General features: G+C 41.1%; 2 protein-coding genes across 9 annotated transcripts; one reads left to right on the top strand and one right to left on the bottom strand.

Annotated features, from left to right (window-relative positions):
* Positions 1 to 13,988: 13,988 nt before the first annotated feature.
* Positions 13,989 to 56,124, bottom strand: fndc1 (fibronectin type III domain containing 1). 2 transcript variants are annotated; one of them, XM_034076554.1, is made up of 22 exons: positions 56,027 to 56,124; positions 49,498 to 49,692; positions 46,582 to 46,650; positions 42,142 to 42,378; positions 41,859 to 41,957; positions 41,608 to 41,725; positions 40,158 to 40,345; positions 39,431 to 39,538; positions 38,921 to 39,109; positions 36,335 to 38,824; positions 36,060 to 36,175; positions 35,761 to 35,872; positions 35,233 to 35,619; positions 32,343 to 32,417; positions 31,202 to 31,339; positions 27,274 to 27,510; positions 24,633 to 24,741; positions 17,130 to 17,209; positions 16,800 to 16,829; positions 16,094 to 16,255; positions 15,875 to 15,997; positions 13,989 to 14,729 (listed from the first exon to the last, which is right to left on the bottom strand). In XM_034076554.1, exons 1-22 carry the CDS (start codon positions 56,097 to 56,099, stop codon positions 14,614 to 14,616), a joined length of 5,451 nt encoding a protein of 1,816 aa, XP_033932445.1. In that variant the 5' UTR covers positions 56,100 to 56,124; the 3' UTR covers positions 13,989 to 14,613. The 2 variants fall into 2 exon arrangements, with proteins under 2 accessions (XP_033932445.1, XP_071058079.1); XM_071201978.1 differs by lacking the exon at positions 46,582 to 46,650.
* Positions 56,125 to 65,556: 9,432 nt separating this feature from the next.
* On the top strand, positions 65,557 to 139,174 carry otofa (otoferlin a). Of its 7 annotated transcripts, none has more exons than XM_034076028.2 (48): positions 65,557 to 65,865; positions 74,414 to 74,472; positions 89,333 to 89,421; positions 96,404 to 96,503; positions 99,295 to 99,494; positions 108,790 to 108,866; positions 109,803 to 109,929; positions 110,411 to 110,465; positions 111,127 to 111,258; positions 112,968 to 113,030; positions 113,539 to 113,623; positions 113,753 to 113,912; positions 114,276 to 114,462; positions 115,235 to 115,421; positions 117,155 to 117,378; positions 119,326 to 119,434; positions 119,550 to 119,739; positions 119,961 to 120,081; positions 120,474 to 120,574; positions 120,706 to 120,796; positions 121,618 to 121,734; positions 121,880 to 122,032; positions 122,416 to 122,608; positions 123,014 to 123,138; positions 123,232 to 123,366; positions 124,019 to 124,180; positions 124,981 to 125,052; positions 125,323 to 125,442; positions 125,518 to 125,679; positions 125,845 to 126,007; positions 126,981 to 127,147; positions 127,332 to 127,361; positions 127,468 to 127,605; positions 128,178 to 128,253; positions 130,039 to 130,184; positions 130,276 to 130,410; positions 130,527 to 130,664; positions 130,765 to 130,892; positions 131,024 to 131,194; positions 131,430 to 131,590; positions 132,054 to 132,196; positions 132,279 to 132,367; positions 133,492 to 133,590; positions 135,695 to 135,936; positions 136,023 to 136,201; positions 136,751 to 136,851; positions 137,355 to 137,542; positions 138,994 to 139,083. In XM_034076028.2, the coding sequence occupies exons 1-47, from the start codon at positions 65,784 to 65,786 to the stop codon at positions 137,533 to 137,535; spliced, it is 6,165 nt and encodes a 2,054-aa protein (XP_033931919.1). In that variant the 5' UTR covers positions 65,557 to 65,783; the 3' UTR covers positions 137,536 to 137,542; positions 138,994 to 139,083. The 7 variants fall into 7 exon arrangements, with proteins under 7 accessions (XP_033931919.1, XP_033931920.1, XP_033931921.1 ...); XM_034076029.2 differs by lacking the exon at positions 133,492 to 133,590 and adding an exon at positions 133,201 to 133,299; XM_034076030.1 differs by lacking the exon at positions 137,355 to 137,542 and having other exon boundaries at positions 123,232 to 123,363; positions 138,994 to 139,174.
* Positions 139,175 to 141,395: the final 2,221 nt, after the last annotated feature.

Below are 141,395 nucleotides of genomic sequence, written 5' to 3'. Positions count from 1 at the left end.
TGTGCTCAGTGATAAAATCATTGATTAAAAATGTTTTTCCTGCCAAAGACCTGATATGTAATAAAGCCAGTTTAAGTTTGTTAAACACACTATCAGTCATGTTTTTTGTAACAAGATGTGGCTGACATGGAATCACTGCTAAATTAGATAAACTCACACAAACGTTTGGGCGCGCCGCTTCCTGTTTCTAAGATGATTCACCGCTCTTAATCTATTACCTATCAACACAGATATCGGCAAAGCTACTGGCAGGCAGGGCCCCGACATGTCCTGGAAAGAGTTGAGAGTGCCATACGCCCTTGAGCCTGGACCCCACACATATCAGTGAGAGTTTGTTGTGTTTTGTACACACACATTCTTATCAGGCTTCGGAGACTGCAGATGCTTTCTTGAAGGGAGGGGAGGTGGTTGACGTAGGCACGGTGATGGAGACGGGGGAGATGGTGCGGGGGTAGAGGACATGCTGCCAGGGTGGGGAGGTGGTTGACGTAGGCGCGGTGATGAATACGGAGGAGATGGTGCGCGTCTCCGCGGTGATTTTGGTGGGCGTCGTTGAGGAGCGGGGGTAAAGGACATGCTGCCAGCCCTGCGTATCGCCTTAGTATCCTCAAAGGCGTTGACAGGGGGGGGTGGAGACTCCTCCGTGTGTCTCATATGTCTCCCATAATCAGAACATTCCTCAGGCGGGTGCAGTGATAATTCTTCAGGGTTTTCTGAGCGATGTGTTGTGTCTTTCTCCTGTTTTGATTCCTCTTGCCGCTTGTCCTTGGCAGAGGGAACAGATTGATGACGCAGGCAGTTGAATATGTTAGAGATAAACAATTTCACTCCTGACTTGTTCAGGCAAACTCCATTTGCCTTGAAAAGATGTCTGCGATCCCACAAAAAGTTAAAATTGTCAATAAAATGAACAGAATGGTCAGTACAGACAGTTGAAAGCCAGGTGTTCAGTGCAAACAATCTGCTGAATCTCTCCACTCCTCTTCTGACTGGCGGTAGAGGGCCACTGATGAACACATCTGCATTTAGAGAACTGGCAGTTTCCAACAAACATTTAAAGTCTTCTTTCAGCACTTCTGACTGTTGTTTCACAATATAATTTGTTCCAATGTGTAGTACCACATTCTTCACAGTCAGATGTTCAGCCCCAATATGCAGGATCTTCTCAGCCAAGTCAGAGACCACATCCTTGGGAAAACAGAGTACTTTGGTGTTGTTCTTATTACACAGACCTTTTACATCTCTTACAGCAGAGTCACCCACAATCAGAGTTTCAGGCCCAGTCGTTAGCTTTCCCTCTAGCCTTTTACTTTTGGAGTAGCTATTGGTCCTTACCCTACTATATGAAGAGGACGGGTTATCCAGGTCATCAGAAAGAGATCTCCGGCTCTCGGTCAGCGGAGCGTATCTGTTCTGGATTGGCACACTTGGTGGTTTAGGAGGATTGTTTGTAGTTCTCCCTTTAGCAGCTGTCCACGGCTGTTTCCTAGTAGGAACAGGGGTTGAAGAGGCGCTCTTCCTGGGTGATAACAATGCAGGCCAGCCGGTCGCATCACAGATTTCTGAGCACTGGGCTCTGTCTGTTATCCGTCCTCCCAAATCCCATGAAAATGATTTACTCTTAGGCTTTGCACCCAGAGAGTTCCAGGGAGGACTACCACTTGTAGATTTATTACCCGGTACACAGCCCTCCTGTTCCTTGGAATCCTTGTAGCTGATATCTAGCTGTGAGTTAGCATACCCTTTTTCATTATTTTGCAACACTGGTAAAGTGGTGTCATTCCCACGACATAGTCCATTCACTTCCACGTTAACTTCCAACCGTTGCATTTTAATTTCCAACACAGCCATCTTCTGTAGAAGTTTGTGGAAGTCATCTGTAGAGAACGGAGGCATTTTGCTACCAACTAGCTTAAGCTAAATAGCATGCAGTAGCCTACCGCTTTAGCTGTTGCTAGGCCACGCTACTGTAAGACTGAGGTCGTCGTAAAAATGTTGAAATATGGCTGAAATCCTCCGTCTATTTACGAAGATGAACTGTCCCAGTGATAAGTTAATGTCCAGGAGCCGCTGCTCGAAGTTTTCAGAGAATAAGAATAGGAAAATCAGCATAAAAAGTAAGCAGAGGCAAGAGCAAGCAGAAAAGCGTCTTACGTTATCTGCACTGTAAGAAAAAAAGATTAGCCAAACTCTGTTTATTAGAGTGGTGTGTGTGTGTGTGTGTGTGTGTGTGTGTGTGTGTGTGTGTGTGTGTGTTTTAGATTCCAGATACATGATGTGATTGTGGTCTTCAATAGCCTTTTATCTCAGTATTAGCCTCACTGGGGAGCAGTGTTGGGTGTAACGCGTTACAAAAGTAACGGAGTTACAGTAATATATTACTTTTTGCTGTAACGAAGTAATGTAACGCATTACTAATGAAATGTGGGTAATATATTACCCGTTACAATGCTCAGTAACGCAGTTACAACACATTTCAACCCGAAATTAAATGGTGTTTTGTTTTTTAAGAATGTACTAACATAACGAGACATTCCGACACCAGACAAATTGTGCGGGTAGATTAGTAAACCTGGTGTTTACTCTTCAGGCTTCGCGTCGGGATCTTCGGGGCAGTTGAATGTTATGCACCCTCTATTCAAAAAAGAGAACGGAGCGAAAAATACAAACAACAAATTGTGTCAGGTGTGCGTGACCTGCTCCGCTGCGTGTGCATCATTTCCAAAGTGCTTCCACAGCAGTGACACACATCTGTGGATAATCACTTATACGAAAATGGTTAAAGCAACCATCACTAAACGCCAGCAACACTGCATCTACTGCAGACCGTAGCAACAGGTCAGATGGGGACATCACGTTACCCTCCGTTGTGGACACTAGCTTACTCCCGCCTGACTCGCCGCCCTCGCCCCCGGAGCAGCAGTCTTCGTCTCCCCAAACTACGCCGCCCCTCTGCGGCCCGCAGGTGCCAGGATACCACGGCAAAACAGAGCCTGCCCAGGTAGATCTAAACAAGTACCCGCCTGTACAGTGGGGTTAGGTGGTCATTTTGCAGCTCGTGGTATAAAAATAGACAAGGGCTAGAATATTATGTGAAAATAGTGCCATATTCTGCCATGCCTGTAGAAATGTTGGATCAAAAATAATACATAGGCTACAATAGCACAGAATGGCTACAAAAAGATCTCATATCCCAAGCTTATCAACAAGCTAATGTTGCAGCTGAAATGTTCTCCAGGTCACAAAGTCAACCTCACATGATGATGTGATACCAGTTTTCAAGCACAGTAAATATTCTCTTCCCAGAGTATATGATGGGACCAAAGTGATGATTTAGTACATGGTTTTAATAATACTTTTGCTTTTCAATGTTTGCCATTTCAAACCATGAGCTGGTTTAAATAATATGTGCCTTGATTTACAATATGTTCTCATTTGTTTTATCACTACAGCTTTGCAGCTTTTCTTTGCCACAGTCCACTTTGGACTATATGAAATATTTCAGGATTGCACTAAAAGTGCACTCACTTGAAATGTTCTCACTTGCTTGGTTTCAAAACATAACAAATGCCATAATCTGTTCATTGGGGACCATCAATGCTATTTTTCATTGCTGTTGCCGGCCACTATTGCTCATGTAAACCTACTACTGCTGCGCCCCCTGTAATCTCAGAGGCACCCTGAGTCATTTTGTTCTGGAACCGGGCCTGTATGGCCATATGCTAAACAAACTACAGAGCCCATTCCGTGTCCTGTTAGTGTTTACTTCCTCTCTGCCTTCTTCTGGTGATTTATCGTCCAGCGCTCCGTCTTTTAACCTCTTTTCCTTTCTCTTTTTTGATCCTCCTTAGCAACCTTCATTATAGTCCTTGACAGTGGTCTGTACTGCTGTATTAACAACGTGTCACATGTTAAGAATTTACAATCAGAATTGAGTATTCAACTCAGCCGTGTAATACAAGTTGTTAGTAGCCTTAAGGGCCTACACAGTTGTTATGCTATACCACATTGTCCTTCACTGGATGTATAATGAGCTGCACTAAACCACATTTTAGCATTTAAAATAACTAGCCATTCTTTTGCGGTTATTTTGGTGAAAGTAACTCAAAAGTAACTAAAGTAGTGTAACTCATTACATTTCAGAGACAGTAATATTGTAATGTAACTTATTACTTTCAAAAGAGAGTAATAAGTAATATGTATTATAAAACGGACAAGTCAAATCAAGCAATCTGATTGGTTCTTAGCCGTGATATACTGAGCGTATACCACGGGTAGAATTGTAAGTTACTTTTCACAACAAATCAGTATCCCTCCGCGTCTGAGAAAAACAGTATACAGTTGGGCTGAAAAGCAAACTGCTTTTGCTTCCCTCCGGGGGGGGTCTTACTATGCCGAATCTCGGGGGGGGACCGGAGAAAGTGGAGCAATATTCTCGCCACGCCAAGCAACAGCCTAGAACAACCTCAACCTATACAAGTAACCACGTAAGCCATTCTACTGATGCTGGACAGTCTTTCAGTGGGTGCACAATAAACGGCAACATACAAATGAATGTAAATAAATAGCCAAATAATGGATCAACGCTCTCTGTCTAATATGTTCGCTAGCTGTTAGTGTTGTTGCATAGCAACCACCTCGTACTACATTTCGTGCAGAAGGCAACGGAGGGACTATTTTATTTTGAACATCATTATTTACTAATAAAAACTATTTAAATTAGAGTGTGTATTTTTCTTTCATATTGCCACACTTGGTAACCGTTTTATAAAAGCAATAGCTCACTTCAGGCTGTGGTATATGCTCATTATATCACAGCTAAGGGGGTTGTCCAACCACGCCCCTTAGCTGTGATATAATGAGCATATACCACGGCCTGTCGTGAGCTATTGCTTAAATATATTACATTTTGGAAGTAACTTGCCCAACACTGCTGGGGAGTAGAGCAGCTACAGCCATTAATAATCGAGTATAATGATCTATTCCAAGAGAGGGAAATAACCAATAGCTTTCTACATGCTACTTGGGAGCAAATGTTCACAAGCATTCTTTGTTTTGTGTTATGTTTCTCTTCTTTCTACCTGCAGTCGGAAGTTCTATCAATGAATCAATTTGCTAAAGCGTTGGCTCCACAGTCAAACTGAGCGATTACCGATAATAACCTCCTCAAGATAAATCATTTCTAGAGAATGTCTGGCTCGACATAACGTAACTTGCGTTGTTCGGGATTTTGACACTTTGTTTTCAGTTCGTGAAGGTTCATTTTAACATTTTGGTTACCAAAAATGTCTTGTTCAGCAGAGGGTTGTACAGAGCTTCACCCTGTCCTCCTCTATCATTTCATGGTTGAAAAAAAAAAAGATGGCTCATTAATTCCTATATTTGGACACCTCGTTCTGCACTTTCTCTTAGTTGTTTTCAGTTTGTTTGGCAGTCTTTATGTCGTAATTAAAAGTCAAAGCTATAAACTAAGAACCCCTTCTGTGTGTTTCGTCTCTTAAGGCCCTGACACACCAAGCAGTCACCAGAGGACTTGCCGACGCCGGCTGTTGCGTCTTGGCCATGTATCGCACGGGAACACACCGCAAAGACTTCAGTGCGTGAGTGGCAATAACTCCTTACCAGCAGGCGGCGGTAGTGTGTATTCGTCATTCAAAAGAGGCAACAACCGGAAGACAAAGAAGAAGAACAGACCGCGATATAAACAAACAACAAATAGCGTGTGCGTTTCATTTTCACTCTCGTCCATCGAAAACATGTTTCGTGCGGCACTGGAGCTAGATTTGGGTTCTGCCCGCTCTGTATTAATGTCATGTTGACAGGTTATCATCATGTAGGCGTTGATAAAAGCTCATTCTAATGTTGTGTTGTGTGTGTATCAAGGTACGAAATAAAGTTTTGCATTGCCTATCCTGCTATTTGTGTTTATTCTTTTAATCACACAGCGATAAGAAACAATAACAATGTGCCTACATAACTGTCAGTTGCAGCCCTAGCATTAGTTATAGTAACAGCTACAACATTAAAATACTTCCAGGCAGATTGAGGAGAATAATGGGAGAATGAACAGAGAAACATCCATCTGAATAATAATAACTTTATTTGTATAGCACCTTTCATACAGGGGATTGCAGTTCAAAGTGCTTTACATTAGTAAGAAATAAGATATAAAATCAGTGTAAAACAAGCAGCGAGAGCAAAGCATAAAGTGGGATAAAATAATGCAGATATATTATATATATATATAGTAATCCCAACAGGCCACCTTGTTTATGGTTTGATTCAGTTTTAGTAGAATATAAAATACATGAATGAATGATGAAATGAGCACAAAGTGCAGACATACTATAATTATATGGAGGTACTTGAGACTAATCCTGCAACTGTATAGTTCTGCTCCACAACAGTTTGAGAATGAAGAAACCATCACGTATGAAAGGCTACATGTGAATAGAGGGGCAGAAAACCGGCTTGCCCATTTACATTTCAATCTTGAACAATGAACAGCGGCAGACTGTGTCTCATTTAGGATCATCATCCTGCGCTTCACCGGAGGCCTTCGAGTGCCGAGTGTGCTTGGCCTCTCTCCGAGCGGTGCCGGTGTGGTGCAGATGGTGTATTCTGCCAGGGGAGTGCAGGGCTCAGCATCAAAGTGGAAGGACTCCTCAGTGGTGCTGGTCGAGGTTTCACTGCTGGTGCCACCGGGGGGTGATTCTGCAGCCACCGGACGTTCCTTACATTTTTTTAAATAAATTCACAGTTAGTTGGATTTAATACCATGGCTTCTTAAAACTGTTTACTAAGCATTCATAACAAAACAATACCCTGAAATGTGTGTGCCATTCGTTTGGGGTGTGGTCAAGTGTGAGAGGTACATTGTAGGGCAGTGGCTATATACAGGACGGTCCTGTATATAAGGTCTCTGAAATGGCTATATACAGGACGGTCCTGTATATAAGGTCTCTGAAATGGCTATATACAGGACGGTCCTGTACACAACGCCAAATGGCTATATACAGGATCGTCCTGTACACAGCTCTCTGAAATGGCTATATACAGGACGGTCCTGCACAGAAGCCCTGAAATGGCTATATACAGGACCGTGACGTCATTGTCAACGAGAAATCACGCGAGATTTCATGTTGGCGCCTCCGAATATTACTTCACTGGCATTACCTTTTGTTTTTTTTAATAACAAAAAAATAATTTGCTAGCGGTAGACAAGCTTCATGGAAGAGCTAATACTTGTTATGTTTAAAAGGTCGCGCTGAAGATCAACCGGTGTTAACACGCCTCACCCGCTAACTTATAAATTGCCACTAATTTGGTTATTTGTATATATAGTATTCTAAGCAAAAACGACAATAACAGATTGATCACAGGCAAAATTCAAAACCTAACTACCGTTAATGTAATGTGATATTAATTTGCCTGGTAAAAATAGATTGTATTGTGGCAAGGGGCCAGCACTTGGATTTACGAAATGACAAGATAAGGTATCAAAGGTGTTCCAGTTTGAAACCAGAGGGTGACCTTCACCAATTTTAGAAATGAAACCTGACATTTCATGGGATTTTCACGTCTTTATCGGCAGAAAAATCGAGTCGCTTTTTATGTAGTCTACAGAAATATGGATATAATTGGTGTACAATTAACGTTTACAGCAGGATAAATTACAAAAATGTATAGCATACTACATACAATTCAAAAGACGGTTTCTCCGATTTCTAAAAGAAAAATGCCGGCGTAGCCGATAAATGATTTGTGTTGCTTTCAATGCAAAATCACTACACGTCAACGAAATGTCGGCGTATTCTTTAAAAAAAAACTTCAGTTTTAATAAAACCGAGTAGTCTTTAAAGTATGCAGTGATATCCTTTACAAGTAAAACATTGTGCATTGGAAAATATAAAGTAGAAAATGATTGAAACAACATAAAAAGATAAGCCAAAAAAAAGACTGAAATCAGCATAAAAAGCTAAGCAATTGGCATGGAAAGAGATTTAATTGCCACAATTTTATATTGAGGGGAAAGTCATTGAAAATAATGTTGTCGTGAGAATATTTATCTGTGAATCCTATCCCTACATTACCACCCGCGAAACTTGCTTAAGCATGCTATAATAGCCCGGTCTGTATATAGTCATTTGACGTTAGCTGCAGGACGGTCCTGTATATAGCCATTTCAGATATCTTATCCACAGGACCGTCCTGTATATAGCCATTTCAGAGACCTTATATACAGGACCGTCCTGTATATAGCCATTTCAGGGCTTCTGGGCAGGACCGTCCTGTATATAGCCATTTCAGAGAGCTGTGTACAGGACGGTCCTGTATAGCCATTTGGCGTTGTGTACAGGACCGTCCTGTATATAGCCTCGGCCACATTGTAGACACATTGTGATGCTCTATTCAGATGCTAAAGATATACTTCTAGAAGATTCAGAACACTACAAAATATAATCAAGACATATTTTTATCATGTATTATTATTATAGGTTAAGATAAAAGCGTTATTGATCCCATGGTGAATTTCATAAGCTACCCAGCAGTATATCATGTAATTTCAATTAGCTCCTCCTTTACCAGCTGCAACATTAAGGTGATGAGCACATCAATAATTATAATACAATAATATATTATTCTGTTATTTTATATATTATTTTGTATCTATTTGTGTAATATTATATTTTATTATAATGTTATGTTCATAGTGAAGCACTTTGGCAAACCCTCTGTTTTTAAACTGTGCTATATAAATGAAGTGTATTGGATTGGATTGTTATTGTTATATTTAACACTGTAACCACCAAATGAATGAAAATAATGTTTTTGTAAATGAAAGAAGCAAGAAACATTTATTTGTACTCAACAAATAAAATAGTTACCGTGATGGTGAGGTTCGAAGTACTCTCCTTCCTTCTTGTGTAGGGCTCTATAAACGGCAGCCTGGTTATGATCCACGGCTGTCTGCCAGTCCTTTGTGCTCCACAACTACCCGAAGGGGCAAGTTTCCTGTACCGGGTGTACTGGGTTCGCATAGAATCCCAATTCTTCCTCAGCTCTTTCTCTGAAGCACACAAATAAACGATGTAAGCATTGTGGCTAGTTAGCATGTCCAATTCATATCTATATGCAGTGCCAAACTGCACAGCTAGCAACAGCTAGCAACAAGATAACAACAAAACACAAGGTTGAAATAACAAATTACATTTCACGTTAACGTCACTGTACGCTGGCAAACAATAAAAAGCCAACAGTATCTGCTAAAGAGCTCAATTGATGAAAAAGATAATCTTACCCGAGAAACTAAATTGCGTTTCAATCTCTAGCCAGAGTCCGGTTTTCACTACTCGGTTCAAGTACCTTTTCTCAGTGATGTCGTACAGAGCTGGCCTCTCCTGGATCAAGGTGATGAGCAGGTCTTCGTTTCCGTCATTCCAGATCGCCATGATGAGATGAAAATGAATAGCAGTCTGTGTGTGCCTTCTTAAATCGTTTGTTTACATCCCTCACTTCCGTTTCGCGAACTCATGCACTGATTCGCTAGCTGAACAGCCAATCAGAGTGATTGCTTAGTCTGACTGCCTGACCCGATCGGACCCGATGCACGGCCATTGAGTTTGGGCGACAGGACACGCTTCGTCTTCTGACTAACGAAAACGGCCGAAATCGGCCTGGTGTGTCAGGGCCTTTACTGTCTGTGATAAAGGCCCTGACACACCAACCCGATTTTGGGAGTCAGAGGCCGTCAGAGGCTGTCGGGCATTCGCGGCGCCGTAGTCAGGTTGGTGTGTCCCGCACCGTCGACCGTGACACGCCTTATTTGGACTGCCAGACCCGATGCATGGCTGATTCAACATGTTGAATCGGCCATGCATCGGGTCTGGCAGTCGGACCAAATAATCACTCTGATTGGCTGTTCAGCTAGCAAATCAGTGCATGAGAAGCGAAGCGGAAGTGAGGGATGTAAACAAACGATTTAAGAAGGCACACACAGACTGCTATTCATTTTCATCTCATCATGGCGATCTGGAATGATGCAAACGAAGACCTGCTCATCACCTTGATCCAGGAGAGGCCAGCTCTGTATGATATTACGGAGAAAAGATACTCTTCTTCTGACCTGTCTTCCGGTTGTTGCCTCTTTTGAATGACGAATACACACTACCGCCGCCTGCTGGTAAGGAGAGTTATTGCCACTCACGCACTGAAGTCGGTGCGGTGTGTTCCCGTGCGACACATGGCCAAAACGCAGGAGAACACGGCCAGGCAACAGCCGACTTCAGCGTCGGCTAGTCCTCTGGTGACTGCTTGGTCTGTCAGGGCCTTAACATGTGTGACATCCAGACGTGTTGCTGGGTCAGAACTCTTGTTTGAAGCAAAGGTTTTTTTAACTTATTTTGATGAATAGGCCAGGGCCGTATTCACCATATACATTGGGGGGGGGGACATCCCCCCCAATATTCAGATACACTCAAAATAAATAAATAAATAAATAGTAAAAAAAAAAAAGTTTTGATTTTTTAATTTAAATAAAATTGCTATTCTATGACTTCTTTATTTTGGTTATTTGTATACTTGAACATCTATATTTTCTGTTATTGTGAGCTTCACCAAAATGATATTTCTTTTCATAATAAATTGGTTCCTTATTTTGTACCCGCGGGTGTATTTCGCTGTTGCACGTCTGAGTCCACCTTCAGTTAGCTTGATGCTCCAAGCAGGTCAGTCATGTTTTAATTTGCCCTCCATCAGTTCTGGTATATTTTCTAGTTAGCCCTAAAGTAATCTATATTATTTTATTTCGTAATGGTAATGTTAATGAACCCTCCGGTTTAGCTTCTTTGTGTAAGTAACTTGTAGTTCTGATGTTAAAACCGAACTTTTCAGGAATAGTAGCTAACTAGCTATGGGCTAGCTGGTTTCAGTTGTTAGCCAGGGTTTGGCGGGCTAGTGTCAGTATATAATATAGATATCAATATAGATGTTTTTAAAGTAAATTCAGATTGAACATAGTGAAAAAATGTAAATGATAGTGTCCGTGCAAAAAATAAACCATTACTTATTGTGAAAACCACCCTTGAATGATGGGATAGTAGACTAAAAGCTTTAGGAATCCAAACTATAACATATAATAAGTACCCTGTATCAAGATTGATGCAAAACAAGTATTTCCAAGGCACACCTTTATATGATCATTATAGTTATACAAAATAAGAGAATAAGAGAATAACAGGTATGAAATCATTCCAACTCATACTACAGTTTAAAAAGGGAGTGATTTGTAAAATATGCATAAAGAAAAAGTAAATCTGTTCAGTTCTGTTTCACATGGGTGTTGTTGAGATGTATCCATAGATTGATGCTTTTAACTTCAACATTTAAAAAAAATCTTCCCGGGGGAACACGCCCCCGGACCCCTACACCCATGCCTGAGACACAGTTTCGTGACTATTGTTGTGTTTTGCCCCCACGGGCAGGGCCATGGGGTTTAACAGGTTTTAAAATATCCAATGTGTTAGTGATTTTTTATGTATTTTCCTTTAGAATGGCAGGAAATTAGTATTCAAATTGTTATTGAATTGTTGGTCCCCCCCCAATGAATAGCCTCCCTGGAATAGGCTGTTAAAATGCCACAGCTAGGGGTTTCAGAATCACATGCTCTAGTCTAACTTATGCGTTTCAGGTCTTTCCAAAAACGATTTCCTTGCAGTGGTGCAGAGTTAAAATCCTGGACCACGTTCATGTTTTTTCAGCTTGTAGCTTTGGAACTCCTGTTATATTGGTTATAGTTTATCTATTTTTCTTCTTCCCTATGACAGCAGTTATAATTTCTGAACGAGATACACACAAGCACACATACGAGTTTAACTATAACTTTAGGCAGTAACATCTGAAACAGATGTGGTAGCCTTCATGTGCGCATGTTTATAAGTGTGTTTGTTCTTCTGTCTCCTCTCCTCTTTTCCCCCCATTTCTTTCATGTACTTTCAGATTGGGATTCCCCATAATGCATTGATTTCCATTTCCATATTGTGGTCAACTCAAGGCAACATGCAGCCAAGGAAAATATTTCATCCCCTCACCGACAACACAAGTAACAGAGGCTTTCATCCACCCTCAACATACCTGGAAAATACAGTTGACATATGACACCTTCCACCAAAGTGTTGACAAATCACTTCAAAACAATCATTATCTCTCTTTCACTGCCAAGGGAAAATATGTCATGCTCTCTCAAAACTCAATCATAATTCAATGTCTTTAAAATCGGACTGCTTTTGTACATCAGAGCCAACCTCAACAAACTAGCGCCTGATAAAGGAGTGCCGGTCAGACCTTTGAAACTCTGAGAGTTCAAGTAAGGTAAGTGAGAGCTGAATCAACTCTGCTTAATGTAATGGGAATGTTTTTGGATATTTCTGCATTTCTTCAGCTATTTCTCAGTGAACTTTGAATCCTATTCTTGGCTGAGTAAGTGAAGGTGTCACAGTGATGGATGTACAGCATGACGCTCAACCTTTGTGCGTTATAAAGATCTTATTCTACTCCTGGAGGAATGGTGGGGATTATTAAAAGTGATACGTAATTTGCTATATGGCGGAGTTGTGTTGCATGTGTGAAAATTCAGCCTTGCTGCTACTGGATATCATCAACTTTTTCTAAAAGAAATCTGACAGTTGCAATCAGTTTTAGTCCAGCAGTGAAAAGGGCAGCACCAGTTCTGCCGTCTGGCTTTACGGAAAGAGCAATCAATCTTGAAAATGAATCCGAATCTCATAACTGCAATACTGAATAATTGGCAACACATGCCACACAGACCTCTCCATTTGTTAATATTCATCTGTGAAATCGTTTCCACCTGGTTTCTTGAGCTGACCCACTCCTTTTTTTACTCTGTTATTTTACACAGATGGAGTTTAATTCGAACGACATAATAAAACCGGACCTCGATAATTGGTTTTGGGCATGAAAATGAAAGTGTATTCCCTGTAAAATTTGTATCGGAAGTTAGCAACTTTGGAAGAAATATTTGAATTAATCCGTCAGGTAATTCGGTTAATACTCCGTTTCAAGGATCAAAAAGGCACTAATGAACTACAAATCTTCAACACATGTGTCCTGTAGGCCTCTCCAACTCTAACACCACAGAAGTGAGTCCTATTTCAGCAATATTGGAGAAGTATTCATAACCTTTACCGGAGTAATATAAGAAATTAAGCAGTGGTGAAATACTCCATTCCAAAAAATATAGATTAAAAAAGATTTTTTTTAAACTGGAGGAATGTTTGTACATTTAAGTATTTACATTTTCTGCAGCTTTATACCAATACTTTTGACCTCCCTTCATATTAACAGTTAAAGGTTACATTACACAAGAAAGATGCTATAATATTAAAATATAATACATTATGTTCATTTAAATTAGCTCCACCTTGACCAACCAGTATTAATAATCCTAAAATATTGTATTTAATATTAGAACAAAAATTGTTGTATTTTCGTTTAAAATAAAATGGATGTTATGTACTCATTAGTTGTATACTTTCAATACACAAGTATTACAAATAAAATGTATACTGAAGAAATGTACTTTTTGAAATGAACTATTTATCACTGATTTCAAACCAAATAGATTTATGGTACTAAAGCAAGCCAAGGCAAATGTGGATATGTATGGGTTGTGTGTGTTAAAACCGTACACATGGTTTCTTCCCCATTTGCTCACATGCTTGAGCCAATAAACCTCTATTTCCCCCTCACCTGCTTCGGTTCAATACGTTTCGTTTTTTGTCTTATTTTAACAGTTGCTGTGCCAGATGGATCAAAGTTTCCCTCCAATATTCCAATTAGGTGGATTTAAGTATACTGTTGGAGCTTTAGCTAAAGAAGAATGTGGCAGCAGGAGAATATGATGTGATTCATGTTTTTGGATGGCTGTGCTTTTAATAGCACTTTTATTCAATCTCTCACAGTTCCTGAGCAAATATTTGGTCTTTTATTCACGGTCCGTATACATACAAAACTTACACAGTAACTTTTAATGAATTCTGGTGGATACCAAAAATGTGTCACAGGGAAAAAAACACAGTATGATGGATTAAGAACACAAACAAAAAAACAAAAAAGTAGCTGTCAGAAGCTGTTATGTTATGAAATACAAATCTCACAATAGAAAATGAACAGACCTATACACACACACCTTTAAGTGCCCGTTCTTACAGTTTACTTTGTAGCTTGTGCTTTGGTCCAATGTCACTGGTTTGACGGTGTGTGTGCATTATTGATGAGATAAATAACACTGGGTGAGGACATGTCTTTGGGGATGGATGGGAATAATACAATGACACTTTAAGAAGAGTTATACGTAGCAATAGCACACATGCTTATTTTTTCCCTCATATACAAACTGCTTTATATAAAAAGTGCATTGTAATGATATACATTGGGTCGTTTACTATATTCTCTTTCTGTGAAGCTGGGATAAATTCATAGTGCTGTAATTTCATTGTGGCAGGCAAAAGTCTGTTTTAAAGGCAAGACCAGTGAAGGTAAGAGCCTGCAGCAGGATGCAGAAGGGTTGCCCTCTGTAACAACGTCTCCCCTGTGTTACCACTTCCCGGGGATGGGAACCCCGCATTCATACCAGCCAACAAATGGATGGGCTGTGCGTCGGCCAACGACTCCAAATGAAACTGGCTGCTGTCTGTAGGCGCGATAATATCCTGCAAAAGAGAGAAATTATATTTACAGGAGACTTGAATTCAGCATGTCTGGATGTAATCATCATTAATCATCACTGTTAGCAATGTCTTAGTTATGTATTTGCTCGACATCATGTCAACTCTACAGTCTCCCAGGGCCTCTCACAGCTGAAATCTTTGGATTGTCTGTGTATCCAAAGACTGATGAAAATGATTCCTCTGTGCTGTAGACCATCACTGATGTCCAAAAACGATTAAAAAAAATCAATGTGTTGCACTGTTGCATTGTGGGACCTGTTCCTTATAACGAACATACTGTAGGCATTAAGAGTCACTCCCACATACAGATACATCCTGCTTCTGTAAATATTCACTTGTGTTCCAAATTAGAATAAATTGCTGATTGAAATAAACTACAGTGCCTATCATTTCTAGGGAAATGACTGAGCTTTGTTTGTTTTTTTGGTTTTCAATGAAACTATATAATTTTGACCCCTGTATTAGGCTTGATAATCAGTCCTAGGGATAGAAAATCAGATAATATTCACAGACGTCAAACATTTAAGTATTTCCCTGGCTGTGTTGAAAAATAGAGAATTGGAACAGCCTTCATTTCTAAATAAAAGCCAATACACAGAGCTTCTACATCATTACAACTCAGTTTAAAAGAACACGCATGAGGTATTTTAATTGGAAATCTGTAATCAAGTTGTTGGAAAGGTTCATCTGTAGAGTGATCTGGATGTCAAACACATCAAAAGTGTTTCACAACACCAGCTAATTTCAAACCGCGCTAATGTTATCTAACTTTTATAGAAAAATAAAACTTAAAAATAAACAAGTTTGTGGATAACTTAACCCGAGCAAGTTTCAAGTATTTTACCTGTGTACTGATATGACCTGGAATCACAGATAGCCAACAAGTAATGGCATTCATTTACAAAGTTAAGGTTTGATTAGGGAAATGGTCTACGGTAATGAAAAGCATATGAGATTTGGGCTAAAACAAGCAAAACTGGTTGATTCTTTAACAAGTTAATCTAAAACGACTCTGCAACAGTACTCTGCATTGATAACATCAATGCAGCTGGTCCATAAAGAGCCAGACTGCATGAGAGAAAGCTAATAGCTTAGGTCTGAATGCCAGAAATCTGCAACTTGTTTACCTTGTGCTGAGGGTAGATTATTTGAGAGGTAAGCTGGACCCGTCCTCCCGTCCCTGTAGGAGTCCACAAACTGGCAATGGTCCTCCCCCTGGCCAAAAGTGTCTCCGATACTGTAAAATGGTTCTGCGGAGGGGAAAAGTGTGTTATTTAGTATTTATTTGATGGGAAAACCATCGATTTTAACTGTTTTTTCAAGTAGAAAGTTAATTTATACTTTACCTCTCAGACCATCCCCCATGAAGATCTTATATCGGAGAGAATTACACAAGACCACGCCCACAAACTTCTTGTACCATGTCCGCTTTACATACTGGCTGCCCTTACAGCTGCTGTGGGCGGAGTTAAACTTGAAGCTGAAAGGGATCCAGATTGGTTCTCCGCCTGAGGAGCAGATGTTGTGGCATTGAAACATGCATGTTGTGAAAAGACATGCTAGAGCTATGGAGAAACTGATATTGATTAGAAACGAATAAATATTGGCCAACATATACACTGTAAAAAGTATCAGCAATAAGCTTAATAAGTTGGCCTATACATCATTCTGGGTAATTCTGGGTAATTACGAAGGATGGTTTTGCTGTAAAGACATGTCTACTCCCTAATTGTTCACTGTTGTTTTATTTTATCTTCATTTTTTTCTTTATGTCTTTCTCAAATGGGTTTTTTGTGTCATCATGTGTATATTGCTAAAAAGAACTATGAACAGATGTATGTCATGGATGTAAAGATGCAATGTACAATATGTTGCGACAATGTTTGACACTAAATGCCAATAAAAAGTAAATTACAAATAAAAAATAATGATTGCCTCACACAGTAATCACAGGACTGCTACAGATCAAACTGAAGTATGCTTCCCTCTTTAAAACCTTCAGCTGACTTGCAGAAGTTAAATGAATGAGTTGCAGTCGGTGTATGGACTTACCAGGTGGTCTTTCGATGAGAAGAGGATCGTCTGAAAGAAAACATGTGATCATTTCACAGGGAGGAAAAGCACAGAGGCAGCGCTGCAGGTTTAATGCATTCTCCTGATTTGAAAAATGAAAACCCCATAATGCACAGCGTACATCTGGTAGTGTGCTTTTACTGCAGGGATGGTTTTATATTTAAATATCTCGTATTTCAATGCCATGAACGTCACCGTGACATTTTCGTTGCATGCTGCCGTCCAACAGGATGTCTCAAGTACAGCAGAAAAAATCTAGCGAGTGACGGTGGAGTAAATGAGGCGTCTAAAAGTTGACAGGATACACACCTGATTCTGTGACATAGGTGAGTGTATTGCTCACAGGTCCCAAACCAAACACGTTCTTGGCCTGCACTTTGAAGTAGTACCTGAATGGAAACACAAGGATATAATAAGAGGTTTAGTAGTTCAAGTGTTTTTCCATCAGTGTTGTTGTGACTGGGTGAAGGTGAGGAACATTTTAAAGACCATAGCAGATGACTGGGCATGCTTCAGGCTGATTTAAGACTAATCTGTTTTATATTCATATGCAACCAAAGTGAGCGCAGCGCAATAAAATGGCTATTTGGCTCGTGTTGAAGGGAGAATGGAGGGATTAGGGTGGAGGGAAGGGCGTAGAGGGGAAAAGGAGACATCTAGACACATGGAGATTGACAGATAGAAGGACAGAGGACACGAAAGAAAGAAAAAGTGAAGATGTGGAAAAAGTAAAGCAGTGGGATAAATATGCTGAGTGAGAATGTATCACAGGGATTAGTTGGAAAGACAGGATTAGTTAGATTTCTCACAGAGCTTTAATATGGTGAGCTCACTTTGTCTCCGGGTGGTGGAGGAACTAATAAATCCTCTCAGATTAAAAACGACAACACCAGTGACAACTTTGAGAATTTGCAAACTTTTCCACTGAAGTTGGCTGACGTGCAAGCATGTGTTCATTAATGCAGTATTGTGCGCATAATGTGCTTTCCCCCCAGTCTGCAAGGTCGCATACAGTAAGTTCATGGTCTGCCAATCCCCGGCCAAAAACCTTCACCACATGCAGCCACCAGGCCTGGATCCAATCACCAGAGCCACGTGGCGACAATGACCAAAATAGATATCACCAGAGAGGGAGAGAGACGACAGCTGCAGAGAGATGATGTAATGAAAGAATATATTGGAGAAGAAATTGGAGAAGGTAAAAAAAGAGAAAATATGAGTGAGAATATAAAAACAGAAGGAGGCAAGCTAGCCATTTTATATGTTCAATCTAGATAGCTCTTAACTTCATTTAGAGCATCTCTTCTTGTCTTCTTATCAGATGGAAATCTATGCAACTGGCCAAGTGAACTAGCGATTATAAACTACATTTTTCTAATGCATTCACTGAAACTCATATGTTTCAAAAGTAGGGAAAAACCAGCAGAGATGTTTCAAATTCACAACAAATCCTATGTGTATTTATCTCCATTTTGCAAGAGACCTGAATGCAGCAGAAGAAATAGTAAGACTAGGGTTGCAATTGATGACTAATGAAGCTTAGCGCAAGTTCAACCAGGAAGACCGTCTTTACTCATTCATGTATTTCTATCTCCATGTTTCTACTCTCTCTCCTCTCAATAAGTGACCGGGGGCGTCACTCTTCAGCTTAGCCAATCACTTCGCTCTATTCCCAAGAGCCTATCATAGCCTGCCGTCAAACCCTTTAAACTCTGCTCTTTCCCCTCCGACAGCTGTCATTTCAGGTGACTCAACGCAACCCTCCTTCCCCTCTTTTCACCTCCCGTCCCTCCGAATCCAGGGTCAAGCTAAACCACTCCTCCTCAGACCGACCCAACTATCCATTCACCACCACCAGTGTCTAGACCCCGGGGGGTTTTCATCGGATCGGTTCTACCCTCCCGAATGATACTTCCTGCACAACGGGGCCTAATCGCCAAAACTACTGTCACATTAATTTGTGTATCTGCGCATTAAATATGTATCATCACATCAAAACCGTCTCTCCTGATTGAATTTTCTTTACAGAATAATCTGATCCTTTTTGGTCTAGAGAACTTCAAAGAACAGTGAAAAATCACTTTTTCCTGTAGTCCAATGTGACCCAGTCAAATGTCTTGTTTTGTTCAACCAACAATGAAGAGAATCAATCTAATATCATGTTAGACAAAGCAGCAGATGTTCACACAAGATGAAATAATTAAATATGTGCCTTTGACAAATGAATTCAACTAAAGTAATTCCAAACAGTCATCTCCAGAAAGATCAGAAAGTATGAGTTTAGGATCATCACATTGGATTACATTTTAAGTTTGAAAATGCTTTGTAATTCATTCAATTTATCAATTTTTTTATCAGGAAAACTTGTGGATACCAAGAAACGTGTCCACATGTTCGTGTACATACACATGTGTCACGATTCTCATGATATGTCACGTTTGTAGTTTTGTCTGTGTTGGTGTTTTTCTTGTCTTTGGGTTTCCTGTTTTATTGTGTAAAGTGTTTCCCTCCCTGATTACCCGATGGTGTTCACCTGTTGTCCTTGTGTTTCTCCTCCCCTGCCCAGCTGTGTCTTGTTCTGTGATTACCCTTCTGTGTATTTAGTCTAGTCTTCCCCTGTGTTCCATGTCGGTTCATTGTTTCCCCTCCATGTTATTCCACGGTCTGTGTTCCTTGTGCTGCTCGTTGGTTTTGGATACTGCCTTTTTTGCCACAGCTTTATAGTATTTAATAAAGCTCGCTTTTTGTTAAATTCTGCATTTGAGTCCTACCTGCTTCACCCGAGCGTAACAGAATGAACCGACCAAATTTGGACTCAGCAGATTTCAATGTTTTGGCCCCACAGGTGGAATGTCTTGGGTACTCTCTGGAGTAAATGTTTTACACCTGGAAGAACGACTCATCTAGACGGGGTAAAGAGGCTGCTTTGAAGGAGGCACACCGGGAGGTTGCTCGCAAGCCCTGGCTCAGGAGCTTGTTGCCTGAGTGGCTACAAACCTTTACAAGTAGCCCTGAATAATGGCCACAAGCTTCTAACCCTTTCCTGGGATCCGACTACTGTCCTGTTGAAGGTACACAGAGTCTCCAAAAAGCCTCTAGTACCCCTTTCACACCAGCGCCTTTTCAGCTCCGGCTCGGAGCTAGAGCCTGAAAAGCGCCGGGTTTTCCTGTTCACACCGCAGCGGCGCCGGCTCTTAGCTCCGGAATCCGCTTCATTTCCAGCTCCAAAAAATTGTCGGTCCAGAGGCAAGAGCTTTGGAGCTAAGAGGCGACGTCGCTTACGTCTCTCTTACGTCGAGGCGTGCAGGAAACTAAACCCACCTCCCCTGAACATGGGTCGACTGTCATGCCTGCCTACAAGCAGTAGTGCCTATAAACACACTTTATAAAGTCAGGCAACACTAACCAGGCTTCGTGTGATTCTGTTTATTTGTACCTTACTTTGACCATCCGTTCACTGTTATCGATCATTGTGGAGAGAGGCAGACGTGTTGTTTTGTATTATTGCAGCTATCGGATGCAAGTAGTCAGTTTAGCTTCGGTTGCTATGCTAACATCACCCGTTGTATACCAGAGAAACTTTCATAACAGCGTTGTGATACCAAACAGCATCAATTCAGACTGACACACATTCACTTAGGCTAAGGGGAACTGGGGATATGCATCAGCTGCTTGTGTGAGTCGGACAGTGAATACTTTAGAGCGGCCGCTGCAGTGGGAGCTAACCGGGAGCTAACCGGGAGCTAACCGGGAGCTAACGGGAGAATAAACTCCTGTGGAAGAGCTGCACTGCAGCGGTCGGTAAATGCTGCAGAAACACATTAATAAACAATGAACCACGGCACTCTGGAGCAAAGTATAAGGTTGGAGAAGTCGTTATTCAATTTATTCTGGCTTCGTGTGATTAAAAGCAACACGATCATCGACCCGACGCAGTTGTTGTTGTTGTTGTGAGCGCCGTAATCGCTGCCGTTGGGGAGCAAATCAGCGATGTAAACGGTGACGTCATGACGCAGCAGGGGCAGCTCTGGGGCGCCAGTGGGCCGTGTGAACAGAGCGGGAGCTGAAAAGGGAAACCGGAGCTGAACCAGAAAAGCTCCCGCTCGGAGCTAGAAACTGAAAAGCGCTGGTGTGAAAGCCGCATCAGAGACGCAGGGCCAGGATTCCAGCCCGTGCTCCAACAGCCATGATCCCGGCTTCAGTTCCGGTTTCCACAGCCATGGATCCATGCATCAGTACCGGCCCGCAGAGCTATGTTTTCTTGCTCGATTACCTGGCCCACACAGCCATGGTCCAGGCCTCTGTTCCGGTTCCAGCGGCTCCAGTTCCAACCTCAGACCTTTTCTTAGGAACCCGTCTGGCGTTTGGAGGTCCACGGAGCCTCCAAAAGGTCTCTGGAAGATGCAAGGCCAGGATTCCAGCCCGTACTCCAGTGGCTCCGGCTCCAGTGCCGGTCCCAGCAGCCATGGTTCCGGCCCCAGTTCTGGCCCCAGCGGCCATGGTTCCGGCCCTGGTTCCGGCCTCAGCAACCATGGTTACAGCCCCAGTTCTGGCCCCAGCAGCCATGGTTCCGGCCCCAGTCCCTACTCAATTCCTTTCTCAAGTCCTTTCTCAAGTCCCTCCTCTAGTCACTTCCCTAGTCCCTTCTCCAGTCCCCCCTTTAGTCACCTCTCTAGTCCCCTCTCTAGTCCCTTCCCGAGCCCCTCCTCTAGTCCCTCCTCTAGTCCCTTCCCAAGTCCCTTCTCTAGTCCCTTCTCCAGTTCCCTCTCGAGTCCCCTCTCCAGTCCCCTCTCGAGTCACCTCTCGAGTTCCATCTCTAGTCCCTACTCAAGTCCCGCCTCTAGTCAATTCCCTAGTCCCTCCTCTAGTCACTTCTCGAGTCCCCTCTCCAGTCCCCTCTCGAGTTCCCTCCTCTAGTCCCTCCTTTAGTCCCTGCTCTAGTCCCTCCTTTAGTCCCTCCTCTAGTCCCCTCTCTAGTCCCTCCTCGAGTCCCCTCTCTAGTTCCCCTCTCGAGTTCCCTCCTCTAGTCCCTCCTCTTGTTCCTCCTCTAGTCTCTCCTCTAGTCCCCTCTGGAGTTCCCTCTCTAGTTCCCCTCTCGAGTCACGTCTCAAGTCCCTACTCAATGTCCTGGTCCGTTGGAGGTTCCGCTGGGGGTCCTGCCAACTCCATGTCCTGTCCCGTTGGAGGCCCCGTCGACTACTCCCCTGCCGGGGGTCCTACCAATCGTATGTCTGTCCCGTTGGAGGTCCCGCCGTCTACTCTCCTGCCGGGGGTCCTGCCAATCCTATGTCCTGTCCCGTTGGAGGTCCCGCCGTCTGCTCTCCTGCCGGGGGTCCTGCCAGCTCCTTGTCCTGTCTTGTTGGAGGTCCCGCCGACTACTCTTCTGCCGGGGGTCCTGCCAACCCTGTGTCCTGTGCCGTTGGAGGTCCCGCCGACTACTCTCCTGCCGGGGGTCCTGCCAACTACTCTTCTGCCGGGGGTCCTGCCAACCCTATGTCCTGTGCCGTTGGAGGTCCCGCCGACGGGTCTCCTGCCGGGGGTCCTGCCGGGGGTCCTGCCAATCCTATGTCCTGTTCCTCTGGGGGTCCCGCCGACAACTCTTCTGCCGGGGGTCCTGCCAACCCCTTGTCCTGTTCCGTTGGAGGCCCCACCATCACCTGTCTCGCCGGGGGTCCTGCCAACTCCTGGTCCTCTTCCGTGGGGGATCCTGCCGAAGCCTGTCCCACTGGCTCCTGTTCCTGTCTGGTCTTCGCCCTCGAGCCCGGCCCCCTGAGAGCCGCGGTCTTCGCCCTCGAGCCCGGCCCCCTGAGAGCCGCGGTCTTCGCCCTCGAGCCCGGCCCCCTGAGTGCCGCGGTCTTCGTCCTCGGGCCCGGCCCCCTGACTCTTCCTGCCGCTGCTTTCGCCCTCATGCTCGGCCTCCTGAGTTTGCCCGCTGTGGCCTTCGCCCCTTTTTGAACTTTGCCTTGCCCCCAGGCCGTCCACCCGAGACCCCCTCCTTGGTCTCTGCCTTGCCCCCAGGCCGTCCACCCGAGACCCCGTCCTTGGTCTCTGCCTTGCCCCAGGGCCTTCCGCCCGAGACCCCCTCCTTGGTCTCTGCCTTTCCCCCTGGGCCGTCCGCCCGAGACCCGTCCTCCAGACCCCCTCCACCCACCCTTTCTTGGCCCTAGTTATGTGTCCTCCCTCCGGTCCCCCTCCACCCACCCTGCTGGACCTTTTTTTTTTTTTGGGACATCTGGGATCCGTCCCTTGAGGGGGGGGTTCTGTCACGATTCTCATGTTATGCCACGTTTGTAGTTTTGTCTGTGTTGGTGTTTTTCTTGTCTTTGGGTTTCCTGTTTTATTGTGTAAAGTGTTCACCCCCGTTTCCTGCCTGTCTGCTTTCTGTCTGTTTCCCTCCCTGATTACCCGATGGTGTTCACCTGTTGTCCTTGTGTTTCTCCTCCCCTGCCCAGCTGTGTCTTGTTCTGTGATTACCCTTCTGTGTATTTAGTCTTCCCCTGTGTTCCATGTCAGTTCATTGTTTCCCCTCCATGTTATTCCACGGTCTGTGTTCCTTGTGCTGCTCGTTGGTTTTGGATATTTTGGATACTGCCTTTTTTGCTCGCTTTTTGTTAAATTCTGCATTTGAGTCCTACCTGCTTCACCCAAGCGTAACACACGTGTGTTTAGGACTTGAGTACTCTGTTGTTCTGGCAACCAGAAGGAGCCTGCAGCATGGGAAATGCCAACCCTGTCACATAAACTATCAAACGTAAACTGGTTGCCAGGGAGGGAATCCCTCTGTGCAGATTCTAGGAAAACTTTACCTAAAGCCCACAGCTCTGTTTGGGTTCAGCAGCAGGTGTTTGGGTTCTGAAGGTCCACAAAATGACACCTATAATAACACCTTGAGCAGATGTGTGCCTGCACTGCTCAAAAGGATCATTTATCCCTGATGAACCCACGCATCTGAAATTTATTTTCAGACAACCATTTTTTTGTGAAAGGTAGGAAACGATTTACATGATTTTACTTGTATCACACATTGGCTCAATTATGACTAAACGGATCCTTTAGTCCCATGTAATTCGATCAAACTAGCTGTAGCTAGTACTATTAAACCGTACCCTTGAAGTGGAACAACAAAAAGGTTTTTAGGCAAAGAACTCTCGCTTCCTCTCTCGGGTCCACATGCTAAGAGCGTTTTCCATGCATTTATTTGGAAAACCGCAACCCATGTCTCGTAAGACAGGGTTCTGGAAACCCACTCTAATAACTGAAACAGACCGAGGTGACTGTATCCTTGTGAAAGTGTCAGATAAAGTGCGCTCTATTTACGTTAGCCAGAATTTTCTAGGATCTTTAAACAGTTTTACGGCATGTCACATTTTGGCGCACATTCAAATGTGTTTAGCCAAACTGATTTAGTTCACTATGAGGGATTTATGATGTCTCACACAAGCACTGCGGTCTAAGCATCCAACCAACACAATGGAACAATACCAACAGACACGTATGCATGTGCACATGAAACAAAAAAAACACCCAGACAACACGCACGTTTTGCGCACTATGTCATGACGGCATTTATAAACAGTCATTCAGAGCACCTGCACCTGAGGCTTAGGAAACATTACATGCAGTTCTGAGTAAGCCATGTTTCAACATAACAAATCTTTGTTTGTAAATCAGATTCTCTTCTTCTATGACTCCCATGTGTGCGATGATACTGGGAATCACTGAACCTGAAATCAACCCCGAAACGAGCATGTGTGTGTTGTATGCATGCGTACACATTGATGTAAACACACAGCAGGTGGTAATGTGTTATACCTGGAGTTAGGTTTGAGGTTCTCCACAGCCAGGTGTGTCCCACTGGAGGGGTTAGAGGACCATCTATTGTTGAGGATGTCGTCATATGAAGCACTGTGCACCATGTAGCCTGTGGGGAACAATGAACGAAAAAAAGGGCAGAGATCTTTAGCTGTTGCTGTCCGACATAACACAAAACAATAAGCTAAAGTTCAATAAGAGATGAATACTTTGACATTTTTAAACTTTAAATCTTATTTAACCAAAAGTTGGATGAGACAGACGATACCGTAAAATGTCAATAAGGTAAATATGAAGCTAGCATCAGCAGCTGGTTAGCTTAGCTTGGTACAAAAATCTGTTTTTTAAAAAGGCATTTTTCTAGTAATTCTTACACTGCCTCACTTTTTCTTCTTAGTGTTGTTTTTTTAACTTGTCAGGAATGGATATTTATTACCTATTATTTTTGGCATTTATTGTGAACTTTGCCTGGAGTAACCACGATTCCCAAACAATCAAATACAGAAGCAATATTCTCCTGCGAATATGATAGAATTTCCAGACCGTGGATGATCCCATACATTTTTTTGTTGGATCAAAACCAGGAGATTTTTATTGGGATCAATAATAACTTTGGAAAGGCACCGCATGTTGGGAAGCAAGGCAAAAAAGGCAGTGTGCTTGAAAACATCAAGAAGCAGCTGTTATTTTGTTAGGTTGCTAGCTGTTTTTATGCTGTCTTTTGGTATTCCCTTTATATATGTGAATCCTGGCTGCAAGATAAATGTACCCTCGTGGGACAATAAAGATGACCTTGAAAGGGCTCGGCTGCCTCTGTCTAAAAGTAACAAACCCAGCAGCTTTTCTGCTTTACCGACCTTGGACTCGCATGACCTTTGCTATTTATAAAGTATCAACATTTACTTTATGCTTTCAATTATTTTGTGATAGTAGGTGGTCCCCCATATATTAAACAGAGAAAAGTGCAGCCGTTGCATTTTCTTAAACCTCTGCTGACCGTCCTCCAACCTGCCGTCTGTTTTCTTCTCCTCAGTCACGCAGACTGATCTTTAGAATCCGGTAAGCAACCTCAGGTCACGAGGCACTCGATCACTCACTTTAAAAGTATGGAGAGCAACTCTGCCGCACATCAAACTACCCTCTGTTTCTATTGGACTTCTGAATCCGAGTTTCTATTTTGACTGGAGCCGCACCAACACAGCTGTGTGTTGACAGGAGGGGAAACACTAGCTACTTTGTTTTTCTTCTTTTGGGTTTTTCATTCCTTCTCCATTCTACACTGTTAAACTGAAGTTTGATATAGTAGGATGTAGACACTTGACACTATTTTTCTCCTTTTGATATAAGTGTATTAAATGATTCCAAAGGAGCAGGTCCTTTGAGCCGAACGCAACACTTATAATAACCAGTGGATGATGTGTTTTGCCCACATTCTTAAATAAAAGGTCCTTAATGCATCAGTAAATGGAACCAGAAGTTGGGTTAAAGTTAACACTTGTTGTGCTTAATGTCCCTTCATCTCTTGAGTTCACTTGCCAACAGCTGTTTCCATCCACTTGTTTTGAAAGCCGTGACCCATAACTTGTAAGACATGGCAGAGAAAACCATGCAGCCCTTATGACTAAAACAGCACCTTGTGATCGTATCTTCATGTGTCAACTGTACCTGCATACGTGTGTGTATCAGAAAATGTCTTTGCAGTACTACGATACTGTATGAAATCCACAAGTTAGAAGCTTCTGTGTTTTGGACAACTACCTTTGATATCAGCAGAGAATCCGTATAAGCTTCACAACACATCAAAGGAAATGCGTTTTTTGGAAGGTAGCATGGCATGTAAGATCAACCAAAGTTTTTGAAATGGGAGAAATCAGTGGAAGGTGTAGACATGTCTAGACAACTTAAGCAAAACAATTAAGCGTCAAGATAGTGTGCCAGAATAGGGAACTTCAAGGACAACAGATGGAAAGAAAACACTGTAGAGAGTACTATCTGTTTTACACATCAGTGGATGGACCAGCCCACAGTATGACTGGGAGCTTGTTTCCCTGCCAAAGAAAACATACTACCTCTCTCTCTGGCTAGGCGGCTGCCTCTGACATTCACCACGTCTCATACAGTATGCTCTTATCTCAACTCTCCGTCTGTTTTCCCCTCATGTGTCCCTTTCTAGGTCAAAGGAATTTAGGTTTTCCCTGAGACTCTCTGCAGGAGCTGAAGAGCCCTATAACATGTGTTCAATGCAGTCTGTTCTCATGATTTATGCACAATAAACTGCTGGAGTGAGTTCCTAAAATCTCAGGAGGGTCAGGAGGGATGGTGGCTACATGTTTAAGGCTTATCCCAAACCACAGATGAAAAGCTGACAAATAGTGGTAGACAAAATAATCAGATATGTGTGAGCTGTATCGTTTCTCTAATAAAGATACAAGACAAACATAAATGCCATATTTGCATCATGTCTTTTCATGTTTTTATCACTGAAACTCTTTTTTTCTGCAACATTTTCTTTTTGTTTTGCGGTTTTTCCCAGGATATCTGATTTAAATATGTGTGCTACATCTGGATGGAAACTTGACTATGGATAGTTTGGGCCAAAAATCACAGGAAAAACATTTCATACTTTGCCTATTCGTCTCACCTGACACCATATCGTCCTTCAGTGGGCGGCCCCAGTCCAGGATGATGAATGAGTGACAGCCCTCCATGGCGACCACGGTGAAGTTGCGAGGCTTGTCTTTGGGAGGCTGCTTCTGATTGGCTGTCAGGCTGTCCTTTTGTATCAGTTCTTCTAGGACGTCAACCTGAAGAAACTCCAGAGCCTCTGTCAAGGAGCAAGGAGAAGAAAGGTCCTTCCGGATGTAGTTCACATAAGGAGCTGAGGGAAAGAAAAAGTGATGCAGAAGAGAAGGTATTTATTTTATTGTTTTGGCAATTTATTACTGAAAAACACCCGGATGGGTTCAATGAAACTTGGTGGAATGGTGTAGATGGGCCAAGAAAGAACCAATAACATTGTTAAGTGATCAGAACTAGAGGGCTTACATGCACATTACTTTTCATTTTCATTAACATTGAGAGCGTGGGCGGAGGTCTGCACTTCAAAACACCCTTCTAGTTTCAATGTTATTTGTGGTTTATTTGTAGTCATTTTTCAAAGAAGTTGGCATAATTTCCCAGCTATCTTTGCTTTGTTTTCTCTTCTCCCCATTGTGTCACTTTCTGTTGTTTTCAACTCTTAAAATGCCAGCTGGACCTACAGCTGTGAATACTTCAGATATCCCACAATTCCTAGTCTGACTGGAGTCGCTCCCACCTCCCAAAATGATTGGCCCTCTGCGCAGGCCAAGAGTCCAACATGTGTCAGTATCAACACCACATCAACACAGTCTGTGAGGCTCTATGGGTTTAGGCTGTGTATACAATCATATGGCTTATGTTATTGATCTGTCATCAAGGTGAGCAGATGTATGTGTCACAGAGGCTTGTAAGGCTGCATTTCAGTACAGCATCCACATGTCCACAATCAGCACTGGCTCAGACACACAGAAGATCCAGATGTTGTGCTCTGTTCATGTGTCCTTCTGTCTGTCCTCTTCTGCTTGTTGAAAAACGAAATCCAAAACACTGAGCCAGACGTGGATCAAATGACACTGGGAAACAGTATTAGGACAGTTCACATAGTGTCAACTCTAATATCAGTCTAGTAAGGCATGAGGAAGTCTTTTCATAGTCTAAACGTCCTGGTAGTCATGTGGCAAACTCCATCCATCTGGATCTTACTGTAAGGCAGATTCAAGCAACTGCTAATAATTATTAGTTTATACTTTTTGTCCCACGTTTTGCCTGAGGCTAGATTCATCCAAACCATCCCTGGACAGAAAACGAGACCAAAGGGAAGTCTCAGTCAAACAGTTAATGCAAAGCGTGTCAGTAGACTGGCAGACTGCTGAATGTGAAGCTAGAATATATTAAACTAATAAATAGGGAAGAGGATGTCTCCACATCGAGCCAAAAAAGCCTTCTCTCTGTACTGAGGTCAGCACCCCTAACTTTTATGATTTCCAATGCCTGTTTTTATCTCAGGAAGAGTAATAGTTTTCAGATGGCGCTGTGAGGTGATAACAAGAGAGCCGTTGTTTACCAAGATAGATGGTGCGCCATGTTCTTGTCCCAATGGATCAATATAACACTGACAAACTGCATCAAATTGTCAATGGATAATACTAAAGCAATTACTCAGTTTTATCCACATAGTTAGACTAGCATGGCAACTAATGGCACTAAATTACAGCGATAGTTTTTTATTAGAATTGGCTCTAATAGGTGCAATATTTGACACTCCGACTACTTTATATCTCAAAGTCAAATTGCTCCCATGGGAAGTTCCACACAATCTTTAAAGACTTTGGAAGGATTTTTGTTACGTCTTAAAACTCATGCTTCGTCTTTCATTCATCTTGGCTTGAGTTGCATTATGGGAAGTGTAGCATCCAGTGCTTTTGACACTTGCTAAGTAATAAAAGTCCCAATATATTGGCTTTCGCTGTGTTTATTTTGAACATTGCTTTTGTAATCTGTCTCTTTACAGATCCCAATATGCGTAAGTGCAATATTAGGTTTCTGCAGTTTTTTCTTGACACATGTTGACAGAACTCTTTATATTGTAGCTATTATTGCTAGGCTACGGCTGACTTAACAATATAGTAAAAGACAGGTTTATTCCTAAAACAGTCTCAAACTGTATTAACTGTATATCCCTTATAACTGATCATGGTCTAACTGAATAGAACTACATCTTCAGAAGCTAAACATTGAGTACTTACAAGTATTTGTCTGTAAATGCTTGTAATATTCAAGTCTGATACAATGTCTTCACAGTTGTTATTCCAACAGATGATCACATCACAAAAAGTACCGTCATTAAACAAAGCATTATTGAAAGGACCTCTGACATTAAGTTGTTTTTATGAGGTTGAAGTCATGTAGAGGCTGTTTTTGTATCTGTCAAGAGAATAATGCGGTCTGTTTGTGCAACTAGATGAGGTGATTATGAGGCGCCAAAATAAGCACATAGGAACAGTAAAAGGAAAGCATGGGGCCAAAGTTTACTGAGATCACGTCTCTACACCCTGAGCAATGTGTCCTCTGTGAACTCTATGATATGATCCAATTACAGATGGAAGCCACCCATCAAAATCAACTATTAGATGGATACACTTATTCCTGTTGATTCTCATATATATATATATATATATTTCACAGATCAGTGATTTAGTGCTTTACTATAGCTGCATTTCACTACATTATGATATGAATGAGAAAAATAACTCATGCTACATTTAAGTGTTTGTAAGTGTTTCATTTTTTTTGGCCGATGGATACTGTGAAGTCTTAGATGGCCCTAGATTTACGAGGTAAATCCAAGAAAGCCAAGATAGAGGTCCATTTGTATTCCTCCCACAAGAAACAAGACAGAACTCCCATCAGCCATCATTATTTACAGCACAGCCACACATTCATCAAACCAGAAAACATGGAGTGCTCAGAAGCCAAGTATACATGCCAAATCATGTTCTCTTTAACTTTCCTAGCAAGAGACAAATGTTATTTATCGTGCCTTCCGGTGAAGATAATATGTGCCTTTCTCTGGCTTTGACAGTAAACATAAAAAGGTATATTTTAGAAGAGGATGGTTTTCAAACATCAGACGAAAGTATATTTGTTTTCTATTTGATGACTTTTTTTTCATAGCGATCCAATATGCCTAATAAAAATGTGTTTACAAACCACATTCTCAAAGCTTAAGTAGAGAGAAACGCATCATCTCTGAGCGAAGCGTTGCTTTTCACACATTAGCTGTATATCTGTCTGAGGGAGATGAAAGTCCTTTAAAAAGATTGGAAATATCATGTTTAACCTGAAATATGAGACTCGAGCTGCAGGAGAAACTCAAAGCTAAGCTCTGGAAGAGATTACAGTATGTTAAAATTGTGTAACGAAAAGCTAGTGAGTTAAAGGATGCCTATTATGCAAAATCCACTTTTTCATGTATTTTACACATCAACATGTGTCCTCCCCTCTGCGTTAAGAGATTCTGAAAGTTTCAGGAAAAAAGATTCTCTCACTTTTTGTCCTGATCCATTTATATAAAAACCTGTTTGAAAATGAGCTGATCAGATTTAGCCACTTTATGATGTCATAACGTTTTTTGGCTTGTGTAACCATTAGCCAATCACCAACCAAGGTAACCCCCCCCCCTTATCACCGGCATCTCCTCCTAGAGCACCATTGGGTTTGTTTTAACCACATATCTCTCAGAGGGGCATGGGGAGTGGCTCCTTATTTTCATCTAAAGTAACAGACCCAGAATCAGTACTTTTGAAACAGAGAGGATTATGGGTAATGCTGCAATGCATGATCTGTTGGTATTTGGAGCCAAACACTTCAGAGACATGTTTTATATATATATATCTGAGACCTATAATATATTGATGAAAAACTGTATAATAGGGGACCTTTAAGGGCATTTGTGTTAGAGTAACACTGTGGTTTCTGTGTTGAAGTACCTGTGAATCTCTTCTTCCCGCTGAGGTCAAACTCTGACGACGGGCCGTGGTTCGATGGTCTGGTGTCTGGCTCTGGAGTGGGGATCTCTGTGGTGGTTGTTGTTGTGGACGGCAGGGTGGTCTGGACAAGAAATTCATCTGGCAACAACACATGTTAGTGAGCTTTTAATCAAAGAAGATTTCAATTATTTACATCCTAACTCAATAACCTGCTGCTGTGTTTCATTAATCCTCCCTAGTTGGTACCATGATCCACGGAATAAGAGTGTCAAATTGATTAGTGGGCAGATGTGTGAGCTCACTTTCAGTAACCCCTTTTTTCCCCATACCACCCCATGATGTATAAGTAATGTTTTGCTACCCATATTTTCCATGTGAGGAAAAGGATAACGACCATTTCACAAGTCTCCAAGGCTGACAAATGTGAAGTGATCCAGTGAGAGGAATCCAATTAGTTCCTTCTGCTTTCATCACTGTTTTTTTCCCCCGTGCCGCATCAGCGGGCCTTGGCATTACATCATGGTCCAAACACATGCACCCAGCCTTGAGCCATGGCAGGGAAATGCTAAGAAAATATTGTAATGCTCAATGTATCTTTTCAAGCCAACCCCCTGAAAAGAAAGAAAATATGAAATTGTGCTCACATGCAACAGAATTTCTAAGAGAATCCAAACACCTGTGGTGAGATCATGACTAAAGCTCTCGTCAACTAAACCATTCAACTCGTGTTTGAACAAAGCCAGGGTTTATCTATTACAATACAAAGCAACTTTAAGAACAGCAAATCAATTGCATTCAATCATTGCACCAAAACATTCAGTTCAGCTTAGTAATGCAGTTACATGGTCCAGTTTCTGGAATAAAAGTGATTTAAAACAGGCCATAATGGAAAGTATCCAAAAGCCAAGCCATAAAACAAAATCAAGCCAGACAAACGTACAAGAGGAGAAAGAAAGTGACGACCACAGGCAAGGCAGAGAGGAAGACACAGGAAGAGCTAGCAAACACACCCACAGACAGATAAGCAAGACGATAAACAAGCAGTGCGGTACGCGGTCATCAAACAAGGTGCATATCGTGCCGTTCAGGAAACCCCGGCCCAGTGGCGGAAAGTCGGTGGGAAGCCAAACTCAGCCAATACCTTTCTCAAGAGCTAAAGCATCAGGCACCATGGTTAACGTAACCATGTGGTCCATTTCCATTCCTGAGGATTCCTCTGTCAGAAAAGTAGAACAAGCTGTAGCATCACATGACCATGTACACATTTCTGATCTGGCACACACATAGACTCACACCCATACATCCACACACCAACCTACATACATATTGCAGTACCAGTATCATTTTGATCTTGTGTTGCAAATTCCCTTTTGGCCCCACTTTCTCTATTTAAGACCTTACGAGGAAAAACAATTCTAGCCGTCGCAGTTTATATTTGAGCTTGTTCATATGCAGGACTAATAATGAGCACTGGGCTGCAACAGTACAGTTTGTACAGTATAATAAGACTTTCAATGGGACTTTATCCGTTTTTATTAGGATAACAATGTCTCAGAAACAACACTGAAGATATAAATCAGCACCACCATGGTTTTTTTTTTTTTTTTTTTTTATCCTTTATTTATCCAGGAATGTCCCATTGAGATACAAGATCTCTTCTTCCAGGGAGTCCTGACCAACACGGCACACAACAAGTTTCAACATAAAACAAAGGTTCTCTCGCAAACAAACATAAATATGTGCAGGGAAACACACACTAAAAATGTATTTATGACTTGGCAAGATTTCATTAGAACCACAATATTAAATGAGTTCCTCCAAATGTTCACATAGCTAAAGCAGCCTTTTCAAACTTTTTCTTATTATTTATAATAATAAAAACTAACTAATATGGACCATCATTTGTACGTTTATGATACACTTAAAGTTCATGCAATGCAATAAACAGCTGCAGTTCTACGCCCACAGTTATATTTGTCTTTATGGAATACTTTTATATAAAAAAGTTTCTTTTTAGTGTTTTGGTTGATTGCAAATCTACAACTCTGAACCTACACTCTAAAAACGAATTCAGGCGACTTTTCACCTCCACTTAATGAAATGCATGGTTGCAAGATAAAAATGTGAGTTCATTGATTTCGATAAACATTTTAAGTTGCAAACATTAATTTATAAGTTGTGTTGACGTAATAATGTTGGTAATTACATCAACTTAATATTATGTGTAATTTGAACTCTGATTTCTGCGTTAATTGACTTCAAACTAAATTCAAGTTGTAGTAAGTAATGCAATTGGCTTGATAACTTAATTGTTCTACACCTTGAGTTAAGGATTTAAAGTCCACTCCCACTTAACATGCCTGGACAAGTTCCCACAATTAAGACAAATAGAAATATACAAAGGACATTTTAAGGTGAGTGTCATCTTTTTTCATTCAAATACAGTAGATAGCCTTGTAGTTGCACTATAGGCAAATTGCTGTTTGACCAAAATTAGCAGCCTTTGAACTGTGAATAGTTCTGTGAGAGGATACAAAGTAGTAGAGGCTACTATGAGAGTACAAATACTTTGGTTACTATTGTGATATCGCTCTTTATTAAAAATGAATCTCGGTGAAGTACGCAGAGAACTATAGCCATCCGCTGCCTTGTTGTGTACCTTGGAGAAAAGGAAGAGGACCTTTTCAAGGAGTTTAGCGACGTAATTAAAAATCTTGAAATAAAATAAAATCCATGGGCACAGAGTGCTCTCTGACAAAAGCACTGCTCTCTGTCAGCTACATGTTGAAGCATATTGCACTTTTGGCCACACCCCAATCAATAATATCTTAGCAACGTTCAGCATGGATAGGTGTTGACAGCAATGGCATGGGAAAAGGATTGTGTACAATTTGAAAAGTGGCTTCTGCTGAGAAATCAACCTAAAAACTTGTATCCCGAATGAGGGTAATTAAGTACATAAAACTTCAAATTCCTTTTAAATCATACGGTAAAACAAGCCGGAACAACTTAATCTTTTGAGTACTCAACTTCATAACTTGTGTTTATGCTACCAATTATTAAGTAAGTGGTAATTAAAAACACCTCTGATTGTAGAGGAAAAGCCTTCTCCCGTAACTCAAATAACTTTGTTGCTTTAAGACAATTTCATTAGAAGTTGTCTTAACTCAATAAACATTGATGCAAACTGTTGCGTTGATTTTCTTTGTTGAGCCAAGGGATTTGTTTTTAGAGGGTTTAGTTTAATGATTTTAAATCCCCCACCATATGTGCTGTAATAACTATAATAGCCATGCTTTGTGTGGTCATGAATGTGTGTATGCTTCATTCATTGTCTATGTGCAATAACACTTTATTATTATTTTTACTATGGGCACTTGTAAATGTCTATAACTATGTAAATGTATCCTGTAAATATAATGTATAATGTCCTTTATTGTTTTATGTTTCATGTGGAACCTATATGCTGCAGGTCTCCCTTGAAAAAGAGATCTATGATCTCAATGGGACCAATTTCGTTAAATAAAGGTTTGAAATGAAATGAAATGACTTATAGCAACGTTCAACTGACAGCTCGTAGTGTGTTTGAAATCAGCAGCACTCTGACCACAGCCAAGCCCCAGATGTGGAGACTTACATGTGGTTTCTGTGGTCTCACATAGACACACACACACACATCTACACACATACACGCACACGCTGACCAGATCAAACAGTTAGCACACACTGTTACAGAGTTATAGTGCTCTGTAAGGAACAGACAGGAAACACTCTTGGCCTTGGCCTTGGCCTCGATGGGTTTAACAAACAATACAACTGAGATATTCATTGAAGTCATAATTATTTATGTTCACTATTCTGGTTTTAAAATACTTTTCTGAACTTGACTACAGTTTTGTGGGAAAGCTATTTACAAAGCAGTCGAGGCACTGCAGTATTTTCATTCCTTAAGCATTAATCTTTATTTAAATCCATCTTTAAAAGTGCTGTCTGCATTGTATTATAATTAATTGAGTGTCTTTCAGTCTCACCTTCTGGATAACAGTCCAATATTCCTTCTGGATCCAGCAGTGGGTAACCGTACTCATCTGTTTTGGAGAAGGTACCAGGTGGACAGGTTGGGTAAAGTGGTGCCGTGGTAGACTCTATGATCCATTCAGTGGTGGTGGGTTCAGGTGTGGTGGTGGGTTCAGGTGTGGTGGTGGGTTCAGGTGTGGTGGTGGTGGTGGTGGTAGGAGCCCTGGTTGTGGTGGCTTTGGTGGTGGTGGTTGTTCTGTGGTGATGAAGGTCCAAGCCAAGTAAAGGTTTCCCTCCAACCATGAGGATCTTGTCTTTTGGGTTGACCACAGGTTGACTGTCCCGGCCGTGGCCAAACAGAGCCATGCCTTCCTGGTTTACCAGGGGGCTGCCCAGGTGGTCTGGTGGAGTGAGAAGCAAGGAGATGTTTTAACAGCATATGTATGACTTGTCTTGAACGATTAAAGCATATATTCTTATACATATCAAAGCTGTATACCGTGTGTTTAAATATAATGTAAATATTGACTGAAGCATATTACCAAAGATTGTTTGTCCGTCCTCTCCAAGCACCACTCTCTTAGGTTTACCCTGTGAGTCCTGGAGAACTTGTCCCTCCTGGTTCATAAGAACTCCTCGCTCCAAGTCCACCACCTGGAGAAACACAAATATTTGCTTAATCTTTACGGCAACCTAAATAGAAAAATCTGAACTCTCGCCTCATCCTTAAGAGATTAGAGATAGACAATAGTTATTGTACTATTCACTACTCTTTAAAATAGATCCAGTCAACATGTGACATTTCAAAGTTATGAGTTCGTAATGAAAGAAACATAGTTACCCATTTGGATCCGCCAGATCCTGTGATAAACCTTTGACCAACAGCCTTGTTGGTTCCATGAGAAGTGGGGGTCTCTTTATCACTTGTTGCTGTCAGATTGGGTTGTCCATTTTTACCTTACAATAATACAATTTAAGATAAGTATTCAATGATTTACCGCTGAGATTATAACACATATACATATTATAATTAACTTTTTTGCCCAAGCAAATCCTTGCACCTTTTCATATATAGAAAGGTGGCAGGAAGTCATGCATTATATCAATCGACATTACCATTTCCATTGACTTGTCCTCCATTGGGTAGTTTCCCTCTAACGACGGAAGAGCGAGACCGACCCCTCTGGCCGCTAGACCTGTCTCTAGATGATGATGAAGATGCCGAGGACGACGATGTAGACTGGGAGTTGCCTCTAATTAATCCCCCTGTCTTTGTCACAGTATTGCCACTGGCAACGTCACGATCCGAGGTCAAAACTGGCTGGGGAATATTTGAGGAAGAAGCGGCATCAGATGATGTTGAGGAGCCATCAGATGTTGAAGAACCGAGCCTTGAGTTCTGTGCTGGCTGTGCTCTGAACGGCCTGTTAGCAAGCAGAGAAGAGCGGACCCTCCCGTTGCCCCCCATCCCAGGACGGCGATAAGGTAAAGCACCTCCCGATGGTAAACTAGGTTTTGTCCTGGAAGCAGTTTCCCTTGTATCCACACTCTCATTGTCCTCCAAGTTTCTGTTTGCTGAAGGTAAAGTAGGATTCCTTTGGGCCGCTGTAGGATCTGCAACTTTATCATTGTTTCTACTTAATTCTCTACTCCTTTCATCAAGATAATCCTCATTCTGATCACTACTATCTGAAGTTTCCCTATGGACGGGCACACTTGAGTCTCTATGTCCACCTGAGGAATGACGGGATTCAGAGTTAGAAGAAGTGGCTGCCCCAGAGGAAGATGATGAAGAGGATGAGGTAGTTGGGTTTCTAGAATCACTAGATACTGTATTGTGATTGGTCAAAGGAGGCTTTACAGAACTTTCCCCTACTCCGTTCTTTAGGGAGTCCTGCTTCCCTAGATCTGCACTTGTCTCCTGTATTGTTGATACACCGGCAGCACCTGTAGCCCCTGAGACCCTAGTGGGTACCCCCCTCGAGAGGGGTCTGCCGGCCCTGACTGAAGATGATGTCCTGGTGGAGAGGGGTCTACCCTCCTGCCTGGAAGATGAAGCTCTCGTCCCTTGACCAAACCTGCCTGGGTAACGGCTCTTTATCCTGGGAAACCTTTCAGAAAATGAGGGGTTCATTCTGGTATGAGGAACCACAGGTTTCCCATTACTGCTATCCTCCTTTCTTTCCTCCTCCCGTCTCACCTCCACTGTGGGTTGTGGTTTAGAGCTTGAAGTCGGTTCTTCAACTTTGGTTAATTCCACGTCTGTGTATTTGTCATCACCGTCATCATTTCCATTGTTGTATGTTGTATCTCGCTCAGGTGATGTGTGTGAGCTCTGTGTTTTTGGTAGAGTTGCAGGGCTGTGAGATCCTCTGTGAGATCCTCTGTGTGAAGTTGACTGAGACGAGCCGGCGCTGTCTGTGTTGGATGGGATGTCTGGACTGCTATGTGAAGTGGATGGATTGCTGCCTGAGCTCTGGGAAATTGTAGAGCCTTCAGGCTTGGACCCTGATGATGACTGTGATTTGTCAACAGTGTCTGATGTAGCCTGGCTGTGGGTTCCACTTCCTGAAGGGGACCTGGATGTGGCTGAATTTAAAGTATGTCTTGTTCCGTGGTTTTGAGTCCTGTCTGGTAAATTCATCTGTGAGGTGATGGCAGGTTTGTTACCATTCAGCATTCGAGATGAATTTCCTCTAAACAAAATCCCAGGATTTCTCCGACTGAAACCATATCTAGAGCCAAAACCAGACCCATTGGGGCGCCCCGCTGAAGCTGAACCTCTACCGACAGATGTGGCCCCTGTCTGCTGTGGATTTGTCTCTTTTAAAACCGTAGATGATGGTTTTGTATGTGTTAGGATCGGTTTATCAAAGATGTCTTTGCTCTCTGGGTATGCTGAAGCCACGTAGTCCTTTCTACTGGCAGCCGACTCTTGAATACGTGAAGATGAGGACAATGAGGTTGAAGAAGGTGAGGATGATGCTGAAGAGGAGGAAGAAGTACCAGAAGATGAGGGAGATGAAGAAGAAGAAGAAGAAGAAGAAGAAGAAGAAGAAGAGGATGAAGCGGCCTTGGATCCTGGTTTCTGATGGACCCGGATCTTGATGGGCCTTCTGGGCTGTGGACGTGGACGAGGTTTAGTTGGAGAGGGCGTGGAAACTTTGAGGCTGGGGGTCTCTGTAGTTAGAACCTCTTCATCATGTACTAATTCTTCTTCAAATTCAGGGGAAGCATCATTGTCTGGGACGTTGGTCTCTGGTACAACCTCTATGGTTGTCGTCTCTTTTACTGGAGTAGGCGTTGTGGGTACTTTCTCCTCTTCTTTCTCTTCTTTATCTTGAACTCTTCTTCTGGATGACCCTCTGTTCTTGCCAGACCCCCTTACAGAGGACAAGATGCTGTGATAGGAGCGTGACTGGGAGAGGGGACGTCCACGCCTGACAGGTGCAGCAGGCCGTGGCTGAGGGGTTGTTGTTGTTGGTTCTTCTGGCGCCTCTGTTGTTTGGAGATCCGATTCCTCATGGTCTGTATCCTGTTTGGAAGGAGTGTGGCTAGTCCTGCGGCTGTCTTTGGTTTTTGAGGATGACGAGACCCCGCTGCTGGCTGGCAGTAGACAAAGGTTGTTGTAAGTTTAGGAATAATACACATTTTGAAGCATACACATGCACACTCATATTGTATAAAGTCGACTGTGCTTACATCCTGGCATGACAACACTGAGCATTTTGCTCTGGGGGCCCTGGCCCCTCCTGTTGGTGGCTCTGATCTTGAAGATGTACCGTTCTCCCGGTGTGAGGCCATCTACAGTGGCTGTGGAGGCGCTGCTACCATATGTCACACTTTTCATTCCAAATGGCTTCATAGCAGGAGCATAAGACATGATGTACTCTGTGTGGAGGTAGAGCATGAATAACTGTTAAGAAAAAGACTGAAGGGAGGTAGTTTGAACATTACTATATTACCACTATAACATTGTAGTAATTATTTATTATTGTACAATACATATTATGCATCAAGGTGTCCTGTGACCTGCTTTCTGAATAGTGTGTGTTCTTATCTGATTACAGCACTAACATTGACAGTCAGTACCAAATATCCCAACCAGTGGAGAGCACTCATAAAGCGGGCACTCAAAATAAAAAAAATACCAAGGATTTTCTAAACTGATTTGTTAGCCATCAGGGATTCAATAATTCCTCATTGCCTGACCTCTTATCCTCCCATTGGGTTCTTCAGGTGGATCCCATGTTGCTATGACAGCAGTTCCTTTCCCTCTAAGTGGCTTGACCTCGAAGTTCTCCGGTGGCCCAGATGGAGCTAGTAAGTGAGAAGAAAATAAAACAAGTGAATGGGAGAGACAGCAGTGAGGGGGGGGGAGCAGCAGGAAGGAAACCAGAAGCAGCGCGGAGGGAGCAGGGTGAGGAAATTGCTGCTTAAAGAATGTAAAAACAGCGAGTTTGTGCCAAGAGGTTTCAACTGAAGGAAGCACTGCTGCCATACATTGTGAGGAGCCTCCCCTTGAGATCATGTATGGTAACTGCAGATGGATATCTGCGCTCCGGGCCAGGCAGTAAATGTTGACATTCCAATGAACCGCAGCTCAGGAGCTGCTATGACATGGGATAAAAGCTGCAATCATGACAGAGCTGCAGCCAAAGCAGGAATCACATATCATTGGGGGTTATAGGCAGTGAATGTGATGAAGTGTGGTATGATGATATAAGAAGAAAAAGAGCTAACTGACATTGAGGTATGCAGGACTGAATTCTTCTCTGCAAGAATAAATTCTATATTTGTATATGCTTTGAAAAATGCAGGGTTTTGGCTCTCTCTAGCTATTCCTCTGGACTCACTTCACATCACTTTTCCTACATTGCTACCGCCACAATGATATTCAATAAGCAATTCTCAGCAGGCATCGGCAACATGTGCGTACCTGACTCAGGGGTTCTCTGAAAGACGGAGACACTCCACTTTCCATGATTGTCTCCCTGAGAGATTCTGACAGAGAACTCGTACATGCTGTCAGCAGACAGGGTGTCTATCAGCATCCTCCTCTGGGTGCTGTCCTTGTACTCCCAGCGTGCCGACTCACCCTTCTCTCTGTACTTTATTGTGTAGGATCTGGATTAAGAGAGAAAATATGGATGTTTCATTGCAGTCTTGGTCTTTATTTCACATTCTTTCACAGTAGTAGTAGTAGTAGTAGTAGTAGTGTTAGTAGTGGTAGTGGTAGTGGTAGTGGTAGTGGTAGTGGTGGTAGTAGTGGTAGTAGTAGTAGTAGTAGTAGTAGTAGTAGTAGTAGTAGTATAACCTTTATTTATCCAGGAAAATCAATTAAGAACAAATTCTTATTTTCAATGATGACCTGGCAGGAGGCAAAAGGCTTCCTGAGGGGATGGGGGTTGGGAGGAAGAAAATAAAAAGACAGACTCCGGGCACTACAGAACCCAGGAGACAACACAATGGCACAGAGCAGAGATGACAGGCATAGCAGTTAAACATATAACATATTTAAAATAATACTGCTGGGGTTCAATCAGTCATTAAAATAATATAGAACATTCATCCATTCAATCCTTCATGGCAATGCATACTATAGGAGAGGTCAAGACATTGGTAGTGAGCATCAGGCAAAGCAGCTGCATGTGTGTACCAGGGTGTTTGTAATAGTGTCCCTGAAGGTGCGGGGGGAGATAAAGGTCTCCATCTTCAAGGTTTTTTGTATGATATTCCAGCTATCAGCTGCTGCAAACTGAAAGGCGGAGCGGCCAAAGGATGTATGGGCTTTGGGGATCTTTAGCAGGATGCTTGTAGCTGACCGGGTATTGTGCGTCGGGGGTGGGCGGAGTTGCAGTAATTGTGTGAGGAAGAAGGGAGTGAGGCCTAGGAGTGTTTTATAAACAAACATCAGCCAGTGGATGTTGCGCCTGGTCTCAAGAGAGGGCCAGTTAGCCAGAGAGTACAGATCACAGTGGTGTGTCCTGTAGGGGGCATTGGTGGCGAAGCGGATGGCGGAGTGATACAGAACGTCTCTAAATGATCGAGAGCTCCTCTACACGCCGAGCGGTAGATGGTATCGCCGTAGTCGAACAGAGGAAGGACAGTCATCTGGACCAGAGAGAGTTTAGCAGATGAAGTGAATGAAGAGCGATTCCTATATAGAAAGAGTCTAGCTTTAACCTTGGTCTGAATTTTGGAGAGATGTTCTGAGAATGACAGATTACTGTCAATCCAAAATCCAAGGTAGTTATAAGATTTCACTATTTCGAGGTCCCGGCCATCGGCGGTCACAATAGGCCAGTTTGGGAGGCACCACTGCGGCCAAGCCACATGATCTTGGTTTTAGTGGTGTTCAGGGCAGAGAGATGTGACACAGATCTTACCTGATATCCTCTGGGCCGACCTTCCCCATCTCAACAGCAGGATCCACCCATGAGATGAGGACCGACTGAGGGGACATTACCCTGACACCGATGTCCCGTGCCTCATACTCTGGCGGCTCTGGAAAACACACAAAGAGGTAGAGAAAAACCGTTGGTTTCTCATAGGCTAACATGTCTACCAAAGATGCGCTGATGAGCTATTTTGATACATATAAAGTGCAAAGATGCCAGATCATTCTCAAGAATAATACCTGGTGTGGTTGTTTTGGTTGCGATTGCTCTGTTGGCAGGTGCGCTCCGTCCCATGGGTTTCTGTGCCTGCAGTGACACCACATGAACGGACTCAGAGGCTATGAATAGAAAGGGATACCAGGCACGGCCAGGGTTTACACTATGGACACTAAAATAATACAAACTAAATGTACACATTTGCCTATTTTAATTATAAAAATGGCTAACATTACTCTAAACATCATATTGTAGCTTTGCCCCTTTAATCTGGTGGTTACAATTGTAAAATGTGAGTCCTCTTACTTAGTTTGGCTTTGTTTCGGTTTCTCTGGTCAGATTGAGGCTTGGTGTGGTGTTGGCCTCTCCTTTCCAGCGGGGGGGCTCTTGCCAAAGCCCTCTCAGGCTGCCTGGACCCTGAGGAGGACTGAGGGGCCCTCCTGTGTGTCCTGGCATTGGAAACGCCTGATGGGTGGGCTGTTATGTTCACCCTGGTGGGCCGCTGTACCAAGGATGTCTCAGTTTGCCGAGACCTGACCGGACCTGTTAGTGGGACGAAAAGGTAGGGAAAAGTTAGAGTGCACCGAAGAACCTTTATGACCCAATACTTCATTCATAATCTGCTCTTGATTTGGCTTTTAGGCCTTGTTGTAACTAACCGCCACGAAAAATCATTGTACTTAATTGCTACACTTAAGACACGACCACTAAGTGATAAACACATAATTACATGTCACTTGTATCCAACACTGTCACTTAACATGGCCACTTGTCACAAACAGGACATGCCATGGAACCCGCACCACGTCCTCAACATCTGCTCCAACTCCTGAAGTCCTGCTTCCTGCTTTCAATCCCACCCTGTTGTAACTCCATCTTGGAAAACGACTCAGACATGGACTCAGACATTCCCCCTCATTTGGCTGCGGTGCTGAGAGATAGCATTGGCTACAAAACTAAAATACTCTCCCCTCTCCCTCTATACCTCCTTCATCTGTTACTCATAATTACTGTCAGATGAAGAAGTATCAGCCCTGATTCCCATCAGCATAGCTGCATGCACAGCTGTGTGCGTACTGACAAGTCATCTGATGTTGGAAAGTGGATTTGATGAAATTCAAAGTGGTTATAAGGACAATATAATGATATGATGAATGATATCCCCTTTCAACTAACAGTACGTTTGCCAACTGTGAATACTTTTCCAAGAGAGGCCACCACGCCCAAAAAGTTTTCTTTAGCTAAAGGGTTTGAAAAGAGAGACAAGCAGAGTTTTACTGCTGGTGGGCTTCTTCTGTGACACTTTGTATATGTGAGGAAACACAAATGAGACAGAGGGGATGTGAAGGGGAGTACAAAAGCACACAAGGAAGGCTGTTTGTTGGAGTGCTCCACTAGTGTCTCAAAGTGTCTCGCTAAATCCTCATTGTGCCCTGCTGCCAGCACAGCTGAGAAGATCTCTCCTCCTCCGTAGATCTGGACAATTTGCTGTTTAATACCGCAACACATCTCTCTTTCTCTTTGATGTTGCTTTTCTGTCTTCAAATCCTCCTCTCCAACCTTATCCCGCACCTGCACAGGTGGATAATCTGCTCTGTGTCATTTCAAGAAAATGAACTTAGACAGGAGCCAGTTAAACTCATCACGATTACACCAGTGTGGTTGCCTGTTTTATCTCATTCACTACAAATCACAAACTTAAATTGTTTTCATTTATTTCATCAATCATCAAAGCTATCACTGTCCTACCACTGAGATGCTTTTGAGGCATCACTGTTAACAATAACCATAACAATAACATGGGACAATTCTTTGTCTTATATGTACCTACACAAGCTTCTCTCGTATAAGTTGGCAAAAAATAAATAAAACATTTGGTTTCAATCAGCCTAAATCTCCTTTCCCTTCCTCTTTTCTCTCTCTGGAAAGCTGTCACAGTGCATATTTTGGCCCGGGTCATCACGCCGCGGACCACTAAACCATTGAGTCAGTACTCTCATTTGCCAAATCCTTTCTGTTTTTTCCTGGAAGCTGGATGGTCCGAGGTGCTGTGAGGCAGACAGACATACCACTGATAGAGCGGAGACCCTCCTCAGTGTGTTCAGACTGATACTGAAGAATGATACTGTTGAGTGCTGACTCAATCCCTCGACAGAAACTGTATAAAGCAACGTTTTTTCCACTGTCTCCCAGAAACCTGCAGGTCCGCTGCAACTCTTACTACTTTTAAATCCAGGCTGAATACTTTTCTTTTTGTGGCTGCTTTTAATTGAACTATTCTTATCTTAAACTGCACTGTAACTTGTATCCATGTATTTTTCCTTTTAATGTTTATTTTATTAGATTTTCCTTTTTAATGCTTAATGTCTTTCATTTTTTGTAAAGCACTTTGAATTGCCTTGTGTTGAAAAGTGCTATATAAATAAACTTGCCTTGCCTTGCCTTGCCTGTGACATTTACCCAACTTCACAGGAAGTCTAAACTTTGCAAACATAAATGGTTAGGATTGCTTACATTTCTCAGTTTAGCCACAGTTTAATTTATACAAACAATGTTGCAGAACTTTCCTGGAGGCAGAAATACTCAATTAGTCCCAACTAACAAAGACATTGGCAATAACTCTATATCAATATACATCACTTACAGTATGCTCAGTGGCTTCATTTATCATTTGCCTTCTTTCATGAATGAACAGTACTGTTTAAACAACTTGATTTGTAAACTGGGTTTATAAGCTAACCTTAAAGATAACATCTGCTAACGTTTGATAACATTTCTGAGTTGGCATTTGGTTTGGTAGCTTTATAACAGCTGTCAATGTTCAGCATTTGTGGCTCATAAACGGATTGTTAAAATATTGTCATATGTTGAAGTGTGTTGTTCATTTAAACAAATAATGGAGACAGACATGTATTACATGTTTACTGCATATAATGGCTTAATACAAAATGCCTGGAATAAAGTGTCTGCCATATTGTCCAGTCTGACTTTTAGAAGTAAAAAAGGATATGCAAAAGCACTGGTCTTGAAGATCAATTCAAAGTCAGAGTTGAATACATATACATAATACCATTAGTAACCAAAAGAATAAACCGATAAATCTACGTTTATAGCATTATGACAGTAACAAAAAAACAAACAGTGCCAGTGTATTAATTTGCAGTTATTCATTATTTTACTAGTCTTTCAGTTAGTATAATACTTGTAATATTACCCAGGATCATGAAAATGAGCCGGTAGCTATAGATAACTTTAGCTATTACAAAACGTGTCAAGTGTGCTAGCAGGCTTTTTACCATCTTGATTCACCCCTTCCGCTTCGCTAGGATTACTTTGCCAGAAACACAGTGGGTCTTTAGCTCCATTCACTGAGGTTAACCTCAACAAATGATGTCTCCAGAGCTGCTCTGCTACAAATAGAACTGAAACTCCAGAGCAGCACGGTGATTCGGTGGTTAGCTGTGTCGCCTCACAGCAAGAAGGTCCTCGGTTCAATTGCTGGTCCTGATCTTTTCAGTCTGGAATCTCAATGGGTTTTCTCCCTGTTCCTCACCGCGGCATTATTATATGCCAAGTCAAGTGGTTTGGAAAGACCAAATTGTGCATGTGGAACAGTTTGAACACGAGTACCTATTTGTGTTTGCCCTATGGTTGAGTGTTTACATGACGCCTGCTTTAATGTCCAGATGCCCCAGGAATGCACAGAAATAAATACATAAGAAATATTACAGAAAATGTAGTGTCATAGTAATCAAATCAAATCAAGTTTTATTTATATAACACATTTATAAACGATTTTTGGTCGAGCCAAAGTGCTGTACATATAATAAAAATAGCCTACAGTAGAGACACTTTACAGCAAATACAACAGCACAGATTGTTCAGAATATCAGTATGAGAAAAACGACACCCTCTATCCTTAGACCCTCACATCGTACATGGAAAAACTTCCAGAGAAAACCCACAGTTTAAGGGGGAAAAATGGGAGAAACCTCAGGGAGAGCAACAGAGGAGGGATCCCTCTCCCAGGACGGACAGACGTGCAATAGATGCCGTGTGTACATTGAATACATTTTACAGTCTGCCTCACTTAAACAAGAATAAGCTTTTATTTCTAAAGAGCTTGAACAACGTTAAATCAATATTAGAGCTGCAAAAACTTCTAATGGATATCTTTTTTCTATTATTTAATGAATTCTATCAAAAAATCTTTAAAAATTACATAAGTTCATAGAGCCCTACATTATGTACTATAGGGCTAATCAAAGAGCACACCTTTTGGAATTGAGAGTGTGTAGCAGTTCTTAATGAGAAATTACAGTTTTTTGTCAAAACAAATTTAAGAAAATGTTGAATCGCTTGACTGCATTGATAACAATGTCAACACAGTTACTCTTCATGCAATTATGTGATAATGTAAGCGACATGACATTAGTTAAGCTGGCACAACTTTACAAATAAATGTTACATTTGGATCACTCGACAGAAAAACACACCTAGCCGAATAGATGGGAATCTATGAGTCAGAGACCAGGAAGTAACTTTTACGGGACAGAATAAGTGAGCCTTACGAACACAGCACTGTGACTCATCGTCACATTAGATTTGGCGATTCCTTTTATATCCACGATGACAGCAGCAGGTTCAAGCAAACCCCTTTTAATGGATTTAACCACACAGTTTTAAATGTGCGACTTTTACTGAGAGTCATGTGTTTTGGTTAAGATGACATTAAATAAGGTTTACCTGCTGATGACTTTCTGACAGGTGCAACGCTCAACACAGCAAAGCCATCCAGATTAACCCATTCGGGATCTAAAAAATAAAACAAAAATTATTGAATGATGTCGAGAAAAGAAACGTGAAGTAACGTAAAAAAGTTAAAGAAGAAAATCAGATTTACTCATGTGTACCTGTTGAACACAAGTTCAATTCGAGATGTTGTTTTGCTTTTTATGGTCAGCTTTTACATTTGTGTAATCAACTTTCTCCTCTTGTCAGTGAGGAAAAAAGTTCCGTTTTTTTCTTTATGTCTCCACCTCCCACCCTGTCCTTACTGATAAGTCATCTCTCTGTTTGTGTTGTTCTAACAGCGGTTGGCCAGACACATTAATGATGTGGAGGCAAACAGCACGGTGTTATTTATGATGACTGATGCTGCTCTCATGCTGCTGAGAGAAGAACACACGATCTGCAATGAATTTCTGGAAAAGCAACACTGAGACGTGCTCCTCGGTTGCCAGAGACTCATGGCAGACTGCACCGGAGCTGAGAGACCGCAACAGCGCGCACGAGGCAGCACACACACCCATATAAACACAAAGGATGATATACACTGAACAAAAATATAAATGCAACACTTTTGTTTTTGCTCCCATTTTTCATGAGATGAACTCAAAGATCTAAAACATTTTCTATATACACAAAATAACCATGATTGTGGCCTGTGGAATGTTGGTCCACTCCTCTTCAATGGCTGTGCGAAGTTGCTGGATATTGGCAGGAACTGGAACACGCTGTCGTATACGCCGATCCAGAGCATCCCAAACATGCTCAATGGGTGACATGTCCGGTGAGTATGCTGGCCATGCAAAACTGGGATGTTTTCAGCCTCCAGGAATTGTGTACAGATCCTTGCAACATGGGGCCGTGCATTATCATGCTGCAACATGAGGTGATGGTCGTGGATGAATGGCACAACAATGGGCCTCAGGATCTCGTCACGGTATCTCTGTGCATTCACAATGCCATCAATAAAATGCACCTGTGTTCGTCGTCCATAACATACGCCTGCCCATACCATAACTCCACCACCACCATGGGCCACTCGATTCACAACATTGACATCAGAAAACCGCTCACCCACGCGACGCCACACACGCTGTCTGCCATCTGCCCTGAACAGTGAAAAACCGGGATTCATCCGTGAAGAGAACACCTCTCCAACGTGCCAGACGCCATCAAATGTGAGCATTTGCCCACTCAAGTCGATTACGACGACGAACCGGAGTCAGGTCGAGACCCCGATGAGGACGACGAGCATGCAGATGAGCTTCCCTGAGACGGTTTCTGACAGTTTGTGCAGAAATTCTTTGGTTATGCAAACCGATTGTTGCAGCAGCTGTCCGAGTGGCTGGTCTCAGACGATCTTGGAGGTGAACATGCTGGATGTGGAGGTCCTGGGCTGGTGTGGTTACACGTGGTCTGTGGTTGTGAGGCCGGTTGGATGTACTGCCAAATTCTCTGAAACGCCTTTGGAGACGGCTTATGGTAGAGAAATGAACATTCAATTCACGGGCAACAGCTCTGGTGGACATTCCTGCTGTCAGCATGCCAATTGCACGCTCCCTCAAAACTTGCGACATCTGTGGCATTGTGCTGTGTGATAAAACTGCACGTTTCAGAGTGGCCTTTTATTGTGGCCAGCCTAAGGCACACCTGTGCAATAATCATGCTGTCTAATCAGCATCTTGATATGCCACACCTGTGAGGTGGGATGGATTATCTCGGCAAAGGAGAAGTGCTCACTATCACAGATTTTTTCAGATTTGTGAACAATATTTGAGAGAAATTGTTATTTTGTGTATAGAAAATGTTTTAGATCTTTGAGTTCATCTCATGAAAAATGGGAGCAAAAACAAAAGTGTTGCATTTATATTTTTGTTCAGTGTAGATGCATATTTGACACATTATACAAGACAATGCATGACTCAACACTTGGCACCACCCTTTCCCCAACCACACCAAACACACTTATGTTACACACACACACACACACACACACACACACACACACACACACACACACACACACACACACACACACACACACACACACACACACACACACACACACACACACACACACACACACACACACACACACACACACACACACACACACACACACACACACACACACACACACACACACACACACACACACACACACACACACACACACACACACACACACACACACACAGCAAGTGACCACAACACAAGGCATCGGGTTATAGGAGTGGAGCTGGGTTTGGATGTGGAAAAGAAGGGTTGGCTGCAGACTCTGAGCCGCTGATGGAGTATGGCTCTTAGAAGCCAGGGACAGAGAAACAAAAATGGAATAATGACAAAAACAGGCCAGACTGTGTCAACACTGCAGAAATATAAAAAACTGCCGTTTAACAAGGAGGGATTAGGAATTAAGAAGCGATATTAAAAATAATGTCTTTCTAAAGCCTAAAATAATCTCTGTGTAAAAGCTAGGCAAGGAAAATACGTCCACAGTGCTCTTTTTGGCAATCTTGGATGACAACACATCCAATATTGAATTGTACATGCACACGTGTGCCAACACTTCACCCCCTGCATGTCCTCTCTGCTTCGTACCCAGATTTATATTCCCCCTCTTCGTTCTTGGCATTTGTTTTGACAAAATGCAGAACTCCGGGATCTGAAAGCTCTCTCCATAGTTTAAGCCAAATGTCTTGTTCCTGCTTTCTGTCCATTTATTTTCCTCTTAATGACTTTTTGTCGAGCAGTACTGCCACCACTCCCCAGGTCCCTCAGGAACGTCCACTTGTGATTATTTTAAAGTTCCTCTTTCCAAACATCTTGCTCGCACACTCTCTTTTTTTGACTGTCTCTGTGTTTCTGCCTTACCTACATCCTCCATTAGATGAGGGCTACTGTCCTTTCCCATTTTAGCGAAGCGATGAGACCTCGTGGGTTTGTTGGAGCTGATGACGAAGCGGTCCACAGGTCTTCCATCGAGATGAATAGACGGCTCCCAGCGCTCCCTCAGGCTCTTATCCACAGATGTCTGTTTCCCATTCTGTGACCGCGGGGGCTTCTCAGCTGCAAAACAAATGACGTCAGGATAAATTGTGTCTGTAAAACATTTATTTTGAAAGTTTATTTAAAGTTGATTTCTCCTGTCGTAAAGGCTTCTTGCCCCTACACATTATGACATAAATGTTAGTCTACTGTTTAAGCTGTTACAGGGGCGGTTCTAGGGGGGGGGGGGCAGTGCCCCCCTAACACTGACCTCTGACCCCCCTGTGGCCCCCCTAAAAATGAAAAATATATGATTTATTACACGATTTATTGAATGACGGAATAGACGGAACTAACGTTATTCGTCATTCTATTCGGACCCTTTAGAGCGGTGCACTCACTTTCACTGTCCGGCTGAAGCGCGCGAAAAACAAACACTTTTCATCTCGGATCATCAGAGGCTGTTGCATCCAAGAAAGACTGATTGAAACCTACGTTTCGAGAGACTACCACGATAATTGAAGGTGATTTAAACTATTGTATCCGTGTAATTGTAGATGTAAAGTAGAGATGTAACTGTTCATTGCCTTTATTTTTATATAAATATGATATGGTGTTAGTGCAAAAAATATAAAATAAAATATAACTTAAGCTGAAGCTAACAGTAATAACTATAAGATATATCTGAAATAAATAAGTGTACTGAAACAAATACCAATAACTGTATTGCATTGTTTTCTTATGCACAATTACATACTGTCTAGTTGTCTTTTTCGTCCTGCATTTATTGTGCCTCCCTCAGAAAATAACTGGCCCCCCAGTGGCCCCCCCAGTCAAATAGGTCTAGAACGCCACTGAGCTGTTAATAAATCTTTTCTGCAGGGCCACCTCAACAATTCCCCCTGGATTTATTATACTTGGCATTCAAAGTAACTCTGATTCAGATGAAGCATACGTGTAAGGCAGCCCTGAAAAATACAAACTCATTTGATGGTTAAATAAATGAGTGAGGATTTGTTTGGATGGCTCAAGGCTCAGGACAATAAGAAATGTTCAGTCTCCCTCTTGGCTCGATGTACTGTACACAAAACAAAGAAAATAGTTACCACTGCTGTGTTTTGGACCAAAACTCTTTTCTCTTCCTTTGGTTTGCATGCTAAAGCAACAGCGCAAATATTCAACAGACCATCAGTACACCCAGATCATGAAGTAAAGTAACCATGAAGAAACCACTGAGAATTATATAGATTGTATCCCCAATGAAAATGTAAACAGGATAAATTATGAAATCAGCTTTTATGCAAGAAGAAAAAATTCCACAAAAGGAAATCCATACAAGGAAATATTACAACAAACAACCATTTGAGAAATTACAAATAGCCGATTCGTACGCAAAATAATGGCCTTGTGCCTGAGAGCTTGAATGGATGTTGAAACCTCAGCTGACTCTACATCTGTTGGGGACATATGGAAAAATGTGATGCATAGTAAAAAAAGCACTTAATAGTTTACAACCCTGACCCTATGAACTATACAGAAAACCTCAAATCAATCCATGTGCAAGTCATTCTGTTCCTCAAACAGTGGACCATTTTTAGAAGATGGTTATACAGTTAGAGACTCTGATATCAGGATGCTACCAACACTAATTAAAACATTCACATACATGAATCATTCATCTTAGCTAAATCAGTGGTGATATTAACACCATATTAACACCACAATGATTAAGTTACAGATTTGAATGTGTTTTACCAGCACAAGTTAAATTGGATGTTACTTGCCACACAGCTGCAAATGACCAAATGACACAAAGACAAATATGAAACCGCTGTTACCAACTTGAATTAATAGTGTGCTTCAATTATATACATTACAAGTTACAGTCCATAATAATTTGGAGTGCTGTCTTTGCAAGTCTAATTTGACCCCATGTTTGGTCTCCACTGACTCCTTAAGGGTGTCTTACATTTAGCACTTGGCAAAGAAAGAACTAAAAGTTGTTGAAATGCTTCAAAGATTTGAGGGGATAAAGCCAAATGTAGAGGATCTTCTTGAAAAAGACAAGAGTAGGGTTTGTTTGCATGCTCATTATTCACCCCTGTCACATATAATTGTTGTCAAAAACATCATAAACAGCTGCTTCTTAGGGCTGTCAGCACTCCCCAAAGGTTAACAGCAGACGTTTTGGTTTAGCATCTTCTCAAAGTCACCTCATTGCTCTGAGTTCTTGTTGTCTGCAGGTGTGCACCCAGCTGGATCTGCAATTTTATTTCTCACATTCATAAAAACTTGCCGCTAAGGCCTCGTGTGCGGTCGTTTACAGATGGTCGCAACTCTTCTGTGGCCCACAATGTTGTTTAGTATGATTGTCTCCTCACTGTCACCACTGATTCAAACCAGAGTGAATGAGTTTGAGAGTGTTCTTCCAAAACAACATGCAATCCTTACTCATTTTATTCTCATTTATGCAGGGTTACAGTGGGGTAAATTTTATCGTCTGTTTGTGGCTGACACAAGTCTGGACACACTTCTATCCCTCCTTCCCTGTTTCCAATGAGGCCATGTATTACGTAGGAAGCAATCTGCTCCTCTGTCCAGACATCATTCTGGGATTTGGCCCTCTTTGGGATCCAAGGGCGAACCAGATATTACTGATTACATCAAGACTCAGACCTTCAAGCTGAGCAGATGCCTGATTTCCATCCAAGAATAAACAGTTTGGGAAGCAGTTAAGCAACTGAGTGGTTGTAACATCAGAGGTAGGCTTTTTTTCAGGGCGTCTCCATGGGAAACCAGGTCAATAATATAACATTTAACAGACAGACAGACAGTAAGTGTGTGATTGGATTAAACAGTGGAAAGGAATAAGTATGTGAAGAATGAGGGCAAGGCCTGAGGGTGATAATGTCACAGTTTCTTTATAACCAAGATGTGTGTGTGTGTGTGTGTGTGTGTGTGTGTGTGCGTGCGTGCGTGTGTGTGTGTGTGTGTGTGTGTGTGTGTGTGTGTGTGTGTGTGTGTGTGTGTGTGTGAAAGAGGGAGAGTCAGACAGACACGCGTGTATGTGCATGTGTAGTTTGGTACAAGAAGCATATGCAGGTAAGCCCTGAGGTCAAAGGACTCCTGTAAAACTGTTCCAGAAAATACTTGCGCTCATGCGCCTGCAATGGGCTCCACTTGCACCCTCTCACCCCGCACACAAATCACAGACGTTGACCCCCCGCTCACCCCCAATGAGTTTGCCATTAACCCCTAATAACTGTCCTCTTCCACAAACTCCCATCAACACGGGATCGTGTGTGTGTGTGTGTGTGTGTGTGTGTGTGTGTGTGTGTGTGTGTGTGTGTGTGTGTGTGTGTGTGTGTGTGTGTGTGTGTGTGTGTGTGTGTGTGTGTGTGTGTGTGGGTGGGTAAGATAGTATGTGTGGAGGTTATCAAGGTAGTAGTTCAGTTTCGAGCTAAGACTGTCTGTCTTTGACATTTTTAAGAATAAGACTGAAGTGATAAACAAAAGTACTAGATCTTCATAATTTCCTCTGATGGCATCAAAAACTGGTGTTTTCTCTCAAATAACTGTAGGACCTGGAGGCATGTACAGTAATGAAAAGGTTATTACTTTGTATTATGTTTATTGCATTGCAGTAAAACGGGACTGGACAATTCAGAGACCTTACAGTGGAAATACTTTGTAAAAAATATTTCCAATGTTAACAGCATGTTTTGTGGATTATCATGACTGACTGGGTCAGATATGAAAACAGATATGTTGCCGTTGAGAGATGCTGCGTGTTAGTTCACCTAAGTGATAACATGTGTTTCCTGTTAATTTTAATAAACCAACCTTCTAAAGTTATAGTCTGACATTTTCTACACTTTTGTACTTTCTTTTTTTGCAAATAGTTAGAGAAGATCAACATCACCAATGTCCTTTAGATGAGTCAGATCTGGCCAGGGGCTACAAACACTGTTCGCACGTCTGTTAGCCTTTAAGTCCTCTGACCTTTGACCTTCAGTAAACTCTTCCCAGCAATCAACTTTGTCATAAATCCAACACACCAGACTGAGATCATGCCTATAGGCATGCTTGCACATAAATCACTAAACTGTGATGCTAAATGCTGTCATTTTTTAAATGATGACTTAAGCCTAATTTAAAATGGAAATGTGATTGAGAACAACTTTAATTTAAAGCAACAACCTGGAGTGAGTAATTGTTTAACTTGGGAGGGCTATATGCATTCATATTAATATTGTATGACATTTGACATTTACCAATAAAAGCCAGCTAGTACAAACCTAATGAAAATACATATTTTGCAATTCCAAATAGGTATTCAATGTCTCTTTACTGATGAAGACTGACATCTTTACAATGTTAGTGTATGCTATTTCTTCCATTAACCCACTTAGTATGCTGACATGAAGTGTGCTGTGACAGGTTTGCTCATGGCCCAGGTGGTACTTGTTTAAACATTTGGCATGGTGCCTAGAGATCACATCATGACACGAGACAAGCCCTTGCGGGCAGGTTTGACAGGCAGCCAACTGGCAGGTGGGTGGGGAGACTGGGTCAAGCTATGCCAGGTCACAGGTGACCAAATACAGAGTGTTGTGGAAAATATTTGAAATATTCGATCTGCAATGGCTCTATGAGTGTCATCTTTTCCAGATGCAGAGTTATGACATTCCTAATTCAGAACGTTTTCTTCGAGATCTGTCTCGGGTGCTTCTGCTGAATTCCAGCATGTTAAGTGGAGCAGAGAAATTAAATTCCACTGGCCTGCAAAGACATGATTCCCTCTTTCCCCTCACTCTCTGTCCCATTAACACTCTACACTCTTTCCAGGAGTTGATGGACTGTTGCTGTAAGGAAGAAGATGACATTATCTATTATCTAAATACTCTGATTCTGTTCTCTTTTTGCGCTGCTCTTGTCAAGGTGTCTAGATATCCAATTTCTTCCACTTTTCTGAAACATTCTAGACTGACAAGCTGATGACATGTGAGTGGAGAAAGTTAATGAGTAACACTCTCCTCTCCCATAAACACTGCTGTCAAAATGCCCGAGAGGATGACGTTTAACTCCAAGCCGCTCCAGTGGAGCTGCTCAGTGGCCCGCAGCAGTCAACTGTGGTTGTGTTAAGTAGCTCCCAGGTGTGAATGTATGTATAAGTGAATGTGCGAAGCAGGGTGTTGCAGGGAAAATGGTCAAAAGATACTTCCTATAAGATGGAAAAGAAAATGACTAAAAAAAACACAACAAACAGCGTATATTCAGAGAAAGCAATGACGTCATGCACTAAGTGCTCACAGTTGAGAAGGAAGGAGGCATATGGATCAACTGACAATATAGTAGACTGAGTATGTTTGAGAAAAAGGGAGAAAAAAAGACTGACTGTAACGTGGCCTTCAAACTGAAGCCAAAGGGCCAGCTTACTGTCGCCAGGCTTTATGGCACTTTTGATATTTTAGACATTTTCACTGTCTGGAGGTTGGGCTTCCTTCCCTCCAAATTGATTTTACAAACATAACCTTAACAATTTTTAAAACATATGTGCTGCAGTCTGTGCCTGTCAAAGATGTGACAGTGCTGACATGCATTTAAAAAAATCAAATATATTAAATTACAATTTTCTTTTTCATCTTTATCCTATCAGGGGTATTTTACCCATTCCTGTCTAATAACTCATGATTGATATGACATTTAAAGCATGCATCAAAGTGTGAGGGGGAAAAAACGTAAGCACCCACTTCTTTTCTCCCATGAAACTGAGTTTCACAGGCTGGTTATTTGTCACCACCCTCAGCCAGATTAGTCACCCATTTGGCATGATACCCCTCAGCACAAAGCACAATGGTGCAGAAATATTTATATTCTGATAGTTGATCAGCTTCTCCTGCATCTGCCTAGTGTTTGAGTTAAGGAATATTTCCATGACTGCTACTATGATATGTTCCCCCATAAAGTAACTACATTCAATATAGCCTGTCTTCTGTATTTGCTGTAACTGTTAACACATTGTAAATCGAACTATACACTCTAAATGAAATAGTCTAATGCATAATAAATGGCTACAATTGATCTCATTTTTATGTCAACTTTCACAAAAATGTCATCTGCAACAGCTGTGGAAATCTTAAAGGCTTCGCGCACACATGCACGCGCGCACTTAGACATTATATATTTTTCTTTCCATTAAAAATTAACAATATCCAAATTAATGAGTAGAAACTACCTGTTAACGCTGCAAAACGTACAGCTTCCATCTATAACCTGCAACAACTTTCAATCATATTTGATCCATAAACCACAAGAGGAGAAAGCAACAGTGTCCGAGCAATTATCAAACTGAATTACACACGAGTGCAAAACGTGCACCTGTTCAAAAATATTAAGTGAACAAATCTTTTACCTGACCATCCGCATCCAGGTGCGCAAAACGTAAGGAATAGCGCCAAGAGGGTCCTGCTTGCGGCTAAAGCCATAGTGAGTGTGGCGCTGAGCTGCGGAGCGGCGCAGCAGCTGGATGCAGAGGGCTGGGACACTCCAGACCCCCCTCCCCCCTCCCCTCTCTCGATGGGACCGCTGTCTGAACTCTCAATTTCTTATGTCAGCAAAAAAGTTTTAAACACTATAATAAATATCAAAGATCAAACTCTGCAGGCGATTCTGATTTGAAATAACTGATCACATTGTGAAGTGGGCTTTAACTGTAATGTAAACTGTGAGGCAGAGTGCTGTCTCTGTGAATGAAGACTTATGTTCTTATATTAATTTAGTACAATTAATTTCATTTTTAAATTCCTATAGGAAACATTTTTTTCATATGCCTGCAAACTGTTGCATTGTGTCTCTGTTTTTTGGATCAAGTGATAGTCCAACATTGACAAAATGTCTCCCCCTTCAGGGAACACCACTGATTTCACCCTAAAGGTCTGGTAGCAGGTGGAGGGAGACATAAAATGACTGCGGGGTGTAGGCTAATACCAGAACCAGAATAATGCAGATATGGGTTCTTTAACATGTTGTCCATAATGCTCTTTTCACCTTTAAGCCCGAAACACATATTCTCCTCCTGGTTTAGTTTAATGTGTCAGATTGTGTGTGGTTGTTTTCAAAACTTCGAAAAATGGTCTCATCTGCTTATATAATTACATATAGTTTCTTAAGAAGTCGGTTAACCACTAGATGGAGCAATACGCCACATTTTAAACTATAGTCTAGCTGTGTTCAAAGGTAAGAGGTAAGGTTGTAATTATAAATGGTGTTTACAGTAGCAGTAAAGACACAAGTGTAGATGCGTGTAAAGAGTATATGCCTATTATAGTCAATTTAACTAACCTGCCTGTTTTTGTATGATATCGTACTCAAATAAGGTAGAGAACTAACGATTCACACTTGTGCATACTGAATTTGAGGTTCTCTTTCCTATAAACATATGTTGGGTGGATGGTACATGGTCATGTATCCAGTTTATTTCTGTAAATATTGTCAATTAAATGCTGTAGGAGTTAAGATTAAAACATCTAAAGGTTGCTTTCTATCTTTTTTCAAAGGTTACTGTGACACTAAACTCAGTGAATTTGCTGACAATTCCAAGTATTTAGAAGGAATATGCTAATGTGTTGTCTTTCTCATTAAGTACTTTATCTGGCAATGTTTGATCCTGTATGGGCTCATCAAGCAACATCAATTTACAATAGAGGGTGTATCCACTTATCTATGACCAACATCTCCCTCTGTTGGCGAGAGCCTCTATCTACACTAGGACATATGTCACCATGACTTGTACACTAATTAAGTCACGACAAGCTCGAAAGCAAGCTTTGAAGAAGTCACATGAGATATTGTTATTCTTTATTTGTTATTGAGAAAAAGGGGGCCGTAATAGCCACACAATCAATATGTCGCACAGGGGACGTAAAGTAATTGTTGTTTGTTTTTATATGTTCTCTCTGCCCTCAAATCCTTATAAACTCATTACTAGTGATGATTGAGTCTCTCTTTTTAATCTCTCTCTCTCACACGCACACACACGCATGCACACACGCACGCACACACACACACACACACACACACACACACACACACACACACACACACACACACACACACACACACACACACACACACACACACACACACACACACACACACACACACACACACACACACACACACACACACACACACACACACACACACACACACACACACAGTATTGCTCCTCAGGCCACGCTTCAGCAAGCTCGGTACAAGAGTTTTCTCTCTCTCTTATACGCATGCCAGAGGGAATTTATGTCAAGTCCTGCTATCGTTCACAGAGTATGGTGACAGGATGCTTGTGATGAAATGGAACATCTCTGCTGATACAGTGGATCAGGCTGGACAGCATGTCCAGCTGAGTTTATATGAGCATTGTGTTCCAGTTCTGTCATCAGCTTAACTCCATGTTCTTGTGTCATTTGAAGTGTTACACTCTAACCATGTTATAGACACAAGTTATACTGTGTAACTTCAACATACAGTCTCTTCAACTGTTGGTGCTATGATGACTATCTGAAATAATTATTATATCCGACCACTTCCTTTGGATGTTTCATTACTTATCTGGGGGAGTTGGGAGAGAGGAGGAAAACACATCTAATTAGCTGTCTTAGATGGCAACTAAAAATAGAGAGGTTCAGTAAACAGAAACAACAAGCACTGAGGGGAAACTGGTCCTTCACGCTCCTTAGGTGGTTAACTTAGTTGCCAGTTTATTTGGTATGCCTATACAGATACAATGAATGCAGTGTAATAGAACAATCCTGCTATGAATCCTATTTGTATGGAGGCTATAATTGTCTTTCTTTGGGGATGTAGTTTGTTCTGCTTGTGTAACAATGTTATTTTTTTTGTCAACCCCTTTTATATCAATGAAGGAAGAATAACAATGTAACTCAAGCGCTGAATATACATGTCAAAGTATCAAGCCTGCAGTCCATTGTCACAAAGTATGATGTATTTTCGTGTGGGTAAATGCATTGATTTCTATCTGACAGGCAACATATTTTGGCAAGACCAAAAAGCAGCGCTGACAGCCTAAAGAGCCCCTGTGCCTGCTGGGAAACATCACTGTGCTGTCAGACGGGCTCCTGCTGTCATCAGTTAGAACTGATGGTGACATTTCTGAACAGACTCCAAGCACAGTTTATTATTTAACTTGTTTTATGTTATCGAGTGACATATGATATTACAGATTTGTATTACAGATTTTCTCGATTGCTAACACACTTTTTTTTTTTTAATTGCTCAGTTTCTCAGAACACTAAACACAATTCACAAAACCACAAAGTGAAAAACTCCTAATTTCTCCTGCTAAATGAAGAACTGCATTAAAAACTACATACACACTTACCAAATGCAAACTTTAGCACCAAATATAACACACTTCATTCATAATACTAGATTGTTTGACCACCCAGCTACACACTGCTGAGCATAATCTAAAGCACTTCCCTCTGTTATGGGCTATGCTCTGTACATAGAGGTTTCTGCAGAGAAAGATTGCTTGAGTTTACAGAAATACAGTAAATGAAGAAATACAAATGAGTTGTTGAACAAAATCATATTTTATTCAAAAATAACATTGTGCAACATGCATCTCAGCACATAGCTACACTTGTTTCTGTACCGCAAAACAAAAATGATGCTTCTGTCAAATACAGTAGATAGAAATAAAAACTTAGAGTAAAAAAATATTAGTCAATATCTGTCCAGCCTCTCTCATCGTCAAACCATGGTTGATAACATGGTCAATCAGAGTGGCCCGGATTCCATTAGAGAGTACTCTTCTTTGTCCACGTCCTCTCCCTCCAGCTCTACCTCTCATTCTTCCTCCTCTCACTCTCACCCCACCTCTTCCTCCTCCTCTCACTCTCAGCCCAGCCCTTCCTCTTGCTTCCATGTTGGCTTCCATGTTGTTGCTGTAAGAAAGTACTCACCTGTGGTCTTTTCATAGTGCTAACATCCTGATTGATGAGCCAACAATTATGCTATCAGGTGTTTGTTCAGGTGGAACGTGGTTCTTGATCATTGGCCCATGTGTGAGGCATTTTGAATATCAGTGTTTTAAACCTGCTAACACGTGACTTTATGTCAGATTCCTGTGTCTTACGAGAAACGTGTGCAGTGGTTTGCAGAAAGTGCCATGTTGATTTGCAAATTGTGTGAAAAGCTGAAAACGCGTTTAGAGTTTTGGAGATTTTAGCCGATGTTTTGCTCTTTGAGTGTCAGTTAAAAGAATTGTGCTTTATGTATCATTTTAGTGTGTTAGCAATCGAGAAAAACTGTATTACATTGGTTTCCTTGAAGTCGTTCTCTTAGCTATACATGTACTAAACTGACTTGGCTCATCTTTTATATCACAGACTGCAATTTGTTTTATTGTCTTCCACAAACATAAGGATCCTCTGGCGGCTCTCTTGAATCTTTGAATCTTCAGCCATTGTTTCCAAAACATAGCAAATGCAATTTAAGAATTGTTGACTTAGTGGACAGTTTTAACCAATAAATCAAAAAGCTTTTTTATAGCTTTTAATAAGCAGCTGTTTAAATCTTGTATTATTATTTTCTTTTACTTTTAGATAAATTGCAAATGTCCTCATCGTCTGCTTGTGTTTGTGTATGGGTTCTAAACTAGATTTTGGTTTTGGCTGCTGAACTGTAAAATGATGTTGTGCTCCATTCTGTGCATACAAAGAAATGAATTAATTTGATTTTTGCAGACTTGCATAAAATATATTCTTGAGTTGAGCATGTTGCATGTTTCAAAAAGGGCTATAAGCCAGGTGTTCTCAAACACTTTATGTTGAGTACTCCCTCACAAGAAAACAGAAAATGCCCATGCAACAGTGCACCTACAGTATAGATTCTTTGACATTTTTCATTGTAACATCTGGTCAGTGAATTATTTCAAATTTTTCTTCTGGAGAATCCCCTCACAACCCATCAAGTACCTGACTCTGTTTTGAAGACTCCTGGCACAGCTGCCTACCTGCTGGCACTTCCTGTCACAGAGGCATGGATTACAGCAAACAGGAACAATGTGGTTTCTGTTGAGAAGAAAATAACCACTGCCAAGCATTAGGGAAACTGGCAAAGCTCATTTGACCCCTGACATTGATTTATCCATTGTAAAGGGGGAACAATGTTGCCTGGCAACTGCATTTTACTCATCTCCCGCCCAAAACAATAAGATGTAACCCTACAATACAGTACTTCTTAAAAGCCTGAATTAATCAAATAATAATATTGTAGTAATTAGAGCAATATCTAAGAAGTCCATGGCCATTACCATCCAAAGTCTTTATTTAGTAACCTAGTACAGACAACATTTACCTATAAGATGGCAAATTAGGCTACACACTGTGCATAGGCGGCGTGTGAGGCTCAGGTTTGGGAAGGCTAAATAACTTTTTTTACACTCGAAACACTCGAGTCAAATGTAATTAAAGTCAGATCCACTCGTGTCTTAGATGGGGCAGTGATACAGGCCCGGTTCTACGGGGGTGCATAAGGGTGCATTGCACCCTCAGTTGAGTCGTTATGCACCCTCATTTGAAAAATTAAAAGTGAAAAATATTACATTTTGCCTACTATTACTAACAATAGTAGTAATAATAATAATAATAATAATAATAAGAAGAAGAAGAATATAGTTGAAATAAAATAAATTGTAATTGTGGTTGAATAGCATTGTCTGCTGCATTTATTTGATCAATTTAAACGGTAAGTAACGTTATTATGTCAGGTGCGCGTGACCTGTGCCGCTGCACATTCATCATCTGCAAGGTGCTTACACAGCAGTCAATGATGGATCAGAAAATGGTTAAAACAATGAGCCCTTATCGCCAGCATACACTGCATCTACTGCAGGTAACAGTTCAGATCATGGGGACATTACGTTACTGTCGTGGACACGAACGTCCTCCTGCCCGACTCGCCGGCTTTGCCCGCCTCGCCCACAGAGGCGGAGCAGCCACAGCCGTCTTCGTTACCCCAAACACCACCACCCCTCGGCGGCCCGCAAGTGCCAGAGGACCTCTGCAAAACAGAGCCTGCCCAGGTATATTTAAAAAAGTACCCAACTCGCCTGTACAGTGGGGTAAGGCGCTCATTTTGCAGCTCATGGTTTCAAAACAGAGATTGGCTGGAATATTCATGTAAAAAATATGCCATCTTCTGCTATGCATGTAGACATTTCGGTTCAAGTAAGTCAGATGCCTTCACAACAACAACTGGCTACAACAACTGGTGCCATGCTCTTATAGGCAATAGCCGCGTTCACACCGCAGGACTTTCCCTGGTACTTTAGTTCTTTAGTTCCGTTAGTACCAATAATGTCGCGTTCACACCGCCGGGACTACTCAGTGCCGGGAACTCTTTTGGTACTTTTTAGTCCCTGCTAGAGAGGTGGTACGAACCTGGTGACAAAAGAGTGCCAATTTCTATTCTATTTCTATTGGCTGGGCGAATTGCAAACCACGCCCCGTTAGACTCTGAATTTGTTTTGTTAGGCAGCCATTTTTTTCCTCGCTACAAAACCACATCCACACCTGAGCGAGTGGTTTTTTTGTACTTTAAAGCAGTTATGACCACACGTACTTCAACATCGGAGCGGTGGAATGATGAGGAAGTGTCGGCGCTTCTGGCAATTTACTCCAAGGACGGGATGCAGCAGCTTCTACAGAAAGCAGTTCCCAACTCCAAATGTTTTGAGCGATGTTCGCTACTTGAGCTGGGAATCGTGCACAGTGCACACGGATGCCGGGTAAAAATAAAGAAACTCAGGCAGGACTATAAAAAAATTAAAGACCACAATAATAAGAGTGGTAACGATTTTCTATTGTTATTATATATTGCCACTGTTTTTTAATACTGACACCTAACTTGCACTAAGGCGTGTCTGCTGCTATATATATTGCCACTGTTACATTGTTTTGAAACTACTTACACTTTATTTTACATTTCACACTGTTATTTAACTTCAATTTACATGCATACGACACACCTGGAACAGCATGATGCCGTTATTGTTATGTCTTGACTGTGCAATAAAACAAACAAACTGGCGAAGCTTTATTTATTGTGTCCCACCCCAAATTTGCAGAATAGAAGAATGTGAGAGCAGACAGGTGGTTGAATTTATCAGAAACACAAGTCTTACACACATAAACACAAGTAATTTATCATGTCATTTGTTTTAGATAAATAAGGGAAAAACACCAAACAAGGGTTGATGTCCTTTTCCAAAATCAGCCTGAGGGGGTAATATATAATAAATACATAAAGATAAAGTCCATTGTTATAATGGGGTATTTTATTTGTAAATTACCCTTATGAACTCCATCATCTCTGAGGTCGGAAAGTAAACAAACGCCTCATACAGCGGATGGGCTTTATACCCCCCCCCCCCCCCCCCCGTGTAGTTCTTCTTCTCTCGTTTTTTTGTTGTACTCGCCGTGAAGTGGTTTTGCGGCCTGCCAGTAAACCCAGAGAAGAAGAAGACGAAGTGACGTCAGCGTAATCGTGCCTCAGGGAAAGTACTGCGGTGTGAATGCGATTGGCACTAGCCCCCTGGCGGATTTAGTGCCGTGGTACTTTAGTGGTACTTTAGGGCCGGCACTAAAGTACCGCAAGTCCTGCGGTGTGAAAGCGGCTTATGTGATAAGGGACTGGGAAGGCATAATCAAGCAAAGAGCACATAGATCCATAGATCTCTTAATGTTGCTCTCAAAGTGCACCAGATTGATGCTTTTAACATCAATATTTAAAAAAAAAAAAAATCTTCCCGGGGGAGCATGCCCCCGGACCCCCCCAGAGGAGGTGAGGATCCCCATAGAGAGTGTTAGGTCCACTCCCCACTTAGAAAAATAGCACTTTACCACTGCACCCTCTCTAATCTCAGATGCACCCTTAATCATTTTGTTCTGGAACCGGGCCTGCAGTGATATCATAAAACTATACGCTTTCAAACACTCGGTAGGCCTAGTTATTTCTTAACCAGTTGTTCTGTATTCACCTTGCAGGTGCAACTCTGTGGCTTGTATCCTGGATTATATGTTTAAGTCATGGATGTTTAAAGCTCATATTTGTCTAATATTAGTTTACTTTTCATTAATGAAGTATGACGCTGCGCTGTCAGTTCACTTGTCCCTGTTTGTGATTGGTCAAATGTAGCTAACCCCGCCCCCGCCCCTTTCTCGTGAACGTGCTCTCAGCTGGTGAGAGAAGCCCTGGCTTGATTTACCGAGTTGATAACCAGCGTCGTAGGACCGCTTAGCCAGATCTCGTTTGTTAGTTTGTTGTTGTTAGTTTGTTTGCTACTCAAACATATCCAGGGTATGTTGAACTGGCTTCGTAGTACAGGGCACAGGTGGCTAGCAGCGCTAATGTCAAAGACACAGACATTATACATTATATCTGTATTTTACCAGGATGCAGTGACACAAATATTTGGGAAGGCTTAGGCTGCAGTCGGATAGTTTAAAAATCAGCTCCTAAATTCTAACCCTATCGTCTATTCCTTCACCTCTGAGTGAAACGTCACGGGGTTAAGGGATAGTGGATAGGAGAATTCAAAAGGACTTAGGAGAAGAGACTGCGGTACTTTAGTTTAGAGAATCCGAATGCACTTTCACTATCCGACGTGTTTATGATGGCCAGCGGACGTCATTGTGTGCGTCTGCTGCTGTGGGGAAACCATGGAAACCACAGTTTTCTATACAGCGGACTACAACATGGATGTTTAATAAGAACGAGGGACTACTGTGAACTCATCTAGAGACTCTGCACCGTGCTCTGATGCTGCTGCTTTGCTTTATGAACGTGGACAACAGACAAACATATTCTTCAGGACCAAAGTTGGAATTGAAATACAAAAGGAAAGTGAAACCTCTGCTCGTCCCCCTCACCCTCCGGTCCACATTAATACAAATGATCCCAATAGGCCTACGTATGATTGTATGAACTAAAGATCTTAAAATCAATACAGATGTATTTATTATAAACGTTAGTCCTTAACATCTATCACTGTGTATATCACCATTCAAACATCTTTTAAAAGTTGAACAAACCCCACACAGCTCAGTAAAGACTGAAATGTTGACTTTATTTGATAATTTCAGTGAAAACTAACGTTCATATTTCTCTTTTTGATTATAATACTGATGAACGTTCAAAACAAAGCACTTTGGCAACTTACCACCTATGTTTTAAAATGCTTAATAAGCACCGTAACTTTCATGATATAATTTCTCGGTCATAATCGGTTGTTTCCGTGAACGGCCGACTGTTGAGTGACGGCAAATGCTGCGGCTGCAAGGCATTGTGGGGCAGCATTTTCGCTTCTCCTGTCGGTTAGGGAGGTCCAGTGGTTCCTAAGCTAAAGGAGGTTATAAAGGAAGTTTGAAACCTCCTTTCCTATCATTCTCATCATTCTAGAGAATTCGAACGGCACTTATCATGGCTGCCCCTGAGGGACTTCCGGGTCATTTCACTCCTTTAGGAAGGTTCCTAAGCTAAATGGACTATTCGACTTCAGCCTTAGCCTTCCCTAGCCTGCAGCACCCGCCGCCCCTGACACTGTGTCTTGTTAGAATAGTCGATCCTTCATGAATATACTGCAAAATGTATCAACATATTTATGTACTGTATATCACATACATATTTCTGTGATTTTAAATGGACAGGCAGTCTGCAGCGAATATATAGTCTGCAGCACTATAGGAACAGAGAATTTCCCCTCAAATCCCAGAGCTGGGCAGATTTTTCACAATTAGAGCATCATCCCCACACTGAGGCTGGAGCACCCCCCCCCCCCCCCCCTTCCTGCACGAGGAGCAGAGTACAACCAAGTGCCAGCCCGGAGAAGCGCGACAGACCCAGCAGCCACGCAGCGAGAGGAGATGTTAACCGGAGCATATCATTAAATCATAGTTTTTAGTTTCCGTTTGTTAAAAAAAACACACAAATTATTAGACTATACATGATGCCCGTGTGGAAAACGAGTGTTGTGTCCAGACGCAAGGGGCGGCTAAACTAAAGATAATTTAACACAGATTGCACCAAAACGGTTCAAGTTGTATCCGTGTGGAGTAAAATCACTCCCTGAGCAGTGAGGACTAATGATGGCTCTCATGGTCCACCTGAAGACGGCCGCGCACCTTCGGGGCAAAGGTGACAGGATCGCTAAAGTTACATTCAGAGGTAGGACCATTTTCTTTGTTTTAGGCTGGATTTTGGGAAGTGTAATCGTTCGTTGTGGTTGGCATTGATTTATTTTGGATACATAACGTGATGGGAGGTAATTAGTGCATGCAAAAAGTTTGGGAGAGCCCTCTTGGATCGGGGGTTACCGAAGATACGCTGCGTCTTTTATCCAAAGACTGATATTCTTCAAATTAAGGAGAAATCATGAATTCAGCACTGTACAAAGAAAATAACAATCCAGGGTTTTAAAAAAAAAAGGGATTATTCACAAAAATAATGTCCTAATGTGAATCATTTCAGCAGTTTGAACTTATATACGCATTTGGTATACTATTCATAGCATGTGCTTTAATATAACGGCTCACACATTTTATAGTAGTAAAACACTGCACTGTATTTGGAATTGTGTTTTCACGTTCCTGTTATTGATGGTCAATAACATAACATCGCACGATCATCGCAGATATCCTTTCGAGTATTTTCCAGCTTTCAGGATTTTGTTATCTTAAATATGAATAGTTAAAATATTAATTATTCATGAGAGCCACAAAAAGGAAAAAGCAATTGCCTGCATATCCCTGTATGGTGTAATTGTAGTGATTCCTCATGTGTTTTCTCTTGATGGTTAATTTGACTCATAAACCAATAATGGCGAGAAGTCAGTATAGGTTCTAATTGACTACGCTTGTATTGATCTCTAAATGTATGGAGGTGGGGGTCTCCTTTATTACCTTTAGTAATTGCCAACCCACTAGTGCTATATAAAGGGTCACCATCCCAACAATGCCTGTTTGCCCTCTGCTGTTCAGAGGCAACAGGGATCTCTGAAGGAGGGTGTCAAACTCAAGGCCCGGGGGCCAAATCCGGCCCGCGGCTTCATTTAATGTGGCCCCGCAAGAGCTTTCAAAGAATATAATACGTTTATTATACGGTTACATGCCACTTTACAGAAGCAGGTTGCCCATAAACTACATGTCCCACAATGCATCTCGTTTTGTGACATGCGCACTGAAGAGACTTGCAATTATTTGCCCTGGACTTCTGCTTTCAGACGTAGTTAGTTATTACCCTATCCGATAATAATCCAATTCAGAGGCAATAATGTAATATAATACATTATTTTATATATATATTATATATTTATATAGTTACAACTGGCCCTTTGAGTGCAACCATAATGCTAATGTTGCCCGCGATGAAATTGAGTTTGACACCCCTGGGAGAGGAACATTTGGAGGGAGTTCAGTGGATTCATTCAGCAACTCGAAAGAGAGAAACAGAGACAGGAAAAGAGAGGTGTGCAAGTTTCAGCACCTTGGACAGCCATCAGACCCCTCTCTGACACATGTTCAATAGACTCCTGTTTTCAGCATCACTATTGTGTTGAATACAAGATGCACCACCCTTTTTTTCCTCTCTCCACTGCTCTGTGATTGTGTGTGAGTGTGCGTGTGTGCCTGACTGTGTGTGCACTGAAGAGAGGATGGCTTTCAGGGTTGTGCTGCAGTGAATTCACCAAGGAATTGATACAACATGAACCGTGGCATTCAAGTCAAAGATTAGATCCTCTGATCTTTCCCCCATGGGCCAACTGTCGGCAGCACACTCTCTGCAGTTCATCTGTTTGCTAAGTTGTTAGCCTAAGCACTGATACAAGTTCAAAGCACGCGTGGCTTTCACTGTTTGTCACTTGTGTCAAAAGCTGTACCGTATTGTTAAAGAAAATGCAGATCACACACAATCCTCATACAATATTTTCTTATTAGATGCATGCTGAAGACACCAATTAAAACAAGTTACACTGTGTTATGTGATGCATCAGAATATGTGGCCTGAGGAATAGAATATCAACTCTAGTGGATTTAAAGTTGTTAAATCCAAACAGAAATGAGTCACAGAATACGGTGTAACTGCTTACTGTGGCCACTAGGGGGGCAACACTGACATATCACCACCATCGATCACCACACCACTGACAATCATCACTCATTCACCATCTTTTAGGTTGATAAGAAAAAGTTGTTAGCAAACAGCCACGTATTTACACCTCCAGCAGTATTAATTAAAGCATCATTATCACTCAATTAGAGTCGTGTTACCTGGCTACCTGGTAAGTTTAATTATTCACTCTTAAATGCTCTTCCAACAGTTATGAATTATCTGGCTAAATTACTGATAATTGCTCCACTACCTTCACTAGCTAGTTGCCACTTGCGCATTAGCATACTATTTATCATTAGCATAACGAACAGGTGTTAGCTACATCCGGTTCAGAGAGGTAACACGTGAACGATCATTAACAAGCGATTTGTAATGAACCCAGAAGGTTGTCTTTTTTCAGACACAGTTTATAGGAGTCTCAAACATCTTCATCTACCTGGAGAAAAAAGCAGGTCCCTGATGAAGAAGATTTAAATCCGTTTCCGAGTCAGTTTCCTATCCAGGCAGGCGGCCTCCATCTTTGTTTTGATACGCAACGTGAGAGAGGGTTTTAAATATTTAAAAACAGACTGAATATTTACAACAACATGGTTAGACATTGGCATCCTGGCATCAGCATTAGGACAGTAAGTGCTATGTTCTTCTTAAATTCGGTTAAATAAGATTAATAAGTATTTTAAAGCTGTGAATTAAAATGTTGATTTAGGTAAAAGTCCAAAAGTATTAGCATTAAAGTGTAGGCTACTCACAATGGATTATTTCAGAAAAATGTAAATTACATAAGAAGTACAAGATAAGTGTACTTTACCATCCAAATTGGATCTTTTCCTAGTATTATATTCTTATGGTTATTATATCATCCTCTTTTTATGCATACAAGAGCATTTTAAAGTTGTAGTGTGTCAATGTTGACCAAATGTAAATACTTGAAGTAGGCCTACTGTGCAGATTACCAGTACAGTAGGCTACTGCATTAAACTACATCAGCATATCATGTGTTTTTGAGTGTACAAAGAAACTAGTAACTGTGAGTGTTAAAATAAATATAAACAGTACAATATGTGCCTCTCAAATGTAGTGGAGTATAAGTGTGAAGTATTATGTCAAAAAGAACATTACTTGACTAAATGTACTTTGTTGTACAGGCAGGGAGATTGAAATGCTGTTTCTCACAATCCCGAGGAGTACATATACATATGTGTATGACTAAATAAATATGACTGAATATACATTTTGAATGTTATTGTTAACAAGAGTAAAGCAATTCAAGCATAGCTATTAGGGACATAATTGCAAACAATGCATTTTCCTGTGCAGACACCTAAAAGTGAATACACATTGGCTTATGGCAACAATCGTCCGTGCAGGATTAACTTCACTAAATTATCTAACTTAAATATAACCATCACTCACCACATGATATCCACATTTGCAGAGGATTCTTCTGCCGAAGATATCAATGTACCGGACTGGGAGGTTGAATATAGGTGTCAAAGGACAAGCGTCAATACGCTGAATGACAGACTTCCATTTCTTGGCCTTCGGTCTCTGTCCCGTGCTGAACCGGTGCTTCCCCTGGGCATACTGGTGCATGATACCAGCCCAACAACCGTCAGCTTTACCTGTCTTCGTTATCACTGCCAATATGAAATATCAAGGAAAATGTCAGTTGGTGAAATTAGATAAATATACATAGAAAAGGATATATACTGTAAACATTACATTGTATTGTCATTGATTTGTTCTACTTAGCAGTATGTAATGGTAATTAAATAAGCACCACATTTAGCAGCAGCAATATTAATTGAAGAACACAGTAATGCATCAATAATTATTATAGATAGATAGATAGATAGATAGATAGATTCAACTTATTGTCATTACACAGTACAGGTTCCATGTTATGAAGTGTTATAATATGTATTTTTCCAAAATAGGGCATACTGCATAACGAGTACTTGTAATAAGCATATGAGAATGTAAATGCAGTACCTTTAGTGTTACAGAGTATGTATACACTGTGATTATATTACTTTAACTGAATTAAAATATCTGAGTAGTTCTTCTCCACCAAGACAATACAATATTAGTTTGATTTTGTAAATTGTAACAATAATACTAGTGCAATATCGCAAATGTGCTGTAGGTGGGACAGATATTAACAGTATACAGTAATGCCACTGTAGCACTAAAGTTATAGGCTGCATTTTATTATTAAATCCGCACACTTAATTAGTGTCCCTAACTAAAATAATCTGTGTTTGTACAAAGCTACAAATTCTCTGTACAGTTACAGCTAGCAAATCCACGGTTTTGAGTGTATTACCACATATTTACCGCTATTTTGACCCAGAAAGAGTTCAACTTTGAACTATGTGTAATCCATAATATCTTCCGCTATGTCGGGTGTACGTCCCTTCAATGCTACAATAATTATGACCGGTTTATAAATGTCAGACAGATATAAAACGTTACAGCGTTAGCATGAGCTAACTTTAATAACGGGACGGATTCTTTCACACACACATACGGGTTTTGGACCGAGGGCGACACCGTACTTCCGATATCCGCCATTTCACGCGAGGTGCAAGCAGAATATCATAGTCTATTGCCTTAATCAATATAGTCAACTCTAAAATACCACATATATGCAATGGCATGATAATATTATTGTGACAAGTGGTCTATTGACCTGGTGTTTCCAGAAGATAGACGTAGATGCTGCCAAAATCGACCGAAGGCCACTTTCGAGAGTCGTTTTTCCATACATCTGCAGGCAGTCTGTAAGGGCAATCCGACAACCCACACAGCTCTAGTTTACGCTGGTAACGACCTAGAGCACACCCCTCAAGTCCAGAGATGTAATCCGAAGACATGCAGCGATTTCTTCGGTCGTTAATTCAGAAAAAAAAACTAGTGCGCTCTGCCTGGCTACGTTAGCTAGCTGTTTATATTAGCACCTCCAGGATATTAGCACCTCCAGGAAAATGGCGTATTTATATATATATATATATATGGCGTGCGTTGCATTGTGGATAGCTCGTGACGTCACTGTGTGTGAAAGAATGCGGCGGAATTTCGGACTAAACACAGTGACAACTATTACCATAACATGCCCGGGTGAAAATATCATGCACAGCTTTCAGATAGAGTATTATCGTGTAATTAAAACAAGTTCATTGTTATTACCTGTTTTTCTTCTTCTTCGTTCAGTATTCAATATTCAATATATTCGGAGATGGAGAGTGAGGTGGGAGGTAAGGTGCGAACCTTTTGCCCCACCCATGTGACGTTTTTGCCCCACCCATGTCACGTGTAGATGTAGCTGCCCTGTCATTGGTCGGTTAGGACCTGTTAGGATTTGGGTCGGAAAAGTGTTAGGACTTTGTTAGGAACTGTTAGGAGTTGTTAGGAATTAGTAGGACTTGCGTTGGCAGTCCAACCCAGTCCAACCGGCGGAGGTGACGGCCATCACAGCTGTTTTTACTTAATTCTTCATGGAATTCTCGTGCATATCCACTTCTTTTCACAATACTTGTCAGTTTTGTGTTCCCAGTTTCTTTAAATTGCTGCAGGTTGTTGAGTCATTCTTTTCGCTACAATCTGTCAGTAGCACTTCCTAGGGGCTTTCAGCGTAACCAGCTTCCTGTCTGGAGAGGAAGAAGTCTGCCAGGAAGCTGCAGCCCCCCTCTGGCATGTCACACTAAATGACTCCTAGAGAGGCTGGTGGGCCGATGTTATGTATGTAAAGCCTGCTCCTTATCTTATGTTTGGTGGGGAAAAATACATGATCCAGTATCAAACATCTTTAAAATGTTGTGAAAATAAAAGGCATACATCGACTGCTTTCAATGTATAGTAATCAGAAAACTGCAGTCTTCTCTCCACTCAGCCTTAAACGTGTTCTGTATTATCTGATGCCACGGGCAATGAAGTCTTCTTCAAAGGGGAGGCATCAAAACTAAATTGAGTTTTGACAAGTCTTTGATGAAGCCCTGCTGTTATCTGTAGCTCTTGGCTTTATCAAAAATGACACTCCAGCTCTTTTTGCACAGTAGCCTGTAGGATCACACCATATGTAAATCAGAGTTAACTAGAAATTAAATAATTATTTAAGCTTTTAACATATTCCACGACTACAGCTTGCTACTCTCAGCCCAATACTCTTCGTCGTCTACCACCACTCCTACTGAAACAACATGACTTCCCCCCCCTGCTACTTAGACAGTTTGCTCATCCCCGTCATCTCTCTAACTCTAAATATTTGATATTTTGTGGGATGAAACAGCTTTGTGCAGGCTACTGTATCCCCCACACACCATTCCCTATCTTCCCTGTAGCTGACTGAAACCATTTTCTTTACATCCTCTGCTGGATCATAAATTCTCTGTTGATTTTAAATTGTGATTTAGCATTCACCCTGTCTCTTGTTCTGCTCGAAAATTGGTCAGGAAATAAGAGGAAATGTAATCACAGTATGGAACAACAAAGTGCTCGGAGGCATACAGGGAGATAGTAAACATTCTGCTTTCATGCTTTGCAGTCTGCCGGTCTGCGCTAAATCTTGCTGTTCACTATAGATTCAGGTTGATAGAGAAAGACAGAAGGTAAGCTTGTTGCCCCATTAATTTTTATCTTTGGTCACAATGTTCCCCATTCTGTTCTTTTACTTTTTTCCTCCGTCTTCCAGCTCGGAAACGAAAACCAAAGTTTGGTTCTTTCAACACTCCATAAGTGTTTCCATTTGTCACAGTTCCCACCAATGCCAGAAGGCATCCTGATGAACAGAATGTTTTTTAGTTTGGTGTGAAGCACCTTACATAAGCTTCACATAATCTACTTTCTAAACCCACGTCTCAGCCAGACACAAACACTGGTATGACAGTGATGCCTCTGTATTGAATAATGTAGGAGGAATATGGCCTCTTTCCCTTTCTGACATTTAAGTGGCGTTTATTCTCGTACAAATATTTCATAGGATCTGGGCTTTGTAAAGGTTGTGGAGATCGGGGAGTGAGGTAAAAGAGAGAGGATAACACCTTTGGTCATGGACAAAAGTATAAATGTGCTGATAAAATGATACGGATGAGGCTTTATACCGTAGATATTTCTGTTTTGCAATCGTATATCTGTTTTCTTTTTCTCTTTCTGAACTCAGAGGTAATGTGGACTGTGAATGTGTGAAAAGATGCTTTCATCCCAAACAACAATGCATTAATGCCAGGGAAAAAAAGATTTATTTCTATTTGAACTTATTATTAAAGCCAGACTGACTGGGTCTGCAATCACCTTTGTATCTGTGTGTTTGGATATATATTAATATATCAGTACCGATAGGCTGTCCACATGCACCAAAACAAATATCAACACCCACACAAAGCCTGAGATACACAAAGCAAACCAACGCAACAAAGGCCGAATACACTCAGCAGCTCGGCACCATTCATGAGCGTTACAAAGCAACCAGGTGAACAGCGGCTTCAACATGCATGAGTGAGCCGGGTTACCTTCCAGTGAACGGCTCTCTGCCCTGTGTATAACCCTGAATACACACCTAGATATTATTGTTTGCACACAAATGTAATAATGTGCAATTTCTTTAATATGGGCAACAATCTCACTTATTTTATATTATTTCTATTCGAGTGTTTCCTCTCTGTTTTATTTTGTCGCATAGTGAGTCATATTGAAGCTGTCTGCATTTCTTTTCTGTCTCCCTTGGCTCTACACTTCTTGTCTCATTTGTGTGTTTATCAGGTGATTAAGGCATCTATTTGTCTTCTCACTGGACTTTAATGTGACAAATGTACACAGGGATTTTAAATGGTAGTGTCTGATAAAGGTCTCTCAGAGAATCCATCCTTTACATTAGGAAAAGTACAAAACCACAATGTAAAAAGACTAAGTTACAACTCCTAATTGTGCATTTTAAAACCATTTGATTTTCTATTTTGTGACCTTTATGTAAACATAGATGAAAAGTGTTTCGAATAAATGCAGAAGATAAATGAGGACAAGTATGCTTAACGTAGAAAAAAGAAACATTAATCCTATAAATTCACAAGTACAAGTAGAAATAGAAATAAAGTAGCACACAATGGAAATACTAAAGTAAATCACAATTGCCTTAAACTGTTTTCCCACATTTTTATATTCTTGTATTTATTAGTGTTACTGGCAACTAAAAAAAAAGCAATAGTACTAAAACCACATTGTAAAAATACTCTGCAACTTATAATTCTGCATTTTTAAACTACTTTATGACCTAGTAAACATAGAAGACACATGTTTATCATACATTGAGAAGTTGAATTAAAACAAGAATGCTAAACGCTAAAAAAGAATCCTAAATAAATCAGAAGTACTGAATAGACAAAAGTAGAAAAATACAGTTTTTCCTTAAACATTTTTATATTCTTGTATAAAACTTTGACTGGCAACCTAAATGCCCCAGACTAATACAAATAAATACCACGACTGATTGCTTTTTCCTGTGCTCTATCATCACCATGCTGTGTGTGCTCTCTTAAGCTGAACAGACAACCCATGTCATTACTGAACCATCTGTCCGTTTCTAACCTCCAAATTCCTCTTCACCTTCCAGGTCTGTCCTTCTACAGCCGTGTGGCGGAGAACTGTGATGCTGTGGCTCACTTTAATGAGGTCAGTGTCTTCATTTCCCACAACATACACAACTCACCTAGATCAGTGTTTCTCAAACTTTTTCATACCAAGGACCACTTAACCAATAAAAAAACACTCGCGGACCACCTAACTCCACAAATATCCCAAAACACATCGTTTTTCTAGAACAGATTATAAATCGCCTGAAAATGGTACAAACAAGTGGCAACATGTGTGACGAATGTGTTGCCCTGGGCTTTATCATGCAATATAAAGTGAAACTTAAGCTCGTTCCATTGCGGAGATATTCCCGCGAGAGTGCGGAAAACTTACATTTATTTATTTATTTATTTCAAATGTGAAATGTTACCAATATACTCACGGACCACTAGGGGGCGCTCACGGACCACCAGTGGTCCGCGGACCACACTTTGAGAAGCACTGACCTAGATAATGACGGTCAAGTAATTATCTCCACTTAATAGAAAACAGCAACATTCCAGTGTCCACTGCAGGGAACAATATGCTGATTTCAGAGGCTGCATGCTTTCTTAATGGACCCGGTGGGGAGTCAATAAGCAGGAGACACAATGTTCATTTTACTCTAAATGTTGCTTTTGTTTTTAAGTGAAGACATGAATACAACTCAAACCTAATATCATGTATCATTGAATATAAGTGAGTATAGGAACATTTCACATTTACTGTAATCAGGACTCAATTACTGTAATGCTATTAAGGAAGGATCTTATAATTTGATCGGGACTGACTAATAAGTTAATTTTGAATTAGCAATTTCCACCAGGTACATCGCATTAAGAGTAAAGAACATTAGATGTGGATTATTAATGGCAAATCTCGATTCAGCTGTCTCGGAGAGTGAAACAATCTCGTTGCCATTATTCTTAAAATTATTTATGTGTCTCTGTGATCTCCTCTGCTACCTAGCATTATGTCCTTAAAAATCATAGGTATACTATAGTTTGGTTCTAAAGAAGCCTATGTTGCTGGTGCAGGTCAGGACATTTAAAATTCCTCACTTTGAGTACAAATGTTTCCAAAGATAAAACAGATTTTCATCAATTTGCTGTAGGGTTTTTATGAATTAGACACGCATCAAATTGTTTTATATCATCCAGTTCTTATCGATCAATGTGACATATAATCCTACAGGATGGAATTGAGCCGTGTTAATAGTGAGGTGCGAATAATCCTCCCATGTATTAACCAGAAAGATTGACTTTAAACATTCAAGAAGTTAAGCTCTAACCAATGAACCAGCGAAGGATCACGTTTTATCACCTCATTATTTTACTTATTCTCCCTTGAAAGGACTAATGGCCCTCTCCTGTTCACTTACAGCCTATCATGGTCTGAGAGGCGAGGCAGAATTGGTGGCCTCCTCCCATGCATGACATTGAACACTTGTTATGTTATAATTAAACCAGACACTCCACCCTCTATCTGCCAGAACTTGTTCTTCAAACTTTACCAATAATATTTAATTGTGATGACCACAGACCCGAGAAGGACTTCCAGGACCCTAAGGATTTCAGTGCAGTGCTGGTTGGTCAGTCTCTCTCATTGCTGCTGTGGGATTCTGGGAAATGTTCCCAATAGGATTCCTGCAGGCTTCTGTCACACCAAGAAGCCAGTGTTATGATGGTTAAGGCAGCAGAGGGGGGATTAAAGAAAAAAGAGACGAGGGTAGGGGGATCAAGAGAAGAAGTGCTGGAGGAAATCTAGAGTGAAAGCAACAGGGACAGAACAGAGGTAAGGGAAACAGTCGGGGAATTAAATAAGAAAGAGGGCGTGAAACACATGGTACCTTTTTAGGGGAGGGTTTTTCCCTCCGAGCTTCTTACTTTTCACAAAAAATATTTCTCCTTTGATGGCTCAAAGGGAGAGGGCTGCTTCCTTTATGGATAGCCGTGGCTTTTGTTTTCAGTCTAATCAGGAGAAGGGCTAAATGACTGTACACATTTGGTAGCTTACACACACACACACACACACACACACACACACACACACACACACACACACACACACACACACACACACACACACACACACACACACACACACACACACACACACACACACACACACACACACACACACACACACACACACACACACACACACACACACACACACACACGCACACGCACACGCACGCACGCACACACATTCTCAGCCCCTGCAGATATAACAGTGTTGTATAGCGTCACAAGTGCCATATAAGAGTGGATAAATATGATTATTCCTGAGGTCTTACAGTAACTGGTATAGAACTTAGTGGCGTGCCCTGAAATGTCATCCCTTGTGACAGCCTCACCCGATGCTCTCGTTGCGACCCCGTAGTGCTGGGGGGGTCATTAACATCACTCAGCATCAATACAGCGTCCAGGCTTCCCTTGGGACGACTTGTGCTTCCAGTAGCTCCTGTGTGTGTGTGTGTGTGTGTGTGTGTGTGTGTGTGTGTGTGTGTGTGTGTGTGTGTGTGTGTGTGTGTGTGTGTGTGTGTGTGTGTGTGTGTGTGTGTGTGTGTGTGTGTGTGTGTGTGTGTGTGTGTGTGTGTGTTTTTGCATGCCTTAACGCATTACATGCTGCTGGTGCTTAAGCGTACAGTACATTTGTCTGTTTTCCTTGCCATCCCCCCACCCAACAAACTCTTGAGCACATCCTCATCACGTCCTCCTCATCTGACGTCTTCATCCTCAGCGCTGGGACATTCTCATGGCTCAGTGAACTCAGTCCAGCCTCTGGAGTTGAGGGCCATTAGCATAGAGGTGTGTGTGTTGTTGCTTTATGCATGGGCTAGCAGGAGGCCTTTGAACTAGTATGCGGATAGAGGGGAAGGGGAATCTAGATTCATTATTCATTCCTTGGTGAGACTCGGCTTTTATCTGCAGTACACCAGGGCTTCCCCCTCACTAGTTAGACAGAACTGGAGCAAAGAACAGACAGCCTTGAAAGAAATGTACCACAGGGTTCATTCATGAGCCTGTAGATAATGATACTGTACATGTTAAGGTCTTCATGTCATGTGTGTGTGTGTGTGTGTGTGTGTGTGTGTGTGTGTGTGTGTGTGTGTGTGTGTGTGTGTGTATGTGTGTGTGTGTGTGTGTGTGTGTGTGTGTGTGTGTGTGTGTGTGTGTGTGTGTGTGTGTGTGTGTGTGCACATGAATAATTTCATTAAGAATGTGTGTTTGTTTTTGTAACAAACAAGACGTCAAGAGATTTACACTATGCAAACGTGGAAAGGGGTGCAGTAATATTGCTTCTTCTCTAGTCTCCAGCTGCTTCATCTCTACAGTGTACTAACGTGTCTGACTTTTTAATGAGAACATTGTGATTAGGGAACGCTATATCTGAATCTCATGGTTTTTTCATTTTTGTGTACCTACTGTTTTAATTGTCGCCTACAAATGTGCAACTCCATGCCACCCTTATTCTGTTGATTATTGCTATAATAGGGAAACAGTATTAAAGGAGTACTGCACCTATTTAGCATTAAACTTCTATAACAAAGCAACTTGACCGGAAACAGTTCAGACAGAGTTTTGGGCGTGTCGTTGTTTGTAGCATCTTTTTATTTTCAAACCTGTATAGTGTTCAGTCCCACCTGACATCATTTCAGGCAATGTATCAGACTCCACACAGCTTCCTCTGGAAACAAAAAAAGGCTGTATACAACTTCAAATATGCAGTAGTGTTTTCAAATGTGCTCGAACATCTAAAGTCAAAGTCAACTTTATTGTCAATCTTTCAGTTTGTATGTACAGACGGAGAGATCGAAATACAGTTTCCCACAATCCTCAATACAAAAACAAATATAATATATTTATATATACACAATCAACAGACATTTATACATATGCACACATTAAGACATAAATAAAAGCACAACGAAGCATTTATTGTTATGTTAGCACACTCACAGCTCTTTTTTTATGTCATTAAATAAATATATACATCAGCAGATGAAGAAATAAAGCATGAGACTGAAGGCAGGAGACATGGTGTCATTACTTTATTGACATGTAACCACACCACAATCTTCCCCTAACCTCAGACAAAGTGCTCTTATACCCTTAACCACAACTCAGGAAATGAGCCCTCGACTTGGGTGTCAAATTCCTGCGGTTTATACACCATCCCTCCAACCCAAACACTCATAGAACTTCCTTGGCAAACATCCCCTATCAACTGGCAAAACCCAACTTGCAAAATAAATGAAGTAACAGTCTCTTCTTGACATTGTTGCTGATTTAGTCGTCCCCGTGAGACTGTCGATGCTCTTCCAGTATCTTCCTCTGAAATCCCCATTATCTTGATCAGAGACCAAAGGAAGAGACCACAGTGAGCTCCCTTCCACAAAGCTTCCCCGACTGCCTCTGTAATCAGATTTGGGAAAGTTACTGTGCTGGAGGAAGGTGTAACTGTTATATGAGAACACACCACTATCAGAGTGAGATTTTTAAACTAATAAACCTTGTACTTAGTTGTTCAGGATTTATATCCAGTTAGCCACCAGAGGATAGAATACTCTTAAAACGTAATTTCATGCATTAGGGTAGTCTTCCTTTTGGAGGTCATATTGCAAATTATATTTATTGACTTTACTTGACCACAAGTAAGAAGAACCAGTGTAGCAGTTGCCTCTGAGCTAGAACATTGCTGGTGCTAAAAATACTTTATGCAGTTCACTAGTTTTTAAGATTCAGGGCTGCTCCGGGGAGGTGTTTTCCCATCTCTGAGAGTACTGAATAAAATATGACTTGAGCAGAATATTTTCTTTGCCTGCTAAGAGTTAGAAATGGGCTGAATGCATTACATTTGAGCTACCACAATTAGCATAGCAGAATCTACATCTGGCATACTTTCTGTATTGAAACTAATGTAAGGATTCTTTGTTTTTAGGCTGGTTTAAGCATTGTGGATTTAGGATGACAAAACTGAAAAGCTAAACACAAATGCTCTGATAGATAACTCTCAGAGATATACAACATCCTGTATGGATAGCTGTTTTTTTGTCTGTTGTGTAAGCCCTTAGGAAAGGAAAAGAAAAGTTCCAATTTCTCTGTTGCTGTTTCTGTGTGTACCCATGTGCATCAGCTTGGTACTTATTAATTGTGCTTCCTGTCTTAAGGAGTATCTCCTCTAGGGTGACACAGTGCCAAAAATCTAGTTGAAAAGTAAAGTTATCCACAGAAAATATGTAATGAAATCTATATGATCCGGTAAAATGAAGAATTTGCACATAAAACCCAATACTACACTTTAGCATTCCTTGCTAAGTCAGTGTTTTGTGGTGTGTACATTTGAAGCACAGTGTGTATCTGAACTCAGTGTCTACAGTCAACATTAGCAGGCTGTCCCACAACAGTGCTTTGAACTAAATGCTAACATTAGCATGCTAACATCCCAATGACAATGACATGACATGGGGATGTTTACCATCTATGATGTCCGCTATGTCGCCCATCTTCTAACTAAAACTCTATTGTTAATAGTTACTTTTTCATAAACCACCACTTTGGACTAATTAAAAATATTAACTTGATAGTGGTGTTAAAGGAAAAGTCATGACATGAAGTCATATATCAAGAGTCATGATTTCAAGTCAGGATTCATCTTAAATCTCATGGCAAGCCGCCAAAGAGTTGTTTTCATCTGCGCTCGAGCCATAAAGCTATGTTGCTTCTCCATTTAACCTCCCATCTTTGTCTGAGTGGATTTCTGTCTTGAGACGTCCAGTTCAGAAACCAACTGAAGACAAATTGATTTTCTGGTGGTGCATCGGACAAATAGAAGAAACTAAGGGATGTTTGGTGGCATATACAGTGAAAGCAAAATTCTCGGGAGCACCAAGCAGCTCAACTCCAACTTTGAATTATACATACAACCCATGCACCCCCAGCTACTGTAGGGCATTTCTTCTTCCATTTGAAACTCAATATTGTGGGACAAACCAGAGAAACAGAAAGTAGAGCTTTTATTGTTTGAAAAAATAGGAGAGAAAAATCCATCTCAGCAGAAAAGTTTTTAATTGAGGAGTTAGTATCTCCCAGCACAACACTGTCCATTATCAGGGAGTTTGAAAAATGAGTTGTTCGTTATCTCTGCACCATCTGGTCTTCCACAGCAGAAACGTGTGAGCTAATTACAGTTTTATTGAGTCTACTAACTAAATTAAACTTTGCTGAATTAAGTGGACAAAATGTCACGTATTCGTCCAAATTTCCGAAGAGCGGAGGACGTGTTGAGTTCCAAATTAAAATATGTATAATTTGGCTTAATGGATTTGTTTAATGGATTCAACTTTATATAATAGAAGTTTGGTTTACACATTTCCCAACATTATTAGGCATCACCGACTCATTTATCTTACATAGTATCAAAGCAGTGAAAATCAACAACATAACACTGCCTCAACAACCAGGGCTTGCAGCTGCTACATGATGATGAATGTACATGCTGGGAGATTGAAAGATGCTGACTGGATTAATGTCAACATGTCATGTAAATGAGACCGGGATGCATGAAGATAAATTGACACCCGAGAAACAGAGTGTGGATGGAAAGGAAAACAGGGATGGACAGTCCAATTGGAAAAAGTAAATTGAGACGTGGTGGGGGTGGTGGGTAGGATAGGGTGGGCATGCAGTCAGTGAATTGGAGAAGATCGAGTTTCTCAGCAGAACCAGCTTATCAGAGATGCTGTTTTATCCACAGTCAGACACACATCAGTGAACATGTGTTGATTTTGTCTAAATCCACAATGTGTGAACCAGACTAAAAGTCCTTAAATTAGTTTTCATACAGTAAGTATCCCAGCTCTACTTTCTCCTGTGCTACATTTATTTGTTCAAATCTCAGTGTTCAGTTTATCTCCAGCTGTACGCAGCCACTGAAAATATTCTGCTGAGATCATATTTTATTCAGTACTCTCAGAGATGGGAAAGCATTCCCCGGAGCAGCCCTGAATCCTAAAAACTAGTCAAGTTTATAAACTATTTTTAGTACCCATAATGTTCTAGTTTGTGTTCAGATGCAATTTGCTGCTCTGCTTCTTCTTACTTGTTGTGGTCATTAAATCATCAGCTGCAAGGGCCTTCAGAGGTGGATAAACGATGGGCACTTATAGGAAGGTATGTTTTAAGAGTAACTTATTCTCTTGTGGCTCACTAGAAAAATGAATTATGTACAAAAAAAAAAAAAAATCCAGAAAGAGCAGCATTACCATAAGCCGGGGGAGTACATTGAGTTCATTTTAACGACTGTAAGTACAGAACTTTAGGGTAGTTTATTCTATAAAAATGAACCTATTTTTTACTTTATCAAGTATATTTTTACATTAGTAGAAGTATAAAGGGAGAATGATCCCTGGTGAAGGGCATGGACCTCCACATTTGACTTAAGTACAGTACATGTACTTTGTTACTTTCCACCACTCATGTCTCCTGGACTTAATATGCGCTCAGTAATTGTGTAACAGAATATGATTTTTCCCCCTATAAATGACCTATTTTGAGGCAGCAATTTTAAACAATTGCACCCAGGGTCAAGTTGAATGAACATGTCTGGTGATATGATTACATCCAGAGAATGTTCCCACCCTATTATATACTGCATGATAATGAGCCGGCTGGTAAAGCCAGCTTTAATGAGAGTGTGGCTCATACTGCTAGTTCAAGCAGTCTACCTCATCTCCTTTATCCTTTAAGAATAAATCTAAGCCTGCAGAATCCAAGTGCAGCGAACTGCAGCACCATGCGATCACAACAAGCCTGTGGACTCAACACAAAAGACTACAAAGAAATCGCTCTTTCTGTAAATACTAAACATTTCTCACATTCATCACAGAATATATTTTTCATCGTTAATCATTTATGTGTTTGCATACTCTGTGTCCATGGCAACAGTCATGAGATATGAGAGGATGGTGAGCGGGGGAAACTGAGGACAGTCCCTTCAATGCTCTGGCGTGGGATCACAGCAGGCTGCTCTTCAGTTGAGCATTGAGCGCTTCTTATTGGTCACTTTGGCCTCAAGGCTTCCGGTCCCTATACACGAGGACGAAACGGGTTGTATCCGCATAGTTTCTCTTGTTTAGTCCTTTCGTTTACACGAGGCCGTAACAAAACGATAGCAACGGACCCCGCAAACGATAACGGGTCCCAAGGTGGATAGATTTGCAAACTAATCGCTCTGGCCGGTCAAACGGATCCGTCTGTACGCCTCTACGATCATTTTCTGATAACGATGAAATAGCCCCGCCTCCCTCTCCCCACGTCTCCTGCTCAGAGATCAGCTGCTAGGCTGTCAGAAGAGGGGGAGGAAAAGAGAGGCTCCGTTTACTATTCTTATATTATTATATAGAGTCGTTATCAATTTGTTTTAAAGCTCAATAAATAACAAAGAAGACCTCTGACCTCGGCACTTTTCTAATTTTGTCCGGAAGATTTAAACTATAACTGACATGTTGACCGGCGAACAAAAATGTTAACTGAAACTCTGCCGCACGGTTCCCTCGTCCCTTGGAAGAGGCGGAGAGGTGGGTGTTTTTCATCTGCTGGTGGACTACCGGAGAGATTTACACAGCAGGAGCACACGCCGTCCACCGCGGAGAATAAACAGAAGGGAAACCATGGCAACCATGCTCCGGGGTCTTCTTTAGCTGCTGCTTCGTTGGTGTATTTTGTGGCAGCAGCAGCGCCACTTACAGGCCTGGCATATGTACTACAGCGTTTCCAGCGTTTCCAGCGTTTCCAGCGGTCTCGTGTGAACAGACACGTTAAATGAATCGAATGCGTGTGAACGGAAGACTTTTTTGAAAACGCATACAGTGCGTAAACGCAAACGTTCCCGTGTAAATGGGGTCTAAGATCTTACCTGTCACTTTTAATGAGCCAATTAAGCTGTGTATCATACAGTACAGTACAAAGGGTTAGAGGGGGGAGCTGGAAATAGTAGTCTGTGTTCTTGAGACAGGCTCAATAAATAGAGAATGTAAAATAAGACCAGTAATGCAGCAGAGTTAGTTTTTTCAGTTCCCTTTTTCACATTTCTTTATCCACATAGTCAGCGATACATTTTTGATAAAGCGAGTCAGACAGAGTGTTAGAATAGACGCATTGCAGCAGATTTACGTCATTGTTTAAGGAAATGGCTATGACAGCTTCAAGTCTGATCTGTGCAGAGCTTCAATCTGTACAAACACAACACAGTGTAACTTCATATGCTTGTTATTTTTCAGCCCTGCACCCCCTCAATGGTGGGTCCGATTAAACCGCAGCTTGAATTGAGGTTTCGTGAAGCTTTTTGTTTCCATTTTGCCAGTGACAAAGCTTCAGTCAGAGTAACAACCACTCCGGTAAGGGTTGTAAATGTGAACTCTGGTAGCTTACATGAATAGCAGTTAAACAAAGCAAACACATTTAAACTTTCTTGCACTTTTTGCAGAAACACATAATCTTTCGTTCTCCACAGCTGTATTATTTTGCCATTCAGTTATGAAACAAGAATATGAACAATCAATATTTCGAGAATGTAAGGTCAATCCCACAACCTCTCAAACTGGCTGGACGCTGCAGCCTCGCATTTTCTTGTGTCAAAGCTCAATCCATTTGAAACCTCAAGCAGAGCAAAGGAGGCAGGTCAATTCATGACCAGAGGCAGATTTGTGCGGCCCTGCTTGACATTGAAATGAATGGGCAGCCAGTTTCTCTCTCACAGAGCCAGCAGAGGTAATAATCCGCTAACAGGAGAGTCAGAGGCATGTCCGTCAACCTCAGCTCGCTCACACCCACACAATCCTGAGAAGAGACTGCCGCAATACGTAATATACGCTTTGTGGGTGCTTTGGTGAGGCTTTATTTCATTGGACCTAATTGGATAATTAAAGGTCAAATTCTATTTGATAGCAATTAGAATCATTTAGTTGATTCCTGTGGTGGAGGTTTGTCAAGTTTGATTAAATAGCCTAAGTGACATCTTGGCTTGGGTTTGGAAACTACCAATTTAAACTATACAAGGATCCAAGGTTGTTGAAGTTCAGCCTGTACCAGGGACTAGTCAGAACATCTTGGCCTGTGCTGGATCAATTCCTGTATTTAAGTGCAACACATTGTTAAAATTACCCTTTAAATATTTTTTGATAAAGTATCACTGATTAAAGTATATCTTTATATAATTACCTTTGCTGTTGCAGGGGGTTTAAGAGAAAAGACTGTTTCCTTTTTGCTCCTTAAAAGTGTATTTTAGGACGTGCTGTACAATTGGGACAATTATGTTTGAGAAGAGAAGATGAATGATCTTGATGTGTTTTTTCTAGTCGGTTTAGACACATTTATTAGAATTTTCCCTTTCCCAATTTGTATCTTTAAAATACTTCATTTCTGTCATACCATCTCTGGGATCTGTATCGGTCGGCCTTATAGCCTATTTAGGAATGTATTTGTCATCCATAATTATCAGCTGACTGGCAATATTGCTATCCCATTAAAGTTTTATTGGTGTAACCATGGTGATGCTGAATCAAATGCAATGGCTGTCCATAAATGTCATCCCGTGTGGTTCATCAAGCAAGGCATCCATTCAGTGGTCTACTATAACAGTGCAATGTTAAAGATGAAGATCAAATAGATAGACATTTGACTAAATCTCTTTTTTTTTTTCATCGTTTTACCTCGTAAATTATTAAATGAACAGAGCTGAGTAAAGGACATGTGGGATGAGTGTGGGTTTTTATGTGGGAAGTAGGGATTCTGAAAAAAAATGTCTTTCTTCAGAATAACATGAGTTAAGCTTTTAGATACCTCTATTTTTAGAAAGTAAGAATAATTGGATAACTTCTAACTTGAAATGTTTTACTATGTTGCACCCTGATGTTGCATAGCATTATCTGAAATAGCTTTTTTGCCTTTATTACAACAGCTAAATATTGTAAAGGGAGAGAAAGAGGCAACAACATACACAAAGGCACGCAGGTGGAGATTGCTTTCTTCTGAGAAAAAATCGCACCTTTTTGAAAAAGCAGGAGTCAATATTGCAAGAGTATTGTGTTTTGAGTTGTAACGCTGTGGCCAAATACCATTTGATTGTTTAAAACTGTGGTACAGCTGAAGCACACTAAACCGTTCCTCCTTCTCACCTTAATGGATTCTTTGCAATCGCTGGGCACTTAAATCAATGTAAGCACTTTGTTCTGTCATGGTGCCTGTGGAAACATTCACAGCCTTCTCCTTCATGTTGTGCATTCCTGCATGTGTGCTACTCTGGAGATGAGGTTGACGTGTGTGTGTGTGTGTGTGTGTGTGTGTGTGTGTGTGTGTGTGTGTGTGTGTGTGTGTGTGTGTGTGTGTGTGTGTGTGTGTGTGTGTGTGTGTGTGTGTGTGTGTGTGTGTGTGTGTGTGTGTGTGTGTGTGTGTGTGTGTGTGTGTGTGTGTGTGTGTGTGGAAAAGGGGTAATGTGTACCTGCACCAACAACTCATACAATTATTTCTATTGTACGTGCAGTCAAAGATAAAACATGGTTTTGTCTCCGGGGAAGTGAATGTGGCTTCCCAGAGTCCCTGCTATGGGAAAGAGAAAACATAATCGCATTTGCAGTGCTGTGCTAGCTACAGTATGTTTTGCTTTGGTGTGGGCAGCCTGCATTAGGCGTCATTTCCTCCATTAGCAGTGTGTGCTGTCATCCGTGTTACATTAACACCATGCTGTTGCCTCTTCCTCTTTCCTCTCTCTCAGCTTTCCAAACACACTAGAGGAGATATAGTCATAAATGAGATGTGTGGCACGAGCTTGTTAGCCATAACCTTAGCCAACGACCATCCTTCTGGGGCTGAAAGATGCCGGAGAACGGCCGTTAAAAAGGAGGCAGCAGTTTTGGTTATGCTTGACTGAAGCCTGGGAGGGAAGGCTACAGACTGCAGGGCCTCAGTGCAGAGGGTTCAGAGTGATGCTTTAATGTGGTACACACTCACAAGCTCACACCTCCACAGATCCTTGAAAGCAGGTCTATAGTACCAGGTGGAAACCCCAGGATTCAGTAATGGGACATCCCTGATGAATCGCTTGTCTCACAGCCCGCAGTGTTATCCTGAATGAGACCCCAACACCAGCTGGGGGTGAATGGGTTTTAAATCACCTGTCCAGCCCACCTGCACTCATATAGCCTCTTTCCCAACATAATAAAGTGCAGAATAAGAGGCTCCAAGGTGATTTACTGAATGTTAAGCTTTAAGTCAACCTCCTTTTTAACTTCCTTATTAATTGTTTTGGTCTTTGTTTATTTTTTGCCATTTATTTGCTCCACCCAGGAGAACTTTTATAGTTATATTTTCTATAACGGTTTTGCTATTCATTGTTATTCAAATGTTAATACTAATATGAAAAACCTGTGACATCTGAAGTTTGTGTGTGTTTCACCCTTTTATAAAGTACATTTTTACAAGACCATAATCCGTTTTTCACTGTCCTGCTGACAAGATAACTCTGAGATAAACGGACTCTGGGTTCATCCAATTTATGTGACAGGACCCTCGAAGGGAGATGCACTGTGTGCTCACTGGTGTGAAAAAACAATGAATGTACCATCGTGAGTGACTGATAAGCCTGACAAAACCAATTAGTGAAGACCTCACTGATGTGTTGGAAAGGATTTAAAACTAAGATGTGGTTGCTTTCTCTTTTCCCCTCTTAGATACTTGGATACTGCAATGGGAAATCTCCTAAAACTGTAATTTCAGAGCTAATTAAAGCAAACTTGCCAAAGGAAGGTTATCCTTCAAAGCTGATCTTGCACCTCTTACAAAGTGGGATTTTCCTCAAGGATATCAAAGACATTAATTATCATACATTTTTGCTTGGCTGCTATTTTTCATGTTTTACCTTATAGCGAAAAAAAGGTAATCAGTATTCTTGGTTGGTGCTGTAGAACCTGGGGATGTATATTGTGATAAATAAAACATTTTTATGTACTTTTACACCCAGAACAAACATCTACATCTAGCTGCTAGGGATGATTTTCAACTCAAGGGATCCTCAGCTGTGTATCCAAACTACTCCCTTGTTCACTTACTCACTTCTCCCTATAACAAGACACTTGAGCAGATAATTAATGAGCAGTAAAACAACATTATAGGCCACTACTAATCATTAAAATGTCGTGTCATCATTGTAAATTAGTACTATACAGTAACTGTCATCTGTAAAACATGGAGCATGCACTCTAGGCTTGTTAACAGGAAGTAGTGCTGACATTTTCACATTGGGATAAAATGGTAGACTAAAAGTGAAATATAGTGATAGTGAATAGGGATTGATTTTGGACATATTCTGACACTGTTGCCCCCTCGGACAGAATTAAGGGTTGATGTTGTGCCTTTTTCAGTTTGACGTCACATTGGAAATACGCATTATTACATTACATTACATTTAGCTGACGCTTTTATCCAAAGCGACTTACAGTAAGTACATTCGACCAGGAAGATACAACCTTGAGAAAAGTACAGTACATCAGGTTTCATAGAGCCAAACATTTCAAGTGCTACTCAACTGGCTTTAGATAAGCCAGTCCTTTATTAGTATATAAGTGCACTGTTAGCAGTTCTTTGTTAGTAATTCTATCTCTCGAAGTGGAGTCGAAAGAGATGCGTTTTCAGTCTGCGCCGTAAGATGTGCAAGCTATCTGCTGTCCTGATGTCAATGGGGAGCTCATTCCACCATTTTGGAGCCAGGATAGCAAACCGACGTGTTTTTGCTGATGGGAACTTGGGTCCCCCTCGTTTGGCTGATGCAGAGCGAAGTGCACGCGCTGGGGTGTACAGTTTAACCATGTCCTGGATGTAGGAAGGGCCATATCCATTCGCAGCATGTTATGCAAGTACCATTGTTTTGAAGTAGATTCTAGCAGTTACTGGAAGCCAGTGAAGGGAGCGGCATGGTGTGGGAACATTTTGGAAGGTTGAAGACCAGACGAGCCGCTGCATTCTGAATGAGCTGCAGAGGTCGGATGGCACATGCAGGTAGACCAGCCAGGAGGGAGTTGCAGTAGTCTAGGCGTGAGATGACGAGAGCCTGGACCAGAACCTGCGTTGTTTTCTGGGTCAGCTGGGGACGTATCCTCCTGATGTTGTAAAGAGTGTATCTGCAGCAGCGGGTTGTAGCAGCGATGTTTGCAGTGAAGGACACGTTGTTATCTAGGGTCACACCCAGATTCCTTGCAGTCTGAGTCGGGGAAACAACAGAGGTGCCGATGTTGATTGTTAGGTCAAGAGTGGGACAATCTTTTCCCGGAAGCAAAATCAGTTCAGTCTTGTCAAGGTTCGAGCTTGAGGTGATGAGCACACATCCACTGAGAGATGTCAGCTAGAAAAGCACAGATGTGTGCGACGACCTGGGTCTCTGAGCGGGGAAAGGACAGAATTAGTTGGGTGTCATCAGCGTAGCAGTGTTATGAAAAACCATGCGGGCTAATGACTGATCCGAGCGAGTTTGTGTACAAGGAGAAGAGGAGGGGACCAAGAACAGAGCCCTGAGGGACCCCTGTAGTTAATTGACAAGGGTCGGACTCGGACCCTCTCCAAGTTACCCTGTAGGTACGGTCTTTGAGGTATGAGGTGAGGAGGGAAAGTGCAGTGCTTGAAACTCCCAAGTTTTTGGAGAGATGGTTCACTGTGTTGAATGCAGCAGACAGGTCCAGAAGGATGATGACAGAGGAGAGGGATGCTGCTTTGTGCTGCTTTATCACAAAGCAGCATGCTGGTCATTTTATATACTAAACACTGTTTTAATAACACAATAATCAATAGAACAATCGATAACAAACAATATATTTAGCTGCAGTTCTACTATCTTCTAAACCATGATATTCTGTATTTTCCCCCAGATATTTCGATGGCCCATTGCCAGCAGGCTGGATGGAAACGAGATGCTGGAAATCCAAGTGTACAACTACAGCAAAGTCTTCTCCAACAGGTAAGCTCATTCTGCTCCCAGCTTGTTCCTAAACCACATTTACCTCACCTAACAGCATTTCAGTTTGTGACTTCAGGCCCCTTCCTGCCTTCCCTTCACCGCCTGTGACCAATTGAAACCGACACACGGTGCATGTTTCTCAAATGATAAAGAGAGTGAACTTGTATTCCCTGAGAGCTTGTTCTAAATTGACTCAATTGTGTGTGTAACGAGTGCAAAACCAAGGAGAGGGCCATGAGTGAGTGTCCTTTTTCAATTCTCCTAACAATGGAGTAAGGAGCTGGGATGGGATCACATCTTGAATGCATCATATGCTTTCACTAATTGCCGTGTGTTCGGTTTATTACTGGTTTGTTCAGACAAATGTACTGTAATTGTTTTTATATTTATATCTAAAGCGGAACCATTTACAAGTCTTACATTAAAGACCAAAATGCTTTTGAGCACTGTAATAACACTTTAACCTGCTTCAAACAATCTGCAAAGCACTCTAATTAAATAATTTGTTTTGAGGCAATAGCGGAAAGTGTCTACTGAAGTAATTTCACTTCATTCCTTCTTCTCATCATGTTGCTTTTTCCTTTTTTTTATTAATCTTAGTTTGCCTTGCAGTGTTTTTGCTCTGGTGTGTACTGGTCTGATGAAGATAGTCTGGAAGCCTGTCCGTAAAAAATCCAATCAGATGAATTCACCTGCTGACTTTAACTTGATGTCCAGACTGAGGACACATATGTCGCCCACACACTCATTAGTAGTGATGTATGTGTTAGTGGGTAGTGATGTATGTGTTTGTATCAATGTCTTTGTGTTTTTTTTTCTGTGTGACCTTATCTTATCTGCTTAGTGTGAAAGCATGTGTTGTAGGTGGTGACACATTTCTCATCCCGTCACAAATTAGACACGGAGCTAAAAGCTGCTGACAGGTGTGCAGACCAGGTTGTATCAGTTCTGTGTCAAGGCAGCTCTAAATTGCCATCGCGATTTTTCTGGTGCCATTGTGATGGAGAGGGAACAGAAACAGGACAGCTAAACATGACAATTCAAAGAGTGCACAGAAGATGCATCTGATGACTCTGTCAATCTCCCCTTACTTTTGATCCAGCCCTACCAGCAGGTCCTTTTTCAATTATCCTGTTGAATATCTCAACATCTAATTGATTGATGTCCACAACATTGTTTTTAGACATCCCAGTGGACGAATCCTGTTGAATATGGTGAACCTCTGTCTTTTACTCTAGCGCCACCATGAGGTTGAAGGGTCTGAAAGCTGGCCATAAATTGGCCACAGACATTCATGTCCTCCTCAGGTTTACAACTTAGTTGACTTCTATTTGGTCAAAATGTGTCATATACCTTGGTTTATGACCCAATATCTGCAAAACAAATGACCTATATATCAGCCTCAGCCTTACTGCTGTGTAATGCCAATTAGCAAATGTTAGCATGTTAAGATGCTGAAATTTTATTTAGGACATTTCTATATTACATTACATTACATGTTACTTGTTAGACGCTTTTATCCAAAGCGACTTATATACTCAATACTGTGGGCAATTCCCACAGGAGCAATTTGGGGTGAAGTGTCTTGCCCAGGGACACAACGACATGCTGACTGCAGAGGGGTTTGAACCTGTGCCCCCTCTGATCCTAACACCAACGCACTAGTCCACTGTGCCATACGCCTCCCTATATCTATCTAATTGGCCTGGTCTACTTTTTTCAGCACAAAAATGGTGGATTCCAGTTTTTCATCAGAGAGATAATAAGCAAGAAAAACAAGGGGGTTAATGGTATCTCTATTTATACCAGATGCAATTGTTTCATCCGCTCAATGCGGCACTCATTTACAGTAAGTGGCTAAATAATTCAAGATGAGTCATAGCTTATGTTGTTCTCACACCTGCTCCATATGTCCACATGCAGCATCATTACTAGGGTAACTGATCTGCTTCATCACTGTCTGCACCAACACACTCTAGGGGCCAGTGTATCACACCGTGCGACCACAAGTGCGATCACATTACTACGACACAAAGGAAGTCCGATGATGGGGGGGTGCTCGCTCGCTGTGCTGCTGTGGCATATTGACCGTGTTTATGAACTGTTGTCCGCGGAGGTTGAGAGACATGCTTTTGTATTCTGCACGCTGCGGAGTACAGCACGGTGTGTCAGTTACTGGCCACTGGAGCAAAGAGGAGGATATATCATTGTATATTCAAGGTCTTCAACCTGATGTCTGTGGCTCCCAGAGGGTCCAAAGAAGAATATCTGGAGTCCTTTGAATAAGAATTGGATATTTTGTTATCAATGTTTTGCAGTAGTGGCCTGCATGATACCTTTCCAGAGTGATCACAACATGTCTCCCATTGCTCAGCCAGGTTACAGAGTCTGATAAGCCTTAAACCTGGGATGCATAGTAGAGTATATTATTAATTTCAAATTAGGATGCTAAACATAATTTAACACATGCATTATAACAGGAATGTGGTTCTTCTTTCCCACTGCGCTTTCAAATTCACACTCCCAAACTTATCAAAACTACACAAAAAATCCATCCATTACAGATCCAAATAAATATTTGTTCTCCAACACCTACTGCTGTACTTCCATAACACAAGTAAGGGAGCCATCACTAGATCAATTTGACATTTTTCCAGTACCGCCTAACAAAATAATTATAGTCAGATATCCTTCTTGTACACAAGATGCCATATCACGTTTCAAGCAGGCTAGCATCAGCATGTGACGGAGGGATATACCTGGAACTGATTAAAATATCATACACCATCTTGCTCTCTCCACCCAAGTCCTCACAACTGTAAAGTTTGTGTAGCTGTTTTTGTTTTGTTGTTGTTTTTATTTAATATTTCATTTTGATTCAGTCTTTTATGAGCTGCACGGCAGGAACCTGCAGTAAGCCACTTCAAACTGAGACAGATTTAATTCAGCTTTTAATCTTCCTGTATTCTACACTATTGGTAACGCAGCTCACTGATTGTTTGTGAAACTCTTGCACACCCCCCAGCATTATTATCCAACCAGGCTTGAATATTTAAAACTGAATTTGTTCTCTCCCTGCTGAGCGGACACAATACCTGACAAAAAACATATTGATTCAAAACAAGTTTTAAAAAATTCTATTGTTATAAAATGTGCCTTCTTCTGTGAAAGACACGTGCAATTGTGGAACTCTTTCACTATTTTCCTTGTGATTCTGTTGTTAAAGACAGTTTTTATCTTTATAAATGCCTTTGAGTTTTACTACTTTCCTCTCAGGTAAGATAAAACGATTATGGAAGCTTAAGTGAATCTCCCCTCTTTCCTTTTCTGCTTTTGATCTCAGCAAAATTACAATCGTGCAATTTCTTTTATCGCCTCTCCGAGTTTCTGATTATCTTTATGGTTTTCATTCAGAGGAAATAAAATTTTATCTGACTTTACTGTTCGTGTACAGAGACTCTGCAATCAAAAACATAAACCTGCTCTTCTGTTAGATGTATCTATTCTAGACTCTCTCATGCCTGACGCTTTGGAATGAGCACTGTGGGTTTGTACATCCACAAACACATTCTAATGTTTATTTGGATTCTGTATTTCAGTGACATATGGTTGAGTTAGTCGTTTCTCAATAAGCAGTGCTGCTTATGACAATATTGGATTCCTATGTTATTATTATATATTTATTTTTGCATAAATGTGACAAACAACTCAATCTAATTAGCTTCATTTGGCAAAAACAGTCATTCCTTTCAGTTATTTTTTTTACACGCAATTTCTCAATAATTGTTTTCATTAACACTGACTATATCAACAAAAACAAATTGACTTCCTAAAACAAATCACCGGAATATCACGACATGCTGAAGCTGGCATGGAAAACAAGTCTTAACACCTTTTAATATTGTTTGTGGTTACCAGTTTCCATTATGATTGTCTTTGTCCAGTGTGTGTTTTTGTGAAAGACCAGACCATTGATAGCGTTGTATGTGACTCAATAGATATTCATGCTTGAACACAAATGAAAGACATGTTGGCTGAATGTTATTCAGCTCATATCAGTGCGAGTACACCGGTGGAGGGCAGTGCTTTGCTGAAGCTTCCCCTCCGACAAATCACACACACCTGGCAGCTTTAACATTTCATTTTTCCTCCAGCTGAGTCCCTGGCACCTGGGATGGATTAGAGCAACCTTGAGAACAATTCTATTTGACTTGGAAAAATATTGTACATTTCAAAGCTGTGACCCTTCTCTCCAAGTTCTCCTGAGCCAGAGAATCAGTCATAGTCACGCCTGGTTTGCAAAAGCAACTTGAGGCATACAAAAAATGAATATGAATTGAAAAGGAAGGGAGTTGTGAATTATGAAGCAGATGAAAGCAAATTGTTTTAACTAGAATCAATAATGAATGCCACCTTTTGAAGTGCTCAAAGGTGAGCCAGAACATGATAGCCCCTGCTCAGTTCAATTATTCAGCACTTGGACACATATTACAATGGCTGAAAGGAAATGACCGGCCAATTTGACAGACATATTGATCTCCATGGTCCAGGGAAGGGAAGAGAGGATTATAGTGTGGCAGGTTGGTAATTCCAGAGATATTGCTCAGAGGTGCTGAAGCTCCTACTCCTCTTCAAAGAAAAAGTTGACTGTAAAAGAACATTAATATCCTTACACACACTCTTTTTTAGTCACATCATGCCTTTTACGTTGAGCAGAGAGAGATTCAGTGTGGGAGCCTGGCAGAAATACACCTCCACAGAGAAAGCGCCTGAGGGGAAACCCATACTTTTTTTCTTTCAAAACCAGGACTCAGAGTTAAGTCAAGTTCTAGGTTTCTAAATGTACCTTATTATAAAGTTTTGAAGCTCTGCTGACAAATGTAGCCTCACTTTCAACTGTAAGTTGGATTTATCCCCACCAATTCCAGAGGTGAGAAGACCTATAGGTGAGATGGAGATAGTTGCTGGAGATAGTTGCTCACATTTTTAGGAATATCACGAACACAAGAGACTATCTAAAAATGTGGCACTGCAGGGACCCTATGCTTAGTCAGATAGGTGCAAGCTATCGTGAGCTAACGCTGAGACAGAAATTAAAACTCTGTCTGAACCATTTGAAGAAGCTTCTGATTTGGTGAACAGGTATCCCAAACAGCGCATATTCAAATTGTCTTCAGTAGAAATCAATTTGAGTTGCGGTAAGTGTAGATAAGTATGATTTGCTTTTCCATTAAGTGAATCTAGTGAGAGTGAAAGGATACTAGCATGTGATAAAAAGCACATTTTTTATTGGGCTATGTGTTTAATAAGATAGTATTTGTTGGTTTAATGTGCTCCGGAGCAGGAATACTTGTGTACTGCACTCATTCACTCCCGTCTCACTGACATGTCTATAGTGCAGTCGGGAAGCTCACATCGTTAGCTGCCATCCCTGCGGTCCTCTTCTGTGTGTGTGTGTGTGTGTGTGTGTGTGTGTGTGTGTGTGTGTGTGTGTGTGTGTGTGTGTGTGTGTGTGTGTGTGTGTGTGTGTGTGTGTGTGTGTGTGTGTGTGTGTGTGTGTGTGTGTGTGTGTGTGTGTGTGTGTGTGTGTGTGTGTGTGTGTGTGAGCTAGTGGCTATTAGAGCACACATTACTTACTCTATGTGTGTGGTTCAGAGTGGGCTGAGCTGCATGTGGCTGATAGCTCAGCTGTTTTGGGGGAAACTTTTTAAATTATTCACCAGCTCTAATTGGCTGGCTGAATAGGGGCTCTACTGAGTTTTTTTCCACTGTCATGTTCTATGAAGTTCCTTAGGTGGCATCGAAATGAACCTTTCGACTAATGATCCTAAATACTGCAGTCAAAGAATAATTTCCAACAATGAAACAAAAGTCTCCTTATTCTCAACTAAGTAATTGTTTTATTCCAAATTATAATGTTTCGCTAATTGGTTATATATCCAATACATTTAAGTACTTTGTTATCATAATAAAGACTTGGACAGTGATACAAACCACATTTACATATCACAAACTGGTTATAATAAATAATATATCACAATAACTTGTGATTTGTGACCATAATTGTCGATCGTTATTTTTATGTGTATGTATCTTAAAAGGCCAATTGAAAGAAAAACTGTGAAATTCAAAATGCATTATTTTAGAAGTTTTAGATAATGTCTCTGCTGGCTTCAGCTAACTTTGAGATAAAAGGTGAAAACCTATTTTTCTTGCAATGGAATGTCAACTTTAGAAAGTACAATTTCATTCAGTGTGCTAGATGAATGAACTGTGAGGCTTTATCCATTTATATATGTGTCCTTGGTGGCATTGATTAGTGCTTAAGAGAGTTGGCTGAGAATGTCTGCCTCTTGCTGAAATGTGTTGAAAGCTTTAGAGAATTCGCTTTCTGAAAGATTTGTAGAACAAAGAAGTGGAACAATGTGCGGCCAAATGGATAAACAAACCAAACCAGTAAGTGAGATTCTCAGTAGGAAACCTAGGAAATGTCTCGTTACAGGGAAAAAGAGTAAATGTCTTTTAAGGTTAAAAGTACCTTGTGAAGTTACTTTCAAACAAATGCTTACCTTCAGCGTTTCTCAGACTTTTAACATAATGTACAACATAAGGACATAAAAGGAAGATGTTAGGGGAAAGAGATTTTTTTGTCTACCTTTAAACTGCTTTGATGAGTGACATACTATATTTGGCTGCTGACACAGGCAGAGTAGCACTGTCTCAATGTCTGTCACAACAACACATATCCATCACCACCACCACAGTCTGTTCATGACTCTATCACTTACACTCTGTGAGAAGGAGTTGTTTGGACCTACGTACAAAAAGAACTATATGGCAGTAATAATAAATGGGACTGATAATGACAAAAAAGAGACTAAAATAGACTATAGATTAAACAGGTAAACAGATGGGAGGAACAAAAGACACATTGTGTTGATGTAATGCTTTGATTGATCTCACTGTTGGTGTTTCCCTGCAGGCTGGTGGGGACCTTCTGTATGGTTCTTCAGAAGGTGGCAGAGGAGGGACACCTAGAGCTGACCGACACGCTCATCGACGATAACAACACGTCAATAAAGGTACAACTAACTAACCTACATTGAAGTATCAGCCCATCTATGAGCTTTTTTTTAAAGATCTGGTCGATATCTCTGGAACTTTTTTAATGTGTCAATCTGAGTGATTTTGTGACTTTGATTGGTATGATGGAAGCTTAAGTTTTTGAGTGGATGCTTCACATAAAAAAAATAGCGCCACGTTTATACTTCTCGCTCCTGGGAATTGGTTAGATTGAGCAAACTCACCTGCAGGCATTTTTGCACCAAAACTCTGGTATACTGCAAAATACTGAGAGTTTTCCTTGGTAATAAAAGGCTTACTCAGCATAGTGTGAAGTCCTATAGCAAGGCCTTGAATGTAATGGGCTGCACTCCAGCTTTAATGCAGATGTGCCCGCTGGCATGGGTATGTTAACTGGTGATCTAAAATGTGGAGTCAGCACAATTTACACGAAGCCTCTTCAACCCCACTCAACCCATTAACAAACTAATGCTAAACAGACAAGAAATAGATACATAATTAAAGTGAGGATTACCAAACATGTCAGGATGACATTTTGAGAAATGTGTATAAAAAGAAGCGCAAAACATCTGGAATATTTAATATGGTGAGTTTGGGGTTTACATATTTATTTGCATAGCTAGGAAGAGCTAACACAGGGTTTATTTACTCATATTAAAGGGGATAACTAGAGTCCAAAAACAGATAACCAAAGCTAAAATCAAGTTGATTATATAGATCAAATGATATGGCTTTCTGTTCCTTGCAGCAGTAAGTTGAAATGAAAGCTTATCAGTCAGCAAAATGCAATCACAATTTAATGGAGAAATCAATCTTCCAATACACCTGCAGTGGTCTGCAATAGGAGAACTAACAGCCGTCATTTGGCCTATAAAAACACCAGCGTTTAAGACCTGCACATCGAGAAGGAACTTCATGAAATACAACAGTCTCTTAGCAATATCAGCACATGAGAACATTTACCATTAACATTAATTCCTATATTCCCTATTGATTGAAAATAGACTTTAGAACAGCTTAACTGGGAGCTTATTAAAGGCTCCCCATTAGCTGTGCCCTAAAGCACGTCTTCCTGGGGTCCAGCTCGGTGGTAAGGAGGAGGGCTAGGAACATTTTGCTGGTGAATACAGTGTGTGTGTGTGTGTGTGTGTGTGTGTGTGTGTGTGTGTGTGTGTGTGTGTGTGTGTGTGTGTGTGTGTGTGTGTGTGTGTGTGTGTGTGTGTGTGTGTGTGTGTGTGTGTGTGTGTGTGTGTGTGTGTGTGGGTGGTGGGTGGGTGTGGGCGGGCGTGCGTGTGTGTGTGTGTGGGTGGGCGGGTGGCTGTGTGTAAATGTGAGCAGCATAATAGCTTGTGTGAGAGGGAACATGACTGTATGTGGTTTTAAAGCTCCGCATGTGCAGGATTGTGTAAGTGGCGACATGATGATACACGGCATGGGAGAGCTTCAGGGCGCTCACACACACACACACACACACACACACACACACACACACACACACACACACACACACACACACACACACACACACACACACACACACACACACACACACACACACACACACACACACACACACACACACACACACACACACACACACACACACACACACACACACACACACAAACAGACATATGTGCGAGTAGCCTCTCGTGAAATCACACACCGAAGCAGAAACACACTATTAGAGACTATCAGTACTGTACATCCCTGGAGGAGAAAACTACACAACCGACACACCCTGAGAGATAACTCCTTGTACCTACAACTGCACTGGTGCGGTTGCCATAGTGACAACTCCCAACTCCTCGTGGACCATAGTGATTGCTTTGCAAAGGATGTTGGGAATCGAGAGCGACATGGAGGAAGAAAGGGGGAACGAGAGCCCCGAGAATGTTCTCTTCTCATCCGTCTTTGTTAGTAGAATAAATTGTCCGCTTCTTATTAAAGATGAGGTCATCGTCAGGAGGATTATATTCTCCAAACACGAGTCACCGGGAGACAGAGAAGACAAACTACGATGTCACAAATGTTTCTGGCAGGGATTAAATTAACACTCACTTTCAGTCCGAATCCCCCCCCCAGTAAAACAGATGATTAATAGTCCTGGTTTGTTGTCTTGAATGAGAACTTTTCTAAACATAATTAAATTGCTATTGTTTATTTGAGGCTAAGCTTGGAGGTGTTGAGTCTCTCACTAAAGGTTTACATTGATTTATAAATATTCGGTCACAGTACCACAGATGGTGAGGTGTTATATTTGTGTATAACTGCATTGTACAGGGTTCAATACAATTTCCGCACTCTACTTTCTCAAACAAAGTTGAACATTTTTTATATTTGTATAGGATTTCGCAAGCTTCTGGTTCACAGGGCTTATTTAAGTAATTTGAAATTATCTTGACAGCTGAAGGAGTATAATTTCTAGCAGCAATGACAGCGCTGACAAATGATATTAGTGTCCGGGACATCAATTGTTCTTTCAATTTTGCAGTTGTAGTTTCTTGTTAGGACATGTCATAAAAACCTGGGGTGTATTTTGGAGCAGAGATAACAGGCACACTGGATGTAGCTGAATGGAGAAATAATGAGATCTGCTCAAGAGTTTGATTTGAATAAAGTGGCAAATTTTATAGATATAAAAATAGTTTTGATGCTTCATGATCAAATAATCTTTCCTATAAATGCTTAAAATTAAAATCTGCACTCTGACCTGTATGGAAATAAAAGCTTATTAGCTATCTGCTAATAACGTTGGCTGACTTTCATCTGCTTTCATGCTGTTTTCAGACCAGCGTTACCATAGAGATCAAATACCAGTCGATGGATGGCGCTGTGGGAGTGTGGAGCGATGGGGAGTTCCTGGATGTTCCTGACGACCGTGATGGGATGTTCGCCTTTGAAACTGAGAGCTTGCTGTCAAGTCAAAGCCACAGGTCTGGGACGCCTCCTGGTCGAACCTTACAGGGGTCCATACCAACCTTCAGGAAGTGAGTCACACTCACTCACACACACACACACACACACACACACACACACACACACACACACACACACACACACACACACACACACACACACACACACACACACACACACACACACACACACACACACACACACCCTTTCTCAAATATTACTTGACTGCCTTACTGTGATTCAGGCTTTGAGATGCTGTTTTATTGGCCTCTGAATAGGGATTCGATGACTCCCCTCACCAGCAAACAAGATGTGTTGTTTTAATGATGTACTTCAGTTTAGGAGAATATTAACAGTAAAAGTCCTACTGCGGCACACATTCACACATGTGATAAGATTGACAGATTGCCCACTGATGATAATGCTTTATGCTGTCCAGATGTTGTAAAATCTGTCCCTGTTGTGCAGCCTGAAGGGTCCTGTGCTTAATTACAATGGGGAGAAACATCAACAAAAATATTCACCAGACACTGTTGACCAAAAACCATCCAGCAGATTTTGAGATTCAGATTGACAGAGTATTCTGTAAACCTGCTAGTATTAGATATAAATGTGCCTGTAGTCAATGTTCGTGCAAAGTTTGAATTAAACACGCAGGAAAGGAAACTTTCAAATGATGACGTCTTAAATTAAGAGGGATAAAATGAAGAATGAAGGTAGCATTTGATCTAAGAAGTGTCTTATCAATTGTTTTAAGTGTCACTTCTCTTAATGAACTGATATGGTTGTTCAATTTGGCACATTAGAGGTTTTCAAATTAAAGGGAAACTTCACAAATGGTAAAAACGGTGAAGTTTCAGTATGCAATGGTAAACGGACTGCATTTGTATAGCAAGTTTATATAGCACTTTTCTAGTTTTTACGACCGCTCGTAGCGCTTTACATATACAAGTCAGCATTCAACTATTCTTACAGAAGCAGAGCAATTTGAGTTTAAGTATCTTGCCCAAGGATACATCAATCTGTTTGACTGCAGGGACTGCGATCAACTCCTACCTTTGTGATTGTTAGATTACAAAAAGGTGTATAAAGTGTTTTTTTGGCTCTAAAGGACGCTGCGTGAAGTCTGATCCTTTGCTTTAAGTGAGTTGAGAGACTTGAGTCAGCTGTTCAGTTGGGGCTGAAAACTGCAAGTTTGAAAATGAAAATGTATCTTTTCTTCTAGCACAACGCATCCACTTAACTGAAGGGTCAGTGGTTGAGTTGCATTGTGGGTAATGTGGGTGGCAGGTTTTATAAAAGAGAACTGTACACTGTTTGTCCGACAGTGCTTTAGGCAACATATGTCCCTGCTGGTTGAGTACTCTTCTAAGTGTACAGAAATGGTATGTTATAATAAACATTGTAGGAATGAAAGGAGTTTTTTTTACCACCATCACTTAAGGGGTTAAAAACCATTATTGGATTCTGTTGGCCCTGGGTGGATGCAAAATGTATCATGTACAACTATGCAAACTTTCAAATTGCAGAAAGAAAAAAACATAGTAGCTGAAGTTGCATGGTTTGTTTAAGCATTTTATAACATTGCATTTTCAGTTAGTTATACTAGTCAAGTAATCGAAGCCTGTACAAGGCTTGGTGAAAAACTGTAAGACCCCCAGCCCCACAGCACTGCAGTATGACTAAGTCTCCCTCTGCGTTTGCTTGTCGTGTTTTTGCTGAATATATGTGCAATTATCTGTGGGTGGTATTGATTTCCGGTGAGACTATCTGCACTGCCAGACCCCTAAATCCATCATTATACAGTAAAGTCGAATCGGCCTGTGAAGAATTCTGTATGTGCGAGGCTGAATGCTGGCGGGCGCATGTTTTTAGTTTTTGTTTGTTGACATTGAACGGCGAAGTTGCACTGTCTTACAGCATAGAATCAAAAAACTGTTCATGTTCTGCCGATGTGAGACTCGAAGCAGCGTGAAGAAAATAAGAACATTTGAATAATCTTAACTTTTAGAGCATCCCACGGGTATTACACAACATACCCAGTGCTTAGTTTCTGTATCAAAAAGTACTGCTGTGGAGAAATACTGTAAAAGAGTTCAATGGAAGTGGGATGAAAGCAATCACCAAGCTCATGAGGTTTCACATCAACTTTCATCACATTTCCTTATCGTTCTGTAGGTGAAGCAGCTCTTTGTCCTTGCTGCTTGACAAGGGCACTTGTTATCTAGTTGCTCCACAGAGCTGTCAGTCAGACTTGGCAAGGGCTGCTCCAGGGCATTTGAGAGTTGTTGAGAAATTGCCAACTAACTCCCAGCAATCCCAACAAATCCACCTCTCATGTACCTCACACCGGTGTTGGCCGGACTGATGGGCCTGTGGAACGGTTTTAATAGCCTTGTCACTTCTCATCCGAATCCCATTATAGCCTGATTCACCAGCTGCTCAGTGGATTTCTGCTTTAGAGGTTTTCAGAATTAAAAGTTGTTATGATGTTTCATTGTGTCCTGAGTTCTGACAGAGTCACTGCAGCCAGTAAACGTTTCTTATTCTGGAAATACGGTGTTAATGTGCAGGAGATGATTACCGGGGATGACTCTGTTGTTCTTCTGGCATGTGAAATAGGAGGAGGGGGAGTAATACATAGAATGTCATTTTTCATTTCATTTAATCGAGGGACAATGCACATTGATGAACATTTTTAAATGTAAATATGCCGGATTTGAGCTTTTAGCTAATTGCCATCCATAGTCCCTCACATCCAACATTTTAGAACATGACATTTATAAACATAGCAAAAATAAATACATGATATGCAGGAAGAGCATGAGCAGCATATACAAGCATTTACCACGTGGCAGCTACGACATATAAAGTGCAAGAGGAGATACCCCTGTATTAAAGTGCATTTAGCGGTGATTACACGTCTGTTTGTTTCTCAACCATTCTTTAAGTTGACCTTTAAAACTGTTCAAAGTGGGACAATCCCGTATCTCAGTTGGGAGGCTATTCCACAATGATCTGCCTTTAATTGAAAGTACATTTTAACCGAAAGTGGTCCGTCTACGGTGGACCTCACAGTCTCCTCTGGTTTCTGATCTAGTGCAGCGTCCAGTGTGTTCTTTGTGGGTGAATTCCCCTAAGGGGGGGCAGTCCATGTAAACATTTATAAAAAAAACACATACTTTTAAAAGATTTAACATGTTCAAAACTCAAGAAATTGTGTTTTTCAAGGATGGTACAGTGGTGGTATGAATGTGGCTTTCTGTCACACACCTTGATAGCTCTCTTGTCCAGCTGTCCAATGGGTTTCAGGTTTGTGGCACATGAACAGTATGTCTTTAATCTCCGTGAGTCCTTTTGATTCGTGGTTTTCTTTGATTGTTTTACCGACGCTTTCATGCAGATCTCATCATTCTCAGCAATGTCACTTTTTCTTTAACATCTTCTTGTCACTTCTAGCTGTTATTCATCTCCAGACTTCAAAAGTAGTTTCCATCTGCGGCCATAAGTCAATCTGAGACTTTGAACTTAAAACTTTAAGAGTTTAAGAGTTAAATTGTGTATTTAAATCACTTGAGAGACACGTAAACATAACTCCTCCCACTCACAAATGCAGTGGAAGAACAAACACACATGGTACTCGGTGTTCAGCCTCCTGCTGTCTATGTCGATGATATCACCTGCCTGCAGCATAAAGGTCATGCACTGTATGCTGCTTACGGGACAGTTTGAGCTTATTACTGTTGGGGGGAATTCACTTTATTATATCTGTTCATTATGACTGCATGAGAGCGTATTCGTTCCTCCCTCTGCCCTTAATTGAGTGAAATTGAGCCCAAAGTCGAACGTCCCTCTGCAGCTTCTTCATCATCTCTGGTCCTGCAGAATGATTTATGGCGGTGCCCATGAAGCGCATTGTGTTATCTGCGATACCACAATGCAGGGGTTTTGTTATTCCTAATAAATAAATGAACCTCTGGGGGGTTTCACTGCCAGTGAAGCAGATCTGCTGAACAGTGCATGCATGGGAGCACATGTGCCAGACAACAAGAGAATGGATCCAAGGCTCTGATTGTCATTTGATCTGTGGACATCAAACGCTGGAAAATAGAATGAACAAAGAGATGAAAGGAGTTTGCATATTAGGGTTAGATGCTACTTTGACACGGGTGCAACAGGCTAACAGCACGGGATCTTCTTTCTCTTGCAGACAATATTTATAAAGAATTTGGCATTGCCTCACTGAAACTGGAATTGCTTTAAAGAGTCATTGTGTTTGTTCAAATTATTTTAATATGCACGAATAATTTGCATAACATCAGATTGGCACTCAAAGGAGACAATTCTGCCCGGGTGGAGCTCCTGCTGAAAGGATTTACTGAAACAAGTGTTCAATTATTTATTCAAATGTTCTGCTTGTGATTCATTTGTCCATAAGTGTAATTTACTGTGTCTTCAAAGACTGCTCGCTCCGGCTTCACATGTTGATAATGTATCATCACATGCAGAATAATGCAGGTGTTGCAGGCCTCTTATCTCCCAGTGGAAATATCCATAACAACAGACACGTCAGCTAAACACAAACACGCTATTGTTTAACAGTATCGGTATATTCATTTTACATGTGGATTGTGTGCGTTATTTTTCACATATGGTGCTTTTTAGACATCTTAATTAATTGGACACTGTGGCCAGCCGTCAGCTTGCCGAAAGCTGTAAGCTCTTGTCAGCATATGAAAACCCTTCAGATCAGTGAGTCGAAACATTGCTGACACACTGCAAAAGCAGATCATATTTACAGAGTTTCAGTTTGAAGACTTATTGAGTTTCACATTTTTATCTATACACTCAACTTATAATGGGATTTTTCATTTTCCATAGGCTGGGTTTTTTATATTATCTGGATTGCTGTTATCTGTTCTCTTGCTTTCTCTCATGCTGCAGAGACGGATGCCGGATTGAAGCAGATATCTCTTGAATTTTTGACATCCCTTCTTTCTTCTCGTGTAGCTGTATTGCCTCGGGGCTGCTCTGTGTTTTTTTCAGCGCTGCTCTTTTGTTTGCTGTACTTTGCAGTGGAACTTCTTTTTCCAAGCTTTTGTGACGGTATGTAGCTCCTCTTGTGATTGTTCTGTTCCAAGCCCTGATGTGGGAGCAGACAATGACGAAATCAAGACATGCCTCCTGGGGTAATCCTACTTTCTTCAGGACCTGTGTGTTTGTCCCAGACAGGAGGAAGGATCTCTTCTCATTAGAGATCATTACTTTTAAGAATTCTTAAAAGGACATTTCTTTGGAGTCCCTAAGACATCCGGGACGTCGAGAAAAAGGGAACATTTTGTTCTGAAAGCCTTTTTAAAGTAGTCTGAATCATATTGTATTTCCAGCCCAGTTGATGCAATAACAGAGTAAAAAATGCAAGAGCGCTATTTGGAGTGAATATTAACATTTTAACAGTGATGGCTATTCTTAGAAAAAGTGGTTTTGTAATGTGCATTCTTCTAGTCCTACTTCATGTTCCTCTACCATGCTGCTTTTCTTCCTTAGTTTGCATGATGGTGTATCCCCCACGCAAACACGCTGTAAAATATGGTGGAGGTATATGTTTTATCAGATGAATGCACACGTAAAAAAACAACCCTTATCTCTTTTTTATGGTTTGTTGGTGCTATGTAGGTCATCAAGGCTCTAAGCACGCTTTTGTTCAAGGTGGAAGGGCATTAAACTTGCATTAGCTTCTTACTCTGTGACACTAATGAGGTTAGATAGGGAGTTGGCTTGGCAACTGGAAGGTCACCAGTTCAAGTCCCGGCAAGACCAAGTGCTACCGAGGTATCCCTGAGCAAGGCACCGTTCCCTACACTGCTCCCCGGGCGCTGTTCAAAATGGCAGCACACTGCTCCTAACACAGGATGGGTCAAATGCAGAGAAACAATTTCCCCACGGGGATTAATAAAGTATATCAAATCAAATCAAATTAAAGTTATGAGCAAACGTTTGCAAGATCACAGGCATACAAAAGAGCTGCATCAATTAACGTTCTGAGCAGATACACAACAGCACTTGAGAAAAGGGTTCATTATATTGATGTTCCATTTGATCCGTTGTTGACATTAGAAGTAGTTGGAAAACATTACTGCAGCACAAGGCATCAAGTGCACCAAGTAAAGTAATTCTAGGTATTTCTAGAATGAGTGAGAAAGTTTTTAGAGCAAGAGCACTGCAGAGCATTCGATAATCTTTCAGGAAAGAGAGTTCTGGTTTTGTGAGAGTTTTCAACCCCCTGCTGTGTTATCGGCTAGGACAAATCGTTGTCTGGTTGCAGTCTAGAGGATGCTAGAAGCTCTGATATGTGTGCACCCACTGTGTGTGTGTGTGTGTGTGTGTGTGTGTGTGTGTGTGTGTGTGTGTGTGTGTGTGTGTGTGTGTGTGTGTGTGTGTGTGTGTGTGTGTGTGTGTGTGTGTGTGTGTGTGTGTGTGTGTGTGTGTGTGTGTGTGTGTGTGTGTGTGTGTGTGTGTGAGAGAGAGGTTGTTACTCACTGGTACTGCCTCAGTTTGTGCTCCGCTGTGTCCCAGAGTCTCAGTTGATCCTCACAGCTCCTTTCAGCAGAGCCCCCCGAGCAGAACGGACAGTATATGTCAATGAATTATTGATCACTGGTGGTTCATTTTTTTTTATCATCCACCACATTTTCAAAGGGATTCCACATTTTGACAATATTGATATATAACGATATCATTCAAAGAAACTCCTCTGCCCTGACAGTGTGGGCAGGAGCACAGATATACTGCAAGCTTAAACTAAAACAGTTTAAGACACGAGTTGTCCATTGACGTTTTTACTGAAAGCAATGAAAGCGATTACAATTTGGAGAAAAACAACACTTATGTCTTACTTTGACCCTCTGCTGGCAGCAAGTTCAAAGCCACATCGTTTAGGTTGAACTGCACACACCCCTCTGCTCCTGACACTGCTTGACATGCACATCTTTGATATGCTCATAACGGCAGGGAACATGTTTAATGCACAGTTTGAGACCCTGTGTATGGCAGAGATGGAAATCAAGCTGCAAGGTATGGGCGAATAACCCCGGGAATTATTGAGCAACTTATTCATGTTCTCATATATTATTGATTATCGCACAATCACCCCCAGACATGCAGTTCAGTTAATGTTCAGCACGTGCAACATGTTGTAGCCTGAGATCTGTTTTATTTCAAATATGTAAACGCTGGCTTTGCAACCGTTATCTTATTCTCTCTATATCTGCAACACATAGCTTCATGTCTCATTCAAAGCGTTTGTGTTTGCTTGATGGTCAGTTATAATTTGCAGTCGCTGATGCATTTATGGTGTTAATTATTTCAGATCAAAGGAAAAATAAGGAAAGGAAAATAATGGCTTTAACAGCCTCTTCAACTTTCCTCTATATTTTCTTTTAGAGTTTCCTCTGCAAACCACCAAAGTAAAGTGAACATTTGCATATTTTCATTAACTCTAATTGGAAGCCCCACTTGTGAACAGGATTTTGCCAATCACTGACATATTTGATAAATCTGGGCGGGCCTCAATATGTATATTTCTCCTCTGTTTTGGTCGACCATTACTGTTCTTGTGCAGAGGATGCTCTCTTACTGCCAACAGCGTGTCAGCAGATCGCTGTCTTTACCTGCTATGATGACCTCTTATAACAACCTATGTTTATGTTCTCTTGATGTGTAACTGTGACCTCTCTGTGAAGCAAAGGCAAAAGTGACATGACATTGTTATTGTGGCAACAATATTTTAGAAAGGAAAGTTTGATGTACTAAGTGTGTACGCAAGACTTTACAATCAGAAAAGGTTTAAGATATTAACGTTTACTCTTGTTATTAAACGTTTGTTTTCCTCTGGTGGCAATTTGACCCGCGACTCCTCTCACTGATTTGACCAAAGAGTCAGTTGCTGCCGCTATCATCTGCATAGTTGACCAAACACCTTCAGTGTTTAATCTACTGTGTGTTAAAGTACAGTAGCACAGTAGTGTTTCACAGAGCCCCCCCCATCCTTCCCCTCTTCCTCCTCCTCTCTCTGTATTTTCAGCCATGTACCTCCACCTCTTCCTCTCTCCCTCCCCTCCTCCCTCCTGGGCATCTGTTATCTTGCATGGCTGGTCTGGAGGATGTGCACCTGACGGGTGAACAGTATGGAAATATAGTTCCAAATATAAGGAAACTGCAGGAGGATTTCTTTTCAGGGATTTGTATTGTGATCAACCTCTGTGAAGATCAGTAGTCCTTCATGCGGTATGTATAAAACATATTGTTCACACATTGTGTGTTTGTCTTAGTTTTGGTAGATTATTGTTGGATGGGACGACACGCTAATAACTTAATTATCAATACATTGATTTGCCAGTTAGTTCATTCGTTTAGTGGTCAATTAAATGTGAATTACACATTGCTTACATTTTCCGCAGATTGGCTTATTGATTATCTAATTGATTCAGGGTTTCAGTAACAATTTAGCTTTTCATTTACTGTTATTTAATTAACTGTCAGCTGGTCAAACTGCACTTTATATTATATTATATTGTAGGATGAGAATCCAAGTGCACATTTTCAGGCGTGGTCGGATTTGATTTGACTGGAAAAGCTTTTTATCTTCATTTTTACGAGTCTTTCTTTTTATTCGTATTCCCATGCCTCCAGGCTTTTACTTTTAAATCTCTCTTGGATCTTATCCATGAACCTGTCAATTGCCTTTATCCAATGAAAAGAGGTTAAAGGTTGCCTCGAGAATAACGAGGGAAAGATCAGAGCAGAAATTCAACTCTGATAGACTCGGCTGTGCTTGAAGAAACAAAAGGAAAGCCTTCCTATTCATTAATTCCCTGACATGTATCCATATCCGCAGCAAATTGGACAGTCACACTTATTTTTAATTATTAAGTCCCCTCATTTGTCGTCCCGCTGATGACATCACCAGCTCTTTGTTGATGTGGTGACATATGATCCAGATATTATCAATGTGGAGACACAGGATACTCTTTGTTTTGAGATTGAGGGTCTGGAGAGTTGGCGAAGGGGGATTAAATCCACATGAATTAAATGTCTAGCCGAGTTAAAAAGACATCCATGACAAACGTTGTGGTGTTGGGTTGCATTTTGATTGAGTCCACGAGAGGTTCATGGGGTTTTCAGTCTGAGGCAAGTTCAGTACAAAGTTTTATCACTAAAGTTTATAAATTTTTTCTTTTTGGTTTTGAGTGTACTGATGGAAAAATCATCTCATTAAAAAGAATCAAAAGGTTCACTTCATCATGATATACAGTATGACCCCTCTCTCTTTTTTCTCCCATCTTCTGTCTCTGTCTCCTCCCTCAGAGCAGGGAAGGGAGTCTTCTCAGCCATGAAGCTCGGCAAGATCAAGAGCTCTAAGGATGATCACAAGAAACTAGCAGGTATAACAACCCTCAAGACACAAGATGAGGCCCATTTAACCCAAGCTTAAGATAATATTTGACGGCACATTGCTTACACATGTAACATAAAAACAACAGAACAACAATAAGGACGCCATACAACATAAATTACAGGGTACAGTTTACAAAACTCTATTTACAGTGACAGTGTTACCCAGACTCAAAGATAAACTCGTGAAATATACATTGATAATTGAAACAAAAGTACTGGAATAAGCCTATTAATACATTACATTGAGTGTTTTTTTTTATTTGTTCCACAAATATATAACATGCATGAAGATCTACATAAAAATCACACCCGCCTCAGTTTACAGTCCACTCAAATCTACACATTATTGCTCACATGCACATACCTACATTACCCCTTTCTTGGCAAATTATAAATAAATACAGATAGTCATTTAAATTCTCTGACCGTCCCCTGGGTCGTCCGTACCAGAGGTCGCATTAACCAAATATTTTCAGTCTATGACAGATTTTTTTAACAATGACGGAAAAATCTGAAAGCAGTCCGAAGTCTGAGTCATATTTTGATGGTTGACAGTTCACAAGCGTGCTCTCCCCCCCCCCCCCCCCCCCCCCTTTTGTAAAGACCGACGGGTAATACTGGATTTATATGGAAATGTGAAAAAGTCTAGCGCAACCTCTGGTCGGTACAGACAGGTATGCTTACAAATCCGAAACAGGTGCTAGTTAAAAATGAAATATAAAAGAAAAGAATACCCAACCACATTGAGTGTTTTTAATTGCGTAATGTAAACCACCCAAACTTTCCCAGAAAATAGAGAAGCCATGACCTCAGTCTCCTCATTAGAAGTCACTGCTGTGGTCCTCCCAACATCACACCTGTTCTCTCTGGTGATGGTCGCCATTGCTAATGTTAATGGTCTCGATTATGATTTTGTCGTTCAGAGGAGCCGGCGGTCCTGGAAATGGAGGACCTGGACAGGAAGGCGATGCGTCTTGCTGGGACAGTGGACCCAGACACCATCTCTTTGGCCTCCGTCACCGCCGTCACCACCAACGTCTCCAATAAGAGGTCTCTATTTGTTTCTACTTTGTGAAATGCGGCGTCCCACTTCCCTTTATATACTTATACATGTGGCTCACTCATGATAGGGGAATACGCTCCAACACACACACACACACACACACACACACACACACACACACACACACACACACACACACACACACACACACACACACACACACACACACACACACACACACACACACACACACACACACACACACACACACACACACACACACACACACACCCTTAATGTTTCACTCAGTACTGTACACCTCAAACTGCTGATGCTGCAGGATAACTTGAAGTTATGCCTTTTAATGGCATACATGTTTTAGAATAAACACATTCAGCCTGGGAGAATGGAAAAACGACAGCATGCACAATTTCAGATTCAAACTTGGAATTGAGTCTGTAATCATTTGCCACCTCAGAGTTGGAGCACAGGAGAATGTAATAAGCAAATGGTGTTGTGTTTCTGAAGGTCAAAGCCAGATATCAAGATGGAGCCAAGCTCTGGACGCCCAGTGGATTATCAGGTGTGTGTTTGTTTCTTTTTTTTGATGTACAACTGGCAGGATGATTTGAAAGAGGAAGAAGCCAAAGTACATCTTCAATGTGAATGCAGAAGAAGCTAAACTTTAGGCTGCCCTCTGAAGAAAAACTATCCATCATTTCGGAAAAACACATACTAGACACCACTCCCATATATGCACAACAATAACAACGATGTGACAGCAATTTATCTCCACAACATCAAAGAAAATAAATAAGAGAATAATTGTGTAACTGTCCTCCCATACTCACGGCCTATATTCAAGGCCCATTTTGTTAAAGAACATTGTGGGTACATTAATTCACCAGAATGAAAGCCTGCTTTAATCCTAGGGTGCAGACTTCCTTTTTATGTTTCCCTCTGTTCATTATCTAAGGACTAATTAGACCAGAGGGATATTACTTGGATGAAGATGCCTTTAACTGAAATCTAGTTTGTCCATCCAACGATAAAGTGTAATCTGGCAAGAGCACTCCTTGTCTGGAATCACAATCATTCGTTTTGGAAAGGTCAATTAGTTCGTTTTTGCCTTAAATTGTCCTCAGTGTTCGTGCTGCATTGTTTCATGATGTATGATGATTGTATTACTGCCACTGTTGGAGATAACTCTGATTCATATCTCATGTGCTTATGTCTCCCTTCAGATCAGCATCACGGTGATCGAGGCCCGGCAGCTCATCGGCCTCAACATGGACCCTGTGGTGTGTGTGGAGGTCGGAGACGAGAAGAAGTACACGTCGATGAAGGAGTCCACTAACTGCCCCTACTACAATGATGTGAGACCTCATACTGTATACAAGTTCCACCTGCAAAAACACAACTTTAAACTAATAATGACTTCCTTCTTTACCTCTGAATGTCAGCTACAATTTGTTCATCCTATTCTTCATTTTGTTTCTTCATCATAAACAATCATATGCCCAAGGCGGATGCAATTTGTACATCATATGTGGTATTCTAGTCAAGTTGGCATAATCTAACTTAAATCACATTCTGGCCAACACTGACTGAGATGTGTTGTTGAATCAGGTTGAAATTAAATTCAAAATAACAATAATACTCCCATTAAATACAAATATAGGCAGGTAAAAATCCTGCTACAGTATTTAAAATGTATTGTAGTGTTAATACAGTAAAAAACGTACACTTGTGGATGATTGGGTCCTGTAAAAATATTATGACAATGTTTGTTATATACCTTATAACTAATGCCAAAAAATAGGAGAAATGTGTATTAGCTACCTCAGTATGCTTTCAGTAGCATTTGTTAATGGGAATATATGAGCTACAAAACCAAGTTGTATTGGATAAGACCTGAAACAACATGATTGCTTTGATACTGTGCATTTATCTTATCACAGTGGTATTGTAAGAGCAGGTGTTTCTCATGAAGACATCAGTTAGTGCCTTTTTGTTGTTGTTCCTTCAACCAAACACTCACTCAATAGTAAGGGTTGGCAGTGGCGAGGGTCGTGCAGAGCTTAGAGAGGAAATCTGTCTGCTATTGATTCCTCCTGTTTGTGTGAAGATCCAGACAAACACACTGGAAACCAAAGTGATCAAGATAATAGTGGTTCATGCTTTCACTCCAAGTGTCCAGAACCTCCTGTTTGTTCTGAACCCGTGCTGCAGCTTCAGATAAATTCACACGCTTTCAAAATAATCTTCTGAAATGCGCTGCAGTGGAAAACTACAATCATCCCTGGTCTTTCAAGGTTTACCGATCATATTGCAACCACTACATCATCATGAGAAATACAATGTCACCTCATTTCATCAGCCATGTCCTCGTTGCTCTGCTTAGTCTTTCTTTTAGAATACATATATTATCCTGTACTAACAGAACTCACATTTAGCGTCATGAATGACCTGCGACATCCAGCAAAAAGGATGAAACAGTGTGCGACGCAGGCAGGGATCGGTGTGTGATATGAGGCAGATGGTTAGAGATGTAGCCTGCAGAAAAGTCAGTGATGTGCAGATGTGAAGAATCTGGCTGCGCCCTGTGTGATTCTTTCCTCTATTGTCAACGCACTCACATGAAGGAAGACAAACAAAGAGGAACTACACAATCTCATGAGACACATCTGAGTTTTCCTGTGTCTGTGTACCCTGCAAAGCCCTCTCTGTAGTAGAGATGTATAGCATAGCAGCACCAATACACTGATACCTGAAAACACCTACAGGAAAGACATGATGCAACTTTGAATCAGACATTTCTTTAAGCTACTCATCTTTGCTTAAGAACGAAATGTGAATTTCAAATGTAGCGCTGTGATGTGGCTACAGTATGATCTCCTGCGAGATGACAAGACCATGTTTCTCTCCACGCCCTCAGCTCTTTAAGTGAACTCTGCACTGATATCTGGATTTAAAAGTGACCTGCCACATTGTATTCCCAGGGCAAATCTGAAAAAGTGTTATCTAGTGGAATATGGGAATGCATTTTAATGGGCACAGCTTTTTTTTCTTCCGCTCTCTGCAGTATTTCGTCTTTGACTTCCACGTCCCACCTGACGTCATGTTTGATAAGATCATCAAGATCTCAGTAAGTAATCCGTACCCCAAGAGCACACACTGTAGTACGGCTAAACAAACTCTCACCACCCCATCATTCCTCTTCGGTGCATGTTTAGTGAACATTACATATTTGACATTACACTTCAGGTTCTTTTTGGGAGCGCTTGGCTGCATCATTTCATATTTGAATGAGAAAACATTGACTTTTATTCAGGAAAATCCTCCTTAGTACTTTATGTAACAGACAAGAGCCTCCTTTAGTATGCGCAGTTAAGTTCGAGGATATAAAATGATATTGCGGGTTATTGCATTAAAGTGATTAATTAATGATCTAAGAGAGTAACAGATAATGTTTAATGTAAAACTATGAAGACATTATACAGCCCTTACAGTAGTTAAACATAAAGACTGTGGCCATCTGTCTCTCTATAACACTCAGTCTAATGAATTATTTATGGGCGTTTCCAATGCAATAGTGAATCTATCGAGAGTTTACTCTTCGTCTAAATATTTCATCTTCAATTCTTTCTGCGCAGGTTATTCACTCCAAAAATCTTCTTCGGAGTGGGACCTTGGTGGGAAACTTCAAGATGGATGTTGGGACTGTTTACTCTCAGCCTGGTAAAATGAATAACTGATCATAAAATACAGGCATATTATATTTGAAAATGAACATGCATTTTGTCTTTTCCTCACTGCAAAGTGAAACTGGATTTAATTAAAGAAGTTCTTGATTTATATTTACCCTAGAACATCAGTTTTACCACAAATGGGCCATCATGTCTGATCCTGACGACATAACAGCGGGGTGCAAAGGATATGTGAAGTGTGACATCGCTGTGGTGGGGAAGGGAGACAACATCAAGACCCCGCACAAAGCCAACGAGACTGATGAAGACGACTTGGAGGGGTAATGAGCTGTGACGGATGTGTTTCAGATTTAATTCATTTAAAAATAATATTAAACATTTCCATTTTACTGATACTATAACAAATGTTACAGTGGATGTACATGTTCCCCCTATAACAGACATTTTAACATTTAAATAATAGAGATTTCTATTAAAGTATGTCTGAGATTATGAGAAGATACTCAATATTGAAAATGGTATCACTTTGACATTTACCAAAACTGTGTTAATATTACTGGTCATTCTCAAAAAATTCTCAATAATCTTCTAAAAGCTTTTTCCACAAGCTTTACTTTTCTGAAGGGTAATCTATAGCTCCACCATCTGTCTGAATGAGTTGTTGTGCTGCTGTTTGTCTGCAGGAACCTCCTGCTCCCTGAGGGCATCCCAGCAGAGAGGCAGTGGGCGAGGTTTTATGTGAAGATCTACCGCGCTGAGGGGCTTCCCAAGATGAACACCAACATCATGGCTAACGTGAAGAAGGCCTTCATAGGAGAGAACAGAGACCTGGTGGACCCCTACGTTCAAGTGCAGTTTGCTGGGCAGAAAGTAACTACCACCACACCCTGCAGTCCTCTATGCTATAGTACTTTTCTAGTGATGTTAGCACTCCCAGAGGGATCAATATATAGCTTCCTTACAATACCTGTGGTTTTGTTAATGCATGCATTTGTATGATGGATTTCCTGGACGGTAAAGCTTTAAAGTAATCAAATAGTTGTACGAACCTCTTTCTATATACATATCATTATAAGAGAGAGGCATAATGAAAACATATCATAGTTTAATTTCACTGCACAAAACCATTATATATTATTTCTGTTTAAATTAACATTAGGTACCCATAGGTTTTACTACCTTTATTTTATTTTATTCAATTGTTTTTTGCAATTTTAGAGTCTCTTTTCCTCATTATTGTTTCGACAGGATTTAATTTCTGATAAATGGAACAAGTTCAGTTACACAAAGATGATATTTTATACTAAATGAACTGCAGCTTTGACAAATATCTAATTCATTTATCTTACTGAGGCTGCGGAAGTCTTATATTAACTTTTGGTAAGCTCCAAAAAGCATTTTCACACAAAGCGAGGACTGAAACTCATCCCGCATGCCTTACATTTTAATGTTCTGTCTTTGCAACCAGTATAAGCCCATATAGACATTCTTACAATTTGCATAAGGGCAGAGCATTGTTTTGGGACGAGCATAAAGAAACGAGCAATTTACATTTACTACTTTCTGAAAGTCTATGAAGTAGAATAGCTCAGTTTAGTATTTAGTTCTTGTTCCTAAGAGTTTCTCCTTCATGTGTCTCCAGGGGAAGACTTCGGTCCAGAAGAGCAGTTATGAGCCCATCTGGAACGAGCAGGTGGTCTTCACCGAGCTGTTCCCCCCGCTCTGCAAACGCTTGAAGGTCCAGATACGAGACTCGGATAAGGTCAACGACGTCGCCATAGGAACCCACTTTGTTGACCTACGTAAGATATCAAATGAAGGGGACAAAGGTAGGTCAACACCATAGGTCAACACACACAGTCCGTCTTGTTAGAGTTTTTTTTGACAAATATTTGTATTGGTATTTCGTTTTTTCAGCATAGAGCCAAGTATTTCAAGTGCTACTCAACTGGCTATAGATAAGCCAGTCCTTTATTAGTATATAAGTGCTGTGTTAGCAGTTCTTTGTTAGTAATTCTATTGCTCGAGGTGGAGTCGAAAGAGATGAGTTTTCAGTCTGCGCCGGAAGGTGTGTAAGCTTTCTGCTGTCCTGATGTCAATGGGGAGCTCATTCCACATATATATATATATATATATATGCGTAAGTAGACATGTGGTAAATATTGTAATTTAAACATTACAAGTTACAAGGCCGGTAGACAAGTAGCCATATCACATCCAACCATTATAGAGGACAAGGTCAATTAGGAGGCACATTTATTTCCACAAACTCCAAGAATTCCCCCCATATTTGATGGAACACTTCAGGCTTTCCCTTTATGGCAAATGTCAATTTTTCTAAGGCTAAACAATGAGAGAGATTTTTGAACCAGTGATTGATCGAGGGGTTTTCTGGGTTTTTCCAAAAGACAGCTATTGTGTGTTTAGCTTGGAGAAGAGAAAAGACTACTAGTCTTTTCTTAGTGATATTAAGTCTGGGAGATAGAGTTGATTAGCTTTCATGTACATTAATTAGTCAATCTTAACTAGTTATATTTTACCGTATGTAGTAAAGCTGTGCTTTATGATCCGAACCACGTGACCCACCTGACCTGTTTTCATTTCATTTCATTTCAAACCTTTATTTAACCAGATTGGTCCCATTGAGATCATAGATCTCTTTTTCAAGGGAGACCTGCAGCATATAGGTTCCACATGAAACATAAAACAATAAAGGACATTATACATTATATTTACAGGATACATAGTTATAGACATTTACAAGTGCCCATTGTATCAGCAAGCATTTCATTTAGCCTAGCTTTAAAAACATGCAGAGGAATGAGATTGCTCAGTTTCAATTCTTGCTGAAGATTGTTCCAAGCAAGTGGAGCTGCGCACATAAAAGCTGTCTTACCGAAGACAGTCCTTGCTCTTGGCACATCTAACAAGACTACATCATGCGATCTCAGACAATAGCTGCTTGCAACTCTCTGTGTTATCAGAGAGCAGATATATATGTTGCTAATGGCTGTATGAATTTGGTGGAAGACATTAAAATGTACTTGAAATCAATACACACATTAGCATATATTAAATCCCCACACACCAGCGATGCTGTCACATTTCTAGATGGAGGAAAGATTGGTGAGCATGACCAGTTACTTCTATCTTGACTGATCAGACAACCAAGAGTAAAACCCTGCATAAACTCAAACATAATGAACTTATAATGTAAAAAAAAAACTTAAATATCCACACTGTTCATTTTCACAGCACACTTAACAGCTTCGCTTAAACAGTACTCAAATCAAGTCAAAAGTGATTAATTAAAATCTGCTTTTAAACACTGGCTTCATGAAAATGAGCTATGAAAGAAGTGGCTCTGGTGAAAAAGTAAAAAAAAAGGTTTTTAACTAATAATAAAGCCCAATAAGGATCAGAGGCTTGATAGTCATTCTTTGTTTCTAGAGGAGTGAAGATCTAGTGTTTGATGCTCTGGATGTTGATACTTAAAAACCCTTAAATACAATTGTCAAAGGGTTCTCATACAGACATTTCCTTCTCCCTTTCCCTTCTCCAGGGTTCCTGCCCACCATGGGTCCGGCCTGGGTCAACATGTACGGGTCGACGCGTCAGTACACTCTGATGGACGAGCACCAGGACCTGAATGAGGGTCTCGGAGAAGGCGTGTCCTTCAGAGCTCGTCTCCTGATCTCCATGGCCGTCGAGATCCTAGACACCACTTCTCCTGAGCTCATGAGCTCCACCGAGGTGCAGGTGGAGAGCGTGTCCAACATCTCAGAGGTGAGAAGATCTGACACAGCTGAGTGGGTATTGGATAGTCTCTTTGATGTAACCATCCAAACTTTGTTCACCGAGGGCCACATACAGCCATATACGAAGGGCTGGGCCCCCAACTAGAGGTGAGGAATTTTGCCTCATAAGTTAAGTTCTAAGGCAGCAAAATCACTGAAATGTAGGTCAATGATGCTTAATACTTGAATATACTTTTTTTTTAAAACAACAGCCTACATCACGGCTCTCCATAGGGATTCATTTATTTTGTTGGCAGCTCATTCCTTAAAACAGGACCCACAGATTGCTTATTATAAGAGGAAATAGGAAGGGTTTATTTAAAGCTCATTATGTAAATAAGTTATTGGACTTTTTTTTATCAACTAACATTTGTTTTCAGCTTTAATTGACTGAATTTATTTGAAAAGTGGGCTCGTTAACACATGACTACTACTGTGTAATATAGGTTTTCATCTATATTTAAGAAGTACAATAAAAGACAAGCACACGTTTCATTTGTTGGCCATTCTCCATTATACTTTTTGAATTTGATGAGAGCCGATTCAAAATGGTCCGCGGGCCGCATTTGGCCCCCGGGCCGTAGTTTGGACACCCCTGCGTGAGAGGATATTATTTTATGTAAATGAACCATTAATTTCTTATACTATAGAAATTCCATGCATTCAATGAAAATCTAATTATCCGACAAGAGAGTCAAATAATAAGCTGTTATCTTTGGCGCTGATCAATAAAAGGCTGTATGACTTCCCCTGAACTCCAACCAACTGTGTGATGCTACAATATACCGTCCATTTGGCACATGTGCAGTTCACTGCTCTTCAGGGAAATCAGAAACATTAGATGCCTTGCTCCAGGGCATGTTTGCCAGCAATTCGACCCCTTGGCTGTTGGTTTTGTTAATGTGTCCACTGGGAGCCTCAGTCATTGATGCCAGAATGAGTCTGTGCCAGTTGTCGAGCACTTTGCTTTCCAGGAGAGACAGATTAATAATTTAATCGAAGAAATGCTGTAAATTGGAACCACTTTAAAACAATGACAGCTCAAGGGGTTGCACTTCTGAAATGTAGCTACCCTCTAAATATTCAACTTGAGATTGGTTGTGTTCATTACTTGTTATCTATAACACAAAGAAATAGATAGTGAGTTCATTATTGGATGTAAAAAACGACGAAACAAAGCAATTAGCTGACTTTGGAGGTGAGACAGAAAACAAGTATTTCTTACCTGTAGATTGAGAGCGTTTCTCTGGGATCAAGGTGCAACGTAAATAAATAACACTAACACAAATAAATAAAAAGACATTTACACAACCCTGAGAGTGCAGATGTGCTGCCAACAAGGTAAAATAATAGTTAAATAGTGAAAACAGCAGTCTTGTTAAGTCATTGTACACTAAGGACACAGCATATTTGGGCATTCAAGGACAAATACTTGCTACTATAGCAACCTTTTTTGTTGTGCTAGTTGTGTTTAGTCTATTACCTACTACTAAACAAGAATCAATTTGACTCAGTGTGTTCAAATGTAATCCACCATGGGTCCAGTAAACAGGATAGTGTACAGGATGTAGGCCGCTATGTGCCTAGCTGTATTGCCGCTTGGAGACATGATGTGTTGCTCAAAACGATACTTTTAAAGGAATAATGATTATTATTATTATTATTATTCATATTTAATAACAAACACATGGATGAATGAAATCGTAGGGCAGAAAATAATGTGATAATGAGTGTACTTACTGTACCGATGTAATGTTCAATGGAAGTGGCTCAGTAACTCAGAGAGGAGGCAGGTTGTTTTATGTGCGCGGTGAATTACAGAGAAGAGCAGATGCTGCAGTTATTCTTTTGCAGACGCCACCATAAAATGAATGCCCATCAGGCCAATAAAATGTTACACTCTTTGTTTTGTTCGCGCTCCTCCTCTCTTCATCAGAGTGCCACTGGGAAAATGGACGAGTTCTTCCTCTTCGGTTCCTTCCTGGAGGCCACCATGATCGACAGGAAGATCGGAGACAAACCAATAAGTTTTGAAATCACAATAGGTAACGTACCCTTTTTCCTAATCCTGTTCATATTGAGCTACCCTCCACACGTTTACAATATGACAGAGAAATGTGACATTGTAATAAAGAAGTGCGATGATCTGTCCGTAAATAGGTAACTACGGCAACCAGATAGATGGTGTAAGCAAACCTTCCTCGGCGAAGAAGAGGAAGAAGAAAGATGGGGAGAGTGAGGAAGAGGAAAACGAGCTCATACAGAACTCCAGTGAGGATGAGGCGGACGAGGATGCAGACCTGGTGTCCGTCTCCTCCACTCCTCCAATGAGGCCCGTCATCACCGACAGGTCAGGGGTCAGAGGTCACTGGGTCAAGCTCAACAATGCAAACAGCCATGTCTGATATATTGCTGATGTTGTTTAAAAGTGCTTCACCTTCTTATCAGAGAAGACTGTTTGCAAGAATGAGACACTTTTCCCCAACACATTTTTTTTTAAATAAACATTGTTCTTGGTACACAAGTTAAGGGTTTTAAACTGGACTAACACATTTTGTTTGTACTTCGCAGGAATTACTTCCATCTTCCCTACTTTGACAAGAAGCCGTGTGTCTACATCAAAAGCTGGTGGCAGGACCAGAGGAGACGACTTTACAACTCCAACATGATGGACAAGATCGCTGACAAGCTGGTCAGTTTATACTTTTACCCTCAATGTGCAAAGATGTGCTTAATGGACATGCTTCCTCTTATTTTGATGTGGCTTCATGTAATTAATACCAAGAGTAGAAGTCTGTAGTCTTGCTAACAGCCTTGTGATAAACCTCATAATAAACAAACGACATATAAGGGATAGAAATAATATAAATACAAGTGAAATCGTTTTATTGTCTATATAAAAAGTGGTTGTATAAACTGTGTCTATCTTGTGAAAGGATACTTTTGTAGACAATAGTATCATGTTTTTGTATGTGTGTAAAGATAAAGGGTATTTGACATTTGTAAAATATGTGTTGTAAATAAACACATGGTCACTAACTGCTTGTTTTGTCCTGAGCTCCAGTATTTGTTGTGTCCCAACAGGAAGAGGGTTTGAATGATGTTCAGGAGATCTTGAAGACGGAGAAGGCTTTTCCTGAGCGCCGACTGAGGGGGGTGCTGGAGGATCTCGGCGTCGGCTGCAGGCAAGCGGGGGAAAAAACTGGATTGTGACCTGGAGATTTTGTTTTACAGATACAGAGTGTACAGAGAGTTTCTCCTGACACTGCAAGCTTTACAACTGCTGTAAAACTAAATGTCTTTTGGTCATTTACAGTCGCTTTGTGATACTGGCCAACAAGGATGTGAACCAGGCAGGCCGAACCAAACTGGATCGAGAGCGGCTCAAGTCCTGCATGAGAGAGATGGTATGATTCATGTTCCTCAAACACAGAATAAAAGCAAGCAGCTTTATAGATAGCTGTGATTTATCAATTTGGCTGCTCCTCAGTCTCTAATCCCCGCGCCTGCATGAGTCAATATGATTGAGTTTCTGTAAAGTCCAAACAGGGAAATACATATTTGGAATAAATGTTTACTCCTTTGAATAACTCCCTTGCATTCATTTGCATGCATTCGCAATGCTGTCAGATTCTCACAATATTTTCATATTCTAAATCCTTGTTTGTATTTGATTTTAAGTTGACTTCAAAAGGAAATGCAAAGGGAATGCAAACTGTTCTGTAGAGAAAGAAATGCAGTGTAAGCAGGTCTGTTGTGGTGGCTGATAAAAGGAGGAGGCTTTATTATATAATAATATATATCCAGTTTAAGAACAGGTACAGTGTTTGCCTGAGAAGTATGTGTCAAACTTAGAAAGAAGAAAATAAATAATTGTGTTTGTATTGCATACAGCTGCAGCTGTGCTACACTACTGTTGGTGGAATGTGAACAGCGATTGAAACATTGCAGAAGAACACACGTTTGTTTCACTTGAAAAGCAGGTGGTGAAAGGTCATGGATGTGCATGGATTAAAAAAGAAGCAATTAGAAATGACCAAGATGTTATTGTTTAATAAAGAGCCTCTTGGAATTAAAATACAAATCATTTTATTAAGAAAGTCCACTGTTTTGGTGTAATTAGATTAGACTTGAGCTATGATGTGTGCATGACATGTGTAAAGTATGCAAGCTGCAGACCCTTTGTATTAGTACGATTCATCATCCCTCCTCCCCTCTCCTCCTGCAGGACAGCATGGGCCAGCAGGCCAAGCAGCTTCGCACTCAGGTGAAGAAAAACACAGTCCGAGACAAACTCAAGCTGGTGCAGAACTTCCTGCAGAAGCTTCGATTCCTCGCAGACGAGGTACAGAATGAGTCCAAAGAAGTATTCCATGTGAAGTCATTAATACACTGTATATAAACACCCTACGTTATATCTGGGGAAATAACCTAGTAAAAGGAGCGTGCTGATCACCCACAAATCAAACATTTGCATTTGTCTTGTCCAGCCTCAGCACAGCATCCCAGATGTTTTCGTCTGGATGATGAGCAACAACAAGCGCATTGCCTACTCCCGGATTCCTTCAAAAGACATCCTCTACTCTATAGTGGATGAGGAAACAGGAAAAGACTGCTGCAAAGTCAAAGGTGTCTTCCTCAAGGTACAATCATAATTGTGTTCTCCTCTCAAGTCAAACAGTCTTTAAAACACATTTTCAACCATCTTCAATCGAAGACCTCTCAATATTCTCCACTCTAGTTAAATCTGAATTCATGCAATGATGTGCAGTGGTGGTGAATTGTCAATATACATGATTAAGTATTGACAAGTATTATGATGAATAGGCTTGTAAATCTTTCAGATTGAAGGCTGAAAATCAATGAAGTAGCTCCTACTATTTATATGGGCACTGATTTAAAATGTCTGCAAAACCACTACGAGGATTTAACGCCTACTTTCTTGTGTTTTTCTCAACGGTCTCATTTATTGAATGAAACCCTTTATGATATTTCAGTCTGCGGTTGTTGAAATCTTTGTCTGCAGCTGCCAGGTAAAAAGGGCTTCGGTCCCGCAGGCTGGACCGTTCAGGCGAAGCTGGAGCTGTATCTGTGGCTCGGCATCAACAAGCAAAGGAAGGACTTCCTCAGCGGTCTGCCTAACGGTTTTGAGGAGATCAAAGCCGCTAAAACGGGCCCCGGTCTTCAAGCCGTCCCCCCTGTCAGCCTCGTCTACAACAGTAAGCCCTTGGATAAAGAAGTTTGAATTCATTATTGTAAGGACATATTTTTCTTTCAATGGGAAGTTCTTGGGTTTTAAATCTGAAATCAATGTGAGGCAAAACCCAGAAAAGCAAACTCACTCAAAGAAGATATCTGAACTTTCCATTGATCGCTTTGACTATGTGGTTCACTTTTCTAACAAGATTTCCTTTAAAGGCCATAGATTGTCAGATAATGTAATGTGTGTGTGTGTGTGTGTGTGTGTGTGTGTGTGTGTGTGTGTGTGTGTGTGTGTGTGTGTGTGTGTGTGTGTGTGTGTGTGTGTGTGTGTGTGTGTGTGTGTGTGTGTGTGTGTGTGTGTGTGTGTGTGTGTGTGTGTGTGTGTGTGTGTGTGTGTGTGTGTGTGTGTGTGTGTCCAACAGTGAAGCAGGTGTTCCAGCTGAGAGCACACATGTACCAGGCCCGCAGTCTGTTTGCCGCTGACAACAGTGGCCTTTCAGATCCATTCGCCCGCGTCTTCTTCTCCACACACAGCCAGGTTACCGAGGTAGGACCATGAATATTTGCGAGTGTATACATTTGTGTGTGTTTAGGGTTTGAATCAAATATGTGTTAAACTGAGCTCATGTGTGTGTTGCAGGTCCTGAGCGAGACTCTTTGCCCTACATGGGACCAGCTGCTGGTGTTTGACGATGTGGAGCTGTTCGGGGAGGCCAGTGAGCTGAGAGACGACCCCCCCATCATAGTAGTTGAACTCTTTGACCAGGACACTGTGGTAGGGTCTTACTCTACCTGTGAATGACTGGATGCATGATAAAGAGGCCAAATGATAGATTCATGAATGCTTGTTGAACAGTTTTATGGCACTCATTTTACACTTATGATTCTAAAAGTGCTTTGCTTCTCCTTCATGTTCTGACTGTCTGTCCGCCCTTGTTTCACTCCACCCTGCCCTTCACCTGATCTCTTGTGCTGTGCTGGCTAAATAGAGTGTGAAAGTATTAGTGTTAAATTCAGTGTTAAATTAGAAACTCTAATAGCTATTAGCTGATGTAGCATTACAGGTTAATCTCTTTTGGAACAAAGTTGCATGTACTTTCTCCAGTTCCCTTCTCTGTGTTGAAACAGCAGCAGCTGCATGAGCATCAATGGTTGTTGTTGTTGTAGCTCCTCATACTCACACAAAACATTTATTTAAAAAAGTCATGCTGATGTATATTTAATTAGAACAACCCTCTTGGTTCCTTCACACTGTAATCTTAAGTCAGGGTGTTTGTTTGTGTTATGTAAGACTGCGTTTTTGCTGTTTACAATCAGCTACACTGACACCATGTGGTTGCCATGGTAACTGCACCTCCCGCTCCCGTGTCTAACTCCCTTTGTGCCGTCACTGTCACGACTTCCCGCTGTCACTGTGTGGTATTAAGGGCAAGGCAGAGTTCATAGGTCGGACATTCGCCAAGCCCACCATCAAGATGTGTGAGGAGTACTACGGCCCCCCGAGGTTCCCTCCCCAGCTGGAGTACTACCAGATCTACAGAGGGAACTGCACCGCCGGGGAACTGCTGGCTGCCTTCGAGCTGCTGCAGGTAACATATGCAAGGACACACACACATGTATATAAAGCAAACAAATGGATCAATTATTCCAAGTGTGTGAGGGCAAACACACATACTACTCCACAGGGTGTCCTATTTGAGAGCTTGTTTACACTGCTGTACAGTTTGCTGTGTGTGTTAATGAGAACCACAGAATTTAAAAAGGACATTTTTGAAATGTTTTAATTGGGATTTGCACTCTTCCATCACATTAGTCCACGCCCAGATAAATAGCAATGTATATTAGATAATGTAGACAAGGTGTCAGCGTATGACATTGACACATTTGCTGAAGAGGATATGGAGGCCTGAAAGGAAAATCACTATTTGTACTATTTTAATATTTTCTTAGAGTTTTAAAAAGAACGTTTTTTTGTTGTTTAAAGAAGGTGAATTGAAAAGTAATTAAATTGAGGTTCAACATAATGAATTATCTTTCAATAGAAGGATTTACAATCATGCCTGCTTATGATACAGAAACGCTTGTTTTCCATGCAAGGCTTTCCCCTGAGTATTTCTGGAATTAACAACCCAAACTTTATCTCTTGCCGTTTTCTTGTTTACACAATCATATTTTTTCCCTCGCCTCACCGAACTATCACATTATCCTTTCACTTGTTTATTATAATCACTATGGATTACTTCTTACCTTCTCGCATTTAAATATGTGTTCTCAATTTTCTCTCTTGTTTTCTCCGCCTGCAATGTCATCGCCTCTTCCTTCCATCTACTAAAGTATTCATTGTCTCTCCTGTGAAATGTCCATATTTCCCTCCTCCTGCTGCCTACAGATACCTTTCGATCCGGAGGTGATTAGACGAGCTCTGATCGCTGTCCATAACTTTGCTGTCCCTCAAATAAAGGTGCTCTTTTCTAGCATTTCCCCACTTTTTCTTACTCTTCGGTTACTCTGTTGTCAGTGTTTGTACTACAATAACTTTGACCTCTACCAACATGACATTAACCTCTGAAATCTCTGCACTTCCTCGAACACTAAGCAAAGAACAATTAAAACTGTACTCGGATTGTAGAAAAGAAATCTGGTATGATGCTCAATACTGTGTCACAAAACTGAAAACACAGAAGCTTTCTGTTACTGTCACATTTACCTCCCCTCTCTCTTCATTTATTAGGTTGGTCAAGGAGGGAAGGCTGACCTGCCTCCCCTTGAAGGGTCCACAGATTCGGAGCGGGGAACCATTCTTCCCGTGCCCCTGGGCATCAGACCCATCCTGAGTCGCTACCGCATAGAGGTGAGACTTTAACCCCGAGCTCTATTCTTGAGCTCGAGCAAACCCCTTCCCCTGATGCATTTTCCTCTGGTTCAGGTTTTGTTCTGGGGCTTAAGGGACCTGAAGAGAATTAACCTGGCTCAGGTGGATCGGCCCCGTGTGGACATAGAGTGTGCCGGGCGAGGGGTGCAGTCTGTCCTCATTCAGAACTATAAGAAAAACCCCAACTTCAGCATCCTGGTGAAATGGTTTGAGGTGGTAAGTACAGCAGTTTGATCATAGATATTACATTCCTTTTTCTTTTCATAAACTTGACTTGATTTTGGACGGATTTTCTTAATTTTATTTAAATCCTTACAATTGTTAATTATTGCGAGAATAATGCTAACTTCACCCAACTCCATATACTTATTTTTTCCCCAGGACCTCCCAGAGAACGAGCTCCTCCACCCTCCTCTCAACATCCGGGTGGTGGACTGCCGGGCGTTTGGCCGCTACATCCTGGTGGGGTCTCATGCCGTCAGCAGCCTGAGACGATTCATCTACAGCGCCCCGGACAAGACCTCCAACAACTGGGCCTCTGCAGGTTCAACAACCATTCCTTTATTATTGTGATATATTATAATATTCTTAGCGAAAAGCCTATTAACTCTGGGATTTCTCGCGTGTATAGCTCTGATTGGGCATTTTTTATTGATGTATCTCTACACAGTGACAATCATGTGTTGTTTGTTTAAAGGGGACCTATCATGCAAAATGCACTTTTGTACGTCTTTTATACATGAATATGTGTCCCCGGTGTGTCAGGGAACTCACCAAGTGTCAGAAAACACAACCCTCTCCCTTTTCCTCCTTACCCAAATCTCTAAAAACGGGGCTGCAACGGATCTGATACAGACTGATGCAGATTTGAAAATAGTGTGACGTCAGTGACGAGGAGCTCCGCCTATATGGCCAACTCTCCACCATCTCCATCTTTGGTATTTTCAAAAAAACAAACGTATTAATATACCTTATATAGGTATGGCCCTACAATATATTATTCAAATATAGCATGATAGGTCTCCTTTAAATCTGGATTTTTTCTTTCCATGTTTAACTTTCCAAATATAAACAGGAATGATTGGTGGCACATTTGTTGACACCTGTATGAGACATCTTTGGTTTTGCTTCTTTGTTACTTCTGTTATTCCTTTATTTCTTGTGAAAGTCTTATAGGTCCTTTGCAAACATGTTTGAAACAATATTTGCATTTTACTTTTACACTTTGTTTTAACCTTTTAGTAGGAGAGCCAGTAGGACCTGGCTCCTGGAAGGTTTAGGCAATGAGAGGAAATTGTAAACAAAGGAAGGTTAAAACAATGTCCTATTGAGCTCTCTGGTCAATAAAGAATTCATGTTTATTTTTATTAACTTTTCTGATTTCTCTGCTTGCTTTCCGCCCTGACCAACTTTTCCTCCTTCTTCTTCATTTCTTCTTCTTCTTCCTATCTGGCATGTCCTTGGCTGTCCCTCACTCTCCTGCCGCCGGCTGTCTTTGCCCTTTGGCCTCACTCCAGCTAAGCTAATGAATGGCTACATGGTCCTTACCAATGGCGGCTGCCAGCCTCGCTCCTCACCCAGCCTTTCCTCTCGCACCCTCTCTCGCCCCGCAGGTGACTTCATGGTGGACATGGACTCGGAGCATTCGATCCGAAAGATGGACACGGTGGTCAAGTTAGACGCTGTAAGCTAACCCTGTAGAGCCTCTTAATTTATATTGTACAATGTGTGTGATTATATGTGTAAATAGTAGCACTGCTTTATGTCTGTTCCTTTGAACCTGCTTCTGTACATGTGCCGCTCCTTCCTGCCTCATCCATTGTGTGTATTAACCCTTGTGTTGTGTTATGTGACGCTCCCTGTCATAGACGTCTGACGCTGTTGTAAAAGTTGACATGGTAAGTTATCCTTCCTATAGAAATTCGGCTATGAACATATGTACTGAAGTTAACTGGTGCCTCGTTGTGAATAAAATCACTTTAAGTTTCTGAACTGTTTCAACAGACCGAGGAGGAGAGTGACAAAGACAAAAAGAAGAAGAAGAAGAAAAAGAAGGGAGGCATGGAGGAAGAGGAGGAGACGGATGAGAGGGTGCTGGACTGGTGGTCCAAGTATTTCGCTTCTATAGAGACACTGAAGGAGGTTTGTCTGTTGTCCATTCTGGGAATTGAAAAGAAAAGTGGTTTATGTCAGGGATCGCTTCGGGTAACAGTAAAACAGGGGAAAATGTGTTGTCTGGGGATGCAAAAGAGAACGATGAAAGGAATATAAAAAGGTAGAAAAGTGTCAAAAGAATTATAATTTCACGGGGAGACTAGGGTTAGAGGAATGTGAGAATTTGGTTAGGGATATTGCCAAATATCTCAAACAAACTTCCAGAAACCTGCAGGTCCGCTTCAACTCTTACAACTTTTAAATCCAGGCTGAAGACTTTTCTTTTTACAGCTGCTTTTAATTGATATATTCATAATTTCAAATCTCACTCTGCACTGTAACTTGTATTCATGTACCTGTGTTATTGTCTTTGCTTTTTAATGTTTCTAATGTGACTTGTGCTCTTAATGTTTTTCATTTTTGTAAAGCACTTTGAATTGCCTTGAGTTGAAAAGTGCTATATAAATAAACTTGCCTTGCTTTGCCTTGCCATTCTACTCAGTTATATTTAACATCTCCACATGGTTGAAGTCCAACACATTTTCTTGCCTGGTCTTCAGAGCCTCAGAGCCCAGGAGGTGGCCCAGGCCGAGGCTGAGGAGAGGGAGGACCTGGAGATAGCAGCGGAGGCAGCAGGTAATGAACTCGCATCAGACGGGCTCCCTGCCAGGGCTGCCAAAGGCTCTTGCTTTGATTTATTTATCGGATTTTGAGTTGGGATTCTGCGAGTGTAGACACATTCCTGGCTGATGGCATAGAAAATGCCGATCTGTTATGTCCACTGTAACGCTGGGAGAAAGTTGTGTTGAGCTGTGTTATGTCAGTCAGTAGATGGTGTTATTGCTGAGTCCTAAATCCCCTGATATATACTAAGAAGTGCTCTATATTTACTTTGCCTCATTTATTTTTTTATATATGAAGGTATGACTGACCTGTACAATACACATGTGTCCAAAATCTCTGCTTCATACTAATTCTGTACAGTATTTACTACATAGTTACTATCATAGTATACTGTTTTTGTACTATATACACAATGATACTTGAAATTTGAGGCAAGCATGAGGAAAAAAGAGAAAATGTAGCATTGATTCGGAACAAAGAGCATACTTTCTGTTCATTATACCTCAATGCAATACAACACATTTTATAGATGTAAAAAGGAGAGCAGTCAGATTCAAAAACTACTTACATGTATAAATGTACAAAATCTATAGAGAAACTACAGTGAATGATGGAGGGGTTCTGGGCACAGCTCTTGTCTGAGATGTGCGTTCCTGCATAAATCATTATGGGCTTCCTGCTCCTCTTGTCTTTGCTCTCGCGGACTCATCCTTCATCCATGCTTTGAACATGAGCCGAGCATTATCATATGCATGATCATTTCCTACATCAGCATGTCTTCCCAGCTCTGCAGTACACATGAACGCTGGCTTATACAGACTCGCTGAATCAACCTACATCTACACTAAAAACAATCCACTGTTAGACTGCAATCCATGCAGCATAAAACATATTTAAAGGTGCCAGGTGTAGCATAGGAAGATATAGTCAAAGATGGTGAAATAGTTGTGAAACTACATTCCCCACTAGTCACTGATGTATTAACATGCATTCAATACATCATTTAATTAAATACAAATTCATTGATTTATACAATGTCCATATGTTACCTTCCAAAATGTTCCACCTCAAAGAGAAAGAAGAAGAATACAACCCAGTTTGCTCTCCTCACCCAGAATTACTTAAAGGTGGGGTAGGTAATTTTGGAGAAACCAGCTCGAGTGCGCTAGAATTTGAAAATACACAGCTGGAAAAAATCTGCCACTTCCTTACAGAGCCCCTCCTCCAACTCACACAAACGCGCACATGACCAATGAGGGCACGAGATAAGTTTGTGCACAGATGGAAGGCTGACAGGCAGGTAGGCCATCCAATCATTTTAGCCGGGCCGGCTAAAATGATTGGTCGTGCTTTTTACAGTACTACGGCTTCCACAGATGACATTTTTTTATGGATTTGTTGTCAAAGCACTTAAGATATTCATTGCTATCGGGATGTTAAGAGCATTCCATGGAATGTAAAAAGTGTATCTCGAGCCGGTTTCTCAAACTTACCTACCCCACCTTTAAGTTGTACCCTTTACCACCCTAACAATTATCTACAGGTGATAAGTTAAATCAGTAATCAATCATCAGTCATGAAAAACAATGTTATCAGCAGTAAAGTTACTCGACAAATCCATACATTGAACAAGGGGGCATTTGACTTTATGTTCAACATGGGTTCAGGAAATCTTACTCCCCTGATCATTTCGTCTGTCAGCTTTCATGTTGAATGTGTAGTGTGCAACCCTGCGTCCCCACTCATGACTCCAACCACACTTTGTCCACCTCCACTTCCACTCACCTCTCTGATCAGATATCAGACATGATGACCTTATTCTGAAAGGCTTCAAGACAAAAGACAAGAGCAGAGAGAAGAGGTTCTTTAAGGACAAGAAGAAGGGCCAGGCTGCAGAACACTCTGAGAGGAGACCGGTTAAAGCCAAGGTGGACGAGCTGGTGGTGAGTATGTCACTCACACTGAAAAGAAGTAAAGTGCACACAAGATTCTAAATGCAGATACAACTATTTATGTGTTTGTCGACCCATGCAGGTGTACAACAAGGAACTGGAGACTGAGTATGGCAACTTCGCAGACTGGCTCCACACTTTCAACTTGTACAGAGGAAAGGCGGGGGACGATGATGAACACGCTCAGGACGACGACAGGATTGTTGGCAGATTCAAGGTGGGAAAACACTGAGTAAAATTAAAAAGTCCGTCCAGGCCTACGCTTGCTGATAAAAAACGAATTATAATGCAAATGTTGACTTGCTTTTTTAAACGTTTTCTTCCGTGACCCAGGGATCCTTATGTATGTACAAGCTACCTCTGTCTGAGGAAATCACGAGAGAGGCAGGGTTCGATCCTAATATGGGCATGTTCCAGAGCATCCCTCATAACGATCCAATCAACGTCCTTGTTCGTGTCTACGTGGTCAGGGTGAGTCACCTCCTAAACTTCATCTACGCTGCAGTAGAAACACATCATAATAAATGGACACTAATAAATGTGTCTGGTGTTCTGTTTCTCTCTACTTCAGGCTACAGATCTGCATCCTGCTGATATCAATGGAAAGGCTGATCCATATATTGTCATTAAGCTGGGCAAATCAGAAGTCAAGGACAAAGAGAACTACATCTCCAAACAGCTCAATCCTGTATTCGGCAAGTAAGTTGAGGGAAAGATACTCCTCTTTTAGTTTCAGTTTGTCATTTAAATACATTTGAGCATGGATTTGTTGCTCTCCTCACATTCGCTTTAACTTCTTCTTCTTGTTTTGTTTTTCCTCAACCTGTCAGATCATTCGACATCGAGGCCACCTTCCCCATGGAGTCCATGCTGTCGGTGTCGGTGTACGACTGGGATCTTGTCGGCACTGATGACCTGATCGGAGAGACAAAGATTGACTTGGAGAATCGTTTCTACAGCAAATACAGAGCCACCTGCGGCATTTCCTCCAAATACTCTGTGTGAGCATCCATGTGTTTTATCCTTTTCATGTTTTATTCATTGTTAAAGTGTCACTGTACAATATGAAACCAGACGCCTATCTTAATAGATTCTACTTTGTCATTAATGTTAATACATTACATCTAATTGATTCTCATTATATGTTGTGTAGGCATCTCAAATCCTCACTTTCTATGCTCTTATACCTAAAGTTTTCAGAAATGTAATTACCCCCTTGTTCCCTATTATTATCAGACATGGATACAATATTTGGCGAGACCCTATGAAGCCCAGTCAGATCCTGGCGAAGCTCTGTAAGGACGGCAAGATCGACGGACCTCATTACGGGCCGGGTGGCAAAGTCAAGGTGGCCAATCGGATCTTCCAGGGACCGACAGAGATCGTGGATGAGAATGGTACCGCTGCATTTTTCTTTGAAGAATTTCAGATAACATAGCATTTTCAAGGTAGAGTAGAGTAGGGTATAACTACTTGGAATGTCACATTCAGGTTAATTACGAAGAGGTGACACCCATTAACCAGTAATTAACCCATAATTAACCTGTTAATTTTCAAGACGAAAATATGCTAAATTACATAAAATGCAAGGGACACAGCAGGCCGGGAGTTACGAAACGTATACACATCCCGAATAATGTTGAATTGACTTATAGACAGTCAACTGAGTCAGAAATATTAACGGTTAAGCTTTTATGTACCTGATAATTACGTCAACTACATTTAGTCTTCTAAACAATGTGATGGTCATCAAATGTTATCATATATCTTTCAAATGGTCACTGATTTGTTGTTTTCAGATTCAAGTGTTTTGCTTTCAGTTTGCCTCTTCAGCTGCTTTTGTTGGTGTTGATACTCCAGGTCTGAAGAAGCAGACTGAGGAGCATCTGGCCCTGGCGGTGCTGAACCACTGGGAGGAGATCCCGAGGGTGGGCTGGAAGCTGGTCCCTGAACACGTGGAGACCCGACCCCTGCTGAACCCCGACAAGCCCGGCATCGAGCAGGTGGGAAGGAGCCACGCTTGCTTAGACTCATGGAACAGATATAAAGACATTTATAAGTGTGTATTATTCTCTGTGTTCAAAGGGCCGTATTGAGATGTGGGTGGATATGTTCCCGATGGACATGCCTGCTCCTGGACCTGCGTTAGACATATCACCACGGAAACCAAAGAGGTAGGCTGCGGTCCTCATTATAACTATGATGTTTTATAAATATGATTAACTATACATGTAATGCAGTTTTAATGGGGAAGATGTCTCTTGATTGCATTCGAAGTGTCTAAAGTTCTTCAGTTTTTTCAACAGAAAACCTAGTTTTGTCCCAAGTTATGGTGAGTCTGTTCGACTAGTTAGCTCTAGGGCTGTACCGAATATATGTTTTCATATTTAAAGCTTCTATTGAGGTAAATGAAGCTTTGAGTGTTTATCAGGATATTTTTAGACGTCATACCCTAAAAAAACATTCGACTCCTCAATTTGTATCAAATGTTTCATTTGATGTAATGTAGTTTTAATTAAATCAACTTCCTTAAATGGACATATATTTGTATTTCTTCAACATGAATAGCCGACATGAAGGTGTGGGCTGAGGACAGGTCGCTGTGTGTTTCAGAGATTGAAAGAGAGGAGAAGGTGAAAGGTGGAATATTGCATGCAATCATTGTTTTAGTTATGAGTAACTTCCTTAAAACACTTTTTTCCCCAGCCGGCCCAAACATGTGATATTAGCCGAGCCTGTGTTACTCGTGGGATTTGGGTCGGACAGCAAAACACTAGGCAGACTACATAGTGTTTCCCAAATCTGGAATCTAATTACAAATAATTAAGTACCAATGATAAAAGTGTAGCCTTCTCTTTATCCATAAAGAAATGTCTGTGTTGTTTTTACCATTGGAATCTAAATGTTTTAAATGAAGCTCTAAGATATTCGGTACAGCCCTAGAGAGCTCTCCATTTGATGTCCAATATAAGTCCAACTGTGTGTTCCTTCCTCCCCCCCTTACCAGATATGAGCTCAGGGTGATTATTTGGAATACAGACGAAGTAATACTGGAGGACGATGATTACTTCACTGGGGAAAAGTCCAGTGACATATTTATCCGGGGGTAGGTACGGCGGGATGCGGCCACCAAGCCTCGTCCCGTGGGTGTGAGCTGTGTGTGGATTTTTTTTGTTAACCATTCTTTTTTTTGTTTTGTTTCCATTTTTTCTGTGTGCGTTTTCGTGTTGTTTGTCCTGTGTTTGTGGTGTCTGTCGTCCTCTCTCTCTCCTCTGGTCAATGCTCTGCTGCTGTCTAGCTTTGAGCTTCGTGTTGTTATTTGGAACACTGATGACGTAATTCTAGAGGACGATGCTTTCATGACAGGAGAGAAGATGTCTGACATCTATGTCAGGGGGTAAACACACGATACCATCGCATGGCTCGTACAACTCCCCCCCCCCTCCTGAAGCACCCATTTCCTTCTCCCCTTTCCCACTTCCTGTCTCGACTCTCCATCCAGCACGTTACTTGGCTCGTCCCAAACTCTCCAAAAAAGCACGATGAAAACTGTGGCAAAAACTTCAGTCAGGATCAAACCACAAAGACAAGTATATTCATTATCATACTTGTGCCTGAACAACACACAGATATGCTGGGATGGAACGTTTCTTTTTGAACTTGGAAACCACAGAAATATGCTGAGTAATGGATATTTCATTGAACATCTACACTACTATTACTAATTACTATTTTCTTTTATTTCAGACTTCAATTTTATTTTGGCAAACTATCATTTTTCTTTTTTTAATGTCAAACTATCTTTCTTTGTTTTGCCAACGCTTAATTATTTTTTGGTTGTTTTAAACTTCCAATTCCTCTCTTTTCTTTTTCAAACAACTATTTTCTTTCCATTTATCAAACTACTATCTTATTTTATAAGAGTGGACATTAAAGGGTTTAAAAAAAGGGAGAATTATTATTTTGTTTATTATTTGTGGTTTGGTCCTGAATTGTAGATTTGACTTGAAATGATTTTTAATTGAAGACTTTCAAGATATTTCTAATTTAAATGATCAGCTATTTGGAGCGTCCCGCATGTAGAACAGAATCTGCATGGTGTACGACCGAGCACTGATGTGTTTGATAATTTTGTCCTGTTTCTGTACCTTTTTCATGACAGACATTTTGACCTGTTGTAAGTTGTAGTTACATTAGCTTTCCATCCAATGAAATTGCCTCAAATTGAACTCCAAAAAATGATGTGAATAGGAAAGACAATTGATTTCAAACCTCAATTAAGGTGAAGGAAGATGCAGAAAATATTCACAAGATGGAAGTGTACTGTGACCACACACCTATACAAAAAAAGTAGCATTAATATATTATCTTAAGTTCCTCAGTAGAATAATACCAGCTCCTTGGAACACTCAACTTAGTGCAGAACAGTCTTTATTAAAGATTTGAGCTAGTATCTGTGCTTTTCTTTTCGTTACTTGTAAAATGTCTACAATGAAAAGGGTCTCTTGATATATTACTCCTGTTTAGAGTTGATATCAATGTTTTGCACAGCATCCTTGCTCGTGCATTTCCTAACAAAACTCACTTTTCCCTCAGCTAACCCGGTGTCACCCGAGGATGTGTCGCCTCAGGACTGTTCTGTAACAATCCTGCCATCCTCAAACAAGCTTTACATACATGGACGATGATAAAACAAAGCATTTAAATATCGTAACCTACAGAAAGGAGGATAGGGTTGTTTCTGATGGACTTAATGTTGCAATGCAGTGGTCATGATTAGTATGTAGGATCACATAAGATCAGGCATGTTTTGGCAACATGTAGCCGAGCAAAACCCAATACTCTATCACCCACACACAGGTTGAGTTTATACCAGTGCATCTCAGTCACCAAATCAGAGCACTTTCCCTCACATGTTTCCACTCACTGAGATGTTTAAGGGTCACTTGTCAGCTTCCTTATTTTAGTGTTGCATTTTTAAAATCTGAGAGTGCAGCTTCCATGATGTTCTCCCTCCCTAATGAAGCCAGTCTCACTATAGTGTAGGATAGAGCTTCAGCCGGCACGGATTGAGCGTTTGATCCTCTGCAATCTGCATCCAGGCACTAAAGATGAAAGTGTTCAACTGCCAAATTTCAGATCAGTTTCACTAATGACAGTAATGCAAGCTTTGTGTATGCATGGCTTTGAAATAGTGTGAAGCTCCAACATCAAATCAGATGTCACACACGTATATTTATCTGATTTGCCTTTGGAGTGCCACATTATGTGATTTTTGACCTATTAGCATCATCTCTCTTGTTGGCAATCTGATACATTTAACATGTCCTGTGCTCTTGTTTAAATCAAATTAATAATCAGTAACTAACAGACAATTGCAATTTCCAACTTGTTAGACCTTTAAAAGTGCATGACTAACTAAATCAAGCAACACAATCTATTCACTCATCCAAACACTGATCCTTCAAGATCAAGCTAACTGATCTCTGGGTCTCCCACAGATGGCTCAAAGGGCAGCAGGAGGACAAGCAGGACACAGACGTGCACTATCACTCCCTCACCGGGGAAGGAAACTTTAACTGGCGCTTCGTCTTCCCCTTCGATTACCTCATGGCTGAGGAAAAGATCGTCATTTCTAAGAAAGAGTCCATGTTCTCCTGGGATGAGACTGAGTATAAGATCCCTCCTCGCCTCACGCTGCAGGTCTGGGACGCCGACCACTTCTCTGCTGATGACTTCCTGGGTGAGGAACGTTGCAGAACATTTAGCCATCTGATCTAAAATATCCAAAGTATTACCATCCTTGTCTTTTTCTATGGCCACTCTCAGGGGCGATTGAGTTGGACCTTAACCGGTTCCCTCGTGGCGCCAAGACGGCCAAGCAGTGTTCCCTTGACATGATCCGAAATGAGCACGAGCTGCCCACCATTTCTATCTTCAAACAAAAGAGGGTGAAGGGCTGGTGGCCGTTTGTAGCTCGCGATGAGAACGATGACATGGAGCTGACGGTGAGTCAGTTGGGAAATACTTAGCATAGTTTTTTACTGCGATATTGCACTCAGATTCCAGTTATTTGAAAGAGAGTACCTTTTTGTGTTCGTTCCATATTTTTTAGAAAAGTATGTTGGAAATAATTCAAGTTTTTAAATAGAACAAGAAATGTGTTGTTTTTTAGCTGTACTCTGGAAGCAGCAGAAAGGCAGAACTGACTACACTTTCATACTGTACTTGTGTATTTATTGAAGTAATATCACTATGGCAATATTCCACTACATTATTACATATCTTCCTCGTGTGGCCCTTTTCAGCACCACATGTGAAATCACCATCTCGAAATTGCTTGAATAAACATTTCAAAGGAGCCGTTAAAAAGCCACTTACAACAGATTTACAGTTGTTATATTGTAGCGGTATAAAAAAAAGTTCCCAAGATAAATCTGAGGAGTCCAAGGAAGATTGGAATCCTCCGCATTACTGAAAAAGGGTTGAACAAAAATCAGGGATTAGTTTTCTTAAAGCTTCTAGAGAATTGATTTATAATAATGTTGTGTTTGCAGGGTAAAGTAGAAGCTGAGCTTCATCTGGTGACAGCAGAAGAGGCGGAGAAAAGTCCTGTAGGTCTGGGACGAAATGAGCCTGATCCCCTGGAGAAACCAAAGTAAGACATTGACTTTTATTACTAATACATGTAGACTAACACACACACACACACACACACACACACACACACACACACACACACACACACACACACACACACACACACACACACACACACACACGTTTCACTAATTCTATTTGAGGTCGGTTATGTGGTGCAGACATCTCCTTGAATCCTCCTCTTAAAGAATATCACTCACAAAAGGCATGTGTGTATCAGATGTTAAAAATCACCATAAATCAGAACATCATATTTGACCAAGATGTCATTTGGTCATGTTGACCTTAGCACTGCTTCTTCTTGCGCTGTCAAAAGGACACTGTTACACTTTCACAATCGTTTCTCCTCCTACCATCTCCTCACTGTCTCCCTCTGTCTCTCCCCTCCCCTCCTTTGTCTTTGTGACTCCCCCTTTCTCCTTACCCTCTCTCTCTGTTTTACCTCCATCTGCATTCCTTCCTTCCTCTCCTCCCTTCCTCTTTCTAACTCCTTACGTAAAGTCGCCCGGACACCAGTCTTATGTGGTTTCTGGGCCCTCTGAAGTCCATTCGTTACTTCATCTGGCACAACTACCGCTGGCTGATCCTGAAGCTGCTGGGGCTGGTGCTGCTGCTGCTCATGCTGGGCGTCTTCCTCTACTCCCTCCCCGGCTACCTGGTCAAGAAGATGCTGGGGGCCTGATGCGCTGGTAGCCTCCCCCCTCCTCGCTGTCTCTGCTTCCCTGTTTAACCCCTTTTTCTTCCTGGATCTACTTGTCCTAGCAAAACTCAGTTTGTTGTATTTCTCTTCCTATTCTGCCTCTCCTGTTTTGTCTATAAAAGCTGTAGAAGAGCTTCTTGTCGCTATATATTTTCTCAACTCTTTTTTCGCAAAACGAAACATAAGGGTAATATCAAAGGCTCTGAATTAGCCCTGAGCGAAAAAATGCTAACACACTTAGCACAGAACTCACATTAAAATACCCTTTTTACTTATCGTATCTGCACAAACAAGATATCGATTAGCAAGCTGACATTCCACAGATTCTACAGGTATTAGAATCATCACTGAGCGACCAGAACTCGCGGCGAAATGACAACAAACAACAACAAAATTAGCTTTACGGGACCAAATCGGAAAATAAGTCTTACCGTTGCTGTGTTCTGATCAAAAGTTGTGTTCAATGGCATTAAAACGGTAAAAACGCTGCTGAAGGTTAATCCATAGGTTAATAATCCAATGTGTCTGTGTCACTTTGAAATGATTACTGATAATCCATCATTCCATTTTATGTCAATAACGGAGATTTCATATAGAGCTGCTAACGATAGCTACTAGAGTGTATGACAGCTTCCGGTTCCGGGGCATTCTGGCTACGCATCACTCATTCACCAATGGGTAATGTTTAGATGGATTTTAGGAACTCCCCCTCGATTCTATTGGCTCTAATGGTTAAAAAGAGGTGTCAATCATCAAAATTGACCGGCGGGGGCCAGGCGGGGGAAAATGTTTTTTTCTAAATCTCTCTAAAAAGGTAAAATGTCACTTGTTTTGCATCAATCTTGATACAGGGTACTTATTATATGTTATAGTTTGGATTCCTAAAGCTTTTAGTTTCCGATCCCATCATTCAAGGGTGGTTTTCACTATAAGTAATGTTTTTTTTTGGACGGACACTATAATTTACATTTTTTTACTATGTTCAATCTGAAAATCATTATTGATTCTGACTTCTCTACATCCAACTCACAGGTTTATCATTGCTTTGAGAAAAAAGATGATTAATTCACCCCTTTTAGAAGTGAAGTTATCGTCATTTGTTCTGGGAATGTCATTTTCGAGCCAGAGGCCCGAAAAACAGGCTCGGGACTCAACTGGTTAAAGAAACAAACAACAGTATTTGTAGTTGTTGGTCAATCATCCATCCATAATCAACATCTTCATTGTGTTTATGTTTTTATTGTATAGCTTTTACTCTGCGATGTGATCCTCTGACACATTATTGATAGAAATGTGCGCATGCTGTGAAATAACTCATAAATGCTTATTACCAACTAACGCCATCTTTCTCTCTCCCATACTTCATCCCATTTGTCTCCCTTTCTCCATCCGCCATCACTCACCCTTCATTAACTCCTTATTTCCACCACCTCCCTCTAGTCGCCCAGACACCACCTTCCTGTGGTTCCTGAGCCCGCTGAAAGCCATCCGCTACCTGGTGTGCAACCGCTACAAGTGGCTGATCATCAAGATGGTGCTGGCCCTGCTGCTGCTCATCATGCTGGGCCTCTTCCTCTACAGCATGCCGGGCTACCTGGTCAAGAAGCTGCTGGGGGCCTGAGGGGCTGCTGGGGGGACGGGGGAGGTGGCCGGCTAGATACATGGACGGAGAGATGGGGGAGACGCAGAGGGCGGATGGAGAACCAGAAGGAGAGAACAAGGAGAGAACAAGGAGTCGCAGAGCGCTTATCACAAGTCATGTTTTCCTGCTCTCTGCTCCGTTGTGATTCAGCTCGCCACCTCCCACTTTCGCTCTGGCAGAAACCAGCGAAATGACTCTTTCCCCGCTAATCATGAGAAAAAACTGTCTAATGCTTCATCAAACCTGCAGCAAGCCTAACACATCTAATATCTGGACTCCATCCTTGAACTGACTAGAAAGCAATCCTTTGTCACAAAGTGTAAACCGTGATATTATTTTCAAGCAATGTTACATGACAGCGAATGTTTATTTATCTTTTCATACAACCTTTATTTATTCATGAAATGAAATCTGAGTGATGGGTTAGTGGTCAGACGATTGCATGAACAATCCTTTCAAGTGATGCTGTGAGATCTCACTTTACTGCTACGATCAACTGCTGTTGATTTACGTCAAAAATGAAACTTTTTTGTAACACTTTGCTCTAACCCTACTTCTTGAGGATTTATAAGCACTATATGAATATGTATCTAATTATTTAATGTAGAACACACTATAATATGTAGTAAGCAGAATTGAAGACGTTTGTAAGTGATTATTACAATATTTGTCAACAATTATAACTGTCTTCTATGAGGATTTCTTTTATATTTGTACACCTTTCTCTTTACTATAATATCCTTCATTATCTGTTTCTACACCAGCTTTCACTAATGAGTGCCCATATGAGTTATAGTTGTAGACAAACACATACATGATCACTTATAGATGCTTTTAACTACATCTATTCAATGTTTATTTGAGTCGGATGGATTAGAGCTAAGAGTTACCTTCTTTTTTTAACTACTATAGCTCTTGCAGTTTTTGCACACTTCAAGAATAATAATGAAGAAACACAAACAGATGTATATTTTCCTAATGAAATCCAATGAGACCTAGAACAATATGACTTCAAAATTAATAAAATAATTAATAAGTGTACAGGGTTTTAGTTCAGATGCAATGTTAAAATGTTAAATCTCTTGAAGCCAATCAGCAACGCCAGGCTTGAATCAAATAGTGTTTGCAAATAATTATCAAAAGAGAATACAAATGAATAATTTGCGAATATCTTTTGACTTAATCTGGTCCAAATGCAACAAACACTTCAAGGTCCTTACTGTTTTCTACAAAATGTAGACCTATATGTCGATATGCATGCGTCATTGTGATAAGTGGCCGCAGAGGTCGTGTGTGTTGGCATGACTGTCTCTCCAGATCACAACCCTGCTCTCTTCCACATTACAGGTATATAATGTAGAGATGATTTCACGGGGACATTGTTAAAGTGCACTTGAGTGGAGCGGGGGTCCGGTGTTGATTCTCTAAACTCCCGCTCCATATCAAATGGCGTTGTGTGTCGTGTGCCGTGTGCGTTGCTCTTCTTTCAATTTGCCTGTGCCTGACCTGACTTGTGTTGCCGTCTGTTTGTAATTCTGTGTTTCACCAATTACAGAGTTACTGTTTGCACTACACTTGCCTGTTTTTACAATCAATTACTGTTTATATATGTGTGGAAGTGTGTGCAATGTTTGTCTCTCTGCAATTTGAAATAAACCGAATTCAATGAACGTGTTTGCAGTTGTTTAAGCAGCTATTTAAATGTTTTTATATGGATAACAAAAGTCAAATTAAGAGAAGAAAACTCATAGTAGAGTATGACATACACATTTATTTTAAATGCTCATAGTATAGTATTTCCAAAAATATCATTAAAGAAAATATATTACAGTATGCTTTAAAAATACAAAAAATATATAATATACTAAGTCATAGAAAAATATTAAAAAGTTTTTATTTTTAACCTTTTTGGTTAGTTATTCAAAATGAATAAATACAATTGCATTTTACATCTAATTAGTATGACAAAGAATTAACTGAAATATGTGTGTATCTCTTTATAGTCTCTCACAGCGTTGACAAGTAAAAGAAAAACGTATTAAAGCAAATACTTTAGTAAAAGTTTTTTTGGATGCACAAAATGTATACAGTAACAAAAGTAATTATGATTTGATACTTCTACCCCTGCATCAATCTTCCCTTCTTCCTCTAAGTTGAATGATACATGTGTATTGATGGAGTGTGTCTGTGCAGTCGTCCC

The sequence above is a fragment of the Pseudochaenichthys georgianus genome, chromosome 24, assembly GCF_902827115.2.
Source record: "Pseudochaenichthys georgianus chromosome 24, fPseGeo1.2, whole genome shotgun sequence".
Taxonomy (NCBI): Eukaryota; Metazoa; Chordata; class Actinopteri; order Perciformes; family Channichthyidae; genus Pseudochaenichthys; species Pseudochaenichthys georgianus.
The sequence above is the reverse complement of the archived record's forward strand: the minus strand, read 5'-3'. Positions and strand labels throughout refer to the sequence as shown.

Coding starts and splice junctions, on each gene's coding strand:
- fndc1 (XM_034076554.1), bottom strand. CDS start 56,099: ATGGCTTTAGCCGCAAGCAGGACCCTCTTGGCGCTATTCCTTACGTTT. Junction 46,651..49,497: donor TCATCTAATGGAGGATGTAG/GTAAGGCAGAAA, acceptor TTTATTTTTTAG/ATCCCGAATGGGTTAATCTG. Junction 24,742..27,273: donor GAAGGACGATATGGTGTCAG/GTGAGACGAATA, acceptor TGTTCCCCACAG/GCTACATGGTGCACAGTGCT.
- otofa (XM_034076027.1), top strand. CDS start 65,784: ATGATGGCTCTCATGGTCCACCTGAAGACGGCCGCGCACCTTCGGGGC. Junction 127,362..127,467: donor CTGTTGTAAAAGTTGACATG/GTAAGTTATCCT, acceptor CTGTTTCAACAG/ACCGAGGAGGAGAGTGACAA. Junction 135,937..136,022: donor CTCTGCTGATGACTTCCTGG/GTGAGGAACGTT, acceptor GGCCACTCTCAG/GGGCGATTGAGTTGGACCTT.